The 136,923-nt window shown below is 48.4% G+C and overlaps 10 protein-coding genes across 17 annotated transcripts; 6 read left to right on the top strand and 4 right to left on the bottom strand.

The window, feature by feature from the left end:
* Positions 1-10,240: 10,240 nt before the first annotated feature.
* Positions 10,241-12,662, top strand: LOC122374061 (loricrin-like). The gene is made up of 2 exons (XM_043352579.1): positions 10,241-10,361; positions 10,676-12,662. Exons 1-2 carry the CDS (start codon positions 10,347-10,349, stop codon positions 12,473-12,475), a joined length of 1,815 nt encoding a protein of 604 aa, XP_043208514.1. The 5' UTR covers positions 10,241-10,346; the 3' UTR covers positions 12,476-12,662.
* A 1,749-nt stretch (positions 12,663-14,411) lies between these two features.
* On the bottom strand, positions 14,412-17,246 carry LOC122374060 (glycine-rich cell wall structural protein 1-like). Its single transcript, XM_043352578.1, has 2 exons — positions 16,961-17,246; positions 14,412-16,513 (listed from the first exon to the last, which is right to left on the bottom strand). Exons 1-2 carry the CDS (start codon positions 16,973-16,975, stop codon positions 14,603-14,605), a joined length of 1,926 nt encoding a protein of 641 aa, XP_043208513.1. The 5' UTR covers positions 16,976-17,246; the 3' UTR covers positions 14,412-14,602.
* Positions 17,247-27,263: 10,017 nt separating this feature from the next.
* On the top strand, positions 27,264-49,158 carry LOC122374063. The gene is made up of 10 exons (XM_043352581.1): positions 27,264-27,356; positions 27,590-27,621; positions 33,959-34,620; positions 38,448-38,603; positions 38,803-38,960; positions 45,666-45,774; positions 46,084-46,316; positions 47,226-47,358; positions 47,727-47,885; positions 48,757-49,158. Exons 1-10 carry the CDS (start codon positions 27,264-27,266, stop codon positions 48,867-48,869), a joined length of 1,848 nt encoding a protein of 615 aa, XP_043208516.1. The 3' UTR covers positions 48,870-49,158.
* Positions 39,024-51,520, bottom strand: LOC122374059 (1-phosphatidylinositol 4,5-bisphosphate phosphodiesterase gamma-1-like). 4 transcript variants are annotated; one of them, XM_043352576.1, is made up of 3 exons: positions 51,251-51,520; positions 45,622-45,688; positions 39,024-43,978 (listed from the first exon to the last, which is right to left on the bottom strand). In XM_043352576.1, exon 3 carries the CDS (start codon positions 43,975-43,977, stop codon positions 40,288-40,290), a length of 3,690 nt encoding a protein of 1,229 aa, XP_043208511.1. In that variant the 5' UTR covers position 43,978; positions 45,622-45,688; positions 51,251-51,520; the 3' UTR covers positions 39,024-40,287. The 4 variants fall into 4 exon arrangements, with proteins under 4 accessions (XP_043208511.1, XP_043208508.1, XP_043208509.1 ...); XM_043352573.1 differs by having other exon boundaries at positions 51,259-51,519; XM_043352574.1 differs by having other exon boundaries at positions 51,255-51,510.
* Positions 51,521-69,726: 18,206 nt separating this feature from the next.
* LOC122374058 (annexin A13-like) lies at positions 69,727-71,242 on the top strand. The gene has a single exon (XM_043352572.1). It carries the CDS (start codon positions 70,076-70,078, stop codon positions 71,114-71,116), a length of 1,041 nt encoding a protein of 346 aa, XP_043208507.1. The 5' UTR covers positions 69,727-70,075; the 3' UTR covers positions 71,117-71,242.
* An 8,340-nt stretch (positions 71,243-79,582) lies between these two features.
* Positions 79,583-80,584, top strand: LOC122374057 (apolipoprotein D-like). Its single transcript, XM_043352571.1, has 2 exons — positions 79,583-79,729; positions 80,137-80,584. The coding sequence occupies exons 1-2, from the start codon at positions 79,586-79,588 to the stop codon at positions 80,575-80,577; spliced, it is 585 nt and encodes a 194-aa protein (XP_043208506.1). The 5' UTR covers positions 79,583-79,585; the 3' UTR covers positions 80,578-80,584.
* Positions 80,585-85,100: 4,516 nt separating this feature from the next.
* Positions 85,101-107,631, top strand: LOC122374056. The gene is made up of 6 exons (XM_043352570.1): positions 85,101-85,301; positions 102,266-102,483; positions 102,933-103,001; positions 103,526-103,662; positions 103,844-103,978; positions 106,582-107,631. The coding sequence occupies exons 1-6, from the start codon at positions 85,238-85,240 to the stop codon at positions 106,697-106,699; spliced, it is 741 nt and encodes a 246-aa protein (XP_043208505.1). The 5' UTR covers positions 85,101-85,237; the 3' UTR covers positions 106,700-107,631.
* LOC122374055 lies at positions 96,370-100,514 on the bottom strand. The gene is made up of 4 exons (XM_043352569.1): positions 100,014-100,514; positions 99,048-99,184; positions 98,463-98,628; positions 96,370-97,463 (listed from the first exon to the last, which is right to left on the bottom strand). Exons 1-4 carry the CDS (start codon positions 100,016-100,018, stop codon positions 97,028-97,030), a joined length of 744 nt encoding a protein of 247 aa, XP_043208504.1. The 5' UTR covers positions 100,019-100,514; the 3' UTR covers positions 96,370-97,027.
* A 4,677-nt stretch (positions 107,632-112,308) lies between the features above and the next one.
* Positions 112,309-119,853, bottom strand: LOC122374054. Of its 5 annotated transcripts, none has more exons than XM_043352564.1 (7): positions 119,790-119,853; positions 117,456-117,589; positions 116,689-116,853; positions 115,747-116,179; positions 115,243-115,452; positions 114,679-114,801; positions 112,309-113,470 (listed from the first exon to the last, which is right to left on the bottom strand). In XM_043352564.1, the coding sequence occupies exons 2-7, from the start codon at positions 117,532-117,534 to the stop codon at positions 113,341-113,343; spliced, it is 1,140 nt and encodes a 379-aa protein (XP_043208499.1). In that variant the 5' UTR covers positions 117,535-117,589; positions 119,790-119,853; the 3' UTR covers positions 112,309-113,340. The 5 variants fall into 5 exon arrangements, with proteins under 5 accessions (XP_043208499.1, XP_043208500.1, XP_043208501.1 ...); XM_043352565.1 differs by having other exon boundaries at positions 119,716-119,798; XM_043352566.1 differs by having other exon boundaries at positions 119,752-119,791.
* A 606-nt stretch (positions 119,854-120,459) lies between these two features.
* Positions 120,460-136,737, top strand: LOC122374062 (the record flags this gene model as incomplete). Its single annotated transcript, XM_043352580.1, has 18 exons — positions 120,460-120,500; positions 123,973-124,081; positions 124,714-124,826; positions 125,002-125,129; positions 125,409-125,618; positions 125,946-126,027; positions 126,411-126,581; positions 128,098-128,303; positions 128,631-129,031; positions 129,687-129,877; positions 131,042-131,377; positions 131,960-132,115; positions 132,779-133,134; positions 133,528-133,669; positions 134,093-134,262; positions 134,537-134,959; positions 135,254-135,516; positions 136,557-136,737. Coding segments are annotated over exons 2-18 (3,626 nt in total), but the record flags the coding sequence as incomplete, so codon positions are not given.
* Positions 136,738-136,923: the final 186 nt, after the last annotated feature.

Raw genomic sequence — 136,923 nt, 5'->3', positions numbered from 1 at the left:
GCGTTAGAGCCTCTGCCGTTCACCACAGGGAGCGTCGCTGCGAGCGGTTAGCGGTGTGTTCGATTGAAGGTGGCAATGTGTGTTGAAACGGATGGCCGGTCGCTGAGGAAGACACCACTGCTGCTATGGATCAACCGTCTACATAGTTAATTTCCCATTGGCTCACGACACTGCTCAATCCTGTGAGATTGTTTTCTTGGCTGCATGGTTATGGATGTCGATGTCATTCATGCTGCCACTCTGAATGCTCGGCACATGAAGGAGGCCGTATGAATAGTCAGCTTGACTGGCGCGCGCTACCGCATCGCGAGCTTCCCTTCACATGCTGCAACGAGCATGCTATGGGTATAGAAAGAAACCGCCTCAAAAAGGTTCCCGCTTACAAATAGGTTCCATTGATCCGGAGCTGTCCATATGGCTGGATCTAATGCTCAGACGATCAGCAACAGCATGACGGCCTTTGATCGTAGCTGGTATGGTACTTTGCTCAGCCCCCTTGTCTGATGGATAATATTCAACCATTGATGACCTCGGCCACTAGCCCGATGGTAGGTATCTCTCTGACCAGCTGTTGACACAGCGGTGTTACCGCTACTGCTGCGTTAAAGGAAAAGTGCCACCTTCGTGAAATATGAAGATATCGTTGCTTTTCATTTTGACATTATTATTTTTCATGTTCTTTTTAAATCTGGTGCCAGAAGTGCATAATTCGCAAAAAAGTATGTCAAACTATTTAACATATTGGTACTATGTTTGTACTCGATGAAATACTAGGACTTACTCCACAAGGAGATCGAATGGGTCGGAGCGCTTTCAATATGTATTATACATATCGTCGTCAGCGAATCAATAACGGGTCGAATCGAGTCGGGTATCGAAGAGGTTCGGGAGCTGCGCGGCAGAGCGATCACATACTATTCGAATTATGCATTAAAGAGAATAAAAAACACGTGAGAACAATCATGATACACTAGCTGCTAAAATGAATTAAAATGGGGTGCTAAAATGCATAAATGGCACGTATAAAAATACAATAAAGGGGGGGGGGAAACAGGATACCTATGGTGATAAAGACTGAGTAGAAAAGACTATACAAAAATGAGTGCAAAAACTGTAAAAGGACGAGTACAAATATAAATACATACAAAGGCCGAACTAGACGTAAACACTACTGACAAAAACGGCGGATTATCGGCAGCCAGCGGTCATGCAGCAGGGCACCCGAGTTCCTGTTCACGTTTGCGTCATTCGGCGACACCAGGACGGCTTCACGCCGACCAACAGTCCGAATATAGGCCGATTCCAGGAGAAGTCGCATCTGGTGATGACTGGCTCGATTCAAGATCTTGATGGCATCGAAAGCAGGTGAGCAGTCTCTATGGGTACTGAAGGCCGATGTATTGGCTCTCGAGCGGACTGCTCCAGTCCAGCTCTCCCGGTGTTCTCGGAGTCTCGTGCCCAGCTCACGATCTGTCTCGCCGATATAGACCATTGGGTCACCGTCCACTTGGCAGGAGCACTCGATCCGATAGATGACGTTGCTCTGTTGTAGCTTAGGCAGATGGTGCTTAGCCTTGCTGCAGAGCAGCGAGCCGATGGTGACTGAAGGCTTGGAGACGAGCTGGATCCCGATCTTGCTGGCCTCCCGTTTGAGTTGGTAGAACAGGGGGCCGGCAAACGGAACAGAGACTCGGACAGGCGCCGGGTGTGAGTTCGCGCTAGGTGGCGCTGGTAGGGCCCTTGCCTTCAGTCTGAGATCGGTCCAAGCCTTCAGTCACCATCGGCTCGCTGCTCTGCAGCAAGGCTAAGCACCATCTGCCTAAGCTACAACAGAGCAACGTCATCTATCGGATCGAGTGCTCCTGCCAAGTGGACGGTGACCCAATGGTCTATATCGGCGAGACAGATCGTGAGCTGGGCACGAGACTCCGAGAACACCGGGAGAGCTGGACTGGAGCAGTCCGCTCGAGAGCCAATACATCGGCCTTCAGTACCCATAGAGACTGCTCACCTGCTTTCGATGCCATCAAGATCTTGAATCGAGCCAGTCATCACCAGATGCGACTTCTCCTGGAATCGGCCTATATTCGGACTGTTGGTCGGCGTGAAGCCGTCCTGGTGTCGCCGAATGACGCAAACGTGAACAGGAACTCGGGTGCCCTGCTGCATGACCGCTGGCTGCCGATAATCCGCCGTTTTTGTCAGTAGTGTTTACGTCTAGTTCGGCCTTTGTATGTATTTATATTTGTACTCGTCCTTTTACAGTTTTTGCACTCATTTTTGTATAGTCTTTTCTACTCAGTCTTTATCACCATAGGTATCCTGTTTCCCCCCCCCCTTTATTGTATTTTTATACGTGCCATTTATGCATTTTAGCACCCCATTTTAATTCATTTTAGCAGCTAGTGTATCATGATTGTTCTCACGTGTTTTTTATTCTCTTTAATGCATAATTCGAATAGTATGTGATCGCTCTGCCGCGCAGCTCCCGAACCTCTTCGATACCCGACTCGATTCGACCCGTTATTGATTCGCTGACGACGATATGTATAATACATATTGAAAGCGCTCCGACCCATTCGATCTCCTTGTGGAGTAAGTCCTAGTATTTCATCAATTTAATTCCATCTCCACATCATGTCATTACGTCATGTTTGTACTCTCTACCGCACCTTCTGTATGATGTCATAGCGATGACATCACACTCAAGCCAATCAGCCTTCAGAAGACAGTCTCGTCGGCTTGTGTCAGATTAGCTGACTGGTTAAAGCTGAGCTGATTGGAGCTGATTGGTTAAAAACCAAAGCCTCGCCGCGGGTGGCTGTATTACAGGATAAGAACGCATTCCAGGGATAAGGACGCATTCCTGGCATATTTTCTCTTAAAGGGACTATCCCACCTTTAACATGGGGTTTGAGTTGAGATAGCCAAGTTTGCGGCGAGGTTCAGAAACCACTATCTATCTAGGTTGCAACCCCCGCGGCCTCTTGGTGTTGAAGAAATTCGTTCCCTTCATTTGAAAATGGGCCTTGTACAAGGCCCTATCTTCAACATGGAGCGACCGTTAGTGTGACGTCACCTCGTTTAGTCATTCTGATTTAAATGGGTTTGTTCGTTGAAAAATCGCTTAAAACTTGGTCTGAACTTTGTTGTGGTGCCTACAGAGTAAAAAGAATCAGCTTTATGACAGTAATGTGGCCTGGGGAAGGAGGTAATTTTGGGCTGTGACGTCACATATTTGAAAGTTTGTGTTTGGAATATGGGAAGCCTAAGATGTTTAATGAAAAATAAATGCCAGAACCGTGTTCCTGGTCATCCAATCTATAAAGTCGGGCACAATTTAACTGGTTTTAACAACATTTTAGAAGGTGGGATAGTCCCTTTAAAATTGCCGATACCTACAAATGGAGGCCGAAATCGGCCGTAAGGTGGGACACTCTCGAGGTTTTCGGACACGGGCTACAAGATGGCCATCTCAGTTTCAAACCCCATGTTAAAGGTGACCCTTTTCCTTTAAGGTCATCGCCCAAACGTTCGGCGCTAGCTCAGAGTTCGACATTTGAACGGGTGTGGCCCTATTCCAGTCCAGTGAAACCATCGTATATGGAACCGCATGGAATATGAATCGTGTGGAACCGTGGCAACCGCACTGGCTAGTGGCTGCAACGGTTCGGTGCTAACAGTTCAGTTGCTGGAGCAAGACCACTCCGGTCTTGCTCAGTTTGACATTTGGTTCTGACAAACGCGTTACGTGCTCCAGCGATAATTATCGAGTAGGTACAGTCCACAGCAGAAGTAATGTGCGGTTTCAGTCATGGGTATGTTCTGCTTCTGAAGCTTAGGAACGATTAGCCAGACTACAATGAAACTTTGAATGTAGCTATGTATCGTCACCCTCGCGGCTGCAACTTTAGCTATTGACATCTTCTTTCCGATCACTCCGCATCAAACAATCGCCAGTCAAAGCCAACCGTTGAGATTGGTAAAACCCTACATTACTTTAACGGTGGGCTGTACCTATTTTTAGAAGCATAGATACGAAACAGACCAACGTAAAGGCCTGGCTACACTATGCGTTTTCTGCGTGCGTTTTTGCGAGTTTGCGTGATTTGCGTAATATCGTTCTAGAAAGAAACGACATAACGTTTTGTTGTATGTTTTTCATATAAACTTTTAATTATTATAAAAGTTTTATCAACTTTTAAATGAATATTAAAGAAGATATGTTAGTGATTACTTTTTCTAGAACGATATTACGCAAATCACGCAAACTCGCAAAAAACGCACGCAGAAAACGCATAGTGTAGCCAGGCAGGCCTTTATTCAGCTCAGGCTGTTTGAAATATCGAGAAGCAAGGGCGCGCTACGCTCCAGCCTCCATGGTTGGGCTATAAGTTCCTATGAATGCGTGGTTATAGGGCACTAACCCATCGTCTGCTCGAAGTCGCTGGACGAGGGCGCGCGACTGCTCCCGCGGGTCGCGCTGATTGCGTGGCGGCTGCGTCTATTGTGCAGAGTGGCGGCGCGTGACTCGATCACACATCGAGCGCATCAAGTGTCGCCACCGCTCTAGGCTCGCGCTCCGGTGCCGTCCGGCTGCGCGCTCCAGCCCAGCTCAGCAGTTTTTGCCGCTCCCGGCTCCGAGCTCACGGTCATGGGCAGCTGTCCAACCTTGTCCCGATTATCTGCCGGGCAAAAATGGATTTTCACCGTGCTTCAAGTGTTTGGAATATTCCGGGAGGATGTTTTCCTTCCGCGACACGGTCATCTCGGTGTAGCTAAGTGTCATCCATCTACCCAATGCTGTTCAGAGAGCAGATACAGCGGCGGTATACCTGGCGTGCGGCCCATGCCAGGTGCGTGCAACATTGCGGTCAGATTGCAGACTATCTGGCTGTTTTTGCTGGAGGTAACGGCTGCTCGCCACGGGCACTGTGAGTCTACACGGGCGGCCGCACGTGCGCAGCGCTAACACAAGAAAGGGCCCGCGTGTCGGCGCCGGTAAAGATCGTGACACGTGTAATAGGCGCTCGGTCGGCACGCACCGTGAGGGTCTAATGAAACCGTGAAATGGACAATTCTCAGCTGGTTATCAGGCAATGGCTATTGGCTGGTAACAATTTGCGTAAACAAGTAAGCAAATCGCTCTCAATCATATATCCCTTCAGATAATTAAGTGCTAACGTCACGTGAAAGACAGCTTACAAATTACAAAACAACGTTTGATTGAAATTGCAGCATAGAAAATAGTCATCTGGACCTAATTCAATACTAAGATCTCAGAATACCTTATTATGAAAACACCTCAACGCAAAACAATCAAATCAAATCGACACGAATAAAAAACAACACAAAACTGATTTTCTCCATTGAAACAAAAATATGTACTGCTTCGGACCAATGGCACGGACCCATGGATCCACGCACCCAAGACTCACGGATCCAGGGACCCACGGACCCAAAGACCCACGAGCCCACGGAGGAGAGTTCGGGTCGAGCACGCTGTCACGAGCCGCTGCAAGAACTCCATTCCCCTGCCCTGGGGACCGTGTGAGAGGCGCGGCAAACGACAGTGGCACGTGAAGCAACCGCGCTCGCACGTCGGACCGAGCCGTGACGAAACGGCACCACTCGCCGGAGCAAGGCTCGTCGGGGTTCTGTCCCGGTCAGTATAGGACTGGAGGAGATGGCACACTGGGCGAGTGGCGACTGGAGTGGAGGCTGGAGATCTTCAGCTCGGGTCAACTGATGTGCATGCTTGACATGTTTGGTCGTTCTAGATGACTAAATATGACGGTTGAGAGGTGTGGGAGCTGTGGTATAAAGTCGTCATTATAGAGTGAGGCAAGTGTCGACTACTGCACGTCATCGTGAGTTTGTGATGTCATCGCACCCGAGCGGAGTGGCTGATGATTGAAACAGCTCATTTTCCTGTTCATGATTTCAGGTATTTACCTATCATTAGAAACATATCACTTCATCAGCCTTATGAAGCTTTTTGCATGAATTCTAGGAATAGTTGGACGGTTAGAAAATAATCAGGCATATTTATCCAGTCCAGCAACAGGCACAGTTAAGTGCAATATGTACAGTGAAGCTAATTTTCGCTTTCTACTTTTTATTATTGTTTATTTGCCTATTTATTTGCACAATAGCATCTGCACTCACCACCTTATGACAGCACAATGTATCCGACACAATGAACATTTGGCGACAGCGAGGATGGCATGTATGTGATCACTAACTGAAACACGCAAGATGCATTTGTGCGTCCTGTCCCGTCCGCGGTCCGACCCAGTTGAGATGGCGCCCCGTGGCCAACTGTTCCGGCCAGATAGTTACCTTTGTATACCTGCCTTCCCGGCGTTCCGGACATGTCTGTTACCCCCACCCGACCCACCTCGCGCCGCGAGGCAAGCCCGTCAACCAATACACCGGCCGGGCACATGCAAAGTGACAGCTTGCAAAAGTGACCCTTCACCCGGTCGGCTGACCGGCCGCAACAGCATCCATTGCATGGGGCCAGGCACGGGTAATCTCAGATAAATAGACGGCGGGACGAAAACGGCTCTTCTGCAAAGCCATTATCCTTCGCACGTCTTCTTACATATACTTAGTTCTTCAGCCTGCCTCGTTTACCCTTAACTTGAGAGACATGGAGCAACGACGTGCTTACCTTGTAACTTTAATAATTAAATTGAGTGTCGTCGAACAAACGGACTCTGAAAAAAAAATGACAAGGCCGGCCGTTTTTGCTGAGGGCGAGGATGAACATGAGTCACTTCTCAGCATCTATCATCTCCCAGGCCAGATAACGAGAGGCGACATGCAAGTGAATTCCATGCACAAATATACTATCTATGTATCGCTTTATACGCTACGTTTGTTCTTTTATTTTCTTGGAACAGAAATACGCTACAAACTATAGCAATTGTCAAAATATTTGAAGCGTGCTTATTCATTATCCCCTTGTTCATGACCTCTTTTTCCCTTATTCACTTATTCATTACCTCTTATTCCCTTATTTACTTATTATCCCCTTGTTCATTACCTCTGCCATCCAATGAACAAAGCAATGCAGTGTTTGGAGATAAGTCGCAATTGCCGCCTGAGCAATTATCCAGCCCTTATACACGAACAAGTGATTATCTTGCAATTCGCACGACCTTGACCATCGTGTGTGACAATGATTAGTTACCTCCAACGGCCGGCAAGGGCAGGTCTTCAGAACGACTTCACACTCCAAGCGGCAGGAACAAAAGGCGACAAAGCAGGCTTCAGAGAAGTGTTCACCGCCGAGCCTGGCCGTCCCTGAGCCAGGCCACATGGAATCGGTACGAAAAGGTCAATATAATGTATTCAAAATACTTCAATCAGATTTATGTTAAGAAAATCACGAGTAAGGCACGAGACGGAAATAGCACAATTTGCCAGCGACGACTGACTTATTAAGTCAAGCTTTACACAAATAGGGTATACAAACACTTATACGCTCAGCATTGTATCAAGTACAAAAGGAGAAAGAAGTTCGCATACTCTCGGCAACCAATCAATTCTCCTTGGCACCATAACAAGACGTCTTTCCCACACTATTATTTCAGTCTGCGAGTACCGACTCAGGGACAATGCTTATCAGCGCCAAACTACCTAAACGATAGCAGTTTCACCGAGTCTTCCGTGGTTACTCGTCGAAAGGATTGAGCGGAAGTGCATTGCAATCGCGGAGCACCAGAGTTTTATTGCAAGACGGAAACACCGGACAAAGGAATCTCTCTTTGACTATTGGCCGTGACGTGTACACTGGTATGGACTTACGATAAAGGAAGTGAATGTATCTGATGCAGTGATATGATCAGCATCATTGTATCGCTCCAGAAACACACTGAAAAGTGACGAACATGAACTGGGTCGCTGCTTGTGCTTTCATCAACTGTAAACGAGACCGATGAAGCGTCGTAAGCGTGCGAGGCGAAATCCATCTTTCTGACACATAGGGATACCTTCCTATTTCTATTAAAGCTGCAAAGTGAATTAACCCTCGCATGTGTAGGGGGGTCGGATGGACCATGTTTTTTTCGCAAATAACTCGCGCAAAAAGCGGCCGATCGCGACGAAACTTTCAGTACCCTCGCGTGGATCACTTTTACACCCATCCTAAAATTTTCATGACCTTGACCCAAATTACCTTTGACCTGTGACCTACTCTCCGAGACCATATTTGGCCGTAATAGCGATTCGGCGTATGTCGGCTCGCATTAGCTGCGCGTTTGCAGTCTTTTCGTGGTTTCAAGCATTCAAATATGTGAGTTGATGTTTCTCCCATGCATTAGGGTGGATGTCAAGGTCACTTGAAGGTCAGATCAGGTCACTGACCTTTGGTGACCTCGATTCACTTTTTCGAGTTTTACATGTTTCAAAGCTAGTTTTTGGAGCTGAATTCGAATTTAGTAACCAGCTGAACATTTACGAAGTAGCTTTGGTGCCTTCGTAGCATGTTACGAAGCTGTCACAGGCGGTTGACACGTACTACGAATACCCGCCACGACCCCTACTGGTTGACCTAACCTGACCTGACCTGGTCTAAATGCTTAAAGACATCATCTGTGATCAAAACTAACACGATATTTGTGATCAGCACCCCGAAAAAAACCAATAGCAGCCACACTTTACGACTTTCTAACAGGTCCCGATTTTTCCGACCTTTGGGTCATTGACCTGACCTGGAAGGTTATACAATGACCTAGGACCTTAAAATTGGGTACCATCGGCTTGCTCTCGTCACGGGTAGCACGCCCCTTTTTTCCCACGAAGCTCTAGGTCGATCAGGGGCCAAACGGCAAGAGGGGGGTCCAACCGACCCCCCCCCCCTACAAGTTAGAAGCTGGCAAACGCCGCACACATGCGAGGGTTAATGCCACGTATGTAGGTAGGTCTGGTACACCGAAAGACAATTCTCTTGTAGAACGTTAATTTTTGTTTAACCCACGAGCCGCTGGGGGGGGGGGGCATAAAGTTGCCCCCCCCTTTACGTTTTATGAAATATCTCTGAAACCTGATGAGCTTGGCATAGCTTCAAATGAATACCTAGGCAATGTTTGAGAAAAGTTTGGTGGTTGTAGCACCTAAGATGACGTCACAGTGACGTCATACAGTTTTGTCGTTTTCCGATATGGACCGTTTCTGATGACGCTGAGCATGAAACACAACTGTAAATGAACTAGACAGCACCTGCTGTCATCCTAAAACATCTAACTACACTTCCATCTAGTTTCTGACCAATAATCGACCCTTTATATTCGGTCCCATATATCTGATGTATCGTGAGGAATATGAGAGTCGCAAATATATAATTTCACTGATGACGTTACTGTGACGTCATTTCAAATGGGATCGACACCAAATTTGGACACAACCTCGGCTAGGTATTCAGGAAGATGTGTGCAAAGTTTCGCTTCTCTATCTCTTCGCGTTGCGACGATATCGTCGCAGAAGTAAAGGGGGGGGGCAACTATATGCCCCCCCCCCAGCGGCCGGCGGGTGGCGCGGAGGCCCAGCGGCCGCCGGGTTAACATTTTGCGCAGATGAACTAATGTTGTATTTCTTTTACTGTTTTAGTTTTGCTTCACACTTATAACACCAACTGAATCAAAATAAATTGAGCCCGAACGAACTGAACGTGCTTTTCACGGGCACATGAAATAGCTGCGTGCCTTTCAGCTATTTTTGGAAGAAGGACAAGGTCATAGACCGCTTTATGGGTAAAACATCCACGCTACCTACAAGACGCTATGCCATTCATTCTGAGTGGGACGAAATACTTCACAGCTATTGGACACAAGATAAAACTGTAAAGATGATGGAAGAAACAACCTCCCTACATTGTCAACATTTCACATTGTCTTGTTGTGTTGCCTCCTAAAGAACAATTACATGTTGACGAGCGACGGGTGCTAAAATTCGCCCCATACATGCGGACGTAAATCAGAGACATGCTCGAAGCTTATCTTATCTTATCTTCAGTGATCATCTAATTAAATGGGATAGCATGGAAAAAGGATGGAGGTAATTCATACCAAAAGACGGCAAGGGGAAGAGACAAGAAGACGGACTAAAACGCCGATAATGAATAAGGGCATGATCAGCTGCTCCGTTGCTCGCTGCTGTTCCGTCGCCCGTGCCGCTAAGACGGCGGCTGACCGGGGCACCCCGCCCGAGGCGCCTTTCACTGCCTAACATCGCCGGCGGCCTTCGCAGGGCCGGCAGCGGGCCAGTGCAGATGGAGAGCTATATAACTGGGCAGCGACTCCGCATCGTCAGTCTGCCCAGAGCAGCGCTCCAGTCACAACATGAACGCGTTCAAGGTAAGCGTGCCAGCGCAGTGCATCAAAGAGAGCCGGCTTCAGTGAACGGATGAAACCTAGCTAGGGAGAGAAGTGACAAAACTCAGCTATTTGCCGTTTCCTATAAGTTGATTTTGAGATGATGAAGATAATAATGACGCATATCCCCGACAATATGTCATTGGTAATTAACTTTTGCATCAATTTGAGAACTTCATGAAGTTTTTTTTCGAAGAGTTGTTTCATGCACTCTATCACGGATCATAATCTGTGCGTCATATCGTCACCTATCATCTGATTCGTGTCGTCTGACCTGACTCCTTTGTGATCCACAGACCTGCAGCGCTCTGCTGCTGGTCGGCCTGTGCCTCGCCGACGGTGGCGGCGGCCGGGGAGGTGGAGGAGGGGGCGGCTACGGCGCACCCAGAGGCGGCGGAGGACGGCCCAAGGGACTCGGCGGAGAGGTCATCGGTTTCGGTCTGCCGAAGAGCAGCGGAGGCGGTGGCGGTGGATACAGCAGCGGTGGCGGCGGCGGCGGTGGTTCGAGCCAGGGCTACGGAGCTCCTCAGGCTAACGATATCGTCCAGCAGGGATATGGCGCCCCGAGCAGCGGCGGCGGCGGCGGCGGCGGATATAGCGGCGGTGGAGGCGGAGGGAGCGTTAGCCAGGGTTATGGTGCTCCTCAGGCCAACGACATCGTCGAACAGGGTTACGGAGCGCCCAGCAGCGGCGGCGACAGCGGCTACAGCAGCGGCGGTGGCGGTGGCGGCGGCGGCGGCGGCGGAGGCTACAGCAGCGGCGGCGGCGGCGGCGGCGGCAGCTCCGGCTACTCCCGGCCGCGAGCTAACAGCGTGATCCAGGCTCCCGCTCGCCAGCCGTCTTACGGTGGCTCCTCTCAGTTCTCCTCTGGTAAGGGCATCAGCGGCGGAACCATCTCGACCCGCACCTTCTCCGCTCCCCGCATCGTGAAGGGAACTTCGCAGTCGTCAGGAGGTGGCGGCTACGGAGGATCGTCTGGAGGGTCCTCGGGCGGCTACAGCGCCCCGGCTCAGCCTTCTGGAGGCTACAGTGCCCCGTCTCAGCCCTCAGGAGGCTACAGCGCCCCGTCTTCCCAGCCATCTGGTGGCTACAGCGCCCCATCTCAGCCCTCGGGCGGCTACAGCGCCCCGTCTTCCCAGCCCTCGGGTGGCTACAGCGCCCCGTCTTCGCAGCCTTCTGGAGGTTACGGCGCCCCGTCCCAGTCTTCTGGAGGCGGTGGCTACAGTGCCCCGTCCCAGCCTTCTGGAGGCTACAGCGCCCCGTCTCAGCCCTCGGGCGGCTACAGTGCCCCGTCTTCCCAGCCCTCGGGCGGCTACAGCGCCCCGTCTTCTCAGCCCTCGGGCGGCTACAGTGCCCCATCTTCCCAGCCATCTGGTGGCTACAGCGCCCCGTCTCAGTCTTCTGGAGGTGGCGGCTACAGTGCCCCGTCTTCCCAGCCCTCGGGCGGCTACAGCGCCCCATCTCAGCCCTCGGGCGGCTACAGCGCCCCGTCTTCCCAGCCCTCGGGCGGCTACAGCGCCCCGTCTTCTCAGCCATCAGGAGGCTACAGTGCCCCGTCTTCCCAGCCCTCCGGAGGCTACAGCGCCCCGTCTTCTCAGCCCTCGGGTGGCTACAGCGCCCCGTCTTCTCAGCCATCAGGAGGGTACAGTGCCCCGTCTTCTCAGCCCTCGGGTGGCTACAGCGCCCCGTCTTCTCAGCCCTCGGGTGGCTACAGTGCCCCATCTTCTCAGCCATCAGGAGGGTACAGTGCCCCGTCTTCCCAGCCCTCGGGAGGCTACAGCGCCCCGTCTTCTCAGCCTTCGGGAGGCTACAGTGCCCCATCTCAGCCCTCGGGAGGCTACAGTGCCCCGTCTCAGCCTTCGGGAGGCTACAGTGCCCCGTCCCAGCCCTCAGGAGGTTACGGTGGGCCCTCTTCCTCTTCTTCAGGAGGCTACAATCCTCCCAGCCCTACCTACGGTGGCTTCACCCCGTCTCAGTCGTCTGGTGGTGGCTACAGCTCGAGCTCGTCCTCATCATCTGGCGGCTACAGCCAGTCGTCGGCTCCCTCCAACAGCTACATCCCTCCTGCATCCTCCAGCAACGGGTACGGCAAGTAAGGCCATATCACAGCCAGTGTCAAAGCGAAGGCAAAGAGGCCCATCGGCGCTCATCTAGAAACAGAGCTTTCTATACCTCCCAGACAGCATCTGCAGCTCATGCTCATTGTACCCGATGTAATGTGCTACGCGTATTTATTGTTTTCTGTGCACATGATAACGCTGTAATAAATAAAGCGAAACTCGTGACAATTTGTACTGGATGAATGTAGATCAGGCGCCATCCTCGCTCAGCGTTACACAAGCTGGCTGTACGTGATTCACTCCTCGGCCGTACACGAATATTGCTGAAACACGCCGGTGCACAATAGCTTGCGAAAGGGAAAGGCCATCGTCTCACCTAGTGTGGGCAACGCGACTGCTGGCACGTGAACACTAATGGGAGCGAACCGGGACCCCAAGGCCGCTGCCGACACCTCCGAGGAGGGGGGAGGGGTGCTCTCTCACCTTCTATTGCGGTCGGTGCTCCCTCGCTGCTAGGTCGGCCCGGCAGCTGCGAGGCGATGCTTTTGTGGAGCAACGGGGAGTAAAAGTTGCGAGAATTGTCATCTGTTTATCTTGTGGGTGAAAAACGTGAAAGGAATGGGCGATGGAGATCAAGAAGAATACCGTGTGTGAACGGATTTTATTTTCAGGAGCGAAAAATGTGCAAGATGTAACTTTGGGACTGGAGGACAGCCTTTTTTGTAATTGCTTTTAGCATTTGTGCTTGCCAGTGAGGGCAAGAACGCACTCGATCGCTTATAGTGCCTAGGGTTCTTAGAACACAATTTTGCAATGTCCGTCAAGACAGCCCATATTCAGCCCAGATAATTTTGCAAACCGACAAATGGAGATTTGTGGCGAATGAGCCGGAGTTTCGCGGGAAAACGAGCATGCTGATGCTTCTCACCACGAGAGGAAGACAATAAACAGTAGATACCCGATTCTAAAGTCTTTAGTCAAATATCAAATAAAGGAGTTGGAATAAGGACTTTGTTTTGAACACCTCCGCCGTCAACACCACGTCAGATAATGCCCATTTGTTTGGAAAAGGCCAATGTCAAGTTTGATGAGAGGTGAACTCGGATGACCTTGACACATGGTTTTATTGCTGGGTCATACATGTATAAATAATGCATTATAAGGCAATTCATCCTATGTCTTAGGCAGGGCTGCGGAGTCGAAGTCGAAGTCAAAGTCGGAGTCGGAGTCGGTCGGAAACGATAGCTCTAGTTAGATGCCGGGAGTCGGAGTCAGAGTTAGAGTCCGTGTCGCCTAAATCTTACCGACTCTGACTCTGGAGTGGGAGTCGACAATGCATGGCTTTAAGTCGTGCTCTACGTCTGTTTTGCTTGAAAATGTTATGTTCGTTTACCTTTCCAAGACAGATTTTGTCGACGCTCAGGCCATTTATCTGATTTGCGCAAGCGTTTTGATCGTGAATATCTGGAGGCAGCGTCTGCGTCAGAACCTACTATACATTGATCCTGACTTACCTTAGGGGCGACATGTGAAGTAAAGCAGGGGCATGGTGCTTTCAATTGAGTTATTGCAATATGAAGGTTAATGTGACCATCCTGCCTAGATATTTTTCATTTCTCATTTTTTCCACCGTCTTATCATTTACCTACTATAAGGCGCCTTACATGTTTTAAATTCGGAATGTTGTCGCTCACGACGCCAATGTTATATGTGTCCTATGGTCTCAATTTCTCTTACGCTATGATTTAGCTATGAAAGAACCACACCCCTTGTGGCTCATTTGTCGTGGCTTGACTGTCCCATGGTCTCAATTTCTCTTACGCTATGATTTAGCTATGAAAGAACTACCCCTTTGTGACTCATTTGTCGTGGCTTGACTTGATTCTAACGAATTTCATTTTTCTTCGGTACAAAACAAGACTATAACACAGACCTTGCGAAAACGACACACAGACACAATGTAAAATTTTACTTATGCCTTTGTAACTTGATTTATTTCAAATCACCTTCACATATTCATACAGCATTCATAAATATATGATAAATATTGAAAACATTCACACAAGTCATGAATGACACAACGTGCTACTAATGGTCAAAGAAGTGGAAAGAATGATCAATGGGCCCAAGCAGTTAATCGTGCTCCCTGCATAGGAGGAGTAATTATTTGCCATAACCAGCGCTTGAAGCAGAACCGCTGCTGAATCCACCGGAGGAACCGGAAGATCCAGAGCTGTATCCTCCAGCCGAGGACTGGGAGGAGCTGAAGCTGCCTGAAGATGAGGGGCCACTGTAGCCTCCCGAGGGCTGAGATGGGGCACTGTAGCCTCCAGAAGACTGAGAAGACGGGGCGCTGTAGCCACCCGAGGGCTGAGACGGGCCGCCAAAGCCCCCACCTCCAGAAGACTGGGCCGGGGCGTTGTAGCCACCACCTCCAGAAGACTGAGACGGGGCGTTGTAGCCACCCGAGGGCTGAGAAGACGGAGCGCTGTAGCCTCCAGAGAGCTGAGACGGGCCGCCAAAGCCCCCACCTCCAGAAGACTGGGACGGGGCGCTGTAGCCACCACCTCCAGAAGACTGAGAAGACGGGGCACTGTAGCCACCAGAGGGCTGAGAAGACGGGGCATTGTAGCCTCCAGAGGGCTGAGAAGACGGGGCACTGTAGCTTCCACCTCCAGAAGACTGGGACGGGGCGCTGTAGCCTCCAGAAGGCTGAGAAGACTGAGCTGATGGGGCACTGTAGCCTCCAGAGGACTGGGAAGACGGGGCGCTGTAGCCACCCGAGGATCCACCGGATCCACCTCCAGATGATCCTCCGTAGCCGCCGCCTCCACCCGATGGCTTAGAGGAGCCCTTGACTATGCGCGGAGCCGAGAAGGAGCGGGTCGAGATGGTGCCTCCGCTGATTCCTTTGCCGCTGGAGAACTGCGACGAGCCACCCCGGAACGGCTGACGAGCGGGAGCTTCGATGATGCTGTAAGATCGGGGCTTAGAGTAGCCACCATTGGAGTCTCCGCCACCGCCGCCTTGACCGCCTCCGTATCCACCGCCGTTGCCGCCGTTGCCTCCCTGAGGGGCGCCATATCCAGAGGAGACACTGCCCCCACCACCACCGTTGAAGCTGCCGCCGTTTCCTCCCTGAGGGGCGCCATATCCAGACGAGACACTGCCTCCCTGAGGAGCGCCATATCCAGAGGAGACACCGCCTCCACCACCACCGTTGAAGCTACCTCCGCCGTTAAAGCTGCCTCCGTTGCCTCCCTGAGGGGCGCCATATCCAGACGAGACACTTCCTCCCTGAGGGGCGCCATATCCAGAGGAGACACTGCTTCCACCACCACCGCTGAAGCTTCCTCCCCCGTTGCCGCCCTGAGGGGCGCCATATCCAGACGAGACACTGCCTCCACCACCACCGTTGAAGCTGCCTCCGTTGCCTCCCTGAGGGGCGCCATATCCAGACGAGACACTTCCTCTCTGAGGGGCGCCATATCCAGAGGAGACACTGCCTCCACCACCACCGTTGAAGCTGCCTCCGTTGCCTCCCTGAGGGGCGCCATATCCAGACGAGACACTTCCTCCCTGAGGGGCGCCATATCCAGAGGAGACACTGCCTCCACCACCACCGCTGAAGCTTCTTCCCCCGTTGCCGCCCTGAGGGGCGCCATATCCAGACGAGACACTGCCTCCCTGAGGAGCACCATATCCAGAGGAGACACCGCCTCCACCACCACCGTTGAAGCTGCCCCCACCGTTGAAACTTCCTCCGATGCCTCCCTGAGGGGCGCCATATCCAGAGGAGACACCGCCTCCGCCGTTGAAGCTGCCTCCACCACCGCCGCCTCCCTGAGGAGCTCCGTAGCCCTGGCTCGGTCCGCCTCCACCACCACCGCCGCCGCTGTATCCACCGCCACCTCCTCCTCCGTTGGACAGACCGAATCCGCTGACCTCTCCACCGAGTCCCTGGGGTCGTCCTCCGCCGCCCCTGGGTGCGCCGTAGCCGCCCCCTCCTCCACCTCCCCGGCCGCCTCCGCCGTCGGCGAGGCACAGGCCGACCAGCAGCAGCGCGCTGCAGGTCTGTGGAAGATGGAACAAAGGGTAAACGTCACTATATAGTATTTAACTTGAATAAAAATAGGATTACTACAGGCGAAGCATTGAAATACATCCATAGATAAATATTTACGGACAATCCTGAGGATGTAAAAAGCGAAAATTATTTGAAATGTTGAGAAAAAATTCGTTTTTGAAAAGTATGCCAAAGGATAATGTTGTTGGTGTTTCGATCTAAATAATATCAACGCTACACAAATGGACTAGAAGCGGAAAAGGCGCCGTTTAAACTCGCTCATCGAACTACTCATCGATTACCTTGGCATCATCGACGATATTTAACAACTGATCGGTACCTAAGATCAGAACATTCACGCGCCATCTCCAGTTCTTATTCCGCATGCAAAATGAAAGTTTTGACTATGGATATCACTTTCTCTCATGACAGAGCCGTGTCAGTCGCTGACTCACCCGATAGATGTGCATGATGTTGCTGTGGTTCCGCCGAGGGCGAACTGACGACCCCGCGGGCTGCACCGCTTATATATGCCACCGCAGGAGTCGAGGCGCCAGGCCATGGCCGGTGACACGACGCTATTTGGAGGCCGCGCGCTGTTCGGGGAGCTTCAAAATTGTTTGCCTATGCCGATCGGTGTTGCACCCCGGAGCCGTGACGGCGTCCCGGGCCGACCGGCCGGCACCGAGTCGAGGCCGTGGCCCGGTGCCGCCGGCCGCGGGGAGCGCCAGCGATGTGCTCCTGAAGTGAGCTGTCTCTTCCCATACCGGGCCCCACCGATAGAGGGTGCACTCTGGTCTCGGGGAAGGAAAACGGAAGCCTGCTGTCTTATTACCGACGTGAGCTTTTCTTTCACCAGATATTTGAAAGCTTGTTGGCTACACCACATGTGCATATTTCGTGATTAACAACAATAAAACAGCAACAACAATAAAGGGCGATCGCGAGTTAACTAAATTGGTGTGATGGCAGGACTAGAAATTGTGGAACGTTTGTCTGGAAAGTGTACTGAATAGTGTCATCTCCTTCATTTCCTTTCTTCCGAAATGACGTAGTCGTATAGCAACGAAATATGAAAATTATAGCAAAGAAATTGGAGCCTGGAGGTGACGCGTTTAAAATGCGTATTATTTTTGCATATTTCCGGAAAATCGGAGACGTTTCGCTTTCGCTATTGCAAAGTTTGTATTAAAGTGAAGGATGATGACAGGTTGTTATAATTCAAGCGGTAAACAAAGTGACTCGTCTAGCGTTTTTCAGTCAAACCTGGTGCTGCAATGAAGTGCTTGACCGCAGACATTGCCGGTTGATATTATTTGTTTGTTATGTTAGTGTTGGATACGAGAACTTCCGTACTAACAGAAACTTCTCGTACTACACGTTCTTCCGGTCGATGTGCCCTTGCGACGTGCAAATTGAAATGAGAGAATAAGGGGTAGAGTAGAAGTTGGGTTGACACGAGTCGCGACCGGAGCCCATTTTGATGGAACAGGCGCGCAGAGGGACAGGCCACCCAGTCGCGGAAACGGTCACACAAGAGCTGAGAGACGTGCTCCTTCTAGAGAGTCCAGCTCAAGTAACGGTTGTCTGCTGGGATGACCGTCAGGCGTCCGCGTCGGATCAGAACAAAAGTGGGTGGTCAAGGATGAAAAAGGTGGATGAACGTAAAGATAACTGATGACAATATATTGTAGAATAACACCACATGTGGCGCCACTATAATAACATGAAACCAGTATAGCGCCTTTTGGGGCGACTAACGGAGCGAGCGAGGGGGTGAGTCTTGCACGTGCGAAATTTCGAGGGGTACCTCCAACTGACTTGTGCACGGCACCCTACTGACCGGTTTCTAGCGATGTGCCAAATTTGAGCACAATCGGCCCAGCCGTTCTCGAGATCTGAGAGCGGCACCCTGCACGTGCGCACGTGCAAAATGGGTCCCAACTGACTTGTGCACGGCACCCTACTAACTGGTCCCTAACCGTGTACCAAATTTGAGCGCCATCGGTCCAGCCGTTCTCGAGATCTGGAAACGACCCCTGCACGTGCGCACGTGCAGCAGCACCCCAATTCTGGCACATGGATATGCAGTGCCTAGTGGGTACCTATACCTACATGCCAACTTTCAGCGCAATCGGCCAAGTAGTTACCGAGATATTGCAGCAATTACAAAACTGACACCTCTTCGTTTTGCACGTGGCACGTGCATAAGGGGTCACCCAAATGCATCGGGAATAGTCCAATACTTGGTAGAAGGAATGAAGCTACCCTACAAAATTTACCGCATGTAAATCGGTCAAGTGGTTGCTGAGATATAAGCCTCGCAAAAGCGTCCGCACGGCCGGCCGGCCGGCCGGCCGCTCATACTCAGAAATTTCCGTTAATCTAAGGAAAGACTACGCTCGCTTCGCTCGCTCCGTAATAAGTGACTAATAGCTGCTTGCGATAAAGGCCATCCAACAATCAGAGCCGTTGGTTTTGGGCGAAGCATTTCTCTCAACTCGACAATGAACATTGTGGCGCTGATCCCTGCGATATAAAACGAGGGCGTATGCTCACCATCCACGCATGTCTTTATGATATCGTAGTCGTTGGCGGCCACCGACTATGATATTCTTTAGACATGCGTGGATCAGCTCTTGAATGGAAACTTCGAATCACCCCGGGATCATTAGATGAAAAGCCGAACGCTTGCTATCTTTAGTTAGCAAAGGTCGCGGCCGCCGATATAAGAGCGCATCTCCAATCTCAACAACGTCCAAGTCAGCAAGGTCACAGCGGAAGCAGTCAAATATGTGAACATGGAGGGAGCTGTGCCCATCCTCTGCGCAGCCCGACCTATCTTCGAGTGATCGGATGTTTAGAGACTTAACCCTCGCCGGACCTATTGGTTTTCTACATACGCGCCGGCCGAGGGGGGGGGCGGGTACGACCCCCCCCCCCTCGCCGTTTCGCCCCTGGTGGAGCTAGCGCATCGCGGAAAAAACGAGCGTGTGCGCCGCTACGAGACGCAGAGATTGGTACCCGATTTTAAGGTCCTAGGTCAACCGGTGACCTCTGAGGTCAGGTCAAGTGCCCCAAGGTACGGTTCAGTTTTTGGTGAATAACTTCGCAAAAAATGGCCGCAGAGCGCCGATTTTGGCAGCATCGTGTTCGCCTCGTCCAGGCGCGTCGAATGATATACTTTTTGTCCGGGTCAGGTCAACTTGGGGTGTTGACCTCAGGTCAAGGTCAGGTCAGCACCCCAAGGTCACGAAGTTGGTCGAAAGAGGTCATGTCGCATATCATTCGATTCGGTAGGCCTTCCTGAGTCCATTGGTGGCTTTCTCGACTCGCTAGCTCAATTTGATCTAGAGTTATTGACGAAAAACTAAAATGACCTTGATGACGTCATAAATGACGTCACGCAAGGTCAACATTGCAAAAGTGACGCATCTAACCTTGCAAGGAGTGCATCAAATCACGATTCTGTGTGCTTGAGATAGTTGGAGATCGTTCCCGGCGCCAGAATAGCAGTTTGAATTTTTCCCCATTGACTTATAATGGTGAGGTCACGAAAATGACCTGACCTCATATGACCTTTAGGAAAAATCCGAGATATACAACTTGTGGGACTCATAATGGATACTAGATCCTGCAAGTTTCATTTCCCTGTGACATCTCCTCTGGCAGTGAGGGCGTTGCGAACTTGCGACATCTGAAGACCGTGCAGAGGTTCACTTATGACGTCATAGGTCAGTGACCTGACCTGACCCAAAAATGCGGTTGGTGTCAAAAGATGCGGCTTGGATCAAAGGTCAGGTATGCCAAGTTTCAGCTCTCTATCGCCAGCGTGTTCGGAGCTATCGCGAAAAAACCCTATGGGGGGGGGGGGCGGCACCCGCCCCCCCCCCTCGGCCGGCGAGGGTTAAACAGCTGTTAGGTAGGGAAAAAATTAATTATTAACGACATAACAAAATATTGACCCATGCATGATCATTTTAACTGCGCATTACACTCACAAACGGAGGATGCACAATGTATATTTCCTTTGGGATGGTAGCCAATCCAGACGTATGAATTTGCAAGAGATTCATTCCATATTCGATAGGCGTTATCACAAGTGTATTCGCGGCCATTGGGGCGACGTAAGAAAAGAAGAAAACAACTGGCCCCAAGAACGTTAAATTATCAGTTAGCATGCACCTTTTCCTTGATGTGTAGATAATTTACCATTGATTGTTAGAGAAAATTGCGTTTAAAATCTTCCATTTATGCTTTTTTCATCGTTTGCACAATACGTTCTTTGACTAAGCCAGAAACACTAATTAGAAATAGTTCCCGCATCATCATCAAGAACAATAGGGAAGGCTTGAAGTGAATACAATAATCTAAACGGTTTTGTAATCTATGTAAAGACACTTCTAAAATTGCCTGTAGAAATATTGAAGACAAAAGTTCAACTTTTTCACAAGACTGATGTCTATAAACCTCTTCAACGTGTGACAACTCAGCCGGTATATCGTCGCCTACAGCCCAGCTTTCCCTAGTGACCGATAGAGGCGCTGCTATCGATGTCCGCCCGTGCCGCCTAACGTACACTCGTTCGGTGGCGGACGGAGCATGAACACTGTTTGTGCATATGCTTGCCTTGATAGGCATCTCGATGCCCATCCGTCTGTCCACACATCCGTCTGTCTGTCTGTCTGTCTGTCTGTCTGTCTGTCTGTCTGTCTGTCTGTCTGTCTGTCTGTCTGTCTGTCTGTCTGTCTGTCTGTCTGTCTGTCTGTCTGTCTGTCTGTCTGTCTGTCTGTCTTTCTGTCTTTCTGTCTGTCCATCTGTCTGTCTGTCTGTCTGTCTTTCTGTCTGTCCATCTGTCCGTCTGTCTGTCTGTCTGTCTGTCTGTCTGTCTGTCTGTCTGTCTGTCTGTCTGTCCGTCTGTCCGTCTGTCCGCCTGTCTGTCTTTCTGTCTGTCCGTCCGTCCGCCCGTCTGTCCATCCGTCCGTCCGTCCGTCCGTACGCCCGTTTGTCCGTCTGTCCGTCTGTCTGTCCGAGCGTCTATCCGTCCGTCCGTCCGCCCGTCTGTCCGTCCGTCCGTCCCATCCGCAGTCTAGGGTGTCCCAAATTTCACGAAGTTTTCAAATTCACTTAGGATACACCGGGATCCCGTTCCTTGGTTCATTTGAACCTCACACACCAATTTATAGAGTAAACTACCGGTAAACAAGGTTGCCGCTAGTGCTCTGAAGTTTTATTTGCATTTTGGTGTTATAACCGAAGGTTTGTTGTCAATAGTTAAAACACTATTCTTTAGAATTGTGTTTTTCTATTGAAAAATATGATAGTGCAGCGTTGTAGTCTCCGAATGCAAAATGGGAAATATGTGTAAGCAGCGTAGCAATATTACCTTCTTCGATGATCAGTGATGCTCAGATCCCACGCACATTGCACAATGATGAAAATCCGGTTTTATGTACGCACACATACGTGTGAAACTGTGTGTGGGCGTGCCCGTATGCCTCTGTGCGTGTGTGTATGTGTGTGTTTGTGTGTGTGCGCGCGCGACTGTGTGCTGCCTACCGGATAGAAGGCAATGCCAGTTTTAATCTTGGTGTGGGTGATTTCATGTGCTGCTGATTTCGTTTGGGAGTAAGCGATCAAATAAAGGTCTCAGGTTAGTGCTTCAAATGTCTCGCTTCAGATCGAACCGTCTGCGGCAATGGCACACCACATAAACGCAGATTGAACAGAATCAAATTTACATTGCAGCTATAAGTATTAACTTTACGGTACCCTGTCCTGAGACCGTCCACGCGTAACAGCACCGTACCCTGCTCCGAGATCCGTCTAAACAAACATCATGCCTTGCTCTGAAAACCGTCTGAAACATCGTACCCTATTCTGAGATGCGTCTAAAACATCGTACCCCGTTCTGAGATCCGTCTTAAACATCATACACTGCTCTGAGATCCGTCAACAGCACCGTGCCTGGCTATGAGATCCGTCTAAAATATCGTACCCTGCTCTGAGATTCGTCTAAAACATCGTATCCTATTCTGAGATCCGTCTTAAACATCGTATACTGCTCTGAGGTCCGTCTAAAACATCTTACACTGCTCTAAGGCCCATCTACACTTTACAGTCTACACATAACGTCATCGCACCTTGCTATAATATCTGTCTACCACTACAGACCCACGTGGTCCTTCTTCGTGTGACCGTAAAGCGACCTGTGCCATGCCACCACCTGGGCCAGCGCCTGCAGCTGGTCCTCATCTTTCATTCTGTCCATCTCCTGTGCCAGCTTCACTCCGCGATCCGCTCCATCATTCACAACTGCCAGGCTGTTGACGCATTTGTGAACTGCGTTGTAACCTGAGATACTTTTGCATTTTTTGACAGGCTTTTGCAACCATTCGAGGGCGCACTAATCCAGAATCTGGATGAGTGCGCCCTCGAATGGTTGCACCGGGCACCCGGCTATGAGAATCATAGGCACTCATCCATAGTATGGATGAGTGCGTCCTCGAATGGTTGCAAGAGCCTGTCAAAAATGGAAAAGTATCTTAGGTTACAACGCAGTTCACAAATACGTCAACAGCCTGGCAGTTGTGAATGATGGAGCGGATCGCGGAGTGAAGCTGGCACAGGAGATGGACAGAATGAAAGATGAGGACCAGCTGCAGGCGCTGGCCCAGGTGGTGGCATGGCACAGGTCGCTTTACGGTCACACGAAGTAGGACGTTACATGGGTCTGTAGTGGTGGACAGATACTAAACAGGGTGCGATGACGTTACCTGTAGACCGTTGAGTGTAACTGGACCTCAGAGCAGTGTACGATGTTTGACGGATCTCAGAATGGGGTACGATGTTTTAGAAGCAGCTCAGAATAGGGTACGATGTTTCAGACGGTTTTCAGAGCAGGGCATGATGTTTGTTTAGACGGATCTCGGAGCAGGGTACGGTGCTGTTACGCGTGGACGGTCTCAGGACAGGGTACCGTAAAGTTAATAGGGGAAGCCGGGGGAAGCCCGGGCGCGGGGGTAGCCCGGCCACCCCGTTTCCGGCTAAATTATTCACAATAAAATGCTCAACTGTTTGTCCTTTCAGCGTGGCAGCTAAGGTAACGCCAGCAAAAAAGTTATGGCTAACAAAAATTGCATATTGTTAAAGGTATAGAGCAAAAATGATATTTTAAGGTTTTTTAGCTAAAAGTGAGATATGTTGCACTGTTAATGTTATACCATACAGTAGGTACTAATATGTATACGAATGTTATGTAAGGTCCGTTGAAGTGTTTGTAGTGAGGGATGACGAGGCAGGCTGGCTTAAGTATGACATTTTTTCGAACATCGCTGTTCTAAAATAAAAATTATCACATTGGGGTAACCACGGGCGAGTGGCCAAGCTTACCCCCAACCGAGAGCAATGCCACTAAACCACTGTTTTCCATGAGATAATAGGTACTGAGCAGGTTTGGTTTACACCTAGATCAAAGATAAATTTCGAAAATAAACATGTTATCATAGACAAAGCCAGTCATGTCACTTAAGGTCAACTAGGGTCAAACTACGCTTTTGCAGATAACGCGACAGACAATGAAGCTAGAGCTTCAAAAATGGTGTCGCTGTGTTCTTCTTCATCAGCCGAGTCGAATGATATGCAATATGATGCATTAAGGTAAAAAAAGAAAAATAAATTTTAAGGAATTTTGAAATTCACATTTTTTTGTCAATTTTGCATCACGATTTTCATCGACCTGTGCTGTATATGTGGTAGACGCTAGCTGAAATACCAGTAGTGACATAAACTCTAAGATGTCCAGAGCTAATGAGTACGTTAATATTTCACTTTCCGGTAATATTTGCAGGACACATAATGGTTTCATCAACTCGTTGTAAAGCGCTGGGGAGGTGGCCGGCGTTACCCCTATGCCGGGCTTACCCCAGAAAAATCCACACTTTTTTAAAACTCGATTTTCTCAACCTTATACTTATTCCACGAAACCGAATTTTTGGGAAGACACAGCCAATGAACTTCGCTAGCTAACAGGATATCAACATTTTATACAGCACGTATGGTATGTAATAAAAATGAAAAAGAGCTTACTATGCCGGGCTTCCCCCGGCTTCCCCTACCCATAGCTGCAATGTACGAGGTGTGGCTAAAAAGAAACCGGACTGCTCGTGTTGGCCATAAACTAGGGCACCTGAAGACTAGCGAGCCACTTGACTCTAATCTTTATCATATTGTCGTGATGTGTGCCAAACGGCACCTCGTTATCGCTATTATTCTCCTTTCCACAGCTCTTTGTTTTATTGATGTTTGACAGCTGTGTCACCGCCAGGCTTCTACAACGAGCGTCGAAAAAAAGAAGGAACATCACTTCCTTGCCAGACAGGAGAAAAGTCCAACAGAGACGCTGAATCTGTTCAAGACTGTTTATGGGGAGCAAGTCATGTGTCACATGCAAGTGTTTGAATGGCATACGAGGTTGGCACTGGTCGTGAAGATGTCGGTGATGACCCCAAGATCTGGAGGTCCATCAACGTCCGCGCGCATGTCGAAGTCGAGGGTGGAGACGACATTGATCGTCTTTTTCGATCACAGGGGATCCGTTCACCGCCAGCTCGTGCCGGAGGTGTACCACAGTCGACCAGCACTTCTACAAGGAAGACCTGGAACGCCCCAGCTCACGAGCGGACGCACCAAGTGGAGTTTCTGGGAAGCCAAGAACTGGGTGCTGCATCACGACAACGCGCCCGCGCATTCTGCCATTAGTGTTAAGCAGTTCTTTGCCGTAAAGCAGGTCGCGGTGCTCAAGCACCCTCTTTACTCGCCAGGCCTCCCTCCCTGTGACTTTTGGCTGTTCCCTAAAATGAAAACCGTCGTCAAGCAAACTCATTTTGAATCGGTCGAAGACACCCAGACCAGAGTGACCAGCGTCAGCGTCATTAATAAAATAAAGAGCTGTGGAAAGGAGAATAATAGCGATATCGAGATGCCGTTTGGCACACATCACGATAATATGATAAAGATTAATGTCAAGTGTCTCGCTGGTTTTCGGGCCCCCTACTTTATGGCCAGCACGAGCAGTCCGGTTTCTTTTTAGCCACACCTCGTAAATTTGATTCTGTTCAATCTGCGTTTATGTGGTGTGCCATTGCCGCAGACGGTTCGATCTGAAGCGAGACATTTGAAGCACTTACCTGAGACCTTTATTTGATCGCTTACTCCCAAACGAAATCAGCGGCACATGAAATCACCCACACCAAGATTAAAACTGCATTGGCATTGGCATTGCCTTCTATCCGGTAGGCACGCACGCAGTCGCGCGCGCACACACACAAACACACACATACACACACGCACAGAGGCATACGGGCACGCACACACACAGTTTCACACGTATGTATGCGTACATAAACCCGGATTTTCATCATTGTGCAATGTGCGTGGGATCTGAGCATCACTGAGCATCGAAGAAGGTAATATTGCTACGTTGCTTACATATATTTCCCATTTTGCATTCGGAGACTACAACGCTGCACTATCATATAACACCAAAATGCAAATAAAACTTCAGAGCACTAGCGGCAACCTTGTTTACCGGTAGTTTACTCTATAAATTGGTGTGTGAGGTTCAAATGAACCAAGGAACGGGATCCCGGTGTATCCTAAGTGAATTGGAAAACTTCGTGAAATTTGGGACACCCTAAATTCCGCACTCACACCGTCAGTCTCGTCTATCTGTCACTCTGTCTGGCCCGTCCTGTCTCTCTTCCCGCCCCATCCATGTATAGGGGAAGTTGGGGGAACGCCGAATACTTTTTTTCTGACGCCCGTAGCACGCAAGGTAGACAACATAAGCTATTCTTGTTGGCGTCATTCGAGAGGCCAGTCTTTTGCCTTTCAAACATACCAGGCGGATTTGATGAATTCGCATACCGTTAAGCGCACAAACTAAAAATATCAAAGAAGTGACTTTTTCGGCGTTGCCCCGGACTGCGGGGAAAGCCGAAAATGGGAGAAATGATCTACGGGGAATGCCGACATTGATGTTTTGCCACTTTATCTCAAACTTTATCCAGAATTCATCAAAGCTGACACGCGTTTTAAGAGCTTGAGGACGCTTGGTGCACACTGGAAGTTATAATTGTGTGATATAATAAGAAAATGCCAGGTAAATAATTCCTTATAGGTAACAGCCCGTTGTGTCGGTTGAAAGTGTAATTTGTGTGACTAAAAATTCGCGTTGCTATTCTACAGCAGTAAAGTCCACGTAGCGTGCTTTAACGTGCGTAATTGCACGTTTTCGGCATTACCCCAGCCAGCCATACTTTCATTTGCAGGCCCATAACTTTTCAACGTGCCGTATAAATTTCAAATAGGCAGCACACTTATGCAAAGACATGCTGAAGATTACTTGACCGAATTGGCCAGACAAACGGTAGCATAATGAGTAAGATATGCAGCTTCAAAGGCGCATGTAGTACAAGGAACGCGTACCTTGAAAACACTCTTGGCGCCCTCACAGCCGAAGCATTCCGAATGACGACTCGTAACAAACATGCGATAATTGTAGTCACTTAAGCTTCAGAGCATCACTGACAGGTGGCATCCATGTCTTACGGTTTTCGAAATATCTCGAATTTCGGCTTTGCCCCAACTCCGGCATTGCCCCAACTTCCCCTATACTTCGCCTTATACTTCTATACATTGCCCTATACTTCCATATATGCGTCCATACACCAGTCACGTATGTGTATCTCTATCTGCATGTCCGTACGTCTCTCCGTCTCCCCGTCTCTGCGTCCGTCCATGCACGCCCCGTCCCGCCTGTCCACCTGTGCGTCCGACCACCAGTGCCAGGTGAGACTATAGCGCCATCTCTGCGCCGTTGAGGGGGCATGTGACCTACAGTGGCGCCGTCAAGCGCCCACTGGTGGAGGGTGGAGGCTTATATGTATATGTATATGTCACTATATACTTACTTTGGGGGTCGCACTTGCCGCCCCAACTTTGGAAAGTGCAACGTCAATGCCGGCTTGTGCATACCTATGTAGGTTTAGGGTGTCTCTTCTGGGGCACCGCCCTCCATTCAGGCGCCGCCGCTCGAGCATGGTCCACGACCCAGGTAAGAAGGTACCGGCGCTCAGGCTGGCACCATCCCTCAGACCCTCAGTTAGTTTCCCACGTATAGACAGATTCCAACCTCAATCAGCTAGGATCGATCTCTCGATATAACAGCGTTTTGCAAACATGAAAGAAAGTTATACTCATTTAACCCTCGCCGGCCGAGGGGGTGGGGAGCGGGTGCCCTCTCCCCCATATGCTTTTTTTCGCGATAGCTCCGGCCACGCCGGTGATAGAGAGCTGAAACTTGGCATACCTGACCTTTGATCCAAGCCGCATCTTGTGACACCAACTGCATTTTCATGTCAAGTCAGGTCACTGACCTATGACGTCATAAGTGAACCTCTGCACGATCATCAGATGTCGCTAATTCGCAACGCCCTCAATGCCAGAGGAACTTTCACAAGGAGACGAAACTTACAGGACGTAGTATCCTCCAGAGGTCTCACAACTTGAATATCTCGGATTTTTCCTAAAACGTTACCTACATGAGGTCAAGTCGGTCACGTGACCTCACCATTATAAGCCTGTGGGAAAAATGGAAACTGCTATTTTAGCGCCGGGAACGATCTCAAACTATCTCAATTGCAAACGGATTCGTGATTTGTTGCACTCCTTCCTTGCAAGGCTCGATGCTTTACTTTTGCATTGTTGACCTTGCGTGACATCATTTATGACGTTATACTTGGGCCATAAGAGGTTTTAGTCAATAGCCCCGTTTGCATAGGGCTCGTTGCCAGATAGTGGAATTCCGATACCGGCCGGATATAGCTCGTCGGCCAGAAGGCCGGATAGGTCGTCAGAACTAGCGGAATGCCTGCCTGAAATGTCTCGTTAGTGGAATAAATGTCTCGGTATCGGAATTCCACTCTCTGGCAGCGAGCCCTATGTAAACTCCCGATCAAATTGAGCTAGCAAGTCGGAAAAGCCACCAATGGCTCAGGAACAAAAGTATATCATTCGACGCGCCTGAGCGAGTCGAACACGATGATGCCAAAATCGCGGCTGTGGCAACCATTTTATAGGAAGTTATTGATGAAAAACTGAACCCGTGCCTTGAGTCATTTGACCTGACTTCAGAAGTCATAGGTTGACGTGAGAGCTTAAAATCGGGTACCAGTCGCTGTGTCTCGTATCAGCGCAGACACTCGTTTTTCCCGTTCTAGCGCTCCATTAGGGACGAAACGGTGAGGGGGTCGTACGAGCCCCCCCTTCGCCCCCCCCCCCTCGGCCGGCGCGTATAGGTATGTAGAAAACCAATAGGCCCGGCGAGGGTTAATTAAGTAGTTGAGCCCCTGTATTTAGCAAGAGATGGACAAGCTCTGCAGACAGTACCTACCTATGTATTGTGTAGAGTATAAGCCCTCATTATACTCGTATGAGCAATTGTAAAGGATATGCATAATGAAATGTTGTGATTGTTTCACGATTCGTATCAGCATAACAGTTTTTGCAATAATCGTCCTCTCCCGTTACACGTGATTAGCTATATTTATTCACACAAAAAGCGGCAAGCCGGAATCCGGATGCTGATGCTCCCGCGAGCCGCCAAAGAAACGCTTCCAAATCCAGTTTTTACTAATGGCCTTGTTATTTTCAACCCACGCGCTGCCCTTGGCTCCGAGAAACTTTGATTGAAGAAAGAAACGGTGCGCACTGCGCAGTGGCTCAAAATATGAGGAGCCAACTACCTTTCCGGAAGGCTCCAGCTCAATTAGGGGCGAAACGGCTAGAGGAGAGTCTTATCCACTCCTTCTTACCTTGTTCGTGGACATGTCTGTTCGTGAACAGTTTGTTGGGGAAAGTGGGTGTATTGCGCCCTCCTAACCAATTGCGCCCACCAACATTTCCACGGATTCAATGGCATGATTATAATTTTGTGTTCGAAAACATTATTTTCACCACTGGATAGTTCCCTTTATGGCCCAAGCTTTCCGACGAAGCCAATCAGCAAAGCTCATTACGCCATCAAAGATGTTACGGCGTTTTCTTAACTTTTTTGCAGTATTTTGAACCGTTAGCTATAAAAATTTGCGATATTTGTGTGATTTTCACAGTGATAGGAACTTGATTGAAGTGATACACACTTCCTATTTAGAAAGAAAAACCCTTTTTAATTATATTTCACTGAAACAGTAAACTTCCTTCAACATCTTTATGATAACTTCTACGCTTTTATTAACCCTCGCCCGTATTGGTGTTTTTCCAGCCGCGAACGTATAAGGGGGGGGGGGGGTCCGTTGGACCCCCCCCTTGCCGTTTCGCCCCTGATCGAGCTAGAGCTTCGCGGAAAAAACGAGCGTGTTGCCCGTGACGAGAGGAAGCCGATGATACCTAATTTTAAGGTCCTAGGTTATTGGTTGACCTCGCAGGTCAGGTCAATGACCCAAAAGTCGGGAAAATCGGGACCTGTTAGAACGTCGTAAAGTGTGGCTGCTATTGGGTTTTTCGGGGCGCTGATCACGAATATCATGTTAGTTTTGATCACAGATGATGTCTTTATGCATTAAGTCCAGGTCGGGTCAGGTCAGGTCAGGTCAACCAGTAGGGGTCCAGCCGGGTATTCCTAGTAGGTGTCAACCGCCTCTGACAGCTTCGTAACATGTTACGAAGGTGCCAAAACTACTTCGTAAGCGTTCATATGGTTGCTAAATTCGAATTCAGCTCCAAAAACTGTCCTAGAAACATGTAAAACTCGAAAAAGTGAACCGAGGTCACCAAAGGTCAATGACCTGACTTGACCTTCAGGTGACCTTGACACCCACCCTTATGCATGGGGGCAACATCATATCACATGTTTGAACGCTTGAAACCACGAAAAGACTGCAAACGCGCGGCTAATGCGAGCCGACATACGCCGAATCGCGATTCCGGCCAAACATGGTCTCGAAAAGTAGGTCACAGGTCAAAGGTCATTGGGGTCAGGGTCATGAAATTTTCAGGGTAGGTGTAAAATTGATTAACGCGAGGGTACTGAAAGTTTCGTCGCGATCGGCCGCTTTTTACGCGAGTTATTCGCGAAAAACCATGGGGGGGGGGTCCGTTCGACCCCCCCCCCCCTATACGGGCGAGGGTTAAAAAGTACCTCAATTCTAATTGCGCCCACGGCAATTGCGCCAGGGGGACGCAAATAGAATAATGATGTAGCTATTGTATCACGACAGTATGAATGCATCATTAACTGATTGCAATAAAGAAGGAGTTTAATAATCAGGCAGGGGAGCAACCCGCTGTCGTCAGTCCGCAAATTACTTCTCTCGTCAAACTTATAATGCAGCTGCCATTTAGGCTACGAACTTGTGGTGTAACTGACAAAATACATTTTTAACATGGACTCAGGCGTGAGAGGTAACAGCTATGATAAAAAAGTAAAAATTGATGTCATAAAGTTGTCGAAACGATAAAAAATTATTAATTTTGAGAGAAACGAATGAAAATTTAACCGTATAAGCGCATACGTTCACATATATCTAGTCGGTTACAGTAAACGTTTTCGTTGCACTTTTACAAGCGTAGGTACAGACACATGTCAAGTTATCTACCTGGGCAAAAAAACATCGCGATTTATATCTACATGTATTATTTATCCAGCCTGAATAACATTATGAATGTTCAAGCAAGCCGCAATGACATTAGACTGCCGGGGTGTATGCATTTCGTATCATTCGATTAGCCATGTTAAAGTATAGGGCGCAATTAAGTTCTAATTGCGCCATCCCCCTGGCGCAATTTACAGCAGTTGTTGGCAAATGCGCCCTTTTGCATGTTTCTGAAAAAAGCAGCTGTCAGAAGCAAACGAAACATTCTTAATTGATCGGGAGACTCTTAAATCGTAGCCAATGAGTTCCTCTTTGAAATGGTTACCAGTGCATGCTTATATCTCCAGCGGTTTTCTTACAATTAGCGTTTTTCCTTAAGGTGGCGCAATTCACCCTCCTTCCCCTTTATGCTTGTTTATTTGGAAAATTTATTTGGAAAATAATAAAGACTGTTTTATTTTGTTTGTTTTAGAATAGTCTCGTGGAACCAAACAAAGGGCATGCACCCGACAGAAATCACCGAAAGCACCTTTGTGTAGTGCGTTTCGCCTAATCAAAGTTCTTTGCCGCCACAAGGGGACACGCTTGACCGCCACAACTGAAGGGTTGGGGGTGATTTTCCAACGCACTCGAGAGTCACATCACCCGTCCCACAAAAGTCACCGAACCTGCACCCCGTCGATTGCGACACAGGGCTGATGACAAGTTGGTATCGCTAACACACAATTGTGACGATTGGTCCACGAGTCACTACCATCAGCCGCGTTGACGGGCTGGCGCCGAATGCGCTATTACATACTGGACAGATAAAGGATCACATCAAACATCGCTAAACGATCTAGGCATTCTAAAAGAAGTGAGACTTCTGGAATACAGCAAATGCTAATATGTGATAGGCGGCATGGTGCTCCAATTATTGATCCAAGTTTTATTTGTTCCATACCTAATGTCATATTCGATGGAAAAATTGGAAACGGAAAATTCGATCTGTACCTAGATGAAGAGCTTATGTAGGTGATATCCATCCTCCATCCATGCTCATCGCTCAGCATTTTTGATACCTCTAACTGCTGATGCACCTCGACTCATCGCCAGACACCGTGAAACACACCTCTCATCAGACCGTCCTAAAAACGTCCAGTACACTATAAACGGCATTTACGGAGTTGACGTCACCAGACTCTGGTGAAGTCACCATCACAAAAGACCGGCCGGCGGTAAAAGCCGTTTGGTGATCGGTGGTGACATGGTGGAGGCGCACGCAATGTATCATAGAACTGCGGGTAGTCGGTAGATTGCGACGCCCACAAACGATGGGCGAACGGTGTGTGTCGTTCAATATCATGCAACGGTGAACAAACGAACATAGACAGATACCATCAGTGACGGTGCTGCGACAAGTGGCACAACCGTTAATGACAATTTCGGGGCAGCTGCTCGAGTAATAACTTGTGTTCAGTGGCGCGGGAACTTCTTCCAGACTGGGGGGGCTGAACCATCATAGAGATCAACCTAGGGTACCCCCAAATCTAGTTTTCTCATCGGTTTTAGGCCACTTATTTTTCAGACCTTGGCCTTTTCAACGAAAAAAAAAAGAAGAAAATATTTGCAAAAAAAGTGAGGTATTCCGTCTCAGCTGAGTGAAGAAACTACCGTTTTGGCAACCTGGAATAAAGGCTTTAAGCTGCCAAATGAGTTGCCGAGTCAGTAAAATAGGTAGATTTTTCACTCACATGCTTTCTTTCTTTGTGACTCACAACCCCTAAACCCCTAATTTGGGGAGGGCAAGCTTCCCCCACTGCCCTCTCCCCCGGTTCCCGCGCCTATGTATGAATCTATGAAATTGTGTTGGTAGATTTCCGATTTCGATTCCTCCAGCTGGGGGGGGGGGGGGGGCTCAAATACATTACGAGCCCCCCCAGCCGAAAAGTTGGAGGGGCTCAGCCCCCCCTAGCCCCCCCCCCGGTTCCCGCGCCACTGCTTGTGTTATAAATAACATGAGGTTACTATGATCCTTCAGTTATTGCAGGCAGGTCAAAGAGACAGACAATCGTAGTCGGTGCGTTCAGTAAGACATTAAATCAGGCGCATAAAGTATTAAAGCAAGTAAAGATGTACACACCGGCACAATGAGCCCGCGTTTCACCCGGTCGCCCTGTCAGTCGTCTGAGACGAGGTCCATCTCGTCCAACCGCAACCTTTCTCCACAACTGTCTCCCTCCGTCGCCACGGAAGTGCCGCCCCCAGCCGAGCAGACCACAGCGAGCGACGACGGGTCGCTTTCGATTCGGAACCGTGTCGGCGACGCTTCCGCTGCGTTTTTCTGGCATCCAGTTGTTGTTGACGGCCTGTCGTCGGCTGGGCTCGCGCACTGGGCGTGACCCGGGTCATCAGGCATGACCCGGGGCCACCAGCCGTGACCGGCAGATGCCGTCGCCAGGCCCCGAGGACAATGAGGAGCCAGTCGCCAGGGTGCACCGATCGAGACCGGGTGTTCGAGTTCTGACTTCTGCTGGATTGCTGCTGCCAACAGTGGTTTTAGTGCCTGCTTTGGCTACAATGGACCGAGATTGCATCGAGATTTGATTCAGTCGGTAAGCGCTAAAAATGGCGAAGGTTGAAGGCCTCAGAGAAGACGAGCTTCGTAAAGTTCACCTGTGAATGCGGCACTACTGACAACAGTATCGTTCTGTCAGCAAGCAAGGCAATGACAAGCTTTGAATGGCCTCGCGGATAATAGGCATGGACCTCAACCAAGGCCCAACTGCTCCAAATCCGTCCCTGTCTTGCGGCGCGCAGCGGAGGAGATGACGCCACCCTGCTGATGGCGGCTTACCTGCGGCCCCTGCCCGCCCTGTCAATGCTGCTCCTGTCCATCCTTCTGGTGGCGCCGGTGGTGGCCAGGAGCGGCGCAGGAGGAGGTCGCAGCGCCGAGTACTACCAGCGCCGTTACCAGGGCCGGCCGAGACGGGGTCCGGTACCGACTGCACCTCCGGCTGAGGATGGTCAGAACAACAGCGACGAGGGGCACCATCAGTGGAAGGACACGAGGTCAACGGTAGCGCCACTAAATGTGACCATCGGCGGGCCCGGCCGATCGCTGAAAGCCGGGCTGATGGTTCGGGCTGAGGACGGAGTGCTAAAACGCGAACAGTTCGGAGTGCTCCGTGCCAGCCCTTCGGCTGCTGCGAAGCCTGAGGGCGTGAAGGGCATTAGCCGACCGAACTCTGCCAGTTCGTCTCGCCCTTCAACTGACACGAGTGTCTATGAATCGGTGGCGGTGACCCAAGTAGAGTCAATATTGAGAGACTCAGTGATCCGCCAGGAGCCGGAGAACAGGCCTGATTCGGTGACTCCCTCGACGGCAAGACACCCTCCTGACGGAGAACAGTTCGGCAGGGCTAGCGCCACTGGTGCAACGAACACAGCCAGCCTGCAGTGGCCACAGGCCAAGTTTGTCCGTAAGTTACATGCAAACGTAACCAATAACTATCAGCGACGGTTGGTTTAGAAGGCCTTTTACTTTTTTGCCTTTGGAAGTCATGTATCTTCACTGACCGTAAATTTGGTTTACATGCCTCAACAGGTTGTGCTTTGTCGAGTGACTGCATTTCCATATGTTAATTCCACTATTGACTATACCGTCGAATACGATCAAATTGGCCCCAATAATAATATAGGCTGAAGGCTGCACCAATGCTCCACCCCACTGCACCGATGCAAAATGTATGTGTCTGGCCTCCGGGGGAACAACAGCTGTCATACAAGATGTTCTTTTTCAATATGCGGGGAACCGGCCGACTTTCACGAGTTTCGCATACCTACACGGATCTGCCAGCTTCAGGTTATACGGTGACAGGACAGCCTTCAGATTAGGCAAACTTTCAGTACCCTCGCATTGATCAATTTTACACCTACCCTGAAAATTTCATGACCCTAACCCAAATGACCTTTGACCTGTAACCTCTTTTCCGAGACCATGTTTGGCCGGAATCGCGATTCGGCGTATGTCGGCTCGCATTAGCCGCGCGTTTGCAAGCTTTTCGTGGTTTCAAACGTTCAGACATGTGATTTGATGTTGCTCCCATACATTAGGGTGGGTGTCAAGGTCACCTGAAGGTCAGGTCAGGTCATTGACCTTTGGTGACCTCGGGTGACCTCGGTTCACTTTTTCGAGTTTTACATGTTTCTAGGCTAGTTTTTGGAGTTGAATTCGAATTAGCAACCATGTGAACATTTACGAGGTAGTTTTGGTGCCTTCGTAACATGTTACGAAGCTGTCAGAGGCGGTTGACACGTATTACGAATACCCGTCACAACCCCTACCGGTTGACCTGACCTGACCTGACCCGACCTGGTCTAAATGCTTAAAGACATCATCTCTAATCAAAACTAACACGATATTCGTGATCAGCACCCCGGAAAACCACATAGCAGCCACACTTTACGACTTTCTAACAGATCCCGATTTCCCCGGGTTTCGGGTCATTGACCTGACCTGGAAGGTCACCCGATGACCTAGGACCTTGAAATTGGGTATCATCGGCTTCCTCAGCAGATCCCGATTTCCCCGGGTTTCGAGTCATTGACCTGACCTGGAAGGTCACCCGATGACCTAGGACCTTGAAATTGGGTATCATCGGCTTCCTCTCGTGACGGGTAACACGCTCGTTTTTTCCGCAAAGCTCTAGCTCGATCAGGGGCCAAACGCGAGGGGGGGTCGTACCAGGCCCTTGTGCCGTCGAAGGACGGAAAATGGCCTGTGCCGGCGAGGGTAACGACCACGGAACTACTATAACTAATATACTTATAATAGATGGCCTTATGTATAGGCCTGATACAGGCCTTGCGCGGCGTAAAGGCCTGATTGTAGAGCATTGACGTCACGACCTGCACACGTCACGTCCGGTTAATCTTCCCATTCAAAATATGGGTCAAGTGAATGAAAATAGCAAATCACTTTGATGCTCTAATAATTTATAGGTATAGGTAATTGCTCGACTTTATATAGACAATTGGAAATGGATGTTGTATATGCCTGTAGTTAGGCACACGTTTTGGAACGTTATCGTTTACGTTGCGTCTAGTCAAAAATGACTGAACCGGTGACGCATCAACCTTCCAGCGTGGCTTTTGCTCCCGTTAGCGATTTTTTGTTTTGCTGTAGGTAGGTAGGTGGGCACATGCCCGTACAACATAAGTAACATGCTTAGGTATATCTAGAAGTCGTGAAAGGTTACATCGAGATTCAAGATAAATGCATGACCGTGTAGTACGAATTGTCTCGCAAATACCGCCAGTAAATGGAAAGGAACACATTAGCCACGAATTGTCTCGCAAATACCATGCCAGTGAATGGGAAGCAGCACATTAGCCTGTCTCCGCCGGGATGCCACGCGCCGTGTGTCGCCGCCATTAGCGTCAGTTGATTGGTGCGTGAGTAAATATTTCGCCAAAATCCCGTGGCATGGGATCGGTATGTGGGCGATTCGCGGACCACCAGTTTTTGTCTTGCCCAAAGGTCACATGGCTCCTGCACGGAAGAGGGCAGGTCCCTCGAGTCTGTGCTCCATCCTGCGACACATTCCCTCAGCCCCACCGGTCCGGCTGCACGGCAGTGGCCATTTTCCTCCCGAGTAGCGACTGTGCTCAGTATTATCCGCCCCCGCTTACTACCACGAGGGTGCCCGGGGAACGCACGGGGAACGCGGGCAGACGACAGCCGCCGGGCCATGATGCGGAAAAATCGTACCGAGCTCTAATCACATTACCGACATTGCCGCGTCGTGCAGGCGAGCGACCCAAAGCGGATCATTGGCCGCTGAGAACGTAGCAGGCGTAGCACAGTGCGGACGGAGGAAGAAAAGTCCTCGGCCCGACGTGTCACTCCCTTTGGCACACGTGTGACTGGCTCATGAGCGTGCCCGTTTTAGCAGACCCGGGAGCTGAGGTCAGCCTTATCAACATAAAAATAACCGGTTGCGGCTATTTTTAGGCTTTAAATTCGCCCATGTTTCACCAGTTCACCGCCAAGCAGCTCACCGCCGACGTAAGTATTTGTTTACAGTGAGCCTATAGTCGAACCCTTACCGGACCTATTTATATAGGCACAGTGTGACCGGACCTATCGGTTTTCTATACACCGAAGGGGAGGGGTGGAACCGTTTAAAAGTTGAAACTAACTGAACTTAAGTCTCCCGGTAAAACGAGCGTGTGCGCCGTTACGCGACGCAGGCACTGGTACCCGATTTCAAGGTCTCAGGTCAACTGGTGACCTCTGAAGTTTGTTGAACTGACCCAAAGTAGGTACGGGCTCAGTTTTTGGTACCTACATAACTTGCCCGAAATTGGTCGCGGAGCTGCGTTTCGGGAAATGGGAATCATGTTCGCCATGGCTTGGTAACGTTATTAGGTAGGTAAATGGTAACGATATACTTTTTGTTTGGGCGAGGAAAGCTTAGACCATAAAACTCAGGTCAAGGTCAGGACTCAGGTTACGTCAGGACGCAGGTCACAGCCTCTCAGGTCACCAAGCTGGTCGAAGGTGCTCCAGTCGCATATTTTTCGATTTGGCAGATCTTCCAGAGTCGGCAGAGTCCATTGGTGGCTTTCCTGGCTCGCTAGCTAGTAGCTCAATTCTATCGAGATAGTGACGAAAACCTCCGGTGAACTAAGTCGTGCATGACGTCAAGCAGTCAACAATCCTTAAACGTCGGACCTTGCAAGGAGCTTATGAAATCATGATTCCATGTGCTTGAGATGGTCATCATATCTCGGGCCAATATAACAGGATCAGAGTATTTCCCTGTATTTTCTATTGACTAAATGATCAATGGTGATGTCACGTGACTGACCTGACCTAAGGTGACCCTTACGAAAAATCCGATATCACAAGCTGTGAGAGCTCGGGACTTGGGAGGCCTAACTAAGAATTAAGTCCTGTACCAATGTGCAATGCCCGTGCGAAAGGCTCCCTGGCATTGATGACGTTGCAAATTTGCGACACCAGTGCCGTATACAGGTCCACTTATTGACTTTCTGACCTAACCTAAAAATCAAGCTGGAGTCACGCAAGCCTGCTTTCAGCTATCGTCAGCGGGTTCCGAGTAATTGCAAAAAAGGCCGTGGGCAAGCCCCCCCCCCCCTCCCCGAAGGTTAATAATGGCCTCTTTCGAGTTGAGGTCATACGAGTTATGACACTCCACAATAGAGCCGTTCATCACCACACGTCGAACAAATGTGCCCGTCAGGCGTCAACCACGGCTGACCTGACCCGTCCCGTTCACAGGTCTGCCGGTGCTGACTGTTCTGCGGTTCGCGAACGACGCGTGCGGCTCGGAGATCGGCGGAGGCTGGGGGACGTGTCTGCTGCCCTCAGAGTGTAGCCGACACCACGGGGTGGCCAGCGGTGCATGCGCGCACGGCTTCGGCGTTTGCTGTGTCCGTGAGTCGAGGCACCTTTTCGAACGTTCAAAAGTAGTGAGTTGAGCTGTAAACTTGAGGACTAATAACATGGGGCTGTATCAGAACACATTACGTAGACATATCAAGCTAAGGCTGGTGTAATGATTAACGGTGCAACCGTGCACCGCAATTCTTTTCTGCCCGTCATACCTGAACCCTAGTAATGATCCTTTTTTCAGAGAGCGAGACGTGCGGGGGCGAGACAAGTGTCAACAACACGTACTTTGTCAACCCGGAGCACCCGGTCGCGGGCGTGGCAGTGCGATCGTGCATCCTCACCGTGCACAAAGCGTCGCCGGATGTGACGCAGATTCGAATTGACCTCACCGAATTCCAGGTAATTGATCGCGCCAGGTGATCATCGTCAGGCCAAACCAACTTCTGACACAGAAACACTCAGTAACAATGCATAGTGTATATTACGACAAATAACGATAGCTGGACCGACAGGGCTGCTGATTGCCAGCATTGCTCAGCACCGACCGGGCAGCACCCGGACGGCGGCAGTTCGACGACCAAAGCCCATGGGCGTCGCCTCTCGCCGCAGACCATTCTCTCTCGCTTGGTTAGCTTCTCGCGTAGCACCATATCGCCAATCACAGTAAATGGCAGCGGCCGAGTGTCTATTGCGCTCCTACCCCGCGCTCGATGCGGCTCCTGCTCGACAAGCTTTCATAGCACAGAGACACCGACTGACGGCGTCAGCCACGGCAGAAGGCACGACACGCTCCCCGCCACCGTCCCATTGAGGGCGTTTGCGCAGCGGCCACAGGAAACACGCTCGTTCGCCCGTACCCAGTAGTCCATAACATTGTGGCGAGTCATGAGTTTTCATTTCCAACAGTTCATAATATACAGCATGCCGTAGAGCGGCGCAAAGCGTAATAATAGCAAACAAATACCTTCTCCAATGCTCATCGGGTATAAAAAACGAAATTTTCCTAGCATGCACATTGCGGTAGCGACAGCTTAAGCAAAACCCAACAAAACTAGCAAAAACAGTCTACGGAAGCTCCAGCTTATGATCTTCACCATTACCTAGGATAAAATAGTTCACAAAATCCCTAATGACCCTACAAAAAACCCGTCCGAAATGGGCATGTTCCGTCGTCTCACCAGCAGCAGTATTACCTCAGCGTAGCCGTCGCTACAGTGGATGAACCGCCACTTATAGAACAATATATATAATGCATCACAAAGCGGAACAAAGTAGAAAATATATGGTACAAATCCCGCCAAGAGTTGCACGAATCTGTGGAAAGACAGACGCTCCGTCCATCAACACCCTGTACAGCCGTTAAGCTGGTCGACACCGCGCCCTTCGCGACCCACTGAGGTCCACGACACTCGTCAAAGCGGCTTCATTAAAAGCACACTGAAGCTCGCATGTCATTGGTCCAACCACACATCTATTCTGTGTACTCTTGTCTGGACCCACTCACACTTCAAGGGGATATGGGCCCATTGCCACAGCGCATCAGCGGTCAGGTGACTTCTCCAGTAAATTCGCAACCGCGGTTCCACCGCGCAAAGTTCTTAAATTATCAACTGCAATGCTTTCCTCCCATGCTTCGACGAGCCCCCAGTCCTCCACCAGCGACCACCTCGCGGCACGCACGGCGTCGCCGGGCTGTCCAATCTGCGCAGGGACTGGAAGAGCCGGCTCACTGCGCGCGCAGAGGGGCGATCACCGAGCCACCATCGGGTGAGGGCAGCACGAGTCCCTCCAGCGCCTGGCTGACCGAAGGCGGCGGCCGCTCTGTCTGACGGATCTCCAGGTGCACCAGCAGCGAGGCCAGCTCTAGCGGCTCTCCGTAGCCGTTCTTCAGAGGCACACTCCGCAGCCCCGGCCGCACGCACTGCAGCGGGTAGGTCGCCTGGCCGATGAAGTTGGGATCACCAAACATGTCTTCGTCGTGGACGGCGAAGCGGAGCAGCGCCAGCGGCGGGCAGTGCACGGTGAACTCGCAGGTCTCGTTCCACACGGGCGCCAGTCCGTTGTCCGGCACGACACGCGTCGTGTACTTGTTGCAGTTGTCGTACTCGGCACCGATCACCTCGACGTCGACGAAGGGGCTGACGATACCCCGGCCTTGCTTGCTCAGGTGGCGGCCGGCGATGATCCGCAGCGCGTACACAGTCGGCGGGAATGGCAGCGTGGTCTTGTCGAACGGGTCGAACGACTCGCCATGCATGAAAGCCGGCTTGAGCACGTAGCCGCAACCGCCATTCTGCATGAACCGTGCCTGGTTCAGCTGCATCGCCCGGTCCGGAGTCTGGTAGTTGAGCGCCACCATCTGAGAGCCCGCGTTCCACATAGGTACCGGATTGTAGTTGGACGAATCGATGCGCTGTCCCTTGGGATACACGCGGCTCAGCTGCAGCTGATTGTACCAAAGGAAGAACTTGACGTTTGGCGGACTCAGCCACTTTTCTACCTTGGTCTCCGGGAAGCTGGACATCTCCTGGAAGGCACGAGACTCGCGAAGTCGCTCCGGTTGGAAGGTCTCTGTACGACAGTAGACAATCAGAGCCGACAGTTCCTTGGCGATGCGCTTGATGCGTTCCATATCTCTCCGAGCACCGCCAGTCTCCTGACCGCTCTCTGCTACTTGACGGATCCGCTGCTCCCAGTCGCGACCCTCTGACCAGTTGGCGCAGCCGAGGTCCACCGGCGTCAGAGATGTGGCAGGCAGTACGCGTACGATACACTCTAGGGACGGAGCACCATCGGACGGTGGACCGGCCGGGAGGAGTTCTACTTGTGCTCGAAGAAGCGCCACAGATCCCTGTTGTAGCGAGCCCAGCACAGACGGGTCAGCCTCATCCGATGCCTCCACCTCTTCCACGTAGTTGCTGGGGAACCAGAGCTGGCGACGCCCGCCGTAGTCACCGCGCCACCAGCCATCGTTCTCTTTGCTCACGTTCGTGATGACGGCGTGCTTGCAGAACGTAAGCTCATCGTCACGCTGTGCACGATAGTCATGCAGTGCCCTGACTGTCACCTTAGCTGCGAAGGAGGCTGGGTCCATGTAGGTACCAGAAGCATGTCCATCAGTCGGAGGCGCATTCTTCTCCAGTGCAGCACGCGCCACCAGCTCGCTCGTCACCGGGTACCTCAGGCGCACTTTCTTGTAAAGCGGATGTTTTTCATAGTAGCTGACCAGCTCGACTAGACTTTCGAACTGGACGTTGCCGATGACGTAGAGGCGACCGTCGCGTCGCACGCGACAGTGCTTGATACGGCGGTCAGCCCGGAAAGATAGAGACAGGGCCGCGGCATCACGCTGACTGGGTCGCACGAGGAATGCACCTTCTTGAGGCACGCGCTGCAGCATCTCTTCAGCCTTGTCCCGAGAACAATCAGCATGGTACCAGTCCTTGCTTTCGTGCTGGTTGGGCTGCGGCACAGGCTCCGTTAGCAGCATGGTGAAGTTCTGTGTGCGCAGCGGGTTGGTGCGATAGTGATTGATAAGGTTGAACAGACAGTCAAAAGTGACCGTGTCGATCAGGTACACCTTGTTCTGACCCCATTCGGGTCGTGTGCGGATGCGGCAGTGGTTGACCTGACCGTTTCGCCAGAACGACAGCGAGTAGTCGCCGACGAACGTCTCACTCTCACGGACTAGGAAGGTGCCGTTACCGAGGTTCGAGTACTCGCGGAGCAGCTGCTCTGCACGCGGACGGCCACCTTGTAGCCGACCGTGGAACCACTTCTCACCAAAGTGCAGCTCGTCATTGGGCACATTGGCTTTCGGTGGCAGCAGCTCCGAGTCCTCGCCGTCTTCGTCGTTCTGGTCAGCCGAGTGCTCCTCAGTGAAGTACAGTCGCTGATTGGCGAGCACGAAGAAATGCGGCGTCCAATCGCCGTACACCTGGTCCTCCAAGTAGAGAATGCCGTTCTTCAGACTGTCGCTGAGGTCAAGGCCATCGAAGCCGTCGTCTTGGCTGGTGACCACGACCTCATCCGATCCTTCCGGAAGCTTTTTGTGCTTTATCAGAATCTTGCGACGCAGCGCCTGCGGTGAGGGCAGCTCACTTTCTGTTTTGTCAACGGGTGCCGTCAGCAGCATGTCGCCGAACACTTCGTGGAAGGCGGCCGCCATCTTACGCTGCTGCGGCAGACTGCAGTGGTCTTCGATGGACAGGATCACTGGAAACTCGGACGCGACGAACGCGTTGTCCCGGATGCACCGAACCACGTCCACTAGCTTGATTTTGGAAGTCAGCGTGTGACCGTGAAAGATGAGCGGTGTCGCGTCCGGACCATCCCAGCAGTCCAGCTCGATGCAGCGGCAGCCAGCACGAAGACAGCGCGCGTACGCCTCTACGGAGCTATCTGACGAGAACTGGTCTCCTGTGAGGTACGTATTGTGCGAGGAAGCGATCCAGTAGTGAGCCAGCGGCCTTGTCATATCCTGCGTGACCGTGTCATTCCTCATGTCCCACAGCTCATTTTGCTTGCTGAAGAGGAAGCTGACGAACTCATCAGCAGTGAAGAAAGGCTCCTTCACGTCCCTCTGCGGCTCTTGTAGGTAGTCGCGCATGAACTGGCCGGCCAGAGCCTCGTCCCGACCTAGCCGATCTTGCTGCTCGTTGACTAGGAACCGACAGAACGCAGACACGGAAACGTTCTCCTCCGCACGCACGTACCGTTCGACGCCACCAACTAGCACAGCGGGGTCCCACACGATCCGGTAGTACAACCGCAGGAAATCGTCGAACGTGATGCGACCATTCTTCGACCCATCTGCTTCCTGGAAGAGCTCTTTGAGCCGTGCTGTGGACAGCTTGCAGTTGACACGAGGCAAAAACGCCTTCAGATCTTTCAGGGTCACTGAGCCGCCCATCCCGTAGAACTCCTTGAAGAGCCAGCGAACCACCTGTGATGGATAGGGCGTCTGCTGCGCCTCTCGCACCAGCGCCTCCAGCCCGCGCAGCCACGTGTCGCACTCGCGCTCGGACAGGCACGCCACCGAGAGCGTCTTGAGCGTGAATGCGGCACCGTAGCTGACGACAAAACACTTGGCCGGCTCGCAGCGGCGGGCATCTTCTGGCCAGCGCTCGAACTCCCGGCTCGCCCGGCCGCGGCGCACCTGTTTCACCAGTCGCAGGTCGAGCAGCACCTCGGAGTCGTCGCCGCGGCTCCGGTCCGGCACGCTCGCCTTGAGGCTGATCAGCTGGCCCGTCTCGCGGCGAACGGCCAGGGACTTTCGCTCGGGCCGCCGACGTAGGCAGAAGCGCGTGACGGCCGTGCCGCGTCCCAGCAGAGTAATGGTGTGCTCCAGAGCCAGACCGGCGTCGCCCCGCTCCGCCGAGCACTGGCGCAACACCGCCGGCGGCTCAGAGCCCATTCTGAAACGAGAGCCATATAATCGGGATAACCACGTGCTAATGGACCTGGAGGATACGAAAATGCCGTTCACATTCGCCATCCCAATGAAAACAAAGGTTGTGGAGAAATATGAAAAATGCAACAAATAAGAAGTTATTAAAATTTAAGTTACAATATCAAGTTAGGGGAGAGTGGGGTAAGATGCCCAGGGTGGGAAAGACGCCCCACCCCCTCTAGCGGCGAAACAAAGAATCGGACCTGGAAATTAATGTTCTTAGCGTAAAGCGGAAGCCTGCCTTGTTAACTGCACAAAAAATTGCGAAGCTCAGTTGGGCATCGGCTGGCTGATGATTGTATGTTTTTTATTTGCTGCTTTCAAAAAATATTTTGGTGTCAGAACATTGTAAATATCAAAGAAGGTAAATAATTTTTGCGTCCCTTGCTATAGTCGTGATACATTAGCATGCGTGTAGTGTGTCCCAAACAGTTTGTTTCAGGGTGTAGTTTTATGGCTAACAAATTGTACTGATTTAATGTTACTTCGGTACCTTGGGGTTAGATGCCCCATGTCCTGATGGGGAAAGACGCCCCCCTAAATCCGTAGGCTGTCCTTCAAACAGCCCGTCAAATAATTTATTACGTACTTGTGATGTAGACAAAAGCCGACCTGGGACTGTTGAGAGTCCAGTACGGTCGGGTGCTCCCCATGCCGGTCTCTCAGCCCACATAGCGACTTTTTGGGCGGCATGTGACTCTGAGAGCCCTCACGACGGCCTCTGTGGGCCCCATTATGGCTCCAGGGCCCCTCACGACATCCTTTGAGGGCTCCCACGTTGGCCCCACGGGCCGCGCTGGCATCGGAGGTCCCCACGATGGGCTCGAGGGCCCTCAAGCATCATGAAGACCTATGAGAGCCCCACAGTGGTCTCCGAACGCCACCACGGAGACTTGTTTGGCCGCGCTGGACTATGATGGCCCTAACGATGACCTCTGAAGCCCCTTACGACTACTTTTGAGGGCCCTTATGATGACGTTTGGTGTCTACTGCAGGCTCGAAGGGACTACTGATTCGTTCAGGCGATTCACGTGCCCATTTATGTCACTTATAGTGCAGGGGGCATCTTTCCCAACGTCAGGGGGCGTCTTTCCCACCCTGTGGGGTAAGATGCCCCCTTTCACTTCTTCAAGAAAATGCTTAATAGCAAAAAAAGTTATAATATTTCAGGCACGAAAGTGTGATATGTTTGGAGAAAAATGATGTCGGCTTCTGTTGAAACTCCAAGTTTTTGCTTTCCCATCGTCATTTTCGAATAATACATGACATAGCAAAACCCTGGGCATCTTTCCCCACTCTCCCCTACTTTGAGAATAAATGGGACAAAATGATGATTCGAAACATTTGAGATATCAATCATTCTAGAACAGCATGACATAGAGAACGGGAAACTCTGCGAAAATGTTTCGATGGAAAATAAATATATTGGCAATTTCTTGATGCTTATTCTAAGAACATTAGCCAACGTCAAGTAGTGTTTTTATAATTAACGAAAGGAATATTCGATGCATCTGGACCAATCGCAATGACAATCAATATCAAGCATCACGTCTTCCATGGCGACAAACATTAATGAAAATATTAGGCAAACAAGCCCCTTTCTCTTACCCGAGTACTCGCTGCTGATATGTTGCTATGCACTATGCCTCTAGATGGCGGGACCGACGAGCGGTACCTGCAAACGAGACGTGTTCAGCGTCAGCGGCCAGGACAGCAACAGCATAGTGCCGGCACTCTGCGGCCAGAACGATGGTCAACACTGTGAGTATAGTCGAGAGTCAGGCTAAGGTGAAAATAAAAGGTGTCAGTTGCTTATAATCAGATTGCTGGTGAGGGAATGGATGACAGGATTCATATGGAGAGTTTCATATTTTTTCCACAGTTAAGAACGCAGGGCCATGAGCTTTTTGTAGTTTCTTTCTTGTTACTGATTATCCGTGTGCAATCATTCGCTCAATAAAATCCATGAACACGCCAAAATTTATCGCTGAAGCAGAGTCCTTCCGACACTCAGCTAAGAACCCGTCTGACGACATAGCGTCCTGACCACCTTACGTCTCAACACGGCAGTATATCTGGAGGTGGGCGAGCGGACGGGTCCCGTGCAGCTGCGGGTAGTCACCTCGTCACCGTCTGGACACCGCTGGCGGGTCAGAATCAGCCAACTGCGCCGCACCGAGGCCGGCCGGGCGCCGCCGCTGTGCCTTCAGTACCTGACTGGCCGCGCCGGTCGCATCGCCAGCTTCAACTACAGGCCGGCGGCACAGGGCCAGGCTGGACAGCCGACGGACGGCGGGTATATGGTGAGATGAGTTAGTCATTGCTGCAAGATTTGTGTCACAAATAGACATCAGCCGAGTCGTTCATCCAATGTGTCTTAGACTAGAGTATCCATGCATGTATGATGCATGCTTACACGTGCGACCTTCAGTGGCTAAACATTTTCACTGACCAGCCAATCATTGATTGGATACTCGTCCCTTCAAAGCGACAAGGCAAAGTGCTAGCGTTTCCAGGCATTAACGGTAGAGCAGATAAAACCAGGCTGCTACTATTGCGTGGTCGCAAACGGGCTCACCTTCTTCCAGACATGTGCATGGATCCGAAAAAATGAATCTGGGATCTGATCCCACGAATCTTGATCTCGGATCCGACAGGATCTTAGATCCGGCTCTAGCTTATCGAGAGATCCGTACGGATCACAGATCCCAGTCTCATTTTTTGCTTGAGATCCAGTGAGACGATAGATCCTCACTTATTTTTTGTCAACACAGAAATACAGAACATTCGTTGCGACCCACAAACGTTCTGTCTTAGTAGAACTATGTGATTGCACTTCATAATCCATAGTTTTGTGGCACTTATTGACATAGAAACCCTTTGAAACATGGTTTTAAATCCTGTGCATGGTGGGATCCACTCAGAACAAAGATCCATGTTCTTGGGTGATCGTCAGATCGTATGAGATCGATAAATTTTTCACGCCGGATCCGATGGAATCATAGATCCTAACCTGCAGTTTGCTTCAAGATCCACTACTGAAATCATAGATCCATCACTCGGATCAATGCACATTTCTGCCTTCTTCTACAGATTTGCCGTTCTGGCGTCGCATCCATTAAGGTTTTGCACCCGCCTCTACTAGGAAGCCGTACTCTTTCAACTCCCTGAGCATTTCACAGAAATCTGATAATGGCCATTATTTTTTGCAGAACAACCTCAACTACATGATATGTATCAGGAAAGAGTCGGGCTTCTGCAGCATTACTTACTCCACCGACAACTTTGGATCGCAAGCTATGGCAAATGAGTTTAGCATTGTTAACTTTGAAAATGAGGAATCAGGTGAGAGTAACACGAGGAAATTCGAATTATTATTATCCGTAATGTTTTGTATGCTAAATTGGCGATGCCACTCTGCGATTGAACTTTTGATAGGGATGTTGAACTATGCAAAAAGCCCGACAAACATAAATATTGCAAACATCTATGCATATAGCAAGGAACACTAACTGGTTAAGAACGTTTTTCAACTGACAGCGACGAACTGACCGACAAACCCAATACTGTCGACTCCCCTCCCCACCCTAACACATGCCCCCCCCCCCCCCTGACCGACTGCATGCACCGACACTGGACTGTGGCCGCGTGTGCGTGTGTCTGTCGCGGTGCCGAGTCAGATGGCGGTATCGACCCTCGGATCGTGGCCACAGCTACCGGTGGCACGCCGACCGTGCCGGCCGGCCAGGCGGGCGTCGGACCCATCAAATGTCGGCACGATTTTCTGGTGCTCAGCCTGGACCGGCTCTGCGGCGAGCGGCTCAACGACGCGGCCGCCAGCAGCACGCTCACGGACAACGCCGACGTCACAGGTTTGTGGCGCGCGGCGGGGCCCAGTCGGAGGCGGTGCTCCGGCCGCGGACAACATGGGGGCCAATCAGAAATGCTGTTCAATATCCTTGCCGTTATGGCTTGGACATTGGTAACGTTGATTAGATATCAGTTGACCGTAATATCGCCTCAAAATCAGATCACAAGCGAATATCTTACACCGGTGTACGCCATAATTACATGACAGTACACGCTTTAACCTGGATTGTCGCATGATTAGCAGCAAGCGGCTTTTGCCAGCACCGCACTCTCGCGGACTGGGACATGCTCGCAGTCAACACATTACACAGCCCTTGAGAGCAGGATGTGCCTCGACCTTGGCCTCAGAAAGCGGCGTGCGGTTTAACCCCGCTCATGCATTCATGCAGCGAGCGTGACGGGCCACCATACCTGCCCCGTCCCCAGCCCGGGAACAGTTCAGCGCCGATGGAGTGGTCCCGAAAAATAGCAAAACAACTATGATGTTAACAGACTGAAAAGTGCACGCGAAGTTAGGTACATGCAAATCTCTGGATGAAATTTGAAACGTTGTCATGAGCTCCATAAGAACAAAACAGAACTCGACACTAAGCATAACTTTATTCTTAGGTTCGTCAGCTAACGCTCGCTGCCGTTAGATACAGAACCTAAAAGCAACAGTCGGATGGGACGGCCACCCCAAGGGTTGCCTCTCGCTCTCAAAGACACTGCGTCGCATTCAGTCTATCGTTCAGGTTGGGCCCTCTTCTAGACCGTAACCTACTGTAAACTACATATATACCAAGAACCAAACAGTTAGCAGTGCACAAACAGCCAAATCACGCCCACGACCCACGCCCTAACCGTATCCTAACTCAACCGTCTTTCCGACAGACTACTCCGCCGGCCAGTTCGTGGTCAAGTTTGTCTCCAATCACCAGCGGACCGGAGCCGGCTTTCAGCTCGACTTTCGGCAGAACCCGTGCTCTTCTCAGCAGACCACATGAATGCGTTTCTCGTTTGCCTTCCGCGTTTGCGTTAGCATCTGTCACCTGAGTCGCCCCAAGAGGGGTGGCCAGCCCTGTTTCATATCATCGTGTCTGTTTGAAAGCACACATCACATGGAAGAACAGGCTAGCAGTAAGGTAGCTAGTTTAGTCCATTATTCAGGTAAATAGTTGCCGCTATCCTCATCAGCATATGTGTGAGTTTAATGATGCATATCATCAGGTATGTGGCCAGTTGTGTCAGTGTATCAAAGAACTGTGATGAAGTGCTGGTAATTGTATCAATACAACTTGAAACATGGACAGATGCATTTGAATACCTAATTGTTAAAATAACACACACTTTCAAATATCAGGAGAGATGACTAGTATTTTCATAATTAATTAGCAAAGGAAAAAAATGGTTGATTTCAGAATCAAGCCACACAAGAAATTATAAGACAAATGATAGTTAGATCTGCTGGATTAAATTTAGGATCTATCTCAATAAATGGTGAGCGCTAGAGTTGTCCTCTTTGTGACCTGGTGCCAAAGGACCCTGACTGGTCACTCAGAAGCAGTGAAACTGAGACCAGGAGAGGGCAAACTGGCTGTTCTTTGAGCTGCATTGTTATTTAGGCCAGCTGGCAAACTGTGAGAGGGCAACTCTAAACTGAGGACAAGGATGATGTCATCATTTATCTACAATATGCTGAGCTTTAGGTTCCAAATTTGAGCAGCAGGCTGGAAGCCCTGCATGAAGGCATTCTATTAAGCACCTTTAATGATGTGTTATGTTACAGTCCAGGAAATATGCCTCCACTCTGCAGGCATTGGTTTTAAACTGTATTTCTACTAATGTGGCATTCTTTATCACACTGTTACCTATGTACTGCATTAATAGATACCTGCTAGCAGGGGCGGAGAATTGTCATACTCACAGCGGGTGCTTTTCTAGCATCTGGCAAATGGAAGCTTCGAAATCTTGCATAGAAAAGCATGTGTAGGAACGTTTTCCAAGCAGCATCACTCTCCTCGCGGCTTACGCAAAGCAGTTTGTGTCTCAGACGTAAATTAAGCACCCCTGGAACACTATTGCACGGTGACTTTTGAATTTCAGGGGGTGCTCGAGCACCCCAAAAACCCCTAATTCTCCACCCCTGCCTGCTAGATACTCTACAGTCGGCAATGTTTCTACTAGTAAAAGTTACATTTTGAGCTAGGTTTTGCTTGTTTCAGAGCCTCATTACAAGTCATGGGCAAGTCATAGGTAGATGTCAGGTGTCAGTGTCACCATGCCATTAAACACCACATCCTGTTTAAATTCTACAAACCAGATGCGCAATCAGAATAAGACCATTAAAACACATCAATAAAGCACCAGTCACTACACCGTGCATCTCGGCTGTGTGGTCTGCACAAACAAATGAAGAACAAACATTTAATTGTTAACCCAGGCAACAAAAACACTGGCAAATCAAGTGGACAACTGGAACCTATCCCCATATTTGTAGGAGTGAAATGTAATTTTTTAAAGAATTTTGCCTATAATAAAAAGGCAAAATTCTTGATCTTGAATAAGAAAAGAAAAACTCAGTAATTTTTACTTTAAAAACTTGCATTTCACCACAGTGCATGTCTGCATCATAGCAAGGAAGGAATTGGGTTTTTAGTAGAGCAGACGGTAAATATTTACTTTAGGTCCGCAATATTTTTTTAACAAGAAAAAATGCACATTCTTACACTATTTGATGTCCTGAATTCAGATATGATGCTTAAATGCATCAAAAATGTAAAATAAGATACTAAAACCCCAGCACATTTCACAGCACTGCTGCACAATACACACTGAAGAGAAAGCACGCTTCCGCGACGAAAACGAAACATACAACCACGGTATATAGAGAACTTACAACGTTGCCCTATAAAAGAAAAAAATGATGCGATTAGTTTTTGACGTTATGAAAATGTGATGAAAATGACGTCAAAATACTAAAGCACAAGAAAAACGGTGAATAAAAAAAGAGAAAATATTTAGCAAAGGTAATAGAGCATGAGAAAATGATCAGAACATAACCTAACCTTACCTAACCTGACCTACTGATGTTTGCCTACTGGGGGAAAAGAAAAAAGTGACTTGCATGAATAGATTGCAAGCAATGGTAAGTCAAATATTTTTAGGTTAAGTGGTTGTGTATCTGGCTTCAGGCCGAAGAGGGTTGGAGAACCCAAGATCAAGATTGGAAAACCTTTGAGCGATGTCTGCTCTGCTCATGCCGGGATTGGAATCCATAGGTTTTGCAAGTTAGAAGAATTTTTGAGGAGTGTGTTGGGAGTGGGTACAACAACCTCCAAAACCTAGATATTTATGAATCCACCAATTTTGATTTGCGGGTACCTACCTACCTACCTATGAAGGTGTAACGATGAACGTCGACCAAATGGCTCGCCGGCTCTGGCTCATCTTGCTCGCATTAAATGCCAATATCAACTAGCACTTTCAAAACTATAGGAGCTTACTTAAATAATAAACTCCTACAAAATAGTGTATCTTGAGGCGCCAAGCTGTCAGAAACGCGGAAAAAAAATAACCATTTAACCCAGTTCTATAGCCTTGATTTAACCGCAGCATTCCCATTTCCCATATCCTCCTCCTATAACTGATCTAACTGATCCTGCGTCATTTTCGTAGCAAATATATTCAAGGTCATTTGGTAGCTCCTGAATATGGTAGCATGGCCGCCACTTCATTAGGGTAAATTTCCTTTGCGGCCATTGCCATTTGCACAGTGAAAGTAAAGTAATCTTGCAGTGATATTTGAATGCACAAAATGTTGACCTTTCACGGTATTATCAACTTATTTTTGATGAGCTCATCTTTCATTTTTACCTCAGGCAGGACTAACGTAACTTGACACACTCATGTTCGGCCACCATGCGACAAAGAAGGCTGAGGCTTACCTACAGACAATATTCATAGGTATATTAGGTACCCATATTAGACAGACAATATTCCCGTGATCAGCACCCCGAAAATCCAAAGCAGCCCCACTTTAAGACGTTCTAACAGGTCCCGATTTTCCCGACTTTTGGGTCATTCATGGGTGTAGTTTTCCAAAAATCATTGGGGGTGCTCAATAGCTTTCAGAAAGGCATTCCATAGTTTTTGTAGTTTTTTTTAGCTGTTCTTTTTTCCTGTAGCCATCAGGCATCATGCAAGAAATGATGTTAAATCGGTTCGAGAGCTTGATTTAACCCGCGCCCCAGTGGCGGTCTCGGCCAACTTCGCCCTAGTGAGGGGGGGCATATGTTACCACCCACCTCTAACTCAAAAACTAAGAGGGCTAGAAAGACGCGGTAAAAAGCAGTCGATAGCCCTCAATGCGTACGTTTGAAAGTATTTGTCATTTTTCACCTTAGAGCAATATTGGGGTCACCAGAGGTCATCAAAGGTCAAAATTTGCCAATTGTCATATTTTTCAGAAAACATGCCGCTATCTCATGAACTATGGTAGCTAGAAAAACGCATGGAATAGCAATCGATAGCTTTTGAACTCTTCTTTTGAAAAGGTCATTATCAATATTGACCTCAGGTCAACGGTTTAGCCTCCAGAGGGCAAAAACTCCAAAAATAGCTGTTTTTACGAAAAGTGTTTTTCGACAATAACTTTCGACTACAAAAAGCCACAACATTTCTATTGCCAGAATCGTGTTCCCCTCGCCGAGACGCGTCGAATGAACTATAATTTGACCTTGAAAAGTCAACTTGAAAATTTGACCTCAGGTCAAGGTCATGACCTTACCGGAAAAGGTCATGTTGCATATCAGTCGATGCGTCTCAACAAGACAAACACAATGAGACCATCCCCAGCGTTCTATCTCTTTCCAATCGCGAGTTATTGGCAAAAAACTGTTTGTAGCCACAAGTGACCTCGGATGACCTGTCTAGAGGCTATCAGCAAAAATGACACCTTGGTCATCACGAGTGGACTAAATCATTGTGATTCTGAAATATTTGGACTGTTCCGATGCGTACACACGGATCTAGAGGCATTTTCATTTTTCTCCATTGACTTGTAATGGAAAGGTCACGCCACTGACCTGACCTTAGGTCACGGATATAAAAAATCCGAGATATACAAATTGTAGGCGCCCATAACAGCATGCAATCCACCAAGTTTGAAACCGTTCTGACAAACACTGTAGGCTGGACATGATTGCAAACTTTTTTTAGGCCTGGTCAGTTAACTTGACCTGGTGACCTGACCTGACATGACCTGGGGTCAAAAATTTCACACATTATCCAAAATTAATGTACCAAAAGCTACCCCAAGCGGCGCGGCGCTACGCGCCGCGGTTTTTTATTCACACGCCAAAAACGCGACAGGGTGGTAACATATGCCCCCCCCCCCACTGGGGCGAAGGTTAATAGCGCCACTGTAAAACAATTTTGGCTCACCCAATGCATTAACCCGCGCGGGGCTGGGGTCTCCACTCTCCAGCCGAACGCGCGGGGCTGGGGGGGGGGATAAATTTTACCCCCCTGTTATCTCCCGAACTATTGGTCCGATTTGGAAAATTCAAACGCCAATCGAAAGATCTCATCACGAATAACTTAAAACATGCACTTAATTTAAAGTTTGAGGTCAAGGTCAAGGTCAGGTCAAGGGTACAAATTGCAAGTTTCTACAGTATCGGCCTTGCACCGTAGTTGCCGAAGAATGGAGTCATGGACTGAGACTGATTGCCCAAAACGTGTTTGGGCCTGACCTTGGCCATAAGTTTGGCAGGCCAGATTTTGTACTGGACCATTTTGAGTCAACTTTGAGAAATACATAACGTACAACGGTGGTAAAATCGTTGCTATAGGTATAACACAGTTTACCCGCTCCGGGTGTGAGGGAGGGGTGTGGGGCAATGAGTGCACTGACGTGGCGCCCTCGGAGGGCCGGTATGGGATTAACCCGCGCACCGACGGGGGGGGGGCGGATATCCGCCCCCCCTGAGGTTTTTCGCGGATAGCGGGAAAACCGCGGCGCGTAGCGCCGCGAAATTTGGTATGACTATTCTCTCATCAATTTTACACATGGTGTGCAAGTTTGAACCTCCTAACTTTTAAGGTCAGGTCACCAGGTCACTTTGAATGACCCAACCTCAAGTCACTTTTTTGCAACTTTGTCACCGTGCCAGAGCTACAGTAGATGTCGGAGGCCTTTGAAAGTCGCAGGATGTTATTAGGTCATTAGTAGCTACAATTTGTATATCTCGGAATTTTGATGTCGGTGACCTAAGGTCAGGTCAATTTCGCGACCTCCCCATTATAAGTCAATGGGGGAAAAATCAACTCCCTGTTTTTACCACTAAAACGGGTCGGAATGGCCCCATATACCATACATGACTTCACATACGATCAACCTTCACTACCATGAGGTCTGTTTTGCTGTTGGGCAGCTGTAAGGTCATGTGACGTCATCAAAGGTCACCAAAGGTTTTTTGCCAATAACTCCTTACAGGAACAAGATACAGCCGCGCGGATGGTCTCATTGTGTTCAGCTCGTCAAGACGCATCGAATGATATACATGATGACCTCGAGGTCACGTGACCTGAGGTCAACCTTTGACCTTGACCTTTCGAGGTCAACATATATATCATTCGATGCGGATTGACGAGAGGATCACGATGATGCCCTTAGTTTGTTCCTATCTTGACTACTTCGAAAGTTATTCGAGAAAAACCCTCTCCATATCTAGCGCCGCCATTTTGACTTTTTCGACCCCTGTGACGTCATCTTTGACCTGACCTGAAAATGACCTTAGTAAAAATTGTAGACCTTGTCCGTGCGTATCCGATGCCGTTTACCGCTTGTCGTTATCTTGCTTCGTTCTCGAGATCTCAGGGGGGGGCGGTCATCCGCCCCCCCCCCCCCCGTCGGTACTAAGTTGGCGCCCGCGCAGACCCCCGTCGGTGCGCGGGTTAAAGCTCAGCTACACTAAGGGCTTGCGTGGTGCCTTCAGTTATCGGTGGCACCCTCAGAATCACCGGCGTAGGGCCCTCAGAGCCGCCGGTAAGGGAGGCACCGGTGTGGGGCCGCCATGCAGGTGCCGGTGTGGGCGATCAGAGGTGCTAGTGTGATTCTCTCAGAGGCGCCGATGAGGGTCCTTACAGGCGTTGCTCCGGGCCCTCATAGACGCTGGTGTAGAGCCGTTACAGACGGGTGTGGGGCCTTTAGAGCTGCTGACGCGAACTCTCTACAAGCCGGCAGGGGGTCTCAGTGACCGGCAAGGGGTCCTTATTAGGCCGGCAGAAGAAGTCCTGCGGGGTCCTAAGAGACCGGCATGGTACTGTCAGACGCCGGTGGGGCCCTCAGGGTCACCGTTGTGGGGCCCTCAAGTCATCAGTGGGTGGCCTTTAGATGCGCAGGTGTTGGGTGGGTCCTCAGAGCCGCCGATATAGGGCTTTAATAGGCACTGGTGTATAGGCACTCGAAGTTGGGGGTGTGAAACCCTCAGAGACACCGGTGTGGGCCCTCATATAGGCACCGACGAGGGCCCCATAGTTGCCGTTATGGGGCCCTCAGAAAAATAAGTGTGGGACCATCACAGGTGGGAAATGCCCCTAGAACTTTCCCTCATTGGCCGGTAAGACCTCTCAGAGGCCAGAAAAGGCTGAAGCAGACTCTTTCCGCGTTCAGGAAATCGCATGCGAGAGCCTATTCAAAAACATTGTAATTCCTCTCTCATCTTCGCTCGCGGGAGGTGCGTGCGATTGATGCGAGCGTGCTTCCATGTATTTGAATAGGCTCTCGCATGCGATTTCCTGACTGCGGAAAGAGTCTGTTTCAGGCTTAACGGGCCTTTGGAGACCACCGAGGTGTCCTTAAAAGCCGCAAGAGGCCCTCAGAAGTCGGCGTGGGCCTTATGGAGACCTTAGTGTGGCTATTTAGGGCCCATGAGGTGCTCTAAAGAGCCCCACGGGGCCCTTCTGAGTAGAAATATGGCCATCGTTAACCCTCAGCGGTCAAATGGCGCCGCAGGGCCTCTCGGACCCAAGGGTCCCTTTGAACCCGATGGGAGGAGGGGAAACGTGTCCCCTTACACCCCTAGCTATGCCACTGTTTTATATGCATCATGTCAGGTATTTTAGGCTCGCCCCCCCCCCCCAACTTGAAAATCGTTCCCGGGCCCCTGATAATATCAGATGTAATGTTAACCCGCGCCCGGCTGGGGGTCCTGGATTTCCACGCCCTCTGCTGGGGGGGGGGGGTGTGTTTGAACACCCCCCCCTTGTAACTCGGCTCCTGGGCCACGTAGCGATACGCAGAAGGCGGCGTTCGAAAGAGCGTCAAAAATAATGACGAAATCACTTCGGTCAATTTTTTGGTCAGGTCAAAGGTCAGGTCACCAGAGGTCATTGAAGGCAAAATTTCGCCGATTTCCAGGTCGAATGTCGAAAATTTCCAAGAAACCAACGCATAACTCGAGAACCAATAGAGCTACAGCGCCGCGGAAAAGTGCTTTCGATAGCCCTATTAAAGCCCTTTCTGAGTAATTCTCTCAGATTTGACCTAACGTCAACGGTTTTGCCTGCAGGGGGCAAAAATTGCAAAAATAGCCGATTTTTTCGGAAACAGTTTTATTGCAATAACTTTTGACCCAAGCCTTGTACGAGCTTACTTTTACCGGCATTGTGTTCCTCTCGTCAAGACGCATCGAATGAACTATAAGTTGACCTTGAAAGATCAACTTGAAAATTTGACCTCAGGTCAAGGTCATGACCTGACCGGAAAGGGTCATGTTGCATATCAGTCGATCCGTATCGTCGAGCTGAACACATCTAAGGCGTTTTCATCGCTCTAGCATGCCTCTATCAAAAGTTATTTGCGAAAAAACTGTTAGATACCATTCGTGACCTAAGATGACCTCAGGGCATAAACAAGGGTCACGGACACCATTTTCATGTTCCGTGTGTCTAAGCCACTTGTAATTCGGTGTTTTGGAGTGTTAATAACGTCTTTTGTCCAAAAGAGGCGCATTTCAATTTTCTCCCATTGACTTATAATGGGGAGGTCGCAAAATTGACCTGACCTTAGGTCATCGATATCAAAATTCTGAGATATACATTTTGTACATGCTATTGCTCTTAGCAATCGCTGAAAGTTTCAAAGCGATCGGTCACTCGGTGTAGCTATGACAGACATTGAAACTTTTTATGAGGTGAGGTCACTTCAAGTGACCTGGTGACCTGACCTTGAATGACCTTGGTCTGAAATTTTCACAACATGTGTAGAATCGATGTACGATAAAGTGTACCAAAAACGGCGGCGCCTAACCTAACCTAACCTAACCTAACCTAACCTAACCTAACTATTCGCGAAAAACCACAAGGGGGGGGGGTGTTCAAACACCCCCCCCAGCAGGGCGCGGGTTAACACAAATATCATGCATCTTAATTTGTGGTGATTTATTCAATGTATATTCTCTTAGTCACTGAATTGAGTAAGTATAGTATTTGCATGATTCACTGGGCTCATTACAGTACCTACTAGGAGATGGACATTCTGATTATTGAAGGCCTTGAGTCAGCTGGGAATGTTTTGAGGAGGCTGGGGGTGCTTTAAGAAGGCAGGGGGTGCTGAGCTCAGGATTGGGGGTGCTTGAGCACCCACAAAGAGATATAAAGTTACGCTTATGGGGTCATTGACCGGACCTGGAAGGTCAACCATGAACCAATGACCTAGTTAAAATTGGGTATCATCGGCTTCCTCTCGTCACGGGCAACTCACTGTTTTTTTCCACGAAGCTCTAGCTCGATCAGGGGAGAAACGGCAAGGGGGGTCCAACAGACCCCCCGGCCCCTCCTTATACGTTCGCGGCTGGAAAAACACAAATACCTACGGGCGACAGAGGCGGATCCAGCTCACAGTTTTTTTTTGGGGAGGGGGGGGGCAAACCATAACAATTTATCAATTCTTTCCATGCATCGTCCATAGGCGTAATGTTAAAATTATGCCGTTTGGGGGGGGGGGGGCAAATGCCCATTTTGCCCCCCCCCCCTGGATCCGCCACTGACGGGCGAGGGTTAACCCTCGCCGGCCGAGGGGGGGGGTGCCGCCCCCCCCCCATACGGAGTTTTCGCGGTAGCTCCGAGCACGCCGGCGATAGACAGCTAAAAATGGGCATACCTGATTTTTGATCCAAGCCGCATCTTGTGACACCAACCGCATTTTCAGGTCAGATCAAGTTACTGACCTATGACGTCATAGGTTTATGCACAGTCCTCAGATATCGCAACTTCACAAAGCCCTCACTCCCAGTGCCAGGGGATCTTTCACAAAGAGATAAAAGTTATATACAGGATGTAGTATCCTTCTGAGGTCTCACAACTTATCTCGGATTTTCCTAAAGGTCACATGGGGTCAGGTCGGTCACGTGGCCTCACCATTATAAGTCAGTGGGGAAAAATGAAAATTGCTGTTTTAGCGCCGGGAACGATCTCAAACTATTTCAAGCAAACGGAATCGTGATTTCATGTAATTGTACTCCTTGCAAGGTCCGATGCTTCACATTTGCATTGTTGACCTTGCGTGACGTCAATTATGACGTCACTTGGGTCATAGCAGTTTTTTGTCAGTAACTCCCCATCAAATTGAGCATGGCACCTAGGAACCTCACGTAAAGTGGGGGAGGGAGGGGGCAGCGAAATTTTAATGTCACTTGTGGGAGTCCCATAACTCCTATGAATACATTTTTTTTTGCAGTTTTGTGGTCATCTGACCTTGCTGAACCATTTCCTGCCTTTAGTTTTGTATTTAAATCAAAAATAAAGACTTCACTAAAAAGTGGCTGAGAAGTGGGGTTCCCGGCCCCCCTGTTCCAACGCCTATGAAATTGAACTAGGAGTCGCAAAAGTCCCAATGGGCTCAGGAAGACTACCGAATCGAATGATATGCGGCATGATCTCCTCTGACCAGCTTCGTGACCTGGGGGGGGGGGGGGGGGCGCTGAACTGACCTTGACCCAGGGTCAACACCTCAAGTTGACCTCATCCGAACAACAAAATACACTACCTATTCGACACGCCTGAGCGAGGCGAACACGATGATGCTGAAATCGCGGCTCTGCGACCGTTATTTTGCGAAGCTATTTATGAAAAACTGAATCCGTGCCTTGAAAGACGGGTCACTTGACCTGATCTCAGAAGATACTGGTTATCTGGTTAACCTGAGACCTTAAAATCGGGTACCAGTTGCTGCGTCTCGTAAAGGCGCACACGCCTTTTTTCAGCGACGCTCTAGCTCCATCAGGGGTGAAACGGCGAGAAGGGTCGTACCCGCTCGCCCCCCCCCCCCTCGGCCGGCACATGTAAGTATGTACATAGAAAACCAAAAGGCCCGACGAGGGTTAAAATAGCTGCCAAAAATAGAGTTTTAGAGGTAAAAACAAATTACCAGCACGGTTGTGTAGCATCTGACATAGGACAAAAATGCAAAACATATTATTGATGACATGAGATCAAAGGTCAGGCCAAGGAACCCGAGCTGGGGTTTAAGCTTTTTCGTAAAGAAAATGACCGCAGTCGGCAGTACCTACTCCATTAATTTTGAGGATCTTTCAAACGTCGCTTATCGCGTGTATCGCTTCGTGGCCTATAGGAGTAGAAACAGGAGCGTGAAAACGCCACTCCAAGCACGCTGCGGAATATTCAAATCAGCATAGCGTGGGTTAACAATGATTGAATTTTTCATGATTGACGTCCTTACCGCTTACCGCTCACCACTACACTACGTCATATAGCTCAATAGCCTAAAAACGTTGATACGTACCTAAGGAAAATCTGGGCACATGTTATATGCTGTTATACCAAACAAGTGCACTTTCTATACACTTCCGTGAACATCTACATCTACGTGAACTGTACCATAAACATACGCATCAAATTTGAGATGAAATAGTGTAAATGATAAAGAACAAAATATTTAACCGCATTGGGATGCATCCTTAATTAAAACGAAGTATACAGTGGATTACATGTCGTGTTCCCTGAAAATCCTTGTTCATGATACAAAATATTTTTATATCATACTTTACATTTTTACAAGCTAAAATCCTTAAATTTCATAGCTTTTACCCTGAAAAGTTGGTACAGAATTGCCATGGTGTGGAGCATGCCATACCTGCCATACCACATTCTCCACCCTTGCATGTGGTTCAAAATAAAAAATGCATGGGCCTTTGCGTTCGGTTCGGTCTACAGAAAAAAGTTAACTGTACATTAAGACAAAGAGGCGGAAGGTGCTATAGACATCTACAGTTTAGGAAGTCACATGAAACAGAAATATGGTAACAAGTCGGAAAACAAATACTTACACACGATTTTGGTAAACCTACTTTTCTGCGTGACCCGCAGAACAAAAAGGGGATGGGGAATTTGTTAATTAGGTGGCAAGACGTCCTTCATGTTTGCGTAATTAAAACAACTAAGATACGTATGTACCTATAGCCCCAACAAAAGAACAAGACTGAACTGAGCACAAGCATAATAATCAGCGATCAGACAGGATCTACATCCCCATTGTCCATTAAAAAAAAGAAACATCGATGGCGGGACACGAACAAGCTTCTCAGTACGGAAGCACCATTGATGCCTTGCGTTCATGTTACATTGTTACCTCCAGCTTCAAACAGGATTTCAATTTCAGTCGGCATCCTTCTTCGAAGCTATATGGCGGCCGCGGAGGGCTCTCGAAGACGGCGGAGTACGTCTCGAGTACCTGCTAAGTGCTGGCGCAATTGGTAATAAGACTGCCGGGCCGGCTGCCCTGGGGCGCTAACCACGGCGGCGGACCGGCACAAGGAGCTCGCGGGCGGGCTCAGAGGAGACGGGGGACAGCAATACTGTCTGTTTACCACGCGGCTGACATACGATCATCCCGCTTCACCAGTCGGTACACAGCACTCACAGGCGATGGATGAACTTTTTTATTATTATCATCTGTCAGTTTGCCAAGGGCTAGCGTCAAAACCAAGGCCATATAAATGTACATAGTCGTAGGGTCAAAACAAAAAAGTCGGCCGAAGCAAGCTCACCAAAGAACATGCAACAGTTGGGCGATGAAATGGAATGCAAGTGCAGTAAGTAGACTACTTGTCATCAGTCATGGTGCCTGAGGCTGCCATAAATTTTATATCAAGCTTGGCTGACTTAAATTGTGCATATTTACAGCTATTTCTCATTTAATTAACCTTCGCCCCAGTGGGGGGGGGGGCATATGTTACCACCCTGTCGCGTTTTTGCGTGTGAATAAAAAACCGCGGCGCGTAGCGCCGCGCCGCTTGGAGTAGCTTTTGGTACATCAATTTTGGACAATGTGTGAAATTTTTGACCCCAGGTCATGTCAGGTCAGGTCACCAGGACCCAATCTTACCAATGCCGTGAATGCGCATTTCACGGCATTTGGTAACATTCAGAACTATTCCGCATTCACTTATTCATTCTTTCAGACAACATTCATAATCATTCACGCTATCAAAATCATTGGACAAGATTAGCTACAGGGTGTTTCACTAAAAGTGTCAAAAAGTAAAAGGCCCTAATGCACATAATAACAATGTTTTCTATGGACATTTGCACATCATTCCATCCGCGATTGTTGGACATTTGAATATATAAAAATGATATCACCGTCACTCAAACATAATCCACATATCCGCCGCTTCTTTTGATGCACCGTTTCGGCACGTGTCCGGAGGTGCCTTACAGCCCATTTTCATCTTCAGCGTCCAGACTGTCGGCAAAGCCTTGCATTGTGCTCTTCAGCTCCAAAAGTGATGCGACTTAAGTCTTCCTCAGCTCTGCGAGAGCTACTGACCAAAACCAGAAGGCTAGCGGTGACAGATCGGGGCCTCGCGCTGGCCAGGGGCGGGCGGTGAGGCAGCTGATTATTCGGCCCGGGAACGGAACTTCTGGTCCAGCCAGTTCTTGGTGGCTACAGCCGTTACAGTGGTTGTTTCTGATAAATTGGGGGCTTGGCTATTTCTGATGTTGAAATAAGCTTCTTGTTATCTTTACAGGCCCTAAAAAAGACCCTGACCTTTTCAATGACTTCCGCCGAGAGGTGGGGGCGACCCGCCTTTTTTTGGACTGGAACCGGCATCAAAGGAATTCCCTTTTAAACCTCTCAAGAAGCCCTTTGAAACTTTTATAATCTGAGTCGTAGCGAGGTGAGAGAGTGAAACGTTTCCTGAAAAGTCGGCGTACGGTTTCAATGTTTCTGATAGCACCAAATGTAAGTGTAATCCACCGCTCCTGTTGCGGTGTAAATAACCTGTTCCTGTTCTGTATAAGGAAAAAAAACGACTAGTAACTTTGGCCTCCTGCCCTCGCTCCGTATGAGCGTAAAATATATATTAAGTGGCCAAAGCATAAATGTCCAAAAATTTGCAACAAAGCCACGTGGGCAACCACGTGCTTTGCGTATTTTATATATCTTTAATAAGCATTTACTTTTTGACACTTTTAGTGAAACACCCTGTAGATGTAAATAAAAAAGATATCATTGATATCAGTGCCGTAAACTCCGGCCAGTGCTGCCAAATCCTATCCACGGCATTGGTAAGATTGGGCCCAGGTCAAGCTAACTGACCAAGCCTAAAAAAGTTTGCAATCATGTCCAGCCTGCAGTGTTTGTCAGAAAGGTGTGGATTGCATGATGTTATGGGCGCCTACAATTTGTATATCTCGGATTTTTTATATCCGTGACCTAAGGTCAGGTCAGTGACGTGACCTTACCATTATAAGTCAATGGAGAAAAATGAAAATGCCTCTAGATCCGTGTGTACGCATAGAAACAGTCCAAATATTTCAGAATCACAATGATTTGGACCACCCTTGACGACCAAGGTGTCGTTTTTGCTGATAGCCTCTAAATAGGTCATCCGAGGTCATTTGAGGCTACAAATAGATTGTTGCCAATAACTCTCGATTGGAAAGAGATAAGACGCTGGGGATAGTCTCATTGTGTTTGTCTTGTTGAGACGCATCGAATGATATGCAAAATGACCTTTTCCGGTAAGATCATGACCTTGACCTGAGGCCAATTTTTCAAGTTGACCTTTCAAGGTCAAATTATAGTTCAGTCGACGCGTCTCGGCGAGAGGAACACGATTCTGGCAATAGAAATGTTGTGGCTTTTTTAAGTCAAAAGTTTGAAAATCGGCCGGTAAAAACTTAAGTTATGAGTGTGTAAACACAAAATTGTGATTGCCGCTTCTCCCGCGTCGGCCGATCCCGCTTCAGCTGGCGACATCTTACCCTTAGCAGGCTTCTAACTGCCGTATTTATTTTTTGATTAACCCTCGCACCGACGGGGGGGCGGATATCCGCCCCCCCCCCTGAGGTTTTTCGCGAATAGCGGGAAAACCGCGGCGCGTAGCGCCGCGAAATTTGGTATGACTATAACCTCATCAATTTTACACATGGTGTGCAAGTTTGAACCTTCTACCTTTTGAGGTCAGGTCACCAGGTCACTTTGAATGACCCAACCTCAAGTCACTTTTTTGCAACTTTGTCACCGTGCCAGAGCTACAGTAGATGTCGGAGGCCTTTGAAAGTCGCAGGATATTATTAGGTCATTAGTAGCTACAATTTGTATATCTCGGAATTTTGATATCGGTGACCTAAGGTCAGGTCAATTTCGCGACCTCCCCATTATAGGTAAGTCAATGGGGGAAAAATCAACTCCCTGTTTTTACCACTAAAACGGGTCGGAATGGCCCCATATACCATACATGGCTTCATATACGATCAACCTTCACTACCTTGAGGTCTGTTTTGCTGTTGGGCAGCTGTGAGGTCATGTGACGTCATCAAAGGTCACCAAAGGTTTTTGGCCAATACCTCCGTACAGGAACAAGATACAGACGCGTGGATGGTCTCATTGTGTTCAGCTCGTCAAGACGCATCGAATGATATACATGATGACCTCGAGGTCACGTGACCTGAGGTCAACCTTTGACCTTGACCTTTCCAGGTCAACATATATATCATTCGATGCGGATTGACGAGAGGATCACGATGATGCCCTTAGTTTGTTCCTATCTTGACTAATTCGAAAGTTATTCGAGAAAAACTCTCTCCATATCTAGCGCCGCCATTTTGACTTTTCGACCCCTGTGACGTCATCTTTGACCTGACCTGAAAATGACCTGAGTAAAAATTGTAGATCTTGGCCGTGCGTATCCGATGCCGTTTACCGCTTGTCGCTATCTTGCTTCGTTCTCGAGATCTCAGCAGGGGGGGCGGTCATCCGCCCCCCCCCCCGTCGGTGCGAAGTTGGCGCAGACCCCCGTCGGTGCGCGGGTTAACTAGAAATTCACCATACATGCTCACAAAGGTATGTTCTTTCGTATAGTGAAAGAAAAAAGAAAATCGGCCGGTAACTTTTTAAGTTATCGGCGTGTAAACGCTAAAAAGTCGCTCATATGGCAGATTTAACCATATTTGACCTCATTTGACCTTGAAGATATTGACCTAGGGTCATGAAATTCACACACAACAGAGTTCCCCAGAGCCCCCACCTACCCTCCAAATTTCGTCTCCCTAGCTCCACTGGGAGCTGAGATCCTAGGGGGGGGGCATCCGCACCCCCCCCTTCCACACTGTAAAAAAAATTCACTAGCTAATTTTGAAATTAGGCATTTTTTACGAGTGCCTCCCTTGCACCTCGTTACAACATATATGGACATAAGTAGTCAGAGCCATGCACGTTAACAATGCCCTTTGTGGAACAAATGCCTACGAGCGAGAGCATGTTCAGGAACCTAATTTTGCGCAGTGTTAATGAACTACGCACAGCCTCACAGTGTTACCCGCCGTTGGCTTGTTCTCGGCCAGTTTTTGGCGTGTCCCTCAATTAGGTCATTTTGCTATTAGCTCAGCTGACGAGGCCCCGGCTGACACCTACTAAACGGATAACCTTGCGTGCAACCCCGCTTGTTGTCACGAACGCCTGCAGCTGGTAAACGTGCTGGTAAGCTTGCGTGGTAAGCGGCTTCGGATGGCTATGAGGATGTGCCTCATAGCTATCCTCGTCGCATGTTACAACCTAGGAGTCTGTGGCTGCTTTCAGAAGGAGTCCCCTCCCCCCCCCCCCCGCATCCGGGAGCCGGCGTCCATTTTGTGTTGCGTCGCCATTACTGTGTGTGTCTGCCCAAACTGCTCTTTGGCTTGATTGAAGGTGAGGCATCTTGTATCATTTGTTGTGTGCTCAACAAAAAGGTTGTCCATTTGTAAACAAAAGTTATTATGTTGTTGAGCTTCTTAGAAGATGTATAGTATCGCATAATGTTGCCCGTCGTTGGCAGAAGTGCGCCGTTATTCGTCTATCCAAGTCAGAATAGCTATATGTTTGGGATTTAAGCTAGCTTGTGGCAGGAATTATTCATCTTTAATTTAATCATTTTCCAGATTGGTATGCCTTATGATAATAATAATGTTGATATTCGTTTTTTTCACCCATTACAGACTTCTCTGGTAAAGAATGGGGCCATGTACATATGTCCTGGCCTACCTTCACCCCGCGACTGCCGCCGGTGCAGAGCTAATGAAAAATCACAAATGTTTGATGGTGGTTATTTAAGAAACCTGATTGCAAATTATTCAGTTGTTGTTGTTGTTGTTGTTGTTAAAGTTATAGTTATTGTCCTGGCGTTGCTATTGTTCTCGTTCTCGTTCTCGTGCCCGAATAAATGTGCTGCAGCGCTACTCAGTCTGTTTACTTGCGGGTGGCGGTCGAGAGTCGGGGGCGCTGGTTGACGGAATTCCGTCGACGGAATTCCGTCGACCCAGTGCCTCGACCCCGAAAGCCAGTAGTGGTACTAGTTAACTAGTGCCACTACTGGCCTTGAGCTAGTACCACTACTAGCCTTGGGGGCTAGTACAATTACTGGGTATGGATTAGTAGGCAGTGGCTGGTTACCTTACCAGGCAGGGGCTATTATGACACCTAGTAGACGCACTACCCACGCTAGTTACGTGCGTGTTGTCAAACTAGGTGGAGCACGGTGGTCGTATGCATACGAGGCACAGCCTTGTCGAACAAGCTTGTTACTCGGCAACTAGCCTAAAATTAGCCAAATTTACACGCTCCTGCAATGTTATTTTTGCGCTGAGAATTCCTCTACGAGGGGCTTGTAAGTTTTTTTTACAGTGCACTGGGCGTAGTACTCGCAACCCTTCCACTGCGCGTGTTAATGATGCCGTGTTTATGTCATTAACTAAGGAAGAAAAATAGGTTTAATTTAATGCAAACAGCTTGCAGATTCAAAGACTTGTCTGTCTAGGGGAGAGTGGGGCACATTCGTGCATGGGGCACATTCGTTTTCAGCAGTTTATGGGAACACGAGTGACTGCACGAGCTCAAGGTAAATTATGGAAATATGTCTATCATTGCCGCCCTTCGTTCACCGTAGAAGACAACACTGTACCTGCTGTCATGCTTGATAAAAACGCAAATTTGTAATATTCGTGAGCTTTCCAAACTTTTCTCATATCATCCATTTTCGTGATCCTGACTCGGAAATGTGGTTCAGCTTTTCAAAATTGGGGGTGAAGAAGCCCACTCTATTCACGGAACTGCTGCAAACTTGTTTGTTGAAAAAGTGTCATTTTTTCAAAAAGAAATTTTGAAATATATTACTAATAACGTTGTGGGGCAGGTTCGTGTACGCACTGCCTGGGGGCACATTCGTGCATATTTTTTTTTTAGTTTTTGCGATTTATGACTTTATCTGTAGTAGGTTTCTCTAATGACGCTCGCCTGACTCAGTCTCGACTGCTTGCGACGTCGTGACGAGCAATTCACGCGAACTTGGCGAGGTCACGGAGGCCGGCAGTTGGCATATTCTTGTTGGCCAGCCCATTCTTTCTACATTTGTTGTGCAATGCATTCTTGTCGAAAGGAATCAAGTGAAATGACCCCCTGCCAATTTCCTTTGGTAAATTTCTGGTAATGCCCGGTAATTTCTCGAATTTTGCCGGGTGAACGGAAGTGCCCCATCTCTTGAACGAATGTGCCCCATAGGTGGGGCAGTTTCGTGCAAATGTTCAGAGTTAATAAAAGTCATTTTTTCTAATGGAAGCAATAATTTTATAGGATAACTTTTAAAGAGGAAAACTATCTGCAATAGTTCCTTTCCATACTACAATCATTAATTTTGCCATTGCACTAACCAAAGAACAGATATATGGGTTTATCCATTTTTTGCACGAATGTGCCCCACTCTCCCCTACATAATAAGCCGTGTACTAACTATCCCATGCTGTCGAAACGTTCAAAGAACGTTTGGCCATGTTGAGCCGTACCACTAAATCGGGAAATGAGATATTGGAAGGCGGACGCTGCGGAGGAGAAAGAGAGAGAGAGAGAGAGAGAGAGAGAGAGAGAGAGAGAGAGAGAGAGAGAGAGAGAGAGAGAGAGAGAGAGAGAGGGGGGACTCCAAATAAGGGCTATTCTATAAAAAAAACTCGGATTTTGCTTCCTTATGCGATTGTGTAGCCGTGCAATTTTAATAAAACGTTTTTTTTTATCGCAAAGTTGAAGGCAAAATGATATATATTTGATATTTCAGACGCTGCGGAAGAGGCAAATGCCCAAAAAATTATCAAAACCAACCAAAAACACATAGAAGACTACGTTTTAATGCCAAACTTCCAAAACAAAACACTAATAGGTATCACAATAAGTCAGACAAACCAACCAAATCAGCCCAGTGTGCAGTGTCTAGACGCCCAGACGTCTGTGTGTCTGGCCCGGCGTCTGATAGCTAATGGACAGAACAGAGAGCAGTGATCCCTTGTCTGGGAGCATAGTCTAACCCCCGGAGCTGTAGGGATACTCGCCATTTGCCGCAAAAAGCAATGCGTGGGACTCTCGGGCAGCTTTTTGGGCAGCTTTTTAGCACGGGGCTGCAAAGTATAAGTCGGGGTACGGAATAAAGCCTGAGTTGATCGACCCAGTCTTTTTGTCGATACAGCACGATCAATGCGAAGTCACTCGTATTGCACAAATGAGTGCCAAGCAGAGTAGGTGCTCGAGCAAGTATCCCGCCGAAAAGACAAAAACGCAGCCAATAGATTGCATACTGCACATGCACAACTGAGTGCGTCGGAGTCAGTTGCGAGTCATAAAACTGAAGAAATTTGGAAAAGTATGTGAGTATTCTGAGACCGTCTCAGGATCTGCCGCCACAGTGAGCTATGTAGTGTACCTACAAAGCTACATGCAGAGGTGGTGCCACAACGATGAGCGCCACAGGGGTGTAGGCAGACAGCAGCGGCCCCGATCAGTTTCGTTTCAGTGTTTGGGGCCCGGCCGCAGCTGTGTGTGGTGTCACCGTCTCCAAGCAATGCCATTGATTCGACTGGGAGCCCGCCAGCGGCACCCGCCCCGCTATTCCGTGACATGTCTCTGTACATACTACATACATACATTGACCCCTGTCGTGATTGGCGTGTGCGGCAACAGTGAGCGATACCTCTTCAACCGCGACCGTGAAAGTGCACCAGCAGGGAACGCCGCTGGGCGCCCCCTATCGATCGCACAGAGCGAGCACCTTTTCGGCCGGTTACATAGGGAAGCGTGCCACCAATCGGTACGCTGGACGAAACGCATTAGTGGCGAGCAGTTTGTAACGCAACCTTCGGAATAACTGAGTGCAGACAAGGCTTGGACAAGGCCCGAGCCTTAGCGACTTCAAACCTGTTATTACTGATGAAGTTACACTGACAAACACCTGACGCTCGATGAACATACGCGAAGAAACGTATAGCGTCGGGCAGAAGTGCAATAAGTGAAATAAAAATGGCAGGAAGTTCGAAATGTGTTGCGTTTCTTCAGGTGATTATAGTAATGTTCTTTTTGTTTACCAGTGGGCTAGTAGGTAAATAATTATATACGTATTTCGCCACTTCAAAGAAACCTATGTACTTATTTATAAAATGACTATGCACTGTAAATGTCACAAGAAATTCCAATTAGGTATGCTATGCCTTATTCAAGATGATACAAAAACTCCATTGTTCTTAAAACGTCGCCGTAAGTAAAACTCAAGCAAATTCAACCAACTAGGCCTATATTCGTACCCCGATCAACTTGATAACAAAAGGTAGATAACAAAAGGCACTTCCTATTTTTAGTATTATTATTATCCTTGTATAATGACCTTCGTACAACAATGGCTCCGTTAAAATGTTGATGTTGATGGAAAAATGATTAACTAGCCGGTTGACGAAGGGACTTGTGGGAGCCGCTGTTGTTTATCGCCATCTTTGCTTCCTCAAGAGCCCCTACAAAAAATGACATAACTTTTGTTGTTCTAGGATATTGTACTTGTTGTAATTGCAATTGTTATGTTGTAATTTTAATTGAAGTAAAGTTGTTGTATTTGTTTTATTATTGTTTTATTTGTTTCATTTTGTTGTACCTACTTTTGAGGATGGGAATATAGCGATACGTGGAGCCATCCATGGGTGCAATTTTATTTAACAATACGTACGATTTATTAACGTTTTTACGATAAACGGTTGTAGGCCGGTCATTGTTGCATTTCAATAATTATCCATGCATACATGCACGGGCTGGCTATAGTGATTCAACTATTACGCCCATTCCTGCACTGGCCTTCGCACACGCTATCGTTGCCTAATGTGTTTCCGGGCGGCTGCTGGTCCGGTTCAGCTGTGTTAGGGGTCAGGGGAGGGTGTGGGGATGGGCAGCCCATGTTGCTAACAACAGACGTTGATTGGGACTTGGGAGCCAGGGCTAAGGCCGACGCCTGGGTCAGTGCATCGGTTACCTGTGCTGCCGAGCGTGTGCGCACAGTCCGAGTCTTCCAGTTTTGAGTGACGGGGTTCCCAGTGACATTAGTTGGTGACCGGTGACATCGAGCAGCATACAGCGTAGCACTGGTGCGAAAAGGATATACAGTGGTGTTCGTGCCAACCAATTATCACCGAGATATTTTGTCACTGGTGTGAAGGAGAGCAGCATTGACTTACGTAAAAACGTGGCTGGCTGTTTTTGTGGTCCTGCAACCCCTTGATGTGCTGAAACTGAGCCAATAATTTAGCATTCAACACCATGACTACAAAATATTATCATTAAGTGTTACAGATGCACTCAGGGCATATGACTGTCCATTAGAAACCAATTACTTTCTCCATTGTGTCAATGTCTGAAGGCACAATGCCTGGACGTAGCAAAGTCAAACAAAGGAGCTCAAACAATGCCAAGCCGCTTATCACAACGCCACGTGGGACTATCAAGCCACACAAGGACTTTGACGAGGAAGCAGCCACCGGCCAGGCCAAGAAGCTGCATCGCGCACTGCAGAAACCCGTTAACATGGCCGTCGTGATCAGCATCCTCACCAAATACACCGTCGAAGAGAGAAAGTACCTCGAGGACGTATATAATGTCCAGTTTGATGAGAACCTCGATGCCGCGCTGCGGCGTGAGACCTCTGCGAATCTGCAGGCCACCCTGCTGGCCCTCATGCAGTGGGAGAACCAGTTCCTGGCCAGCTGGACACGCCGAGCCATGAAGGGTCTGGGCACGGACGAGAAAACTCTCATCGAGATCTTCTGCGGCCGTTCGCAGGCAGAGGTACAGAACGTGGTCAAGGCCTACCAGAGAATGCACGGCCGCTCTCTGGAGGCCGAGCTTCGATCGGAGCTGAGCGGCGACTTCAGGCAGCTGATCCTCGGGCTCGTCCAGCTGGGTCGTAACGAAGACGAGCTGGTGGGCGAAAACCGCGCCCGCGAACTGGCCGTCGAGCTGCACGCGGCCGGAGAGGCGCGACGCGGCAAGGACGCCGCCGTGTTCGTGCGCATCTTCTGCGAGACGGGCTGCGCGCTGTTGCGCAGGGTGTTCGAGATCTATCCGCAGGTGAGCGCCAAGGCCAACAGCATCGAGAAGGCGATCCGGTCCGAGTTCAGCGGCGACATGAAGACCGGCCTGCTGACGATGGTGCAGTGCATCTCTGACCAGCCGGCCTACTTTGCCGAGAAGCTGTACCGGGCGATGCGCGGCCTGGGCACCGATGACGGAGCCCTCATTAGGATCCTGGTATCGCGGTCCGAGATCGATCTGGAGAATGTCAAGGAGAAGTACCAGCTCAACTACGGAAAGAGCCTGGCGGCGGCGGTGGCTGATGACACTTCGGGTGACTACCGCAAGTGCCTGTTGGCGATCATCAAGTCTTGGGCCTAGATGGCAAATAAAACAAAGACAAAACTGAACGGCTCTTATTTATTCAAGCAAGAGCGTGAAACACGTTGTACAGCCCACCGCTAAAGTAATGTGTGGTTTTACCAATCTCAACGATGGCTTTGACCGACGATTCTTAAATGCGGACTGATTGAAAAGAAGACGTCAATAAGATAAAGTTGTAGCTGCAAGGGTGAAGATACATGTAAGCTACATTTAAAGTATCGTTGCAGTCTGGCTGATCGTTCCTAGGCTTCAGAAGCAGAACATACCCATGACTGAAACCACACATTACTTCTGCTGTGGACTGTACATCTTTGCAACTATTCAGATGAATTTAGCAAGATAGGCAAAGAACAGGCTAATTTTAATGGTAATCTCGTTTATCACAGTAAAGCTGTGTCGATTTCCAGCACGCATGGGTGATAATGTGAGAAAAGTAAAAAAGCGAATAGAATCTTCGTTGTTTTAAAGCCTAAAAAATAAACGCGCCTCCATAATAACGCCTCAAACCCATTCGCCCTATGTAGCCATGGCCCATGTGAATGTCATACGCCAACGCCACATTACTTATTGTGAGAATGTGGTTGTGATTCAAGTCATGTCTGCTTTCTCATCGGAGTTTTCTGTTTCAAAGAGCATGGGTTCAGATGCTAGCTTTAGTAACCTAGTGGGTGTTTAGTCAACAATTGCTGCATCCCTTTATTGGAATACACATAACTTTGCGATGTTTGCACGGTTTAATGCAACACTATTAGGTATGCATACCAATCATGTGTAGGGTGTACTGTGTGGTTTAGTAGTGCGAACTACGGAGTACTTGGTGTCAATCGTGATAAGTGATTATTCATATATTACATGTTGTTGTTATATCCTGCCACTGTTGTTGTGTGTGCAAACATATATATGCATTCATAACCATATTGGTGTTAAATGTTTATTGCCGATGTTTCTGTATAACCACTGAAATAAAATTAATTAAGAAATTAATGAAACCTATGCATACTTTCTTGTCACCTCGAAATAATGAAGACAGTATTTACAATCCATAGCGCTATTTCATGTTACACCGTACCGCGTTGATAAATAAAATGAATATTACATTTCCAGTGAAACTGGCTTTAACCCTCGCCCGCACATGCTATTTTCCCATCCTAGAACGCACATGGGGGGGGGGGGTGGTTGCCACCCCCCCCCCGCGCCATTTCGTTCCTGTTGGAGATAGAGCTTAGCAGTAAAGACCAAAAAGATTTTTTGGGAAGAGACAAATCCAATGATACCCAGTTTTACCTTCTCAGGTCAGTCATTGACCTTCCAGGTCAGGTCAAACAAAAAAATATTGCTGTTTTGGGTCACCGTTGGATATCAAGTGCGCTGCTTATCAAATACCGATGACGATGCTGTTTTCTGGTGCCAAGCCAGCTAGAACCTCATTGCCACACTACCCGACCAGAATTTTGCTGCTGAGGTCATTTCAGGTCAAGTTAGGTCAAGGTCAATTATATGTGTTTGTATGTCTGTGCGTGTCTGTGTGTATACTGATGTGTGCACCGATTGTTTTTGGGTCCATATTACATGAAATCATGATCTGAGAAGCTTTTACCAAAAATGCAGTCAAAAAACTTCACAAAAAGTAAATTCAGCTTGCCTAAAACGCAATTATCTTAGATGACCTAGGTTGACCTTGACCCTGACCTTGACCCCTGTACATCGTCGAACAACATGTTCCATGATAGGTGGGAGGTAAGACTGGCAAAAAAGGCCGAAATCAGGGTGTCAAAAGCTCACAAGGCCCATGACAAGCGAAAGATGTTGAGAATTGGCCATTTGGGTCATGACGTGACCTGAAAAACAAGGTCATATCTCCGAAACCAAAAATTACAGAAACTTGAAATTTTCAGTGGACATCAAGAAAGGATAGACGAGCAGCTATACGAAAAATCAGCCTTCTAGCTCTAAAAATGTTGAGTGCAGAGCGGAAAGACTACCTGGGGGGGTGGCAACCACCCCCCCCCCCCCATGTGCGGGCGAGGGTTAAAAAATGCAATATTCATCATAAAGTTGCGCGGAAAATATTCACGCAGCGGTGGCCTTGACGGCAATGCAATCATCAGGCTTATCAGGCCGGTCCCGTAGCTCAGTTGGTAGAGCGTTGGACTCCGCGTGGTGAGAGCACGCGTTCCCGGTTACAACAGTCCGGGTTCGAAGCGCGACTGGCGCTCGATCCATGGGTCTCCTGACAGGTATGGTTGCGGTTGGAGGCAGGCCGTAGCCAGGCGAAGTCAGTGAGGGGACCGGCCGTGCGCGGCTATGTGCGCACGTTAAACTTTGGACCCTAAATTCTGCCATAGAACTGAAATTGCGCGATCGGAGGGTAGAGGGCAGGGTCACCGCAACAAGTTTCGCTTAGCGGTGGCTCTGTCCTTGTGAATCCTTCCTATCAAAAGGTTCGGACTAAATTTATAAAAAACAGTCTTGTTATATAGGTATAATAGGATCACGATTGTAAAGAAAGTTTTCAATTAAAATTTCCACAAAAAGCCTATCATCAGCCTTTATGCCTACGAGTGTACCAGTGCATCATTCAATCATGTTTGTCGTTACCACCACGTCGTCGTCTAAATAGACGACGTGCCTATAGGTAATATTACCTATAGGCACGTAGAAAGCCTATAGAAAGGTGCCTATAGGTAATATTACCTATAGGCACCTTTCAGCCAGCATAACAAACAGGTAATTCTTGCATAGCACAAGAGGGCATTCGAAAAGCATTGTCAAATCAAGAAGCACAAAGTATTATTACAAGCTTCATTTATTGGTCACAAGTGACCAGATTTCATCAGACTGTGGAAACACGCTGAATAGCAAAAACAATCAAACAATAACAATAATTACACGTTGCAGCACTGCAATGATGGAATTGGCATGCATTGGCAATGATATGACAGGTGACCCCGTCCACTCGTTCGCTGTAAGCCATACTTCAGCTGGCCTCAGCAGCGCTGGCGCGCACACCTGGCGGGTTGATTTACAAATGGACCATCATCCTACAGCAGACCTTGTCAGAAATGCAGCGTTATTAGTGCATAGTGTTGTAAGGTGGTGGGTCAGCGATTAAAAGTCATCGAGCCCAGTCGATATGTATGGACGGCGTGACAGTCGCTATCAAAGCTTATCAATATGATAGTAATACCAAGAATGTGCTCTGCCAAAACAGGAACGTTGCCTTCTGAAAATCACGTGGACCAATTGCCAGCTTTTGCCGGCCCGTTGTCAGTGGGCAAAGGGCAGATCTTTTCGTCCCTTATCTTTGTGTGAGGCATCAGAAACCGCCGTTGACTCCCCTAGTGTGTGTATCGTGAGCGCAATGCATAAGGCACCTGACAGACCAAGCATATTTTCTGTCCTTATATGCTTCATAAGGCTGTACGAGAATGTGCGCACTGATTTGTCAATGACCTGACCTGTAGGTCACTTCGACTGCAGAATTACTTTCGGATAAGGAATTAGCCAGATGTACATACAAGACACTGTTTCCTGTACCTATAGGTATATACAGGATAAATATGTAAATCATCCGTGGATGGGTATATTTATCCACCGATGATTTACGCATACAGGTATCACAAAACGCCAACTGGCGTGCACCTTTAAATACGTATAGGATTGGCAAATGCAATGCGTTATGGCGCGCCAATTCCAGGAACTGTTGACATAAACGTCCTCGACCTTCATATTTTGCCGGCTTGAATAACCTAAAAAATAGCACGCACGCACACACATAATCATAAATCTCATATTTTATTCATTGCCGTGACATTGATAATAGTAACTGAACGATTCAAAACTGCTCTTGCTGCAAAAATATGGGCGTGCTATTGCTGGCAGACACGATAGAGCTGAGAGACGCCACAAAATTGCAATGCATATACATTCAGATGGGCTGTATTTTATGTCGGTTATAAATGCTGCATCTCTGTTATACTCGTAATACAAATGCATGAATAAGAATAACTACGTACCTAATTAATACGAGATCACAGACGTCCATTGAGCAGCGCGATGTCCTCGATCTCGACCTCAGCCTAAGACCCCGACCCTGACCTCTGCGTCGACACAGACACACACACACGTCACGTCACTGCGCTCTACGTGTTCTTTCATTCATTCATTCATTCATTCATTCATTCATGAATGAATGAATGAATGAATGAATGAATGAATGGATGGATGGATGAATGAATGAATAAGGAACCACTTGGACAGCGCAGCGAGCCACAATTCATATCGTATGCCTCTGTGAACATTCGAATTTGTTATCCCTGAATTATGATAATCATACAAACACACGTTTAGCTTAGCAATTCAAACTAAACACCAGGATAAGACACAAAACAAACAAAAGCTGCGTAGTTCGCACTGTGCGTTTGACACAGTATTTTGCACTCCACCCATGGCTATTGGCTATGATCTACCTTCAGGAAAGTTGCGCGCTTTCTTTCATCGCATCATGCGTGTAATGTTCCACATCGCACGCCTTGGCGGCTTTTCACCATTACTCGTAGCTGATACCGGTCGGCTTAGACTATTTGTTGCTGATCTTTCCTCTATTTTCTCCAGGAGGGGAGCAAATCGCCACTTAGGACACAGCTAAGAAGCATTCCGCGAACCATGCATGATCCACCATCCCATGCTGGATCAATGACAGGCCAGCTGCGAGTGGCCTTTCCTCAATGGTATATTGATAGAGACAAGTAGAAAAACACGGAACAAATAGTGCATGGACACGTTTCGATTATTAAATCTTCATCAGCATGACATAATCACAGAGAAAACAAGATATAGCACACAAACATTCGAGCTCGTCACAGTGCAATCGTCTTGATTTTAAAAATTCATGCATATGACATATTCACTACTAATCCACCTGTAGGAGAATATCCACGAAAAAATGATAGCAAAATAGATCACTGACATACATATGACACATGGATAACAACAAATTTATACAGAACGATCATGAACAAGTAGGTACTTATACAAACTAATGACGCGTCTTCTTTAAACTATACATCGCCGCTGGTTTTGCCCATTTCATCGAACCCACCCTAATATTAATCGTTTCGTTCATTGCTATAAATGCCGCCTCTGTCGCCTTCCGATTGTCTTTGTTTTTACATAATGCTATAATTTCCGCCCCGCCCCATCTTGGTAAATGATGTGTTTTCTGAGCATGAATTACTACCGCGCTATGTTCTGCGTTGTTTCGCATGTCCCGCTTATGTTCCTTTAATCTAACGTCTAAGCCCCTCCCGGTTTCCCCTATATATGATTTGTCACAAGAACCACAAGGAATCTTATACACTAAACTTTTTTCTTCTCCATTTCTTTTTGTGTGGTTTTTCAGTATATCCCCTACCTTTGTTCCCGAAGAGAAAGCTATTTTAAATCCAGTCATTTCAATCTGTTTCGCTATCATCTCGGCTGGTTTCGAATTGGGAAGTGTTATATATCGTTCGGTTTTCTTCGTCTTTGTTGTCGCGCTTCGCTTTCGAATATTGACAGCTTTTCTTTTCAAGTTGACTAGAAATCCTTTGGGGTACTTTAATTTCGTGAATGATGCCATGATGTGCTGAATCTCTTCATCTATAAACTCTTCACTACAAATGCGATACGCTCTAAGGAAAAACCCCAACACTATCCCACTTTTAACCCGATCATTGTGTCCAGAATAGAAATGTACGTACGACTCTTTGTTTGTAGGCTTTCGATACACTTTAAATTTTGGCTGACTCCCACGCATGATCACAGTATCAAGAAATGCAATCGTCCCGTTGCTTTCTTTCTCAAGTGTAAACTGAATCTTTTCCTCTACCGAGTTAAGTCTATCAAGTTTGTCCTCTAAGTTCGTTTCTTTTGGCACTACTACGAGAATATCGTCAACATAACGCAACCAAATTACGTTACTGCCCATGATGCCCTGATAATGGTGCTTTTCGAGCCACTCCATGTACAAACATGCCGCCACTGGCATGTTTGTAGCCACGCCACCACCAAATCTGTAGTAGCGAATATGGACTCCGAACAGTTACCTGTGCCAAAAGATGACTATTTGAAATTACTTGCAATGTGCCTTAACTTTGGGGGATTTCAATTTCAGTCTGATGAGTATAGTCAACATAGGGGACTAGCCATGGGGTCACCACTGAGTCCGGTGGCGGCATGTTTGTACATGGAGTGGCTCGAAAAGCACCATTATCAGGGCATCATGGGCAGTAACGTAATTTGGTTGCGTTATGTTGACGATATTCTCGTAGTAGTGCCAAAAGAAACGAACTTAGAGGACAAACTTGATAGACTTAACTCGGTAGAGGAAAAGATTCAGTTTACACTTGAGAAAGAAAGCAACGGGACGATTGCATTTCTTGATACTGTGATCATGCGTGGGAGTCAGCCAAAATTTAAAGTGTATCGAAAGCCTACAAACAAAGAGTCGTACGTACATTTCTATTCTGGACACAATGATCGGGTTAAAAGTGGGATAGTGTTGGGGTTTTTCCTTAGAGCGTATCGCATTTGTAGTGAAGAGTTTATAGATGAAGAGATTCAGCACATCATGGCATCATTCACGAAATTAAAGTACCCCAAAGGATTTCTAGTCAACTTGAAAAGAAAAGCTGTCAATATTCGAAAGCGAAGCGCGACAACAAAGACGAAGAAAACCGAACGATATATAACACTTCCCAATTCGAAACCAGCCGAGATGATAGCGAAACAGATTGAAATGACTGGATTTAAAATAGCTTTCTCTTCGGGAACAAAGGTAGGGGATATACTGAAAAACCACACAAAAAAGAAATGGAGAAGAAAAAAGTTTAGTGTATAAGATTCCTTGTGGTTCTTGTGACAAATCATATATAGGGGAAACCGGGAGGGGCTTAGACGTTAGATTAAAGGAACATAAGCGGGACATGCGAAACAACGCAGAACATAGCGCGGTAGTAATTCATGCTCAGAAAACACATCATTTACCAAGATGGGGCGGGGCGGAAATTATAGCATTATGTAAAAACAAAGACAATCGGAAGGCGACAGAGGCGGCATTTATAGCAATGAACGAAACGATTAATATTAGGGTGGGTTCGATGAAATGGGCAAAACCAGCGGCGATGTATAGTTTAAAGAAGACGCGTCATTAGTTTGTATAAGTACCTACTTGTTCATGATCGTTCTGTATAAATTTGTTGTTATCCATGTGTCATATGTATGTCAGTGATCTATTTTGCTATCATTTTTTCGTGGATATTCTCCTACAGGTGGATTAGTAGTGAATATGTCATATGCATGAATTTTTAAAATCAAGACGATTGCACTGTGACGAGCTCGAATGTTTGTGTGCTATATCTTGTTTTCTCTGTGATTATGTCATGCTGATGAAGATTTAATAATCGAAACGCGTCCATGCACTATTTGTTCCGTGTTTTTTTTTTCCTCAATGGTGTTGGCCGCGTTATATGTACCTACTTGTACCTATTATATGTAAAGGTATGTCGGTGCGTGGCAAAATATACGCCGCTGCTGCCTCGTGTTGTGATATCCGACTAATCTATTCGCACGGGGACGAGCAGTGCGGGGGCCGGGGGTGGAGGACTCGCACAAACGCACCAGCGACTGCACCGGACGGCACATCCGGCTGAGGAGGGCTGCATGGGCGTCTGTTAGGCGACCCGCACACAGGACCGACAGGTATTTGCGGCCAGACAGTCCTCTGGGATCGGATTCCACGACAAACGCCGCCTGTCCCGACACCGTCGCTCCACACAGTCTTTGAAGTGAAATTTGAATAATGCGTCCATTGTGGTACGGCCCGCTTGCCGGTACAGACCTGAGAACTCAAAATATCGAGCAAATCACGGCTAATGGAGAGGTCAATGGGCTGAATGGTGTCGCGCTGTCGTCCAAGAAGTCCAAACCGACGAAACGCCGCACAAAGGAAAATTGCGACGCAAACTATAATTCGCGTAGGTTGGATCACAGTGTCTTGAAGGTATGAAATCATGACTCGGATAAAATCAATTTTCCTACACTGGTACCTAAACGGTAGACCTTTTCGTTAAGGTAATTTCTCGCGAATTAAGTTCACCAAAATAGGTAAATCCCGTATAATGCTGTCCGACCTCAATTTGGATTGCCAAAGAAATGATCATTATCGATGTACGCTGAAAGTTAAGCGCTTAACCGACGAAAAAAAAAAACACGAATCAGTTTGTGATTTGTACTATTTCGAATGGCATGGGGACACGTCGCTGTGTTTAACTTCAGTAACGACACACTGATTTCCTGTACAGATGTGGCCGTCCGTGAACTTTCCCAGCGATATCTGTAACACCTTATATAATCCCGTATCTGGCGTCTGGGCGTGACACGGAGTGCCTATAAAGGTGCGTGTCACCGCTTGCATGCACTCCTTGTATGATTGTATGCACTCCTCACGTCAGTTCTGACAGGTTCACGTTCACCATGCTGTCCACCCTGCTGACCGTCTGCGGCCTGGTGGCCTCCGGGATGGCCGCCTGTCCCGACATCCCCTCCCTGGAGGTGTTCGAAGCAGCGCAGGTGAGCAGAGCTTCCTCAGCAGCTGGGACCAAGTGTATTGAATCGGATGAGCATCAATGGTTCTTGCAGTTTAGTTTCGATTTGTGAGGGTGTGCAGGTTTGTAAACATGACCGAATGACTGGCTTTATTCTTAAGTGGAAAGGCCTTCCCAAACCAGATTTCTGTAGTATCTGAATCTGAAGGCGGAGATAAAGAATCGGGGAAGAGAGGGATACAAATGTGCCGTGACGTTTGCTAACCAATAACCGACGTCTGACGATAGTCTTGCCGGAAGCAGTTATGCCAACTATCAATGAGACAAGCAACGCAGCTGCATTAACATGAGTTGTAGTTAGGCCACTGTTTCGACGATAGGTTGCAACGCGCCGTTCTGACGGTTGGGTGTGCCTCTCTGTCATGTTTGCAGTACGCGGGTCACTGGTACGAGATCCAGCGGTACCCTCTGATCGGCGAGGTGGGCGAGACCTGCGTCCAGACCAACTACACCCTCCAGGCCGACGGCTCTGTGCGCCTGGAGAACCGCGGCAGGAAGCCGGACGGCGTTATCGACTCCATCACGGGTACAGCGCGCGCCGAGGACCCGGCGCATCCCGCCGAGCTCAGCGTGCTCTTCGACGAGGGCTTCCAGGGCTCCTACAACGTGATCCGCACCGACTACAGCGCCTCGGCGCTGGTCTACACCTGCACACCGCTGGGGGACATCATTCTCGAGAACGCCTGGTTCCTGTCGCGTGAGCCCACCATGGACCAGGCGGTGCAGGACGAGTACACTCGGATCCTGGCTGACGCCGGCTCTGACATCAGCCAGCTGTCGGTGACGCCGCAGGACTGCGGCAGCCTCTTCTGAGCTGTACCTGATGTAGAGGAAGGAAGGGGCGGCGAATGGGCGTCGACGCCATCTTCTCAACTATGCTCTACGAAAAAGGACCTAGGAGTGGACTGTGGAGGGTGGGTGGGGATGGATGAGTGTCGGACGGAAAAGAAAGGTTTTTTTTAGATCGATTAGCACGCGGATGACTAACAACCATGTGACGCAGCATATTACTTGCCTTCTGGTTTTAACGCAATTGTAATGTCATAAATATATGTTAACTTATCGCTAAAGAGCATTGTCTGATGTGTCACGAGATAGTATATTATAGATATTATCCCGCACCGTAGACAGTGTTTACAATTGCTTCACGTGCAAAGAGAGAAAATTATCAGATGTTGTTTAACTGATTTGTTAAACGTCTAGACCAGCCCCCACCAAATCTTATCTGGCAAAGGAGTTCAAGCCCTGGTGACGTAAGCCATAGCAACCAAGAGTCCCTAGCAACCGGAAGTGGAGGGGACACCTCTCGCAAACGATCGACGGACGACGTTTCGTCAGCAAGTCCGTCAGCAACCAATCGCAAAATTTCCGGCTCCATTGAAGACTTTTGAATATTTTTTCTTCGGACTCTTTCGCTTTTGGGCTCGATTTATCGGTTTTTGCTTCTGGCATTTTTTTTTTGTTTGATTCATTTTATTTGTTTTTTTTAGATCGGCTAAATTGGACATTTAATAACACAACGACATCAAGCCAATCACAATAACCCGACCCCGAGTCGCTCAAGGTCAGGTCACTCGGTCACGCCAATTGACCTTGCCTAAGAATAAGACTCCTTTGGACCAAAAATCAAAGGAGTCTTTTGTCTTTTGTGTATTCGGCTCCAGTAAGTCTTCCAGTCAATCCTGGAAACGCTCGTGGTGTGTCCTTTTCTTATTTCTATGTATACCTCGGTGGGTGGCTCCCGATGCGTAGCAAATTACAGCTAGAACGAAGAGGATCTCGCTGAGGTACTAGAATTACTCGCAAGCTTAGCGGTAGACATGTGCATGGATCCGAGTGATGGATCTATGATCCCAGTGGATCTTGAGGAAAACTGCAGGCCATGATCTATGATCCCACCGGATCCTGTGTGAAAAAAATTACCCTGGATCTATGATCTCATAGGATCTGACGAAAAACTAAGAACATGGATCTGAGTGGATCCCGCCATGCACAACGTTTGAAACCAGGTTTCCAAGTGTTTCTATGTCAACAAGTGCCACAAAACTATGGATTATGACATGCAATCTCATAAAATCATTAAATCAGAACATTTGTGAGTTCCAACAAGTGATTTTTGGGATTTCTATGTTGACAAAAAACAAATGAGGATCTATGATCTCACTGGATCTCAAACAAAAAATTGGACTCGGATCGATGATCCCAACGAATCTCTCCATGAATTAAAGAGCTGGACCTATGATCCCGTCGGATCCGAGATCAGGATCCGTGGGATCAGATCCCAGATCCATTTTCTTGGATCCATGCACATGTCTGCAGTTAGCGGCACTATCTTCAATAATCTTGAGCGTCACCTTCCACGACTTCCGACAGTTTCCCGAAGCTGGGTATATTGCTGGGTTTAAAATAAGATTGACTGACTTCTTTTTTCTTCTGTTTTCTTTCCACTTCACAAAAGAAAACTGCTTCCTTGCCTTGCTGCCTGCGTTTGTGCGAGACTTTTAAGCGTCATGTATTTGATTTAATGCGTTTTATCAAAATAAAATGGTTACCTTCTACGGATATTACATATTAATCACAATGACTTTATTGTTGTTTGCGCTGTTCGAGCAATCGAGATAATATGAGAAAAGTAGGTACCTCCCTAAGTGACAAGGCTGATCTGAACCGTGCTGCTAACAATAAAAATTAAGTGCACGCTCGCGCTTGTAAATACTCCGGATCCCCTCGAACTTATCCTGAATGCTGCTATAATATTGCTGAACAAATTTATAAATTCTGCAACAGAGACACATAAAAGCACCTAAAATGAAGCATTGCTTATTTTTACAGGATATGAATGTCGCAGCTGCACCACTTGGGGAAATCTGGCAATTATAGTTTATCCCAGTATACCTGAGCTAGTATTATCCTAAATTGTTTTGTTCTCATTTACATGCTCTGTTTGCGTCAAATATCAAAACTGATGCATTAAATGCTATTTTGAATTTCCGGTTGTTACTATCATAAAATCAGATATTTGAAACATGACGAAAAAGCTTTCGTTTCCATATAGTTTTAACTAGGGCTGTCTAGTTGAATACTATATAAATATACCAAGCCCCCGTGACGTCACGATCTGTCCAACCTTATGTTGTAGTAATCTTGGTCTAGACGATTTACAAACTGTTAAACTGTCTAGTAGACATTTTGTGTAGTCTGAAATATGTCGTATTTCTTATATAAAATGTATTTTTTTTACCTGTAAGCGCCCGAAACATATCGGCGGTACGTCCAGCCGATAGGCGAGACGTTTAATAGATTGTTTTTCTACCTACGAGCGGTCTAATGATTTTATCCCGTACCGCCGGTATCTTTCGGGCGGTTAAAGGTAAAAAATACATTTTATGTAGGCAAAATGCGACATATTTCAGACTATAGTTCGTTTTTTTCTGAGTTCGACCCTCACCGTAAACGTCTCTTTGAACACAGCACGATAATTGCTGGCTGAATTACTGAGAAAACTAGTTGGCGCGCATTGTTTTCACAGACGATCAAATTCATCAAAATTATTTCTACCTGACATGTATTTTCCCAGACTTGCAGCTCGTACCTATTTGCCTACGCTTACAAAGCCACAGGGATAGACAACTTAGAATGGTAGACAACAGGAATGGTAACTGAACTTATCAGTAAATTGCAGGGCGTCTTTATACATAATGGTACCTATATTATCGGCGTTTCAAAGTTATTTGGAAATTATTATTCATTAACTCCAATACAATGTGCGCTATCCAGTTTTCTCAGCAATTCAGCTAGCAATCCTCGTGCTGTAAAAAAAAAAACGCACTATAGACGAAATGTCTACTATATAGACGTTTAACAGTTTGTTAAACGTCTAGACCAAGGCCCTTTATACCAAGCTATATACCTACCGTCTAAACGTTTAACAAATCAGTTAAACGACATTTGATAATTTTCTCTCTTTGCACGTGAAGCAATTGTAAACACAGTCTACGGTGCGGGATAAATTGGCATATCGTATTCAAAAAGAGACATTGGGGAATGTGATAGGACTGATTTGAACACGCTTCAAACAACTGATAAAAACGACGGAGGTTTTCGTGTATTTTAGGGAATAGCAGGCAACAGCGAGTACAATAGCACCTAAAACACGAATACAAACAAGGATACAAAGTGCGGGCAGCCCTCGTCGAACCTATTGTTTTTCTTTATAACGGTTTCCTACATACCGGCACACAGGTTTTCTATATAAACGGGTAACTTATAGTTCCGCTGGGGCTATGAGTTTCGCTTCTTATTTCCGCTTCGTGGGAAAAGGACGTGTGTGACGTTAACAGACAGCGCATTGATATTTGATACCCAGTTATTTGGCGACTGAAATGTAGCGGCCGAAGGTAATAGACATTGTCTTGGCATTGACGGGTAGATTAAAAGTCTGATGAGTGATGTAATATGTAAAACGATAATACCTATGCTTATTACAAGTCCTCTTAACTATGCTCCACGAAAAGCAGAGCTTTGCGCAATAACGCCATTTTAACCAGCACTGAATCAGCTGTAACATACCGTAATACATATTTATGTATATCTTAGAGTGAACATAGAATCACGCCTCACCCGTTGTAGCTGCTTGAACCGATGACATTATAATGGTGTTAGAATTAGAAACTTCATAGAATAATAATTAATTTGAGGCGCGGGAGATTGGATACAGATATGTAGCGACTCTTTTTTTTCTTTTTTTCCGGTTTATTCACTTCGAACGGCAACCGGTGGCTCATGCCAAACAATCCGAGAGGTTGACACTTGCCACAACCTCAGCAGCGCCAAAACCCACCCACACATTGTCTACAGTTCGCGTTTCTGCCCATATGATATGTAGCGACTCATGCGCAGCTCATTCCGTTCACTCAACAACTTCCGATTGGTTCGAGTTATTTCTGGTCTGATTGTACTCCAGTGCGGTGAGAAGGTGATGCCTAAAACGATCTTCATCCACACATGCAGCACTCGGCATCATGGTAACGCAATACGGGTGGAGACAGCCCAACTGCGACAAACCATGACGTTCAAGAACGGCTTCAAGCGCGCTGGAGTCGGATCAACCACCCACCCGCTCCTGGCGCGCCGCTGACAGCGTAAGCCATACACGGGAGCCGATTTGTGCGGGTGCTGAGTGGCCTTCTGCTGAGGATACTTCACTGCCTTGGTGAGACTCCTCCGCTGCGACGATGGCGACGGGGGTGCAAGTCGCCGATCACGTCACGACCTGGGAGCGGGCGGCGCCGGCGGGGGCGGCTACTTCTCAGAGGGTTAGCGGCGCGCGCGCGCGCGTCTCGCGTCCGACACCGGACCACAGGTGCGTCGGAGGAGCGCTACCTGCCCGTATAAGAGCGCCGGTGCGACTCGGCCGGCCGACAGCAGCGTCCGTGCCCGTCTTGCAGTGCCGTCCCAGCCGCCGGCCCGCGCCATGAGCAGCTGGAGCGTCCTCGGGCTCCTCGCCGGAGCCGCCCGGCCGGCCGCGCTGCTCCTAGGTAGGTAGAGCGGTACCGGCGCCGACTCTCACCTCCGCCCTCCCGGGGCCATGGGAGCATGACAGGGAAACGAGCAGCAATGCTGGCCAGCTTAGTAAGGCGCACTGAGACACACCTCACCGGACGTGCAGGTCTCGCGGGTTTTAGCGGTAGGGTTTGCACCTAGAAAATTTAGTGTACTTCAGGCTTCGTCGTCTTCAGCTTTTAAGTGTTGAAGATGCGATCGACTTGTTGGTTCACAAGCTGGCCATTATCGTGTAAAATGGCTTCATCGTAGATCGATTAGCTTCTGAGATATAAACGAAAATGTAAAAGTGCAAAACCTACCGCTTAATCTCGCGAGAGCCGTACTTACAAAAGTCGGTAACAGCGGTATTTCAGCAGAACGGTTAGCAGGGTAAACTGCAAGGGAAGTGATTTGATGATGCGCTTAAAAAGCCAAAACTATCATCAAAAGTTTTAAATTCACTTCTCATATACAAAGCTCGTCATGCATCAACCATTGGAATCGAGGCAAGGCCTGTTCGTGATGTGGAGGCTCAAAAGGAAACGGATATCTACGAGTTATAGTCAACACTTTGACTATGTATTATCAGACTGCGTAACCGGCTAAAGGAACGTTCAGAGCACACCATTTGTAGATGAATGTGCCCTATGGACCTGAGCGTGAGGAGTTATGGTAATTGGTAAGCCATTACATAAGGCTCTTCTCTTCGTTTTTTTTTTCTTACCCAATTATCTTTAAATCTACTTTGGTAAGATATCACCAGTATAACGCCTTTTGGGGCGACTAACGGAGCGAGCGAGAGGGTGGGCCTTGCACGTAAGAAATTTCGAAGGGTACTTCCAGCTGACTTGTGCACGGCACCCTACTAACCGGTCTCTAGCGATGTGCCAAATTTGAGCACAATCGGCCCAGCCGTTCTCGAGATATGGAAGCGGCACCCTGCACGTGCGCACGTGCAAAATGGGTCCCAACTGACTTGTGCACGGCACCCTACTAACTGGTCCCTAACCGTGTACCAAATTTGAGCGCAATCGGTTCAGCCGTTCTCGAGATCTGGAAACGACCCCTGCACGTGCGCACGTGCAGCACCACCCCAACTCTGGCACATGGATATGCATTGCCTAGTGGGTGCCTACCTACATGCCAGCTTTCAGCGCAATCGGCCCAGTAGTTGCCGAGATATTGCAACAATTACAAAAGTGACACCTCTTCGTTTTGCACGTGGCACGTGCATAAGGGGTCACCCACATGCATCGGGAATCGTCCAATACTTGGTAGAAGGAATGAAGCTACCCTACAAAAATTACCGCATGTAAATCGGTCAAGTGGTTGCTGAGATATAAGCGTCGCAAAATCGTGACCACGGCCGGCCGGCCGGCCGGCCGCTCATACTCAGAAATTTCCGTTATTCTACGTAAAGGCTGAAACAGACTCTTTCCGCATCAATCGCTCGCTCGCATCGCTCGCACGACTCGGATCTGAAAATCGTATGTCCCGCAAGCACTTCTCGCACGACTCGCTCGTCCGCATCACCCGCAGTTCTCGCATCGACTTCTCGCATCGATCGCACTGTCCGTGCGAGAGGGAACTCAAGGTATCGATGTAGAAGAAGTACAAGTAGGTATCTAAATTTGTGTGAAAATTTGTTTTCATGCAATGTTCTCATGTTTATTATTCGATGACTACGGACACTTAGTTGTTACTTATGTCTAAAAATTGAGAATAAGTGATGGAAAGCTATGGCAGTGGGTAAGGTGTCCCTCGCCAGCCTAATTGGTTTTCCAAATACAAAGCGGTAGAGTTGAGCAGCACCCCTCAACGCTTCACTCACAACTGAACGAGAGTTACGTGAGAAAAAAATACCGTGTGCGCTCAGCATTATCATGAGATACAGCGGCAGGCACCAATATCTTATGACATTCGGTTACCTCTTGCGGTTTAGTCAAAGATCAAATGGTCGTGTCGTAGTACTGTAATATTCTACATAAAATGGTACTTGGTAGGATAAGCTCCTCCAGCCATCCAGCACGTCACGTTTTTCAACAAGTTTGAATGATCAGCGAATATTAAAATATGTCGAACAATAGCTAATGCTAATATGTAGGCATATGTCGAGTAACTGCACGACCATAAATTGTCATGCAGGGGTCAAGCCGTCCTTCTGTCGATGCATGTTAGCTGGATAAATCAATTACACAGGTCAAACGGCTTAAGTATTTCCCTCCAGCCTCGAAAGCTCTGCCCTGAGTTTAAGACAGACGCCTCACCTTTTGACGGAAAACTACAAACGTATATCGTACTATGTGTCGGTTTATTGTAGTCCAAATTCAACCGCATTGTTCTAACAAGATCTGACATCTTGCGCCGGGCCGTTGCTCGGCACCAATAGCGCCGGGCCCTGGGGAACCGAACATGACCCGTCTTACTTGATTCCTGGCCCACGAAGCGGTAAGTGGCATTCCAAATAACGTCAAAAATCATGACGAAGTCATTGCAGCCATTTTTTAGGTTACCTAGATCAACCGGGGTCACGAGAGGTCATCAAAGATAAAATGTTGCCTATTTCAACATTAGAAAACAACGCATCACTCCGAAACCAATAGAGCTACAGCACGATGGAAAAGCGCACTGCCTATTTGATAGCCCTTTCAGGCTTCAGCGCTTGCTCCGGTATGCGGTAATGACCAAGGTCAACTTCCGATCATTAGCTTAGCCTACAGAGGCCAGAACTCTTAAAATAGCTTTAAACATTTTTAACTCGATTCCTCTCGACGAGAAGTGTCATTTTGAAAAGTTGGCCTCAGTTCAATGTCATGAGCTGTCAGATGATGACCTCTTCCGGTTAGGTTATGACCTTTACCTGAGGTCAAATTACAGTTGATTCGACGCGTCTCGACGAGAGGAGTGCGATGCTGTCATTACAAATTTTATCGAGTCAGGAGAAGTTACAGAAAATGGTTTTTCCTTAAAACGGCTAAGTCAAGATTTGTCCTCTATGATCTAAATCCTTGATCCTGCGTCAAATTTGAGAGCTTATCACAAAACAATGTCAAAATGGCTATGATCGAATGCGCTTTTCCGTTGCGCTGAAGTTCTCTTGGTTCCCAAGTTTTGCACCGGTGTTTCGAAAATGTCGAAATATGCAACATTTTACCTTTGATAACCTCTGGTGACCTGAACTTCGACTTGACTTTAAAAAATGACCGATATATTATCGTCTTGGTTTTAGACGCTCCTTTGAAAGCCACTAACCACATATCCCTATGCTACCCAAGAGCCGAGCTAGAAGGGGTGGGTGTCCACAGATCCCCGGGCACGGCGCGGTTGGCGCCGAGCACCGGCTCGGCTCGGCTGCTGCTAGGCTGGTGATGTTTGCTTGGATGAAGGAGGTGCGTCTAGTAGTGATGTTCGCGTTGTCTGCGTTGACGGTTGTCAAGGTAGTCTGGTCGTTCCCCGTGGGGTCAGTCGTAGAAGCATCGCCAGCGGAATACTGCCCCTCCCTCCGATTCCAGGATGCTTCTCTACTCGTTAGTCCCTGAGTAACGTGGGTCGTGGGCACTGGGCAGTCACCACCGGCCACCGACTCGTCCGGAACTGGCGGTGTGGTGACAGTCGGGCTGTTGTGGGCTGATCCGAGTGCTGGAACGTACTGTAACAATGGAAACCCACAGGTTGATAAGATCACGAATAAGTACCTAGCTAGACAGTATAGACCAAGTATAGACCATTGCCCAATCAAGCAAAGTTTGGTCACTCGCCAATGAAATGGCATTCACGGTAAAGTGCGTTTGAGTATAGGCAGCAATCAGCATGATCTGAAAGGTTTGTCGGTAATAGAAACAATGTTCGTTCTGAAAAATCGTATTAATAACTCATAAACTTATGAGATTAAGAAAGAAAATATTGTTACGGCTATCAGAGAAAAAAAAACAAAAAGAGGAAAGAGGGGACAGAAAAAACATGGTGCTGACCTTGGGGAGAAGGGGATGGGAAGAAGCCAGAAGGAGCAGGTGGAAGATGGACATAGAATATAGATTCAGCACCCGTCCCATTCTTTTGACAGAAGCCCGGTTTTCATGTCAATTGTCTCCGTATCTTCCTACATGAAATGAGTTTCCTGCCTTTGATTCAAGAGACTAAGAGAGCTCTTTAATGTGCAATCATGGCTTAATTTGAGACCAATTCTATTATCATTTGGCGGAATTTATCGCAAAAGGCAGCAAAGGCTATGCAAAACCCTTTCTAGAAGGTGTTTTTTATCTATTTCAAGTAGGCCAGCAACGGTTAGCACTAGCGATTTTCCTGAAGTTTAGTGTAGCTAAAAACAACGGAAACTTCATCCTGCAATCAAAAAGATCAAGTGATTATTATCTTTATTAATCACGAAGATAATCAATAGCTAGGGTTACTTTGGTACTTACCTACTTTTGGCTAGGTTGAGGAGGTAGGTAGCTGGTTCTTGATTCCGTCAGGCAGATCTTCTTTCAATCATTTTGCAGATGTTGACGCACGAATAACGGCTAAATTTATAGAATTACGAATATCTTTAGAAAATAGCATTAACCTACGCCAAATTAAGTGCTAATCAGACGCTAAGACATGGAAAATACGCACTAGCATCAATCGCATCCACCAATGTAAATTGCCAAGGTCAAGTTTGTTTACATTCCAAGATGGCGGACGTGCTGCCCTCTGCAAAATCGCATCGCCCGCACGGAAAAGTTGACTGAACTTCAACTCTCTCGCATCCCGAAAAGATGTCGCTGCGGGCGATGCGAGCGAGAGGTGCGGGCGATGCTTGCGGGTGATGAGGGCGATGCGAGCGAGGCGTCAGGACGACGCGGGAAGACTGTCAGGGAGATACGATTTCCTGATGCGGGTAGTGCGAGAGATGCGTGCGATCGATGCGAGAGGAAACTAATGTATTTGAATAGGCTCTCGCATGCGATTTCCTGAACGCGGAAAGAGTCTGTTTCAGCCTTTAAGGCTGAAACAGACTCTTTCCGCATCAATAGCTCGCTCGCATCGCTCGCACGACTCGGATCTGAAAATCGTATGTCCCGCAAACACTTCTCGCACGACTCGCTCGCCCGCATCACCCGCAGCTCTCGCATCGACTTTCGGCATCAATCGCACTGTCCGTACGGGAAGTATCAAGAACAATTTGGTAATAAATGTGTTCTTTACTTATACTATATAATACGTGTATTGTGTTCTTTTTTTATCAATAATCATCAAAAATAAGCCATATAAAATATGATGGTAATTAAAACACATTTTACAAATCTAAAACATGCATCTACCAGCGCAACGCATCAATAAAATAATGCTTGTTGGTCACGTGCCATTATGAAAAACTAGCCAGTAAATAAAATAATGATGCAGACAGGCACAACCAGGGTATTTACAAGGGCCTTGGGCATAAATATTGGTATTCATTGGCCATTGCTTATTATCGGATCAGTATAAGCAATATTTTTTTATATGTTTATTTACAATATTGCGCCCGTAGATTTGTTTGTGTCTAATTTTTAAGAAGACCTTCAATATAACGTACCATGGCTCGAAGAAATCAGTTATTACAGCTTCGTTTGCTCCTGCTATGGCATCGTCTACGACGGTCTAGATATGAGCGACAGCGTGAACAGGCAAGTATCTATCTGTAAAAACGTGCGGTCGAAATGTTTATTGTTACATGTGGTGGTAAGAACTGCCAAGTCGCCGTCCGACCATGTCCCCTTCGTAAGCCAGGCGCCCCAGTTGCGAGTTGATTACATTGATTTATACTATTTATACGACCCCTATACAACATTGGGTCTATCCTCCCCCAACGGGGGGGGGGGGGGAGTAACTCATGCCGGGCCGGGGTGTTTCGCCACACCTTGCCATTTTCCGCAAATATCTTAAAATGGAGCGCAGCCATTTTGACACACCTTTTCTGCACCTACTGTGAAGAATTGAGACCAAGGCTGCTTCAGCTCAGGTCACCAGTTCACGTAACCTAAGAAGGGCTACCTAAGTAATGCTCACCATAGCTGCACAGACGAAATGATCGCTTTTAAAACTTTCAGGTATTGAAAAGTGAATTACCTAATACCTACCTACCTATGCGTAAAAAAGATATCCCGGATTTCGATATCGGATAGCCAAGGTCAGGTCAATTTTGCAACCCTTCCATTACGAGTCAATGAGAGACAATTGAGATATGCTTCTTTAGGACGAAAGTCGTATTAAACACTCAAACATCAGGTACCGTTAAACATGACACATTGAATCGGAAAATGGTACCCACTGGCAGACATGTGCATGGATCCGATAAAATGGATCTGGGATCTGATCCCACGGATCCTGATCTCGAATCCAACGGGATCATAGATCAAGCTCAGTAATTTATCGAGAGATCCGTAGGGATCACAGATCCGAGTCTCATTTTTTGCTTGAGATCCAGTGAGATCATAGATCCTCACTTATTTTTTGTCAACACATATATAAAAAAAAACACTTGTTTCAACTCACAAACGTTCTGTTTTAGTGATTTTATGTGATCGCACGTCATAATCCATAGTTATGTGCCACTTATTGGCATAAAAACCCTTTAACACGCGCAGTGGAAAGGTTGCGAGTACTACGCCCAGTGGAAGGGGGGCGGATGTCGCCCCCCTAAGATCTCAGCTCCCACTGGAGCTAGAAAGACGAAATTTAGAGGGTAGGTGGGGGCCATGGGGAACTCTGTTGTGTGTGAATTTCATGACCCTAGGTCAATATCTTCAAGGTCAAATGAGGTCAAATGTGGTCAAATCTGCCATATGAGCGATTTTTTTTTTTGCGTTTACACGCCGATAACTCAAAAAAGTTACTGGTCGATTTTCTTTTTTCTCTCACTATTCGAAAGAAAAAACATTTGTGAGCATGTATGGTGAATTTCTAGATAATCCAACAATAAATATGGCAGTTAGAGGCCTGCTGAGGGTAAGATGTCGCCGGCTGAAGCGGGATCGGCCGACGCGGGAAACGCGGCAATCACAATTTTGTGTTTACACACTCATAACTCAAGTTGTTACCGGCCGATTTTCAAAATTCTTTGACCATATGATTGCCTGTACATTTCTCAGTCTTCTCACCGATTTTGACGCGAATCTAATGTAATCAGCGGTGAGGAGCGCGATGTAAAGACGGAACCGTCCCGCCCCGGCACAGTCTACAATTCAGGCGGCGCGTAACGGCTAGCGCCGGCCGCCGCCCGCCGCGGCGGCAGGATGTTTGACTTTACACCGCTATTACTAGAAAAGTTGTGAACCGATTTTCTTATTTCTTGCACGAGAAGTTCCGCAATTCAATTCTGGACAGGTAGCCGAAATTTCACATTAATATTATGTTTGTGGCGCGAGTTATTGGCGAAAAACAGGAGGGGTGGGCGAAATCCGCCCCCCCCCCTTCCACTTCGCGTGTTAACCCGCGCCCAGCTGGGGGTCCTGGATTTCCACGCCATGCTGGGGGGGGGGTGTTTGAACACCCCCCCCCTTGTAACTCGGCTCCTGGGCCACGTAGCGATACGCAGAAGGCGGCGTTCGAAAGAGCGTAAAAAAATAATGACGAAATCAGTTCGGTCAATTTTTTGGTCAGGTCAAAGGTCAGGTCACCAGAGGTCATTGAAGGCAAAATTTCGCCGATTTCCAGGTCGAATGTCGAAAATTTCCCAGAAGCCAATGCATAACTCGGGAACCAATAGAGCTACAGCGCCGCGGAAAAGTGCATTCGATAGCCCTATTATTGCCCTTTCTGAGTAATTATCTCAGATTTGACCTAACGTCAACGGTTTTGCCTGCAGGGGGCAAAAACTGCAAAAATAGCCGATTTTTTTCGGAAACAGTTTTTCTGCAATAACTTTTGACCCAAGCCTTGTACGAGCTTACTTTCACCGGCATCGTGTTCCTCTCGTCAACACGCATCGAACAAACTATAACTTGACCTTGAAAGGTCAACTTGAAAATTTGACCTCAGGTCAAGGTCATGACCTGACCGGATAGGGTCATGTTGCATATCAGTCGATCCGTATCGTCGAGCTGAACATAAATAAGGCGTTTTCATCGCTCTAGCATGCCTCTATCAAAAAGTTATTTGCGAAAAACGGTTAGATACCATTCGTGACCTAAGATGACCTCAGGGCACAAACAAGGGTCACGGACACTATTTTCATGTTCAGTGTGTCTAAACCACTTGTAATTCGGTGTTTGGGAGTGTTTATAATGTCTTCCGTCCAAAAGAGGCGCATTTCAATTTTCTCCCATTGACTTATAATGGGGAGGTCGCAAAATTGACCTGACGTTAGGTCATCGATATCAAAATTCTGAGATATACATTTTGTACATGCTATTGCTCTTAGCAATCGCTGAAAGTTTCAAAGCGATCGGTCACTCGGTGTAGCTATGACAGACATTGAAACTTTTTATGAGGTGAGGTCACTTCAAGTGACCTGGTGACCTGACCTTGAATGACCTTGGTCTGAAATTTTCACAACATGTGTAGAATTGATGTATGATAAGGTGTACCAAAAACCGTTTTTGAGATATTCGCGAAAAACCACAAGGGGGGGTGTGTTCAAACACCCCCCCCCCCTCCCCAGCAGGGCGCGGGTTAAAACATAGTTTCAACTGTGGTGCATGGTGGGATCCACTCAGATCATAGATCCATGTTCTCAATTTATCGTCAGATCATATGAGATCATAGATCCAAGATGTATTTTTCACGCCGGATCCGGTGGGATCATAGACCCCAACCTGTAATTTGCTTCGAGATCCACTGAGATCATAGATCCATCACTCGGATCCATGCACATGTCTGCCCACTGGGCCACTACTAAAATTCATGCGTTTTTGGAGCTGTTTTGCCAGGCGTTCTTGCCAGTTTTCGGGGCGCTTCGCGCCGCCAATTCATACAAGTAAGAAAAGAGATACTGTGTCTAATAACGCCTTCACGCGGAAAGGACATGTGTATGCGTTACAAGTATTGCATACCGCATATAGGCCCAAAAAAGTAGGTATGGCACCCGAAGGTTGTTTCTTCATTAGGCAAACAGTATTCTTTAGAATTGTTTTTCTATTGAAAAACAAATAACCAACTTCTGGGTTTTTGGCCAGCCAATCCGTCTCCCTCACGTTAAAAATCCGTGGCGACGCCCCTGTCATCATCCCCCCCCCCCCCCAGCTGGGCGCGAGTTAACGCGACCCTAGGGCCTAGGTCGCATGTACATACAGTCTGTCTTAAAAGTACAGCGCAAAGTGACGGTGGATCCACCAAGCCTGACGGAGAAAGGGCCTGCTTTAATTTGAAAGTCACCGACCAATTGACCTAGGAAATGGACGAGGATGTTAATTGCTTCGATGACCCAAATTTAGTAGGCCCTTCTTCAGTCAGGCTCGATGGATCCACCGTCACTTTGCGCGGTACTTTTAAGACAGACTGTACGTAATATAAATCCGAAACATACAAATTGTAAGTGTCTACCTACACAACAAAGTTAAAGCAGTTCAAGCCAATCACGAAGAACGCGTTTTTTTGTGGCATATTGCGAGTTGTGACCCTCAGCCATCAAAGTTTCCACAACACCGCGTTACTTATTGTTGCAGGTGCGAGCAGCGCTGAGGCACCGCAACACCCGCAGTGAATATTATCAGCTTCTGCTTGAGCTCAGACAGTCTGACCCTCAGCAATTTAGGAAATACATGCGCATGTCACCTGAGCTGTTCGACGAGACTTTGACATCCATCCGACATCTCCTGACCAAAGACAACAGACGACGGACACCCATTTCCCCAGAAGAGCGCCTCGCCGTAACACTCAGGTTCTTGGCGACTGGAGACCAGATACCGTCCATCGCCCGCTCATTCCGGATGGGAACCAGCACCTGCAGGGACTGCATTTACCAGACCCTGGACGCCATCTGGACCACGCTTGGTCCCATCCACATGTCCCATCCTACTGAGGACATGTGGAAAGACAGCGAAGAGGAGTTCCGCCTACGGTGGAATTTCCCAAACTGCATAGCTGCGGTAGACGGAAAGCACATTAACCTGATGTGTCCAAGGAACTCCGGCTCCACATACTTCAACTACAAGGGGCGGTTTTCGACTATCCTTTTGGCCGCCGTGGATGCCTTTTACTGTTTCCGGTGGATCTCGATCGGGAGTGCGGGCCGGGAGTCGGACGCCAGGGTGTTCATGACCTCAGATCTAGGGAAGGGACTCGAGGCAAACACTTTGGGCATACCGGGACCGAAAGCTCTGCCAGGAACAGAGGTCGTCGTACCACATGTCATGGTGGGCGATGAGGCCTTTCCCCTCAAGACCTACATGATGCGTCCGTTCCCAGGTGCACAAGTATCCGACCAACAACAGGTCATCTTTAACTACAGACTGTCACGTGCCCGTCGCATCGTAGAAAATGCGTTTGGCATTCTTGCTCAACGATTCAGGTGCTTTCTGAAACCACTGCACATGGAGCCAGCTAACGCCATCCGCGTGGTGCGAGCAGCCTGTGTGCTACACAATCTGCTTCGCCGTGACACCATGAGTGTAGGCGCAGAGCGCGTCATACCTGACGAGCCTGAGCCACTTCCTACCCTGTCAGCCTTTCAGCCTCTACACCATCGCGTGGGTTCCAACAACCACTCTCAGGCAGCTGTGCACTGGCGCAATGTGTTTGCCAGCTACTTCCTTCACGAAGGGGCGGTGCCGTGGCAGAATAGCTACGCTGGTGTCAGAGAGTGAGTCAGTGACGCAGCCGTGCTTAGAGGGTTGGAACGCCCTGCCGTCCTTCCTCGCGCTGCGCCGATCCTCCGCCGTGGAGGCTGTGATGTCCGTGCGCCGTGTCGACTGTGTTCCTGTTGGGGCTGGGCTGTGATCGTGTCGCACCAAACTGCCGCGTCCGGACCTGTTGTGCACCAGCTGAAGGGCAATATACTCGACGTCATGGTGTTAAGAAAATCATCGCCTAACATTTCTACTAACATACCGTTACAAATTATTATTATGTTCCCGGTAGCCGTCGGCCGTAGAGTCGAGATAAACATTAACGCACTTATATTGCGCAGCGAAGCAAACACAGGCGGAAACAAACTAGCCTGGAAACATGTAAAACTCGAAAAAGTGAACCGAGGTCACCAAAGGTCAATGACCTGACCTGACCTCCAGGTGACCTTGACATCCACTCTAATGCATGGGAGCAACATCGAATCACATGTCTGAACGTTTGAAACCACGAGAAGCTTGCAAACGCGCGGCAAATGTGAGCCGACATACGCCGAATCGCGATTCCGGTCAAACATGGGTTCGAGAAATAGGTCACAGGTCAAAGGTCACTTGGGTCAGGGTCATGAAATTTTCAGAGTAGGTGTAAAATTGATCAACTAGAGGGTACTGAAGGTTTCGTTGCGATCGGCCGCTTTCTGCGCGAGTTATTCGCGAAAAACCATGCGGAGGTCCATCCGACCCTCTACACATGCAAGGGTTAAGGTGATAAAGATGCAAAGATTATAAAGATGCTTTATAATCGTTGCAAGAGCATAGCAGAACTCTGATCAATACACTGGTCTGCACGGCACCGGACAAAACAAAACTCAAACAGCACAGCCAATCCCTGATTAATGCCCTGGTCTGCACGGTACCAGACAAAAAAAAAAAAAAAACTCCAACACAGCCAAGCTCTCATCAAGCAACTGGTCCTACTCCTGTCCTTCTGAAGGTGGGTAAGCGAGCGCTGTTAGCTCTGCCAACGCCTTCACCTTCCAGCGCGCACAGGCAGCCTCATCCATTTTGTCGAGGAGCTGAGAAGCGCTGCGCAAAAACGGTTCGTGCTTGTCGTTCTGCAGCTGCCGCACCTCAGCAACGGCATCGGCCACCTCCTGCTCAAGCCTGTCGGCGGCGGTAATCCGCCTCTTCTTCAGCGGCTGTCGTGCCTTCCGGCGCGGCGCGTCAGAAGGGGCGCCTACCTGGGTGACGTTGTCTGGGTCGTCCGCTGTGGGCGGCAGACCGTCGCCAGTTGAGTCGTTGGTCTGGAGCTCCGATTCGAAAATGCTATCGAAGGAGTTCCCGGCCGTCGCCGCGGACTCGTCTGGCGTCAGCGGTGTAGTGCCGGGCTGCTGCAGGCTGGTGCACGTACTGCAACAGAGAACAGATGCGTCAACTAAAGAAGGATAACCTACCAGCTTTCTCAGACGATAAGTGTCCCTGCAGATGAATCGCTGATTTATCGATATAACAGTCGTGAACACTCCGACCAGCTATACCGTGCAGGAATCGTAGTGCTATCATAGGTAAAAACATCATATCCGTAACCGCTGGGGGAGCAGGGGGAGGCTGGCATCACGCTTGTGTAGAATTTTAAGAAATGGCAATAATGGATCATAGCGCTCGTTTCATATCGGTGTACAAGTACACTTGACACGCTGAACTGAAAAAACTGCACCCCTGACCCTTCTTATGTTCCTGAGGCCATCTCAGGTAATGAAATGTTCCGAGCAGTTATGTGCAAATAACTTGATAGACATGCTAGAGCGATAATTACGAGCGAGCGAGCGCAGCGAGCGAAGCGAAGTCTTTTCAATATAACGGAAAAATCTCAGTATGAGCGGCCCGGCCCGGCCTGTAACGCTTTTGAGAGGCTTATATCTCAGCAACCGCTGGACCGATTGGCCTGCGGTCCTTTTTGGTGGGTAGCCCATGCATCCCTTCTACCCCGTAATAGACTACTTTTGATGAGGTGCCCCCGAGGTCAATGAAATTGGAGTTCCTTCGACAAATTTGATAGGGCTTTCGAACGCCGTTTGATTTTTGCGGATCCGTCCAGTAGTTTCAGAGATACGAGGGGGGGGGGCAAAAATAGCCCCCCCCCCCCCACCACCACCACGTCGCGTTATAAACAGACCCCACCAGGGCGCAGGTTAATCTGACCAAAAAATAGCCAGTGCTTATGTTATGATTTTTGACGTTCTTTCAAACACTGTTCACCGCGTGTCGCTACGTGGCTTAGGAGCCGAGTTTGGTAGGGGGGGGGGGGGTAATCGATACACCCCCTTCCCGGCCCAGCGCGGGTTAACGATAAAAATTAATGCAGTGGATATACAAATTGAGGGAACAAAGCCAAACAGATATACTTACGTTTTAGCCTCCAGCACTGGATTGAGGAAGCTCAGGTACCTCATGTACCCCAGTTGGAGCGTAGTCAGCGGTGGAAGCGCAGCGCTGCCGCTGGGTGCCGCTCGGCTGTGGCGCAGCGAGCGATAATAATCGCGGATGTTGCGCCATCGCCTCTTTAACTCTTGCTCTGAAACAACAAGTTAATGCCAAATGAGATTGCCACTTTAAACTGTTGTCAGAGAGGTCAAGGGCGGTAACCAATACCTACAATACAATAAGGCAAATAATCAATCGACTTCAGAAGCGTGTCGACATAAGCATTTTTGAAATGTGATTGTGACACTCATCGTAATAAATAATATTTCTCACATTTTAGCGGGTTATTCAACCCGCGCACTGATGGATGTCTCAGCCAACTTCGGCCATAATTACTAGGTGTGTGTGTGGGGGGGGGGGCAGGGATATCTGGCCTCACACCGAGTAATCTCGGAGACTAAGAACTATAGATATCCAGCTTGCCCTGGTGACCTTATCTTATGTTACCCCCTTCTCCGCCCTCTCTCCCCTCCCCCCCCCAAGAGAAAAAAATACGCATGTGGTACATACCATCCTTGTGCAGCTCTTCTGCTATTTCAGCCCACAGGTGTTGCTTTTGGATGGGCTTTAGACGATAACCTTTGTCTCGTATGTCCCATAAAGCGATCCGCCGCTGCACCTGCTCTGCGAGCGCTATGTCCTCAGGACTGGAAACACAAGCGTACTTTAGTTATAGGTACAACAGTGAACAACCATCAGCCAAAAATTCTGCTAAAGGGAAAGAGCATGGAAAGGAGGAAGCACCAAATACCTAATTTTGAAAAAAAAACATGAAAAGGCACACATAGGCATAGGCATAACAAAGTTCATTCATTACAAAACCAGTCATCCATGCCTTGCTAGGCAAGATCCTTTTTCATAACGTAAATAAACAAGGTAGTGTTTCAGCTAGCGCTGAAAGTCAGTATACTGAAGTTTTTATTTATAACCTTTTCAGTTCACCTAGCTCGGTAGTTGCTAGGGTATTTCACCACCCGCCGTTTCCTGGGGGGGGGGGGGGGCATTAAAAGCCCCCAGCACCAAAAAGAAGCACAACTTGCAATGCACTAAACAGACCTTGGACTTAGGATCTGGCATTTGGAATTTGATGTTCATAGCAAAAGAGGCTGATGCCTGACCTGCATTTGGTAGCAAAGTAGCGAGCTGACATAATAATCAATGACATAGTAAAACATACAAGATATGCTCAGCCTGCATATTTTCTACACTGAGGTTCTTTAGGATGTCTGTGAAACGCCAAATTTTATGTCTGGGGAAGGTGTAAACTTTTTTATACAGCACACAAAACCACAAAACATGGGTATCTACAGCCATGTAAACATAGGTACATTGAATAAATGCAATTCTGATTCGGTACAATCAATCCACATAATAAGCAATCAACGTCTATTCTTTCAGTAGGTGCTAGTAAATCAGGATAGCAAAACATGATTTGATTAGACTTGATAATCACTGACACTTGATTGTGATACTCACTTCATTTCGTCGCCCGCCCTTGTCCTCGGATCCGCTTCAAGTAGTCCACCACAGTAAAAAAAGATATATTTCTGTTACGATAAAATATGAAATGTAATAACAATAAACTTATAACAATGTCACATAGGTTAGTAAATGTCTACAACTCCACAACAACCTTGACAACTGCCGCATATACATAGGTCTTTGTTTACATTCCAAGATGGCGGACGTGCTGCCCTCTGCAAAATCGCATCGCCCGCACGGAAAAGTTGACTGAACTTCAACTCTCTCGCATCCCGAAAAGATGTCGCTGCGGGCGATGCGAGCGAGAGGTGCGGGCGATGCTTGCGGGTGATGCGGGCGATGCGAGCGAGGCGTCAGGACGACGCGGGAAGACTGTCAGGGAGATACGATTTCCTGATGCGGGTAGTGCGAGAGATGCGTGCGATCGATGCGAGAGGAAACTAATGTATTTGAATAGGCTCTCGCATGCGATTTCCTGAACGCGGAAAGAGTCTGTTTCAGCCTTAAGACTCCGCTCGCTTCGCTCGCTCCGTAATTAACCAATAACCGGAACGCTTATGGCAAATCACAACACCTTTTTTAACCTTTGTATTTGTTTGCTATCTTTTTATATCACAAAGACAATTAAAATTCGGTTATCAATGTGTCAGATTGATAGGTAACACTATAAAAACTGGACATTCAGAGCTTGGTCTGAACTTTCGGATATACGACAGAACATCTCCCAATTTAATTTCATGATAAACGGTGACCTAGAAAAAATACCAAACTATTTGGAATTTCATCTTTTATCATTCTTTCGATTCCACAAGCTTCATCACTAGATGAGCACGATTCAACTACAGGAACGATATTGCATCAATATGGAATAACTGCAAATGGGCAAAACCTCATAGTGGACTGACCGGCTAATGGTTTCTTTTAAGATGCATTTCTAGGCATGCATTTTCAGTTACTCAAATGTCACTTTTAAATTCATTACTTTCGATCGAATTAAGTTCATTCTTCGCAGATTATTTAAAGATCATTATACCTATAGCCAGTTTAGGCTCAGACATATCCTGATCTTTGTTTGGAGGGAGACAACAGACACAGCCTCCTGTTATTTTCTTTAGTTCGCAACAAAATGCGCTCAGTTATCCGAGCGTAAGAAGGCGTAGCCTTGTCCGACGCTAACGGTCTGTGTCCAAGCCTCAGTCCGGCTCATGCATTGTCAAAGAGCGAGGGGCATCTCATCTCATCCCAATTATTGAGGAATTGCCCGAATAAGACAGCTCGTTAGTTATCATAGAAGAACATAAATAGACAGCTAAGTGGGTTTGAATGACGGATTCTGGATGCGTGCATGTAAACTTGTTGCTCGTTATCTTGGAAACTATTATGCCTTCCATTCGCTCACACATTTCACTCTCATGACGTGTTCCCCATCCGCAGGATTTATACAAAGGTAGAATGCGGTTTACAATATAGAGTGCTTTAAACGAGGTGATGGCGAGAGAGTATGATCGCACACTGCAATCCCATGGTTACTCATTCGTAAAAATACGGCACGCATTAGCACACTTTCATCTTCCGTAACTTCATCGAAAGGAAACTAAGGTTCCTGTCACCCCACAAACAATGGGTATTACTAGTCATAAACTTAATGCACAATGTACGTGTATAAAGGGAATACGCACAGTCGTACAGTTACACGTCTCGTATTGTTAGCAATTAAAACCGAAAGAACGGAGTTAAAACTGAAATATCCACCTCGTAGGTATGTGTTGGTACTTGCTATGTGTATAACTATACGTTTAACTCTCAATAAATAGCAAATCCAAATGTGTGCGCTTATTCTAACCATTCGTCTGGCCCTCATTCGGGTCTATAATGCACCATATCTGACCGTTCGGTTTTGTTGTTATTGACCGTTTGGGTCTGTTTGGGACCGTTTGGGACCGTTTGGGTCTTCGGCACCATGTCTGACCATTCGTGTGTGCTGTGTTGTGTACCATGTCTGACCATTCGGGCGTGCTGTGTACCACGTGCGACCGTTCGGGTGTGCTGTGTAGTGTGTAAGTGTGTACCATGTCTGACCGTTCGGGTGTGCTGTGTACCATGTCTGACCATTCGGGTGTGCTGTGTACCATGCCTGACCGTTCGGGTGTGCTGTGTACCATGTCTGACCGTTCGGGTGTGCTGTGTACCATGTCTGACCGTTCGGGTGTGCTGTGTACCATTTCTGACCATTCGCTCGCCGGCAGGGCTGCTGGCAGCCGTTCGGGTCAGCGGGGCGTCACATCTAGAGACTACTGTACTACTGCGCGACCTCGACTTCCTGGACAAGCTGACCAACCCGTGCCAGATCACCAACACGGGAAGGCCGCTGCCGACCAGTCGCCGCCAGGAGGGGCGAGACTCAGAGCTGCAGATCGAGCTGCGTCTCGCCAGCAGCCTCGCCCGCTTCGTGCGAGAAGCATCGGTCAGTGTTAGGTCAGGTCACTGTCGATTACAGCGTCAGTCACAGTCGGTCACTGTCGGTCAGTGGTAGGTCACTGTCGATTACAGCGCCAGTCACTGTCGGTCTCACTGTTAGGTCACTGTTGGTCAGTGTCAGGTCACAGTCGGTCACACTGTTAGGTTACTGTTGGTCAGTGTCAGGTCACAGTCGGTCAGTGTCAGGTCACAGTCGGTCAGTGTCAGGTCACAGTCGGTCAGTGTCAGGTCAGGTCATAGTCGGCCACAGTGTTAGTGCCAGTCATTTCAATTACAGTCATTACGCTCACCGTAATAAAACATGTTTGCAAGAATTTTACCAGAACAGCTACGCCAAAGTTTTTTTTTTCCCACAGATAACTCGAGTGCCTTATGCCTAAGCGACAGAATCGGCGATTTTTCTTTTCTTACATAGTTTTGCGTCTCCGTTTACAGGGAGTCCCGGAGTGTACTGGTATGAGCCTACAGAGCCAGCCCAGTATATCCAGCCTCTCGGGCCGGACGGTAAGTTAACGAGTCAACGATTCACACTCGTACAAAATTACCAACTTCCTCATAATTGACATTAGATTTAACACCTATCCAATGAGCTCATTTTCTCAGCAATACATGAAATTGAGACGTGATTTTAAACGTTGGATACGCCTTCAGCTGTAACATGACATCACTAGCCAGTGCGACATGGCAACTACGGGCGTCATTGTTTTTCATTCTCTGCGCTGCTGGGTGATGTCTGCGGTTGAGTTTGTTTGTAAAGTGTGAATTTGCTGAGACCCACTGAGACCCCGTCAGCGGACTACCTAATTCTGTAACAACAACATCCTCTCCAACCGGTGACCAGTAATTATATCCCCAACTTCTGTGACCCCCCCCCCCCCCCAAACGGTTACCAGCGACCAAAGACCACGCGTCCCGACCGCCGTAAACACGCCCCATTTCCATCCCCCGCCGCCCATAGACCATGATAATTTATTTTCTTTATACCTCTGTGCCCTCCCACTAACTGCCACCCTTTGTGTCCGATACAGCGTCACGAGGCAATGCCCGAGATGTACCGCGTGTTTCTCATAGAAACAGCACATCTCTACCTAATGGCTCAGGAAATACGCGAGTCGCACCAAACGTGCGGGAACGAGAGCCGCGGACTCGTCGACGAACTATTCTCGTGAGTATTGGAAGATGACGAGCTGCCCGGTTTAAGCAGAGAAGGCGTTTAAACAGCAAGGACTTGATAGGAATTATGTATGTGACCCGTTTTAGTGAAAGGTGTTGACAAAACTGCTGCACTCCGCCGGCACCTTCTCATGCTGCGCATTTTCACTCCTTGTACTCCTTATCGTTTTCAGGCTGGCGGGCCATCTTCAGAACATTCTCTGCGTTATCTCCGAGAGCGTGCACCGCCCGGATCTGGAGACCGTTCTCAACTCGGTGCCTGACCTGGGGCTCAGCAAATACCGAAACTGTCACCGGCGACTCATGAGGTGAGTCGAGAGCAATGGCGGCGGATTCGATTTTAGCGTGGGGGGGGGGGGGCAAGATCCCAGTCGAGATGATGTCATAGGCGGATCCAGAAAGGCGTTTTCGACGCTGTAGGGGACATACCCCCCCCCCCCAAAGTGTCCAAAATCCAAAAACTCCTCGGATTTCGATTCCTTACGGACCTACTGCTGAACAGTACAAAGCAAAAAAAAAAATCCTGATAAATGGGTTATCATTAGGAAACATAAGGTACGTTTTGTCTATTTCGGGCGATGCAGGGGCCAGGGGGAGGGGGAGTAAATATTTGCTTTAAACGTCCGCTCCCTGGATCCGCCAGTGGACGATGTAGCGCTTTTCGCATTGCTGTATTAGAAAAAAGCTCCAATGGGAAACATTGTGCCATAACCCGATCGCATACCTATCAGATGTTGAAGAACGGTGCCAACCCTTTTGAAGTAGGCGAACGTTATTCTTCAATGAGGTAACTCGTTACCATTTCCTCTGTTCATTTTACGTTCGATTTCCGTTTAACCTTCCTTTAAAAAGTATTTCTGAGACAGATATCAACTGAAACTAGCTCACAGCGGGAGGAGACCGCTCAAACATTCAGAGACAGTCGGTCGCATCTAAACCTATTGGGACAGCGATCCGCCAGAAACCCTCCCCAATGGCAGTAGTTCGCCAACTAAGCTCACCGAGACGGGCTGTCTCGATGGGTTTATACAGTAAGCCCACAGCAAGACTTAATAAGGCCCAAACGCTCGTCAAGCTGGGAACGGAGGGCTGAGGTGAGGGAGCGCGGCGGCGGGCTGGGGTGAAGGAATGGTGGCCTGGAACGAGAATCCAGAAGCTCTGGGTGGGCGTTTCTTTGTTAGGGCTTTAGGGTGCGCTGATTGCGGTAAGGTTCAAATTATCACACCAAATTTTGCCACGACATCTACCGGTTCAGGCACTCGAGAATCAGCAGCCAGTGATATCTGCAAAGACGAAGCATTTCCAACCCAGCTTCAGCCTGGTGTCAGGGCGCTCAGGTGGCTTTAATTACAGTTGCACATACCAAAAGACCTCAGTGCAGCCAGTCTGTGGCCGAAACTATTCGGAACAGACTTCAACGAAAAGTGAGACAAGGTTAGTGCTATCGTTAAGTACCATTATAGACTTGGGCCCCGTAAGCTTGACCCACTGGAAGGTGGTAGTTATCGGACGCTGCGGGGCATACTCATTTTTCCAAAATGCCTTAGATTTTGCTTTCGTATAGCCAGCCTTTAGACAGAGGGGGGCCCACTAATGATCAGTGCCCTAACCCTCAAAAGTTTCCAACATTAATTTTTACTTTTTTAATAGTGAAATTAAAATAAAGCGGATACTGAACTGTGAACATCCAGTTTTTACACTGGCCCCACACAAGCCTCCGAATGCCCAAAGCAGATCTCTGATGACCATGGCCTTTGGGTTCATACCATACCGTGCATTGGTCAATGTGGTCAATGTGTACGACCTCGGCGTTTACCATTTTATGCGCTGGAAACTGTTGCGCTCGAAAAAAAAATCAGGGGAGTGACTTATTATGAGCGCTCATTAGTCCTAACTGCCCGCAAGCGAATGGCTAGCCCTTCCGTCTCCGCTCGCTTGCGATTTGGCATTTATGTAGGTTCAAAATAGCGGCAAACGACCACTGAAGGTATGAGTTGCGTCTCTTGCACACTTTAACTATCTCTAAATCGAATCTGAAAAGACAAAAAAAAAAAAGATATAAAGCGGAAATGGTTAGCATTTACACATATTCAAAAGGTACCGTTGGACAAACTGTAGGAGCACATAGCTGCAATATCAGGTTATGGAAATTTTCTTCATGTTTAGGGCACAAATTATGGAGGGGCAAGAATAGGTATACGTTTGCCCCTCCTCCAAAAGTTTCTTAGGGAACGATGCCTCCTCTGCCACCCCGTATCCGTCGCCCCTGTAAGCGGTCACTGAAGGCCTGGGTTGCCGCTGCGTCACGTTGATGCCTCCAAAACTAGGTTGAAGAGGGGAAAACTTCAACTGAACGCGAACGCGCTTGCCATTTAAGAAAGGCAACGTATGATAAAGTATATGGGCATCTGGTGACATCTTCAGATGATCGAACAGCATAATCAGGTATATGGTTCCTTTTCTAAGCTTTGTCACAAATTATGGGGGGGGGGGCAAAAAGATACTTTTGCCCCCCCCCACGAATTTGCCAGGGGGGCAGCTGCCCCCCCCCCTGCCCCCCGAATCCGCCGCCCCTGGTCGAGAGTCAGAGAGTCCAGAGTCAGGGTGATATATAATCCTCCAGTTTTGATAGATAAGATGAGAGATATTTACCGAGTGATAGGTGAGACAGAGCGAACATTAAGTGAAGTTGTTCTGGACAAACAGGAGAATGGTGACTCTTGATAATAATGCATTGCATTACTGAAATTCACGCGCCATTTAATTATTGAATAAAACGGACGAATTTTAAATGGCATTATTGTAATTCCTAGAGACCACAGCGAACAAGGACAAGAAGGGATGGCGTTTATTACATCTAATCGACCATTACGTATGCGTCTTTATATATTCGATGTTTCTCCATCTTCAGAAACTGCCTGGTGCTGGAAAATACGAGCGCCATGCTGTCACTGTCGCTGCAGTACATGTCTGAGCAGCGGGCAGCACAGAGCAACGACATCCGTCCGCGACTGATGGTCGTCGGCTAGTGACCAACCGACCGACCGACCGGCCGGCCGACGCGCCCTGAAAGACTGAGCCCGTCTTGCAGGGTTCTCGGCCGCCGGACATCGAAAGCGACACACCGCAGAACACACTGACCGCCTGACGGAACCGCCTCATCGGCCTCGCCGCTTGATCGAGTTCGCATTGTCTCGTTTAGTTATCGGGCCGATTTGTTGGCGATAATCAACGATATTGATTCTGTGCTGAATCAGTGTGATTTATTTGTTGTGTGTGGATACCTTGCCGGCGCGTTGTCTGTGACTAGTGCGAGGATTGGAGGACTGGCAGTGTTATGTAGCTGTGTCGGCTGTGTGTTGCGGCGTGGCCGGCGGCTGCCCCGGTGGCTGGCGGGTCGACGATCGGACAGAGTCCGGTCACCGGCCCGAGGGACGGCCGGCCGGCCAGCACCCCCGGGGACCCAGGCCGCTACGGCCCGGACCCACAGATCTCAGCGTGGTACATACTAGCAATGTGCCAACTTATGGCCAAACAAACGAGTTCTAGTCATTGCGCTTAGCAAGTGATAATGATCACAGTATTTCTATTGTTACAGCAGCTGATTCAGTATTATATAATTGACTTTTGTAATATCTTTAACATAGCAAGTTGCACATTTCTACTAAATGCTACAAATATTAAAAATAATTTAGGTGCTCATAAAATGTGCAATATCCCCCGTTTGACAATGTCAAAATACAAGAGCAAGCACATCACTACCTAATGTTCGTTGATTGAATGGTGTTATAAGGACATTTGAGAAGTGTTTATTTATCTATTTAAGGAGTTTCATGCTATTTCATGATAAAAAGCGCCACTGAGATCGCAGATGTGCTCGCAATGGCTCCGAATGACGAGAATATGGCAAATAAAAGTGGCTAGACGGATAAGTAATTCGTTGCACGCAATCGAAACCTGCTGTTTGAACTTCGCTTGGGAACGGATGGAAGTTGGAAGTCTCAGCATCATTTCTATCGCCAGTGACTAGTGGGTCGTGTCGTAATTCAATTCCCGCTTAGCGACACAAATCTTTTACCCCGCGCCGGGCCAGAGGGAGCTGTTTGAGCAGCCCCCTGCGTTTTTTTTTTTTTGCAGATATCGGCGCGGAGCGCGGCCGCAATCTTTGATACACCTGTTCATGCATCTTTTCCGCACATGTGAAAATTTGAGACGCAGGTCGATCAAGTTCAGGTCACCAAATCACGTCAAAAGACATTACCTCAGAAGGTTAGAATGCTCGCCATTGCTATAACTACTGAGAGACGCGATCGTTTGAAAGTTTCAGCGATTGGTAAGAGCAACTGTATGCATAATGCGCATACAGGGTGGGGCAGCATAATCGGGAATAAATATCAAACGGGATTATTTGGTCATGAATCTAAAAATATAGCTCCAAGCACTATTTTAGCAACATCCTATCAATCGGTCACCTTTTACCTATCCCTCATCCTATTTGACCGCCCTCGGCGTCGATGACCTTCTCAAGGCGGGTCCAAAAGCACGCGCATGCACGTGCAACCTCCTGCTTGTCCATGATCGCCCATCAGCTTCGTACCTTGCACTGAAGACTGTTTTTACTGATGATAAGTTGTTCATTAAACTTCTACCAAAAAACGCTCCATGTAAAGAATTTGGTCGGATTTAAATCGGCGGAGTTGAAGGACCAGAAGTTTTTGGTTCATCTCAGGTGGAGGTGCCCTACACAATAACATGTCGTCCTCACTGCAGTACCAGCACGGACAGAGTCCTCGTAAGACGTGATTTGGACCGTCAGTGATCCTCTCTTCCGACGGCTCCACGTGAGTCTGCCAGAGTGCGGTTGTATTTACCAGAGGTGCTCATTTTATCCGGGCTCGATGAAGTAGGGTGCACCACGTGCACCTCCCTTGAAGACCACCCATAGGTCCATCACCCCAACAGGATGTTTACTTTGCATGACCGCTGGAATATTCTCGATACAATCCCCTATATGGCATGCCATTCTTTTTTATCGTATTCCAGTCGGTGATAAGATTTTTTGTCGCTGAAGTTTTGAACATTGTTTCTTTTTAATATGCTCAAGTGCTTCTTCCTTATATTCAAGTGAGTCATCTTGTATGTCCTCTGCTAAGAGTTATTTTACGACGATTACGTTAACCTGTTGTCCTAAGTATCCCCACACAATCCTTATCGTCCGTGATAACACGTTGACCTGCCCAGCAACCTTTACGTGGAATTGCAGGGTTTTAAACAAAATGTTCTTGTTTTACTTGTTTAACATTAGTGTCTATGGGCGCGCGCAAAGCACTTGGAGCACCGTCGAACTATTTTGCTGCTCTTTTCCAGGAAGTTGCATGCTCATGGATGTAGTCATGTCAGATGATGCACAACTTTTGGGCGTTTCATTGCCATAATATAATTTATAAAAATAATGCCATGCCTACTCATGATCAGAGCCCAAAAAGCATTCCCGATTATGCTGCCCCACCCTGTATCTAGGAATTTTGAAATCGGTGACCTGAGGTCAGGTCAATTATGCACCCTCTCTATAAGTCAACATGGGAAAATTGAAGGGCGCCTCTTTTGGGCAAACGTAATTCTAAATACTCTCAAGCACTCTCAAGCATTGGATCACAGAACATGACACACTGCATCGAAAAATTACACCCGTGACAATCGTGCCTCTATTGCTCTCCTGTGGAGCCACTTTTGTCACATAAGCTTCACTATAGGTATGAAGAGTTGGGCAGGGGCGACAAAAAGCCTCCTCACGGGCCCCCGAGATTGGATTTTTTCTCCACGAACTATACGGAAAAATCCAACTTTTTCCGTATAGTTGAATTTTTTCTCCACTGGCTAAACGCTTCTCGTGAGCGGAACAACAGTCAAGCCACAACATAAGCAGTCTACCCGTGAGCAAATTGGTTTCGCTGTCCGCATGACAGCCGATTCACGTGTGGCTGCATTCTGCCGTCTGTATCCGTATTCCGTATAGTACGGCGGCGCGACGGTAGACACTGGTACATACCCGCCAATACCAGCGCTTCGGACCGGCAGACTCTCTCGGTTGTGGATCAGCGGTCAACTGAGCCGTGAAAAGTCTACTCACAGTTCACGAGAATGCCTAAGTGGGGAGCGCCTGGTGTTGTCGCATCAAGTGACAGTATTTATATAGGGATTGTCTCATGCAGTGCCTTATACTTAGCGCACAGCGACGCATCAGGCAGCTGTTATCTGACAGGGTTGCCTAAAATAAACACACATTTGTGCACGTAGCCACATCACTGAGGCAATGGCGCAGAAATAGCGCATGGCGATAAGGATGTATTACACGGGGTACCGAATCCACGTGTCGTGGTTGTGCACAGTCGTATAGAAATTATTGGGTCCTACTTCGTTCCTAAGCAATAAAATGATGCGATAGTATGGGTAAGTCGAACCAGATTTCATGGTTAACCAAGTGGCAAGGCAAGTGAGCATACATAATCCTCGCCGGCCAGGGGTTGATGCCATCCTCTTGTTTACCTGTTTATTTGTTTATCAAACCATATGATACCTAACCTACCTTACGAGTTTTATGAGGGTGAGGCCAATCGACCTGGCCTTGAGGGTTATAAAAGCGTGTAAGCCGCGGGATGTAGAAACGCCAACATTGGCATACTCTATGGGGGCATCCTTCATTCACGTCCCCTGAAAAGTTCAAGTCCTGGCGCACAGCTGACTTCCCTACGCCGCTCGGCGTAAGCTCGTCAGATCGCCTAAAAACGCCAGTACCTATGTAATAAATATCAAAATTTAAATAATTAAAGTAGCCCTTTCGCACACTGTACACTGTACAGTGTACAGTGATGAGCCCTTCAAACTTCAAACGATTCCTTTCTCGCCAAAATTTATGACAGATATTCCAGTTTTAGCCTCTTACAACGTAAAGATGGCGGAAAGACTGTGTCACTGTTCTCATATCTCCAAGACATAGATCGATCTCTGTTTCAAGCATTATATCGCCTTTTCAAAAGGATTACAATTTACAACCTAGTCGCCCGCTGCGTTACATTTCCACGGAATATGCACAAGCTTGCATTCCGATGTCAAATAATCTCTCCAGGCAAACTTTTTGGGCGAAGTGTCCGAAATGGGCTGCCCTGCTTCCCCCAAAGTAATGCTCCACAGAAAGTGTCTTGGGAATAACATTAATTACGGGCATGGTTTCGACGGCCTTTCACAAGATTATCAGGCGCCGTTATATCATAAGATATTGATCAAGTTTTTTTATCGAAAGATCGGGGGCGGTGCGGAAAATAGCATAGGGGAGAGTGGGGTAATTTGGCCGGTGGTGTAAATTGGCCGCCCCCACCTGTCCGATGTCTAATAAAAGTGAGTGAAATAACTCTAGTCTCTATTCATTTGTCATGGGTAGAGATAACTGGAGGACAAATGTCAAAACTTTGCCCCTCGTAGTTTTATTCAAAATTAATAAAACGTTAATTTCATTAGAAAATGGTAACTTTTACTTCTGTTTACATAGTTGTATAACATGTAGTATTTGGGCTAAAAACGAATTCAGCCATTACAGCGCCATTCTTGGGGGTGTTCAGCGGTTCCAAGAGCAATTTTATCTAATTCCGTAAAGCCGTGATGACTTTATAGACAAAATTTTTCAGAATGGCAATATGGGGTAATTTGGCCGGGACTAGCGGGGCAACTTGGCCGGTGCGCTCATGGTCACTATGCTGGGACGGCCGAGTTTTCATGGTCAATTGTACCATAAATGACATGATTCATGACCAACTTTGACTACTTTGATGCCTTACTTCCGATTGGTCAACTGTAAGAGCATGTGACGTCATCAAAGGTTACCAAACGTTTTTTGCTAATAAATCCTTACATAAAAATGGTACAGCCGCACAAATGGTCTCATTCTGTTCAGCTCGCCAAGGCGCATCGAATGATATGCATGATGACCTTGAAATCACGTGACCTTGAGGTCAAGCGACCTGATTCAACGTGACCTGAGGACAACCTTTGACCTTGACTTCTCAAGGTCAACACATATATCTTTCGATGCGGACTGACGAGAGAATTACGATGGTACTCGAAGTTTTGGCCTAGCTTGATTACTTCAAAAGTTATTCGTAAAAAACTGTGATCGCATCTAGAGCCGCTAATTTGGCTATTTTGACCCCTGTGACCCCTGAGCCAACCTCCAAAATGCGGCAAATGCGTCATAGGACACACGTCATTGCTGAATCTGAAGCTGACTCGCAATATAACAGAAAATCCCGACCGCAAACTAACGCCGGCCAAATTGCCCCACACCCCCGGCCAAATAACCCTGCTAGTGGGGCAATTTGGCCGCCTTGCAGACCTTTGTAATACGTCATAATTTCAATATAAGTAATTACTCTATCATTTCAAGCTCACTGTCCAGTAAAGTAAAATGAATGCGACACCTGCCAGCGTTGAGAAAATGCAGAAATGTGTCGTCAATTTTAAGTTATATCGTTTTCTAAAAAAAGCGGCCAAATTACCCCACGCTCCCCTACCCAGAGTACACTTTGTTGAATCAACCCGGCAAATCACGGATTAACCAGATATGATGGCGTAAATACTCCGCAGCAAATTTTCATAGAAATCGTATTTCAGCATTTTCGGACCCCAGGCAAGAAACACCCAGACACACCACAAAAACAACACTGCACAGCCACAGCCAATAGCCCCAGACGGCGGAATACGAAAAACGCGCGGTCGTTGAACCAGGCAGCTTAGACAGACCGGCAGAAGACACTGATCTTTAGACTTCGACGCTAACTATGGACGCACAGAGCCCGCAGCTTATTCCACCAGGCGACTCCAGCCTTTACCGCACCGCCAATGATCGTGTCGGTCGGACGATTGAGAGTAGGTACTGAGACGGGCCAAGTGGCCGGTCAGACAACTGAGAGCTCCAGGGGACAGATCGAATGACTGCACACGAGTCTCCCCGCTCGCAGATGGCACTTAAAGGCGGACTGACTTCTTTCCGGTGGAGTAACACTAGCCTGCGTCGTGGTATTTCTGTCGACCTAACAATATAATCGTTTGTGAACCAGGAGAAGACACCTTTTTCTATGCCAACGGGTTGACGCTCGGAACATTCTCGAAATATGTACCGACACATGTAATCCTGAACGCATCATGGGCAACAAGTTCACATGGCTAGTGAAACAGGCCGTACTTCTATGACAAGACTGCACATATTACTGGGCATCTGTCCGTAGGTGTTAAATCGAAATAAACAAATAAACAAACTGCCACGGCATGTGCAAGCGGCTACGCTGCCCATGCCGCAGTCACCGCAGTCAGTGCGCCAAAAACTGTCAGTGCACGCCGGGACGGTGGGCCGGCCGCGCAACAGCCACCGATTGAGTAGACGACAACTTCACGGTGATGCCGTGATCATGATCGTCTTGATCCGTTTCAAATGCAGGTAAGTGCAGTAATAAATTTAGATACCTACCTACAAAAATACGAACACTTTGTCGAAAACAACACTCGTTGAGGACCTCTCGAGTTTCACTGACATCACATTATCACGGCGTCCCAATATTCACCGGGACTCCAGAGGTATCATTCAGCCTGCGAACCTACCGCGAAATGCTCGGCGCTTCTTTCACATGGCCGCTACCCTCTTGGTGCGTCGCGAAGTCACTGGCGGCGCCTTCACCTTCAGTGGCAGCTTCAGCATGGCCCTGTCGCCTGACGACACGGTCAGACCGAGCAGAGCGCAGTACTGAACCAGCCTGCCGAGAGGGGCATAACAGTTAACACACGGCCAGATCAAGCAGTACTGGAACCGGAGAGGGGCATAACACATGGTCAGACCGAGCAGAGAGCAGTACTGAACCAGCCTGGCAGGAGGGACATAACACACGGTCAGACCAAGCAGTACTGGAACCGGGAGGGGCATAACACATGGTCAGACCCAGCAGAGAGCAGTACTGAACCAGCCTGGCAGGAGGGACATAACACACGGTCAGATCGAGCAGAGATGGGACATAACACACGGTCAGATCGAGCAGTACTGGGACATAAGACACGGTCAGACCGAGCAGTGCTGGACCAGCCCGCCGGAAGGGGAACTGCCAGAGATGCCATTCTGCGTTCAACAGTCAAAGAGCCGGGTCAGAGGTCAGAAGTGACAGCCGGGTCAGAGGTCAGAAGACAGACAGCCGAGTCGGTGGTCAGAAGTCAGACAGCCGGGTCAGAGGTCAGAAGTGGCAGCCGGGCCAGAGGTCAGAAGTGACAGCCGGGTCAGAGGTCAGAAGTGACAGCCAGATCAGAGGTCAAAAGTGAGACAGCCGGGTCAGAGGTCAGAAATCAGACAGCCGAGTCGGTGGTTGGTAGCCAGTGGTCTGAGGTCGACGATGAATGGTCAGGAATAGGGTTTCGGCCTGGGATCAGTGGTTTGGAGCCGTTCGCTAAGTGTAAATGTCAGCAGTCTGCGACTAATTGTATTTACGGCTTGCACCTATTGGTTTATTTATACAAGACCAGCACTCTTCGAATGCTTATTATTTGGGGCGGCGTACTGGGTAAGTTATCTAGGGCCGATATTGAGTGACAGAGTCCAGTGAGCATTGTCGACAGAACTGGAAAAAGTTGTCGCCCACTTTTCACAGAAAACCGGATGTGGCCATATTGTGTGTACTTCAGCTGATCCCAAACACTGACGTGATGATGCTCGCAGACATGCACAAAAAAAAAATACACTCAAAATACCTACATCGTAGCAAAAACCAACCAACTGATGCCACGAATTTCTGTTTATCCACTTAATGTAAGATATTTATAATTGTATGGATGCTGTTGTACGTACAATATTAACATACTTCACATCGAGAGGCCGCACATCTACAGCAAGTAGTGGTTGGACAGTCGTCTTGTGGGGTTCGGTAACCGCAAATAGTATTGAACAGTACATCAGCTGACAGGCCGGTGTCTGACTCACTTCTTCAGCTTGACCCTGGTGATACCAGTGATATCCTCCAGTCGGATGGTGTAGTCGTGGATCCAGAGGGACACCACTATGATGTGGCAGGCCAGTTTGTCCAGCAGGCGCTCCGACCGGTCCCTGGTGACACACGCGGGCAGAGAACATGGAAAATGGGACGGAAGAAGACGAACTTTTGTCGAAAAAATACGAAAAACATTCCCTTCTGAGGGAGGACCGATAAACATACGAACATATTGCAAGTAACTTTTTCACCATACCGTTTTAGATGGGCAAAGCGACATAACAAATATTAGATCACGATATTTACAAAGATATAAAAGGTGACACAAAAAGGATTCTGCTCGTTATCCATGCATTTAGTTCGTGAGTTGGAGCTTGCCGCGTTCTCGGCGTAACTGAAAGCAGCCTGATTCTCATTTGATAACTGCCTCAGGGAACAGGAATTCGGCCACACATCGAGCATTTACCACAAAACTATTTCTCCGTCATGTACCGTGCGTTGCCGCACCACTCCCTTTTCCGTCACCCCGTCCTGTCCGCTCGACACAACACACTCACCATCCGTTGTGGGACCTCTCCATGAAGGCGTCTCGCAGGTGCTCCAGCACCGGCTCCGGAATCATCAGCCGCTTCCAGGACTTGGTGACGTACATGTCCTGCAGGTTGCGCAGCAGGCGCACCATGTAGAACAGGTACATGGTGAGAGTGAACTTATCTTCGTCAGAGTCCCTCCATTTCGCCGCTTGGGTCACCAGGTACTCGTCGGTTCTGTGGAGGGCGGGGAAGCGTAACGGCCAATGTGAAAGAGAGTGGTCACAGGCAGCACCGGCACTTACATATATGGGGCCAGTGGCTATGAGGGAGGAGGGCGTATATGGCAGGCACAGGCAAAACACGCTAAGAACATGATCCTGTACTGTAACTATGTAAGGATCTAGGTAGGATTACTAAATACCTAAAACGCTAAAAGGTACGGATCTGCGTTTTCCACCACCAGATATGTGGCTTAGCAAGAAGCCTGCATCCCCTTACAATCATACCATTGTATATCATATCACCCACCTGTCCAGTTTCTTCAGCGCTTCGTCAAACTTATCGGCCGTATTCTGCAGTCTTTTGTAGAGCCATCCGGGCACCACGTCCTCTCTGTTATAAACCTCGGACGGCTCTGTGGCTTCCAAGTTCTGCGGCGGCACCAGCCCCGTCTCCATCCGGCCGTCCGGAGCGGTCGGCGTTTCGTCTCCCTCCGCCGGCGGCTGGGCCGGTTTCACGTGGTCCATGGCCACCTCTAGCGACTGAGCCACCGATCGGGACCCGCTGCCCACGTCGAGCCGCGTGCTGCGCTGGTGCTGCTTCTGCCAGCGTGCCAGACCGAACGCCCGACCCACGTCTGTCCAGGTGTACTGGGGAGCCTCTTCACCCTCCGGCTCGGCCGCCGCGGGCTCCAGGGCCGGGGATAGGTGGAAGGACTGCAGCGGCACCAGGCGCGCCTTCCCTGCAGGCGGAGATGGGGATAGCTGGTCAGTGAAGCACGCAACACAGAGCCAGTGATGTGGTAATGACAGGTGGCGGCGATAATGGCGATGGCTGCCGTTTTTAAGCGGCAAAGCTGCCATAACCTCGCATGTTTGGAATAGCCACGTTGACAGCGGCAGAGTTTGTGCTAAGTTGATCTTTCCTTAGTGCAGGTCACAGGTCAACTGAATGCAGATTGCAGGTCGTGACCTCTACCGTCCGAACGCAAAATTCCGGTTGTCGGGATAATACATGCATGCAAAAATTTAGCGTTCCGAAATTGCTGGATATTTATGTACGCCAGACATCCCTATGAAGTCTGGATCATTACCAACTGACCTATGAAAAAACGGCATTCAATGTCAAAGGTGAGCAATGGGCATTTGTCACTGATAAGTGAGAAATAAAAGTCCGAGACAGCTACGAAAAACGCGTAGGGTGGGCGTAAAACATCTCTGCCCCGCACTGCTAACGATAATGGCGACCCACCTGTGGATTTACTGACTACGGCCAGCATCAGCTGCTCGGGCTGCGATTTGTTGACGTAACTCAGACGGTCAGTGTTGGCGGTCAGCAGCAGGGAGCCGTCCTCCGTGTTACGAAACGAGGCAAACTTGGCGCCCCCGGGCACGTTGTCGCTGCTGGCGAACGTGACTGAATGAGAGGGGAGGGTTAGTACAGCATGGTGAGTGGTGACAGCCACCTTTGTGCTACCTGTACTGACAGCGTAGGATGATACACATCTATACACGTACCAGCTATTTACTGTTCTCATCAATCATGTACCTACAATCTATGCACAATTTTTGTCAGTTTCAATGTATCTGTTGAGAGAAATATGTTAAGTTGTATCAACTAGCAAATAGCATTATGCACCATGGAGGTTTGATCATAGCTGACCCATAGTTCATCAATTTTTGCCCTAGCATCAATAGAAAGGCCTGGATCTATGCACAACAACCAGGTATTTGCAATACACTGACACCTTTTGGAGCAATAAATGAGTGAGCACTGCACAATCGTGAGCCATGCACCTGTGCCTGTGCGGCCTGAGACACCTGGACGACTTGGGCAAGCCAGCCTCCAGTCGATCCCCAAGAATGCACCAAATTTGATGGTTATGGATGCAGAGGTTCTTGTGATGTAGAAAGGTTCTCTGCACATTCATAAGTTTGACTGACACTTGTAAAATGATTCACATCTTTTAGTTAATTAAAAGATACATAAAGTAAAATATCTTTAGACAGACCACTCACCAAGTTTAGGTAAATTTGCCCTTGCTGAAACATCTGAATCTGCAACATCTTCAATCATTGCTCTCTTTATTGCTTTCATGTTGGTGCCTGCTTCCACACCTACTAATTATTAATTAACAATAATGGAAGTGTCCCTGAAAAAAGACAAGCAAACATTAGGAAAAGGTATATGAGCACATCTCAAATTGTTGTTCATATTATTAATTCAATGCTATCAGCATGGAAGCCTATGCTATGGGACACTCTTAAGTCTGACATCACATAATAAGGGTCTTGCATCACATCAGGCATCTTCTCTGACTTCACATGTCAATATCAGCTTCTTGACTGCACAGAACAACTCCTTAAGCACTTAAGATATTGTTAATTGGTCATTATCAAGGCTTTATAAACTGCTAGAGCTTTTCAGGTGAAAACCATGTAGGATTGCAGTGTAGCTTTAGTACTTTGTAGTAAATAATAAAACCAGCAACAGCCAACACGTCTCTAATGTTATGATCATAATGTCGATAACGCTATGACCATAACATCAAAAAACTCGAAAGAAAATATAATTCATCAATTTCAGGCTACAACCGAACTTTAACTGTGCAAATTTCGGTTGGAAGCTGGGAAGAGTCCAGACTGTAAAACATCCATATTCCATACACTACGCCAGGCAAGATGGTAGATACTGGTGAGACCTTCTTGAGACTATATTGACGCGAGGCCGCACAAGGAACCGGCAGAGTTGGCGAGCGCGGAGCGGGCGACCGAGGCCGAGGGTACTTGTTTTGCCAGGTTGTCAGATCTCTCATTCCCCTAAATCCAGCAGTGGGCAGGAGTTTTACCGAGCCCACTGCAGAAGTTGCTTCACAACACCTGACAATGTTCAACAAGGTCTTTCATACCTATCTCAGTGCCAAGGGTGGAGGCCTCACCTGAGCAGCTGCTCCTTCGCTGAGAACTTGGGACATCTCGCGATTAGGAGCACTCAACGGCAATAACCGGGGTGAGGGACATCTCGTCCCAAACCCTTTCCAGAGCCCCCCTCAGGGTGAATCTGCTGCTAGCTTGGCCAGCATGCCAAAAAAATGGTGGCCACCATTCAGCGAAAAATTATGCGGCCGCCCTGCCCTGAAAAATTAACCCGGCAGTTGCTGGGGTATTTCGCCACCCACCGTTTGCTGGGGGGGGCGTTAAACGCCCCCAGCCGATAACTCGAGAACCAATAGGCGCAGCGAAACGCACGAGGCGGCAAACGAAAGAACGCGACGAGACGCTTCAGACGAGTACTTTAAAGTTGAATTTTGAGGTCACAGGTCGGGTCAAGGTCAGGTCAAACACCTGAAATCGGGCTTTCAGTAGCATGGACTTCAGGACTTCGCAATGGGCGCCTCTTGTCAGAAACTCTGTCAAAACGGTGCACAATCCATCATATAAGGCCTACAAGAGTGTCAGTTTCATGTAGGGGTCAGTCAAGCATAGGTCAGGGTCAAGGTCAGGTCAACCGGGTAGGCACATATCCCCGAAAATCAAAACTGTTATTCGCAGCCTATGACACATGTTTTATGGGTAATTTGGGCCGTAGAACACGATGGTGACATTCATTTTATCATATGTGTACGTGTTTGGCTCAAAAAGTTCAATTTAAGAAATTCATGTATCATGGTCGTGAAGTAGTCACGAGAAATTGTCAAGATTCAGTTCAAGATTTTGGAAAATGCGGAACGACAATCAATAATCGAAGATAGCCATTTGATTGTTCATGGTATTGGCATTCTAATGGCGTTTACGGCATGTCTGTATGTCTATTCTGTGATTTTATGATTTTTTGAACATATGCTGTTTTTGGTCGAAAGCTGAGAAATCATGACGTCACTAAAACCTCGATATCTCAAAAATTTTCCGACCGATTTTTTTGAAACTATGTCACAATAAACTTCAATCAATTCCCTACAGGTACCCAAAATTTGGCGCGCCATTTTTATGCTATGGCCCGGCGAAAAAAGTGGGGGCGTTTAACGCCCCCCCCCCCGGCAACTCGCGGGTTAAGCTGCCGCCATGCGCTGAATTCAGCACATCAACATGGGATGTTACGCCGGACGTGCGCAGAACTTTTTGGCAAAATGCCACAACTACGCTGGACGTAATATTCCGCACAACGTGCAGGTATTTTTTCCAGTCTGGGGAAGTGTCAAATGGCTAGCACACATTTTTCCCTGAGGCAGCCACACAGGTAAAGGTTGTGTAAGTTAGAAAGCCAACAACATGTCCAAACCATAAAGCTATATACGGCCTTGCCGTAAAGCTTGACAATTCTAAGAGGGCTCCGAGGGCCCAGGCTCAGCGCACCTGCGGAACGTGAGAGCACGCACTCACGCACTTGCTGGTGCACGTGTTTTTATTGCAAAGTAACAAAAATATAACCAGTGTTTTATTAGATATGCAATGAACCGCTAACAAACCCATCGTTTTTCATGCGCAAGAATTTTTGAGTAAATGTTTTGAAATTCGGCCAAAAATTGAGAAAAAAACTTAAAATTCACGTATTTAAGTATGTTTCGCTCTTTTCAATGTTATGAACATGTGGCAAAAAATGAAAATATTTACTTTACTGCACGAGCAGATCTGCACTAGCAGTAGCTTTTCACACTGAACATAAAGTTGAATGTATTGGCTGCGTCAGAAAGACTCAGAAAAATTGCTACCAGATTAATACCAAATAAAGAAATCTTTGCATTACTTTGGCGTTACTCAGGCTCTGAAGGGTCATGGTCAGGAGCGGGTGTCACTCATGAAACTGGATGAAACTCCTCAAGAAGGCTAATTATGAATTAAGTAACTAAGCCATTTCGATTTGGGCATACGAATCTGGGACGCCGGTGAAAACAGGGCGCCGGAGGGCATATAAGTCACGTGACATTTGGAGCTTCTCCCCCTCTGTTGGCCTTCTACCTGCTAAACGTCACGTGTGAATTTCCCGAACCTTGATCAAATCGCCGCAGGCGCCCTTTTCACCGTCGTCCCGAATCTGCTGCTGAGAAACTTAATTTTACATTTTCGGTAAGTCCAGTGACTATTCTTTTTTTACGGTTGGTGATGGTTTCAGCATTGAAAACGTGTTTTGCCTTTTGCCGCATCTTGATCTTTAATAATAAATTGTGCATGTCATTAATCTTGATATGATATGGAACGTATTGATTTACTGATAATCTGCCAATGTTGATCATGCAATCTTGTGGTTTTCACTCATCTACAGGGTGTCTCAAAAGTTCGCTTACAGGTACCAGCCATTCTTTTTTGCCAATAATTCTGAATCAACAAGAAATTAAAAGTTGAAATTTCGCATGGGCATTGGTGACAACCTTCCTCAAGCAGTCTCATTGTTTTCAAGTGCATTCGACCCTTCATGAGCTCACAAAAAGGGTTCACCTCTGACCATGGGTCAGGCACGAAAATTTAGGTTGCAAAGTCGGGTATGTTGTGAAACTCTCTGTTTCAGGAGTAATGGGAATGGTTAAGTCGGAAATGACACATGGCTAAGTGTCGGCGAGGATGAGTGCAACATGATGATCATCTCATAAAAACGGTGGCTAAAATTTTTGAAGGACGAAACCATGCGAGACTAACGGCGTTTTGAACGACCCTCGCACGACAGCGGACTCGTGTTCCGGAAAGCAGCTGAAAATGCGGTCATAACTATTGAAAACTGGCAAGAAGCTCACAGACAGAGGTTACCCATTTTCAAAAAGTGCAGTTCATCGTAAAATAAAGGCAAATTATAATTTAAAATTGTTTATAATATCTATAACGCTAATTTTTGGGGACAATAACACAAAAATTGTCAATGCCAAGGACACCTGACCCTCCAAAAGTGTCAGTTATTGTAAAATTTTTTCTAACGAAGTTTCAAGAGGCAGATCTGCAGCCAATAATTTTCTTTTAAACACAAAATCCCGATAAAACCACACGATGGACAGGTTTGGGCCGTTTACAAAGCAGAACCTCTCCCGAGGAAAACACTCCGCAACCGAGCGAAGGTCTTGGCATGGGGAATGACGAGCGCTTGGAATTTGCAAAATTTGCACAATGTGTCTGAGAAACAGACGTCCGACACATTCTGCTACCATATGATGCGAAAAATTTACTCCTGGTACTTCCCGTTTGTTCAGGACTGGGGTCGTTTTGAAAAGGAAAATGGCGCTTGGGATGTTGGCGCCAGTCATTCATGAAGGAGTTAGCGCCAGAGAATGCCTACAAAATACTCATGAATGGTGTCGATGCAAGCTGTCGGCTTTCAGGGAAAATCAGATGTTGCCGGGGAGCTAGTCAAAACTAAATCCGACGCAGAAACTGCAGGGGATTTCCCTGCAAGAGCTTGAAAGCTGGTAACCTTTTATCAGCCTCCGGCAGCTGACGGAGCAACAAAAATCGGTATGGGCAAATATTTTTGGAGATACAACAAAGGGGTTGGTTTCTAACCTTCTTAATCAGTTGTCAAAGCATGCATATTTGTCTAGTGTACACACAGACACCAAAACCTTATGCTTTTGGCCGGTTCTTATATGCTTTATTGGCATGGGAAATGTGTAAGCGAACTTTTGAGACACCCTGTAGTATGTCGATCAATGTGCAATGTATTATGTGACCCAGGTCCCAGGGCAAGTCAACTCACCTGTTTGGGGTTCCCTTGGTCTGAGCCAAGATTCTTATAGATAGATAGATAGATAGATAGATAGCTCAGACCATCTTGGGTCTGAGGGTCTGAGAGTAGCCAAAATGAATGCAGGGATGGGGAGAAGGGAAGGAACCCGCATAGAAAGAGCTCGCCCGATGGATGAGAACACATCCAAAAGGGAAAGTGAGCCCACAAGTGCCAAATGAATGAGTTTACAAGAGTGACAAGATACAAACAGCAACATTATAATCGGAACACAGTTAAAGCAAGGCGGTGTTTCAGGTCCACTGCTAGCACACTGCCAGTGCCAGTGTATTTTGCAAGACGATGTGATGTCACACTTGGGTAATTCTGATGCATGATTGTCACAATATTGAGTGACATCCTCAGTTAAGTTGTTAAGGTTGACACCAGATTGACCAGAATGTCCTCAACAGCATCAAATTTTACTTTTAAGCTGATGACGTTGCTCTATATAGTATATTCCGACAATAATGCACCAGAATTTGCCCAGTCCTGACGTCAGCTCACATAATCTGCTGGCAGTACGCTAGCAGCAGCCGTGAAACACCACCCAAGGCCCAGACCAAGACTAGGTAGCCCTTTCTGCATGTCAAATGATGTTCAAACTGTGTGCGTGACCTTACCTTACCTTACCTTATCTTAGGGTAAACGGGTTGTGGGAGGCCAATTTGGCCTGTGGGGCCCGGTGTCAGTGAGCTCCCAGTGCTTATGGACAGCTAGCCTCAGGTTGGGTAAGATTGGCTTCAGGTGGGAAGGCTTTGCATGATGTCAGCTCAGCGGGTGGGCATCCAGCCTGGTCACCAGCTCACCTCTGGGAATTATCTATGCTAACTACATTCATTTCAAAGATATTTGCCTTGTTACTCTAATTTTTTCTCTAGCTAGTGAGGATATGCAAAATAAGCTATAGGTAATTGTACATGGAAAGGTTTACTTGAGACTTTCACCTTAGTCATGACCAAAATGCTCATATTGCATATCAATAGATCTGTATTGATGATCTGAACACTACCAGGCTTTCATTGTTAGTTTTTCTTCCATGTATGTATCAAATTTTATCACTTATTATCTGATGTTGATCTTTTATGATTTAAGATGATCTTTTGACTTTTGAGTGACTGCTGCCCATCAGATGCTCCCTGTCCATTGCATATGGGTAGAGTTGTCATGTGTCTAAAAAAATAGCTGATGGTTTTTGCATACTTGTTTAATGCACCATGCATTGATATTTTATCATTGTTTTTAATAGATAGGCCATAAATATGACCTGACCCTAGATCAGATAAAGAAAAATCAGACTCAGAGATTTACAAATAATCAGTACTGATATCCTCAAGCAATACACCAAGTTTCAAGAAAAAAATCAGACTCAGATTTACAAATAATCAGTACTGATATCCTGAAGCAATACACCAAGTTTCAACCGTTTAGGTGATAAGCTGTAGGAATGACAGGATCACAAAGTTTTTTAAAGCATAGTTATTCAATTTGAACAGGTGACCGGACCTCAGGTGACCTGGGGTGTTTGTTTTCAAAACAATGCAATGTTGATGCATGACAAGGTTTAGGTACCAATTTTTAAACAGTTTTCACCCCCTAAAGGCCCAATAAACAAGTTTTCTTAACACTTAAACAACTGGCTTGTGTGGCTGAAAACGCCTTCCCCCACCACCTGGACAAAGCTGCCACGCAAAGGCAAAAACTACTATGTGAGGTCATTCAGACACTGACCTCACATAGTAGTTTTTGCCTTTGCATGGTAAAGGTAATCACCACAAAGTATATTATCCATATAATACAATTGTGATTCTTAACGTCCTGTCTTATTTTCAGAAAAGATTTTGAATGATGGCCCAGCCAGGCTGGAAGAAGACAAGGAGAAGGCGGCTGTCATCTTTGGTGATACTTCCTTTAGAATATGCCACCTTGAATTTTCTTCAAGGTAAGAGTCTGCTGCTTGCCTGAAAGGTTTCTTTATCAGCTGCAAATGGTTCTTCTTTGAAAATCATGCATGCATCTTGCACCAAGCATTGTTCAACCAATATATTTCACTTACAAACCTGTAACTTTTACATGTAAAGAACAATGCCTGCCTATGATTTGCTAACCCCAAGTGGCCGCATAAGTGGTCTAGTTCTGACCCAGTCCCCACATTTCCCGACCTGCTACTCAGATTGGTAAGGTCCCTGAGGTCCGTATAGGCGTAGGTATAAATGGACTTTCGCACGACGTGCAGTCTTGTTGGTACATCGTAAACCTATACTGAGGGTCTGGGCACAGATTCAGCCAAGGGCCAAATTTGGGCCGTAATATGATGTCCGGGATCTTTTTCTTTTTCTAGAAGTTACTTGAAATATCTGTCGGCTTTTCCGTCCGATTTATTCGCATCCGTGTATACCATCTTGACCTGGCCATCACATCAGCTATGCTTGTGCATGTCTGCTGTATACGGAAACATCGTTTTGTTTCTGTCCGTATAGGTATTTTTAGGTTTGACAGACTACAATGATAATGCATGATATGTCTGTACTCTGTACTCATTATTTCTTTCATGACGTATATTACTGTATTCAGGAGATGAGGATGGCTCACTATCAAAAACGCCGGTGTCTTCGGGACTGCAGAGCCTCTGGGATAAGCTTTTCTCAGCTGATAGCTCCAAACAACAGTTGGCCTGCTTGAAAGAGGTGAGTCTAAGGTTTCGTCTTTGGCTGTCACATGTTAACTACCAAAGAGACACTTTCACATTGCCTACTAGTTACTGTCTCGATCCGCAAAAACTGTATCAATGTCACGTCTAAAGCAGCTAGTTTCATGTGCTGTATACCTAGTTGAACACTTTTCCCATTTTCGTACATCCAGATAAACAAGTATGTTCTCCAAGATGACACAGTTCTGAGCGAAGGCGAGCGAGACGCCCTTCAAAAGGCACTGGCATGGCTCCTGCTCAACCCCGACTCCTCGCAACAAGTGCGCAGTGTCATCATCAAGTAAGTCGCAAGTCGCAACTCCTACAATGTTTGCGTTGAATGGGTGTAACATATGAGGAGAAGGTCCGGACGTCCATGGTAATGTGATCCAGATTCAGATTTGCAGACAAGTCGAACCGTTTTCCCCGAATCATCCATGTTTCAGACAACTTCAGTATGTCTCCTGATCAATTCAGCCTCCAAGCAGCCGTATCTCAAGTCCACTGTTGCGTCTGCTTCGTTGTTATATATCTCTCCAGCGCCTGTTCCCCGGCTGAGTGTTCGTGTGTGTCCTGTCAGGATCCAGGCGTCTCTGGGCGACCAATGCCCACCCCTGGAGGCCGGGCTGCGCGCTCAGCTGGCGGCGCCGGCGCCCGCCACGCCGGCCACCCTGCAGCTGCTGGAGTTCCTCTCCGACCACCCGCTCGGCCGCCGCCTGCTGCTGGACAGCCTGCCGCAGCTGATGCTCTTCTTCAAGGAGGAGCTCGGCTTCCACTGCCAGACCATGTGGTGAGCTGGGGATGTGGACGTGCGGGCGGGTATGAGAGTGCATCGTGCTACTCAAGGAAGTTATTCGAATGAAGAGTCCAGGATGGCCTGGGAGCTCCTAAGGTCACTCGTAAGAAGGCGATTGTTAGTCTTGGTCGCATATCTCTTGTGATTCGAGCTGGCACAGTGAACGCCTTTATTGCCGTCATTACGCGTACAGAAGTGTCATCTGTCCCAAATCGCCTCCTGTAATGTCGTGTGTAGGTGTAGGACGCCCGTGCCAGCCCGCTGTCGTGCTATTTTTAACGTGTAAGGTACGAGGGACCCTGACTCCCCGTTGTGTTTCAGCGCCATGGTGTCTCCGGTGGAGCTGGCTGCGGCCGCCGGTCCCGGGCAGCGGGCCGTCCGACTGCTGATGGTCACCCTTCAGGTCAGTGTGGATGAACAGAAGACAGAGAACGTGGCTAGACCATGGGTGTAAACCAATGACGATCCTAGTCACTCGTTCTCATGGTCTTCACGTCCTTAGTTGGTGTGCCCTTCACGAATCCAGCATCCCCTTCTCCGTCTCTTAACAGCTTCGATGTCCTTAGACCGTGTTTGACACCCTCGGCGTTTATGGTTTCCGCACTGCAACCTCAATGCCCCGACTGTACTGCCACCGCGGCGCCCCCACCCAGTTCCTTACGGCTCTGACGCCCTTTTCTCTCTGTACCAGCTAAGCCGCTGTTCCGTCCGTTTAGCCCCAGTATGCCTAGTCCCCACGGCAGCTCTCTACTCTGTTATCACCTTTGTTCTATACCTATCTCACAGGTTCTACAGCCACTGTCGCCCGAGTACGATCTGGAGACGGTGCGGGCGGCGCGCGACTCACTGGAGCGGCTCCTCACGCTGCCGGCGCTGCCCTGGGACCTACGAGGCAACTGCGGCATGGCCTACGTACTGCTCTGTCTGGCCGGGGGCGACAGAGATTTACACGCCACGGTACGGGGGCGGGGGTAAGGGACAGGGAGCCGCCACGCGAGCCGCCATGGTAAATGTCTTCTAGCGATATATTTGACTCACTGACTCTTACTCATTTTTTTCACCTGGGGAAATGTTTAGGCCTTAGGGTGACCTGCGGGGACGAAGGAGCCGCGCTTCGTTCTTTTAACCCGGCAGGCGGTGGGCCTACCAGCCACCTTCCACGCGGTGGGGGGGGGGGGGGCACTTTTTTGCCCCCCCCCCGTATCTCCGAAACTACTGGACGGATCCGGAAAATTCAAACGGCGTTCGATAGCCCTGTCAAATTTGTTGAAGGAAACCAAATTTCATTGACCTCGGGGTCACCGATGACGTCACAGGTCAGGTCAAAGATAAAATGTTTCACCGTTCACAGGGCTTATCTAGGGAAAGCGCTATAACACCGAGTAAAACGCATTTTGTCGAAAATCAGCGATAAGGCGTCAGTTGTCTAGTACATATGTTGCTATTAGAGGTCACTGGTCATACCAGGTCAGGTCACAGGTCAGGTCACCAAAGGTCACCACATGAGCCCAACTTTACTAAGGTTATGTGATGCATGTTTTATGGCCAGTTTTTCATTTCCAACTCAATGGTGTTGGTTATAAGACTATCAGGTACGGTTTAGGTCACTTTCTGGTGGAGGTCAGGTCAAGGTCAGGTCAAAAAGGTCAAATTTCAAAGTTGATGTTTTTGCATAAAATGGGTATCGATTCGATGCAGCTCGTCACGGGGAGTCTAATGGTGGTCTTTGTTTTACGCTACGAGGTCTAGAATTGCTAAAAATTGAGTTTGAAAATTTGACGTCATCAATTTTGAAGTTTTTTCGCTATAACTTGGCCAAAAACGAGGTATCGATCTCAAATTTGATATGTAGATAGAAAGCGGTAGGGACTATCACATATATTCCGGGTTTTTCGAAATTCAAAAAACTTTTTGGATTTTTTGGCTATTATATTCAAAAAATCTATTTTTGATTTTTGGGGGCCAGAATCCAAAAAATTCGAAAAACTGAAATAGCAGTTTTGTAGCCCTTTTGATTCCACACCTTTTATGTCTAAAACATTTTTCTGTATCTCTAAAGCTGTAGGCCTGACAGCTCTTCCCGCGAAACCTTTTTTTGGGTCGAAAATGGCAAAAATGACGTCACTCTTACGTCATTAGCGGCCAACCTATCATAGCCTTTGGAAAATGTTTTGGTCACCATGTGCGCTAGCTGCTCCCGGGAGGGTACTGAAAGTTTGGTGACGATCGGCGCAGCGGTTCTCGAGATATATCGAAAAAAGTAAAGGGGGGGGGGCAAAAAAATGCCCCCCCCCACCGCCTGGAAGGTTAAACATCGTGCGATAAAACGGACAGCGTCTGTCCTTCCGTACTTTTCTAGACAATTTGCTGTTGTACATGACTATCCCAGGTGCTAATCCGTCCTCTAACCGTCCGCGCTAATCTGTCCTCTCTAACCATCATCAGACACTGACCGCTCTCCGCCCGTGCCCAGGTTCTGAACGCGGCGTTTCCGTCTGCGGAGCTGTGCGGCTCTGACGCCGGCCCGGTGCCGCTGGCCGATTGGCCGCTGGCTGCCCAGCTGGCACTGCTGGCCGGCTGCGTGCACGCGCTGCCCTCTGACCAGCTGCTGCTGCCCGCCGGCGGCGGCGGGGCGCTGCTCAGCCTGCTGCTCGGCTGGCTCCTGCACACTGGCATGAGGTTCGTCACAAGGAGTGCAGTGGGAGTACGTTACAAGTTAACGGGAAATGGTGAAAGACATTATCGACCGATGGGAGTTGGAAATTTGAATTCGAGTTTGCTGTCATTTTATACCTATCTTGAGCTATTTGTTTTGATGCTGTCACATACACACACGAAACAAATAACAATGGTAATTCATGATTTTCAATGACCGTGACCCTGCCTTGTGCCTGCAGGTGTCAGATAGTAGCCGTCTGTCTCTGTGTCAATATCCCCCCGTCCCCGCTGTTTGCCCCCCAGTGTCTCGGTGTCAATATCCCCCCGTCCCCGCTGTTTGCCCCCCAGTGTCTCGGACACGGCCACCCTACTCGGTTTCTCCCGCGGCGTGCTGTCCGCCCTGGGCCGCGTCACCGAGGCGTGCCGCGGCGCGCTGGCCTCCCCCGGCCCACCGGACCCCTCGGCACCTCTCCCGGGGCCGTCCTCGGCCTCTGTCGAGCTCTCCTCAGCCGTGGGCGACTCTCCGTCGGGCACGGACGCGTCGCCCACCTTCCCGGACCTGACGCCGGACGGTCCGGCCGACCCGCCGGACGGTCCGGTCGGCTCGCCCGCCTCGCTGGCCTCACTGCTGCCCGAGGTGCTGGTCGAGGACCTGCTGCAGTTTGTGTGGCGACTGATGGCCGATGACGCCCAGTCGGTGCGGAGTGTCGCTGGGGATATGCTCTCTGCGCTGGTGGCGCTGTTTGCAGGTCAGTCGCTTATCCAACTATAAATAGCGGTCATTATAGATGCTCAGCTGCATCCAGTCAGCGGCGAGGGGCTTTCCCGTTACCTGATGCGGACATTAGTTATCCTACCGCGCTTTGCTATTTATTTTTATCCCTGAACGATAATAGTACTTAGAAGAGGTTAATGAATGTTTTCATTCATGATTTATTTTCTCCCTCTCGGAAATACAATGCTTAGAAGCTTATCAATGGGCTTATGTTTTGCTTAGAAAGCCAGCTTAGCTGACTCATTATTTTGTTATTATTTTGATTACATTTTTATTCTTTTTTATTACTTTTTAGTTACATATTGATTTTTTGCATTTATATTTTTATTTTTATTGCTTTTTATTAACATTTTATTTATTTTGATAACATTTTTTAGCTGTTCCCTCGCTGTTACTAATTCTTACATCAACCACGTCAGGTTTTGCTCATCACTCACGACTTTGTTGCGGCCTAGGGGCGCGTCGACAGTAGGTCATTATACGCCCAACCGTGATCATAGGTGACCAGTGACCACCTACCACTGAACACTTACCACAGACTATAGACCACTGACCAATCATCTCAGACCGCCGGCCGGACGGACCGCAGACTGACCGCTGAGCGCTAACCTGACCTCCCTGTCTCTCAGGGTTCCCGGACGGCCCGTTTCTGCGTGAGCTGACCACCAGCGTGCTGGCGCTGCCGCTGCACCTGCGCCGCCGGTGCCGCGCGCTCCGCTGCCTCCTGCTGGCGCTGGGCGTCACCCGGCTGCTGGCCGCCTGTCCGGCGCTGCCCAGACAACTGGTGGGCGTCATCGGCGACCCGGCCGTCAGCACGCACGTGAGTTGACGGGGGGTGGGGGGGGCGCCTTCAAAGTTTGAGGCTCAGCCTCATAAGGCGCTGGTTATGGGCTGAGGTCTCAATGGTTTACCTTTGCTCACCTTTCGACAATTTGTGGTGCTTATTTTGACAGGCAGCCACAACATTAGTGTATTTTGAACATGTGAAGTTGATTTTGGGCTGAATGAATACAACAGAAATAGTGAACATTGCTCGTGAAATATTTTACTTCCTTCTAAGAAATAAGTCAAGCCGATGGTGCTGTGATCCCAACAGCCCTTTGTAGCGGTTCGAAACTTACAGTTATATTAGCATCTTTGGTTGAGTCACCAATGTCAAGAAGATAAGACAGCACCATAGCAGGCAGCAAATTCAGATGCATGCCTCGCCTTTTCTAATTTTACTGTTCTTACGCAAAGTAGCTTTCAGTAGTCCTAATGTTCAGCGTTTAGGTAAAGGAATCGGCCTGCTCTAATTTATTTAACTAAAAAGATAAGCACATCCATCACCACGTTCTTTTTATGGCGCACCAAAGCACTCAGCGTATTTTCTACTTGAATTGAATTTTGGTGGCCTTCGCCACCAGGATCTAAGTTACGGACTCAGGTTCCGCAGTCTGTCCTCCACGGCTGCCTGCATCCATTTGGGACTCAACTGTAAGTGGAGAATAGGAGTATTTGCAGCTAGCGATTAAATAAACAAATAAAGGAACAGCAAGTGGAGTGGTCCGTGTAAGGATGACTAACGCTTCTTTAGCTGTTTCTTTTGCTTTTGTGCTTACATAGTAGGTATGCAGTCTACTCATGTTTTTGTTGTCACTTGTGTGTGAGTTATATGACTACATTAATCATCTTTTTGTGTAGACACTTGCTCTTTTTCTTCACTGGTTGTACCTGGTGAGTGGTCTGTAAGCATTGAGGTGACGCCGGAGAAATTAAAGTAATGCTTTGTTTTCTTATTACGATGCATTTGTTGGGGCCTATGTTTCAATTTTTGACTAACTTTAGAGCATAGTTGTATGCTTTACCACTCGCACGATACGGTTGTTTAGTTTTTGTGTTCCATGTTGTCTCCAGCGTTTTCGTTGTACCGTTTCTGGCCAGCTCTGCCGCCCTGTGAGAGGCGCTCAGTCTCTGACCGGCGCGCCCTCCCCGCGTGTCGCAGGCGGTGGAGCTGTACTGCGTGCTGCTCTCGGAGCACCGGCGCGCCGCCGACCCCGACACCTGGCTCTCGGTGTGGGTGGAGCCACTATTCGAGTCGGACGCCGTGCCGCCACCGGCGCTGGCCCAGATCACCGGACGGATCGCCCAGCTGGCGCCCGGCTCGGCGGCCTACGTGACCCAGCGGGTGGCCTGTCGGCGCCGGCTGCCGCGCCACCTGTGGCTGGTGCTGCTCACCGCCGTCCAGGCCGCGCACAGACAGGGAGCGGCGGCGGAGAACTGGAGGGACGCGCTGCCGGTCGCCCGGCTCCGAGAGGCGCTGCAGCACAGAGATGATCAGGTGGGCATCGGGGAATGGGAACGGGATGGATGCATAGGTGATTCATGGAGTGAAATAGGAAGAGGGTGTATGGTCAGGGCTGTGGAGTTGATGGATTTTCAGCGACTCCGACTCCGACTCTGGACAGAACTATCGACTCCGACCGACTCCAACTCCGACTCCGACTCCGTAGCCCTGCCATGCCTGTGGAGTCGATGGATTTTTCGGTGACTTCGACTCCGACTCCGTTTCCGGTTTCCAAAATCGACTCCGACTCCGTTCAGAATTGTCGACTCCGACCGACTCCGACTCCGACTCTGCAGCCCTGTGTATAGTAATTGGAAAGAGGTAAAAGTTTGATTGGAATAGGTTTTAGACAGTGCTTAATTGGTATTTCCACTTGAGAGCATATAATTAGTCGCATATTACCGCGGTGCGCAGCCGGCTGAGGTCGACAGTGCATTCACCTGTGAGCCAAGTGAGTTCTAGAAACGCCTACTCCTTGAGCGCTGTTAGTGTGTGCGACCAGCCTTTGCTGCAGTATAACCTGTCTAGTGTCCGGTGCTACCGTTTGACTAATGCTCTGACCGCACTGCTCTTCAGGTGCGGATCGCAGCCCTCACCGTACTCGCCGACAGCAAGAAGACCTCCGAGCTGTTCGAGCCCGTCGAGTTGCGGCTCATCGTGCGCTTCGTGGCCGCTAATTTGGCCAATCAGACGCCGGCGTTTCGCCAGCAGCTGCTAGCGCTCATGAAAAAGGTCTGTGGGCTCTACCCGGCTGAGAGGGCGTCTCTGGGAATGGAGCTTAGCGGCTATTGGCTACACAATATTCAAGGAATAGGAATATGTGTTTGACTGAGTCAGGCAGAGTAGGCATGAGGAGGCTTCCCACCTGCTCTCAGACTGTATTAGCCGTAAAATGCGGCTTGTGAACTGCCGATGGGGCTATTATCGGCGAGAGAGGCTCCGGAACAGCTAGAGGTATTCTCTGAATAACTTATGCTCGGGATCATAAGTGTCATGTTGGGGAACTATTAGTCGCTACTTTTATCATGAGATTAGCCTTTGGAGAGTTATAGCGCCATTTCTTTGGTCTGGGCTGCCACCCACTCTTTCCTTAGTGGAAAAACTCTTGCGCTTAACTTATAAGTTTTTATTATTATGATTATATTTATAATTGTTTTGTTTATTTAGGTTTTGTACCGAGGTTTGAGAATTTAAGTAGAGCTTATCCCACCTTGTAATTGCTCAATATGGCTGCGTGGCTGGGTATGTATGCCTTTATACGTCTTTAAGTATATACAGTAGATAATAAAGTACAGCTTACCCCAGCCTGTGACCGCTCTGCTCGGCAGGGCCCGCGCTCGTTGTGGAGTATTCTCCTGCCGACGTGTTCTGACTCTCGTCCTGTGCCGCCGGCAGATTCTGGTGCGTCTCTCGGACGGCACGGCGGCATTACTGAGGCAGGTGGGCGGCGCCGAACGGCGAGCCTCCATCGGGGCCGCCTCGCCCGCCCCCGCCACCCCCGCTGAGCCTTCAGAGGGTCCCACCGCGCCCCCTGCGGCCGCCGTGTCGCCCACCTCACCGACCTCCGGCGGGCCGGCGGCGGCTCCCACTGAACTACCGGCCCTGGAGCGGCTGCAGCACTACCAGTCCTGCCTGCGGCGTCTGTTCAAACTGCCCTTCATGGGTCTGTTCCCCGGAGCCAACTTCCCGCGGCGCACGACCTGTCTTCACCTACTGACCCTGGTGGATGAGCTGTTCGGCGGACATGACAGGTCAGGACGCTGTTCGACAAGGATATTTGTCTCTTGCGACTCTTTCACCGCCCTCAAATAATCAGGCAATGTCATCCTTTGGCAATGAGCGCCGAAATGGCCAGCGATGGTTGAAAAAAAAAACAGGCACTACTTTGTGTCCATGAAACAAATTTGTTTGCAAGGTATTATTATGTGTTGTCACAGCGACTCTCGGATTTGTTAACATTCGCAGACCTATGTTGCCACTTATTCAGATGCACGACATTGACGAACGTTTAGTGAAACGACTCTGCAAAGGCTGATATTTGGTTAACGATATCTCCCAGCGAGTGAATGATTTGCTAGTCGTATGTTAATTCCTGTCGGCTAGACTCGCCCCATGCCCCGCGCACCCCTGCCATCCCCTTGCAGACCGGTGATGACCACCGCCGGCTGGTGGGGACCTGACCAGCTGTTCACCCTCCTCTACTGCCTCACCGACTGCTACGAGAACAACAAGGAGCTGGCGCTGCAGCTGCTCTGCTCCCACGACCTCACCGTGCTGAACCTTCAGGTGAGTGACGGCCGTCCGCTATGGCGGGCTGCTAGACGTAATCGGGAGGTGTTTCAACTTGACCGTCTTTCTTTCATGGAGGGCGTTTCTCGAATATATGCTTGTATTGATATATGATAGCGAACCTTGAATTGTCTTCGGGTATAACGGTCTCAGTGAAATAAAATCAAATGCGCTGCCAAGCTAAACCTTAGCAAAGAGTGAACGCGTAATGACGAGACTGTAGGACGTTTTATGTGCGCAAAATGATAAGCAAATAGCAATGTGCGCGCCTTGAAAAGCAGGTTTCAGTCATAAGCAATCGTTTCGATGATAAGCGATTGAACGTACCAATGCACATGTAGTAGGCGTCACCTCCAACAAAGCCATCCCTGTTGTTTTGTTAACCCCTCTGACCGCCCGTCCTACTTCTCTGTTCCGCAGCCGGAGGACCTGGACGGCCTGCTCAGCTCGGCCCTCTCTCTGGCCAGTAGCGCCCGCCCGCCAGACTCCCAGACCGCCGCCTACCTGCTGAGGGCGTTCGTACGTCTGCCGGGAGCAGCCGACGCCCTGAGGCGGAAACTGGCCGAGCAGCAGAGGGAGTCGCCGCGGAGGTGAGGGAGAGAGGGTGAAAGGGAGAGAGGGAAGGAGCTGTGGCTGCTGCTTGACCACAGACGAGGGCTCGTTCACGTGTCAATATTATTATAATGGAAGTGATATGTTCAATAACCATTTAACCGCAGCAGGTTTCTTTCATAGACATGTGTGCGATATTTGATGAAAAGAACCGTAACCAAGAAATTCAATGCTTTTGTCGCGATGTTCATTCGAAACGATGTCATCACCGACCTCTGCTTAAACGTAATAATTATCTTTTCCTGCCGACAGAGACTCACAAAGTGACTCCATCATCTGCCCGGAGCGATCAAATTCGATCAGCTCGACTGATGAGAAGGAAGTCACCAACCCTGCAGCTAACACCACTCCGGCGAGCACCGATGCTGGCGAAACTCTAGCTTCGAACAGCGAGACGGTGGCGCCTGCCGAGCCTGAAGCGCCTGCCGAGCCTGAGCCGGCTGATGCTGCTGTCCGGTCAGACAGCGAACCACGAGACGCACCCAGCTCTGGAGAAGCGGGCGCTGACGACCCGGCCCGGCTGCTGCTGCGGCTGCTGCTGAGCCGGCTGGAGTCGGAGCTGGCGCTGGCCGAGTCAGCGCTGACTGCAGCAGCAGCCACGGCGCCCATGCACGGCCTGCTGTTGTGTGTGAGACTGCTGCTGACGGCGGAACAGGGGGCCGGCGCCAACGGAACGTGAGTCGGAACGGTGAACAGTGAGCGAGCCAAGTCGCACAGGACGCTTAGCCGTGACTAGCTATTATTGAAAAAAGGAAACTGCTTAACGTCTTTGTTTGAATGAAGTATGATACCTCAGTGGTGCTGTGGTTTCTCCCGGCGTTTGCTGGTTCGTTTTACACAAAGTCAAAATTTTACACAAAGTATTACCTGAATCTGTGCCCATCGTACGATGCTCGTTGATTTCACCCACAGCCATCTGTCCTTCTGTGTAACCTGGCTTTGCCACTGACCGTCGCTCTCCATCACCAGGTCTGTACCGAGCTGGCGCGGTCTTGGCGGCCGGCTGGTGTCGCTCTGCCGGCGCGCCTCGGCCGTCGTCCTACCCGTCGTCAGCAGCTCCTCTCCCGAGGGACACCTGCCCATGGACCTGCAGTCGGAGGTCGTACTGAAGGTGGACGTGGCACTGAGTCGCGCGCTGGCACCGGCACCCGTGCCCGCCGAGCCGGGCAAGACACGTGCGGTTACCTCGCAGATGCTGCTGGTCTGCTGCTGGCGCACGATGAAGGAGGTGGGTGAGGCGTGTCTGCCGCTGCTTCCTCGGCGACTTTGACGTTGCGGGTGGCTTTGGAGTGTGGAGGCTCTTTAACTTATGCCCTCGGCAACGACTATCTTTTGTCCTTAACATAGTAACTTGGGCCGATGCTTTAGTTACGGAGCGAGCGAAGCGAGCGTAGTCTTTCCTTAGATTAACGGAAATTTCTGAGTATGAGCGGCCGGCCGTGCGGACGCTTTTGGGAGGCTTATATCTCAGCAACCATTTGACCGATTTACATGCGGTAATTTTTGTAGGGTAGCTTCATTCCTTCTACCAAGTATTGGACTATTCCCGATCATGTGGGTGACCCCTTATGCACGTGACACGTGCAAAACGAAGAGGTGTCAGTTTTGTAATAGTTGCAATATCTCGGTAACTACTGGGCCGATTGCGCTGAAAATTGGCATGTAGGTAGGCACCCACTAGGCAATGCATATCCATGTGCCAGAGTTGGGGTGCTGCTGCACGTGCGCACGTGCAGGGGTCGATTCCAGATCTCGAGAACGGCTAGACCGATTGCGCTCAAATTTGGTACGCGGTTAGGGACCGGTTAGTAGGGTGCCGTGCAAAAGTCAGCTGGGACCTATTTTGCGCGTGCACACGTGCAGGGTGCCGCTTCCAGATCTCGAGAACGGCTGGGCCGATTGTGCTCAAATTTGGCACATCGCTAGAGACCGGTTAGTAGGGTGCAGTGCACAAGTCAGTTGGAGGCACCCCCTCGAAATTTCGCACGTGCAAAGCTTACCCTCTCGCTCGCTCCGTTAGTCGCCCCAAAAGGCGTTATACTGGTTTATATGATAATGTAACACCCGAAGGGTATTTGGCACTCATACATTTAACTGTCGATCGAAACAGCATACTTTGTGCATGGCCTGTAGCCTGTGGCTGGTCAGTGCTTCTCTATGCCGTAATGTAAGATTGGCCACTACCCCCTCGTGACCGGGTATCTCCGTTCCCTGCCCTGACTTGTTATCTCCGTCTTCCTACCCACGCTGTGTCTGCTTCTGGGCGACGTAGGTCAGCGTATGCCGGTCTTCGCGCCGGGCGCCGGTCCCCCGACGGCCGGCGGTCAGCTGACACCTCAGCAGCTGCTGGCCATCGGTCGGCACTTTATGTCGCTGCTGGCCGAGACCAAGCACCGCGGGGCCTTCGAGCAGGCGCACGTCGGCTTCAGTCGGGTGTGTGCCACTCTCTGGAGGTGAGGCTTGTGGGACAATGGGGATGGGATTACGGCTCTGTAGGGTGCAGCTGGGTATGGTAGGGTAAAATACGGTTCTTTTCTATATATCACAACGTTGTGTAAATTTGGATTTCATATGAGTACCCTTTTATCATGTGTCCTGTTTTTTTTTTCTCTCTCTCCTCTCTCTCTCCTCTCTCTCTC

This window comes from Amphibalanus amphitrite, unplaced genomic scaffold (assembly GCF_019059575.1).
Source record: "Amphibalanus amphitrite isolate SeventyFive unplaced genomic scaffold, NRLGWU_Aamphi_draft 001596F_arrow, whole genome shotgun sequence".
Classification (NCBI taxonomy): Eukaryota; Metazoa; Arthropoda; class Thecostraca; order Balanomorpha; family Balanidae; genus Amphibalanus; species Amphibalanus amphitrite.
The sequence above is the reverse complement of the archived record's forward strand: the minus strand, read 5'-3'. Positions and strand labels throughout refer to the sequence as shown.

Bases quoted from the DNA above. Each gene is read 5' to 3' on its own strand.
- LOC122374063 (XM_043352581.1), top strand. From the start codon at position 27,264: ATGTCCGTACGTCTCTCCGTCTCCCCGTCTCTGCGTCCGTCCATGCAC. The intron at 38,604-38,802 runs GTGAGTCGAGGC...TCCTTTTTTCAG, and splicing joins CTTCGGCGTTTGCTGTGTCC to AGAGCGAGACGTGCGGGGGC. The intron at 38,961-45,665 runs GTAATTGATCGC...CTATGCCTCTAG, and splicing joins TTGACCTCACCGAATTCCAG to ATGGCGGGACCGACGAGCGG.
- LOC122374059 (XM_043352576.1), bottom strand. From the start codon at position 43,977: ATGGGCTCTGAGCCGCCGGCGGTGTTGCGCCAGTGCTCGGCGGAGCGG.
- LOC122374058 (XM_043352572.1), top strand. From the start codon at position 70,076: ATGTCTGAAGGCACAATGCCTGGACGTAGCAAAGTCAAACAAAGGAGC.
- LOC122374057 (XM_043352571.1), top strand. From the start codon at position 79,586: ATGATTGTATGCACTCCTCACGTCAGTTCTGACAGGTTCACGTTCACC. The intron at 79,730-80,136 runs GTGAGCAGAGCT...TCATGTTTGCAG, and splicing joins AGGTGTTCGAAGCAGCGCAG to TACGCGGGTCACTGGTACGA.
- LOC122374056 (XM_043352570.1), top strand. From the start codon at position 85,238: ATGAGCAGCTGGAGCGTCCTCGGGCTCCTCGCCGGAGCCGCCCGGCCG. The intron at 102,484-102,932 runs GTCAGTGTTAGG...CTCCGTTTACAG, and splicing joins GCTTCGTGCGAGAAGCATCG to GGAGTCCCGGAGTGTACTGG. The intron at 103,979-106,581 runs GTGAGTCGAGAG...CTCCATCTTCAG, and splicing joins TGTCACCGGCGACTCATGAG to AAACTGCCTGGTGCTGGAAA.
- LOC122374055 (XM_043352569.1), bottom strand. The intron at 98,629-99,047 runs GTATGTACCACA...TTGTTGTTTCAG, and splicing joins AGAAGAGCTGCACAAGGATG to AGCAAGAGTTAAAGAGGCGA. The intron at 97,464-98,462 runs GTAAGTATATCT...TCTCTGTTGCAG, and splicing joins CCAGTGCTGGAGGCTAAAAC to TACGTGCACCAGCCTGCAGC.
- LOC122374054 (XM_043352564.1), bottom strand. From the start codon at position 117,534: ATGAAAGCAATAAAGAGAGCAATGATTGAAGATGTTGCAGATTCAGAT. The intron at 116,180-116,688 runs GTGGGTCGCCAT...CTCCGCCTGCAG, and splicing joins CGTAGTCAGTAAATCCACAG to GGAAGGCGCGCCTGGTGCCG. The intron at 115,453-115,746 runs GTGGGTGATATG...CGCCCTCCACAG, and splicing joins GCGCTGAAGAAACTGGACAG to AACCGACGAGTACCTGGTGA.